We start from the raw sequence: 105,447 nt of genomic DNA on the forward strand, positions 1-105,447 counted from the left end.
CTCTGTTGCCCAGGATGGAGTGCAGTGGTGCAATCTGGGCTCACTGCAACCTCTGCCTGTCCGGGTCAAGCAATTCTCCTACCTCAGCCTTCCGAGTAGCTGGGTCTACAGGTGTGCGCCACCAATCTCCACTAATCTTTTTATTTCTAGTAGAGACAGGATTTCACCAAATTTGCCAGGCTCGTCTTGAACTCCTGACCTCAAGTGATCCATTCTTCTCGGCCTCCCAAAGTGCTGGGATGGCGTGAGCCACCATACCTTGCCTGAGCAGTAGCACGATCTCGGCTCACTGCAGTCTCAACTTTCCAGGCTCGAGTAATCCTCACCTCAGACTCCGGAGTAGCTGGGACTACAGGTGCGCGCCACCACGCCCAGTCAATTTTTGTATTTTTTTTTGTAGAGATGGGATCTCACTATTTTTACCGGGCTGGTCACTAACTCCTGGGCTCAAGTGATTCGCCGGCCTCTGGGATTTCAGGCGTGCGCCATAGCGCTCAGCCCAAAGTATTTTTTTTTTTTTTTTAAGGCAGGGTCTCGCCCTGTCGCCCAGGCGGAAGTGCAGTGGTGTGATCACAACTCACTACAGCCCGGACTTCTCGGGCTCAAGTGATCCTCCCGCCGCAGCCTCCACGCCCGGTTAGTTTTTTTCTATTTTTTTGTAGAAAAGATGAGGCCTCGCTTTGTTGCCCAAGCTGTCCTCGAACTCCTGGGCTCAAGCGATCCTCCAGCCGCAGCCTCCCAAAATGTTGGGATGGTGGGCCTGAGCCACCGCGCCCGGCCTACTATCTTTATCTTACATAAATAAATAATGGAGGAAACTGAGGCTCGGAGACAGTAAGTAATTTCCCTAAGGTTCCATCCACAGCTAATGAGAGGAGCGGCGATTTGTGGAACGAAATGAATGAAATCGATGTGGCAGCGGGCCCGAAAGCGCCGGGTCGGTGAAGCCGCGTAGAGGCGGAGCGCACAGCTCACACCCGGTGGCCGCGGTTTTCAGGAGGAAACGTGGGTGCTTTGGTCACTGCGCGTGGCGCCTCCGCGGAGACCCCGCGCTGCCATTCTCGGCCGTCGCTCAGTTCTCGGCTGACGGGAAGCAGGAAGTGGCGGCGGGCGTCGCGAGCGGTGACATCACGGGGCGACGGCAGCGAAGGGCGGGGGCGGAGGAGGAGCGAGCCGGGCCGGGGGGCGGCTGCACAGTCTCCGGGATCCCCAGGCCTGGAGGGGGGTCTGTGCGCGGCCGGCTGGCTCTGTCCTGCGTCCGGTCCCGAGCGGGCCTCCCTCGGGCCAGCCCGATGTGACCGAGCCCAGCGGAGCCTGAGCAAGGAGCGGGTCCGTCGCGGAGCCGGAGGGCGGGAGGAACATGACATCGCGGAGGTGAGGAGCCCTGAGGGGCCCGGCTCGGGCCTCGGCCCGGCCCCCGCCGCGCTCTGTCAGCCCCGTCCGGAAGGGGGCGCCCCGGCCGGGCTTCGGACTGCCGTCCCGGATCGGGTTGGGGGCAGGTTCCCTCCTCGTCCCCTCGCCCTCCCGGGGCCGGAGGCCGACCCCACCGCGCCCCGACCCCTCGGGTTCCCATTCATTTCCTGCCTCCCCGAGTTCCGGCTGCGGCAGCCCGGGGGATGCCCGTCAGGCCCCGGGCAGGTAGAGCCGCCGAGGGAACCACGGGCGCCGGCGGACCGGCTCAGCGCCGCATTCCTGACCCATTGCCTCATGAGAATTGCCTCATGGTGATTCCGAAATAACTGCTCACTTGGGGAGGCTCCTTGGGACATGAGAGGGGAGTTGCGTGGGGCCGGACCCCCAGTGGTCTAGCCGTTTTGGGTCACTGTGCCACTTGCGTGCATTTGGGGACTACGCAGGACCCCTGAGGCTTTTACATGCCCCTTTGTGTCTTCTTTTTCTCCTACCCCTCACGTGCCAGAAATGGAAAAACTGACTGTATGTGCAGCCACTAGAAGTATTTCCTTCCTCTGCGATCTTCGCTTTGGGAGATGAAAAGGAAGGGAGCCACATTCTCGTTATTTAATCCTTCACTGCAACCTTAAAGTCAGGTCACTTTACTGGTACCCGTTTTATGGATGAGGAAACCGAGGCCCAGAAGTTACGTGCTGTAAATGACAAAATTTGAAACTAAGGAGGATTAGTGAGTTAATGAGATCCTTTGAAAGGTCAGGGTAAATATACTACTAATAGCTAACATTTGCTTAGTTCTGGCGGCCCTATCAGATGGCTGTTATCCTCATTGTAAAGATGAGTAGGCCGAGATTCAAAGGTTAAGCAAATTGCCTCACAGCAAGTAGGTGGTGGAGACAGAATCCCTACCTTTAATCAGTATGTTGCTTCTATTATTTTGTAACTATTTGTAAGCCTTAATTTTGTTGTCAAACAGTGGTGTGACCTGTTGTTTTCAGATAATGATCCTGTTATTTTGTGTGGTCACTGTATATACCACCACACTTAAGACCCATTATCTATTCTTTTCCATGGTTGTTCAATTATGGTCACTGTCATAGACATTTAAAAAGCGATTCAAGCTATTGGGGCTATTTGAATGAGACTTTTCAAAATATTAGGAATGCCTCCTCCAAACACACCTGCCATGTTATTCATACATGGATCTGAAGCTTAAAAAGGGGAGAAAAAAGAAAACTGAGAACTGGTTGGAAGTGAGTGACTTGGACAGGTCTGTTGGCAAGTGTTTACAGATCTGGGTAATATATAACTGCATTTCAACAGAACAGTGTGTAGCCTCAAATGTTCTAATTCTTTAGGGAGCTTTTAAATAAAACAGTTGTCTATTCTTTAATCTGTCAAATAGTCATTGAGCCTTTTGTTCCTGGTGTCTGCTCTTCCAGACAAGTAAGGATCTGCTGCTTTAGGAGACAAAAAGAAAGGGGGCTGGGGGTTGGGAAAAGGTCTGGGGAGTAATAGACCCTACATTGTCCAGTTTGTTGGTTTAGAAGCAGAGAAGTGTGGGCATAGTCAAAGCAGCAAGTAAATGGTAAAGATGACAGTTTGAAAATGGAGCAATGACTTCTCCCCTCCAGCCCTGATATTGTGTACCACCCAAAAAGCCAGATTATGAACATAATACATATAATTTTGAATGATTTATTTTTTTTGGATTGTGAATCTGTTTTATTTGTTAAGCAGCCTTAATAAGGTATAAATGACATATGATAAATTGCATATATTTAAATGTACAATTTCATCAGTTTTGGCATACATATACACTTGGGAAACCATCACCACAGTCAAGATAATGAACACATCTACCATCTCTCGTGATTTTGCCTCGTGTTCTTTATAATCCCTCCTTTGTTCTTAGGCTTTCTGTCACTATATATTAGTTTGCATTTCCTAGAATTTTATTTTTTAAAAATTTTAAAATTGTTAGAATAGAGATGGGGTCTTGCCGTGTTGCCCACGGCAGTCTCAAACTCCTTTGTTCAGGTGATCCTCTCACCTTGGCCTCCTGAAGTATTGGGATTATAGGTATGAGCCACCCTGCGCAGCCCTAGAATTTTATTTTATTATTATTGTTATTATGATGGTTTTTTTGAGATAGTGTCTCACTCTGCTGCCCAGGCTGGAGTGCAGTGGTGTGGTCACTGCAGCCTTGATTTCCTTGGCTCCCTCCCTCCTCAGCTTCCCAATTAGTGGGGCTACAGGTGTGTACCACCACACCTGGCTAATTTTTGTATTTTTTTTGTAGAGACAGGGTTTTGCCATGTTGGCCAGGCTGGTCTCAAACTCCTGTGCTCAAGCGATCCTCCTGCTTTGGCCTCCCAAAGTGCTGGGATTATAGGCATGAGACACTGTGCCCGGACTTCAAATTATTTTAACCTAGTATTAATTCATTCAACAAGTAGTTAATGAGCCAGGTAGGATAAAGCAATAAATAGGGATATATTGCTGTTTTCGTGGCTGAGAGAGAGCAAACAAACACATGACTAAATAGGACAATTTTAGTTAGTAATAATTCTAGGATGGAAAGAAATCCCACAGAAATGTGAGGATGGGCGAGTGTGGTTTGTTTTGATAGGTGATTTAGAGGAGGTGATCGTATGAGCTGACACCTGAATGACAAGTATTAGTCTGAATTTTGTTTTGCTTAATTATCAAAATAACTCCTTTTGGGCTAGACTTTTATATGTATCCAGTAATTAAAATGTACTGGTATCTCTCAGCATCATAGGTAGGGAAACTAAGGCATTGAGCAATTAAGTGACTCCTCCCTCAATAGTGAAGCAGTGATAGTAATGGATTTAGATTTTGAGGTTGCTTCTCTGCCTTTGTAAAACCAACAAAGATGCCTGTATTTTCCCACTCTTCCTTCAGCATGTGTACCTCCTTTACACCTGCTTTTGTTCCTCTGAAATACATACTCGAGGATGAGCTGAGAGGGGCAGAAAATTGAGCTTGTTCTGAGACCGGAGGCTTTTGGTTTATCTCTTGCAGGTCAAGTACATTTTGTCCTGGGCTCTCCCTGGTGGCCATGTTTGTTTATCTCCTGCGGGAGTAAATAAACTTGCTTTGCTGAAAAATAACAGTTCTGTGTCTTTCCAGTGAAACTGGGCTGTCTTTATTAATGTCAGGTCCCAATGTAAGGCCAAGTTTTTGGTTCGAGTTGCTCAAGTGTAGAGGCCGCTGCTAAGATAACTTGCCTCTCTTATCCCTGGTCACTGTGGAGACTGTTATGAGTGGCACATGATACTGGAAAAGCAGAGCCAACTCATGTTTGTAATTGTTCCTAGCAGGCTGTGGTGTACTTTGTTAGGCAGCCACAGTACAATAGAGACACTCAGCTTATTCCCCTTTCATCTGGGAAACACACACCACACTTGCCATCTAACGCCAATGTTTTTAAGAAAGAGAGACAAGAAGTGATGTTGGCAGGGTCTCTGGGAGTTGTGCACCCCAACCAAGGGTTAGAGACCCTGAAATGGATTCAGATGCCCTAAAATGCAGCCCAGTTCATTACTATGAATTTTGGAGGATTGTGTGCCTTCAGCAAATGTGTATATATGACGGTCTTTGACAACACTGAAATAGGAAAAATATTATCCATTTTGTGAGGAGCATTGAATTTAGAAAGGGAGACTGACTTTTATGCCAGTATCAAATGAATTTGATAAAGCTAGTACCAAAATTAAATTTGAATTTTTTTTTTTTAAATAGAGCCTTAATCCATCACCCAGGCTGGAGTACAGTGACACAGTCTTGGCCCACTGCAACCTCCACCTTTTGGGTTCAAGCGATTCTTGTGCCTCAGCCTCCTGAGTAGCTGGGATTACAGGCATGTGCCACCATGTCTGGTTAATTTTTGTATTTTTAGTAGAGATGGGGTTTCACCATGTTGGTCAGGCTGGTCTTGAACTCCTGACCTCGTGATCCACCCGCCTCAGCCTCCCAAAGTGCTGGGATTACAGGTGTGAGCTGCTGTGCCTGGCTACAATGTCTATTTTAAAGATAATGGTTTAAGTTTTTATGATCCCACCGGCCACTCTAATGAAACATCTATCCATACATTGAAGAACTATTTATGGTGGGATTACTATGTGCCAGGCATTGGATATTCCAGGTTTTAGGAAATAGCACATGCAAAAGTGCTGAAGTGGGAGATCTCGGAGTGATTGAAGAATAGGAGAGAGCACGTGTGGGAGCTGTGAGGCTGGGAAGGTGGAAGGTAGGTGGGAACAGACTACACAGCGATTCTTAATCTCTTTACTGTCATGTGGACCATGGAGAGAAGTGCAGATTGTATTTTTAGAGCAATGCAAAATCATAGAAGGATGTGATCAGGGGAGTGGCATGAGCCGATCTATTTAAAAATATTTCTCTGGCTGCTGTGAAGGAAGGATTGTAGGAGGCAGGAGCAGATTCAGGGAGATGAGACAAGTGACGATAGAGGCTTTGAACTTGGTTATAAGTAGTCTGTGGAAAGTCTTTTTCGGAGGTAGTTTCCGTTTATTGCCCAGTCATCAAAGCAGAGATGCCGACCAATGAAACTCCGTGAGAAAATAGTGGTTTATAAAGACATAGCTTTGTACTACCATTAAAAAGCTGCTTAAAAAAAAAAGATAAAAAGCCGATTTAACAAGATTTTTTTTTTCCAAGATGGGGTCTTACTCTGTCACCCAGGCTGGAGTGCAGTGGCATGGCCTCAGCTCACTGCAGCCTCCACCTCTCAGGCTCAAGTGATTCTCCCACCTCAACCTCCCGAGTGGCTGGGACCACAGGCAAATGCCACCATGTCTGGCTATTTTTTTTTTTTTTTGTATTTTTTGCAGACATAGATTTTGCCATGTTGCCCAGGTTGGTCTTGAACTCCTGAGCTCAGGTGATCCACCCGACTCAGCCTCCGAAGTGCTGGAGATTACAGACATGAGGCTCTGGGCCCTGCCTTACAACTTAACTTTTTTTTTTTTTTTTACATTTACAAGGATGTTTATTGCATTGTTGGAGATGACAAAATATTGGAGACAGCTGAAATCAATAGGGGGGCTAGTTAAATGAAATACAGTGTAGCATGCATTAGAATACTTTTCAGAAATTTAACTTTTTTGTAGCCTTTTAATTATAATGCTTGTCCCTACTGATGCCTTTTTTTTCTGTATGACTTGCTAATTAAATTTTATAGGATATTAAAATTTAATTAGATTAGAAATGAGGAATATTCTTATAATCTGTAGAAAGTGCCAAACTATAACCTTATTCCCTAAGAACAAATATAATAATTTTTCTGGAGTAGCAGGTAAGAAAGATACAAATTTATATGTATATAAGAAACTGAAATTAGACTGTATATTTAAAGCTTACAAGTGCAGTTTTGTTACGTGAATGTACGGGTTTTTAATGTAACCATCACCTGAATAATGTACATTGTACCAGTTAAGTAATTTCTGATCCCTCATGCCCTTTCCACCCTGAAATTAGACTTTGGATCCCTAGTTTAAATTCCACCCCCCTTTTTTTTGAGACAAGGACTCACTCTCTCACCCAGGTTGGAGTGCAGTGTTGCAATTGCAGCTTACTATAGCCTCAACCTCCTGGGCTCAAGGGATACACCCTCCTCGGCCTCCTTAGTCGCTGGAACTGCAGGTGTGCACCATCACATTCAGCTAACTTTTGGATCTAGAGATAAGGTCTGAACTCCTGGGCCCAAGAGATTCTCCCCAAGTGCTGAGATTACAGGCATGGGCCACTGTACCCAGCCTCAACCTCTTTTCTCAGTATAGCAGCCTTGAGATGAAGTTCCTGAAATTACTGGCCAGCTTGACTGTTTCCTCACATCACTGGGGAGGGGGATGCATAGATAAAACAAAATGTTCAGCATCGTATTTTATTTTTGTTTCATCAGCATTTTTTTTTTCTTTTTTTTTGAGACGGAGTTTCACTCTTGTTACCCAGGCTGGAGTGCAATGGCGCAATCTCGGCTCACCGCAACCTCCGCCTCCTGGGTTCAGGCAATTCTCCTGCCTTAGCCTCCTGAGTAGCTGGGATTACAGGCACTCGCCACCATGCCCAGCTAATTTTTTTTGTATTTTTAGTAGAGATGGGGTTTCACCATTTTGACCAGGATGGTCTCAATCTCTTGACCTCGTGATCCACCTGCCTCAGTCTCCCAAAGTGCTGGGATTACAGGCATGAGAGCCACCGTGCCCGGCCATCATCTTTTTTTAAACTCACTTGACATAAGTCCCTACTCTCTAAGAGTGAAGCCTTTGCAGAATCTGCATTCAGATTTCAGTTGTGATTCAGGTTCGCGAACTCTTTATTTATTTTTTTATTTTTTGAGACGGAGTTTCGGTGTTGTTACCCAGACTGGAGTACAATGGCACGATCTCTGCTCACCGCAACCTCCGCCTCCTGGGTTCAAGCAATTCTCCTGCCTCAGCCTCCTGAGTAGCTGGGACTACAGATGTGCACCACCATGCCCAGCTAATTTTTGTATTTTTAGTAGAGACGGGGTTTCATCTTGTTGACCAGGATGGTCTTGATCTCTTGACCTCGTGATCCACCTGTCTCAGCCTACCAAAGTGCTGGGATTATAGGCATGAGCCACTGCACCCGGCTCTTTTTTTATTTTTTGAGACAGAGTTTTACTTTTGTAGCCTAGGCTGGAATGCAGTGGCGCCATCTTGGCTCACCGAAACCTCTGTCTCCCTAATTCAAGTGATTCTCCTGCCTCAGCCTTCCGAGTAGCTGAGATTACAGGTGGGATTACGCACCACCAGGCCTGGCTAAGTTTTGTATTTTTAGTAGAGACGGGGTTTCACCATGTTGGCCATGCTGGTCTTGACCTCCTGACCTCAAGTGATCCACCTGCCTCGGCCTCCCAAAGTGCTGGGATTACAGGCATGAGCCACCATACCCAGCCAAAACTCTGTTTTTTAAAAAAATTATTTATTTTATTTTATTTTTGTTGCTGAGCGATCTAAACTCTTATAGGCAGGAATTACATCTTCCATTTTTTAAAACCCACTCAACACAGGGCTCATGTGTAATAGGCTCTGGAGCTTATTTCAGATATTGATTTGAGGCTCTTTTTCCCAAGTGTTGGGGTGTGTGTGTGTGTGTGTGTGTGTGTATGTGTGTATGTAAGTCTTTCTATGAGATGAGTGGTACCAACCTGGGCTGTATTATGGCCTTAGGTTTTTTTTTTTAATATTTTTTTAATTTAAAGATGGTGTTTCACCATATTGGTCAGGCTAGTCTTGAACTCCTGACCTCAGGTGATCTGCCCGCCTCAGCCTCCCAAAGTGCTAGGATTACAGGCGTGAGCCACCATGCCCAGCAGGTTTTTTTTGTTTTAAGTTTCACTTATTTTTGTAGATATGAGGTTTCACTATGTTGCTCAGGCTGGTCTTGAATTCTGGTGCTCAACCAATCCTCCCTCCTTGGCCTCCCAGAGTGCTGAGATTACAGGTGTGAGCCAGTGATCCTTAATAAATATAGATAATGGCCGGGCACAGTGGCTCACACCGGTAATACCAGCACTTTGGGAGCCCAAGGCTGGCACCTGAGCTCAGGAGTTTGAGACCAGCCTGGGCAACATGGGCAAAACCGTGTCTCTACAAAAAATACAAAATTAGCCAGGCGTGGTGGTGCACGCATGTAGTCCCAGCCACTTGGGAGGCTGAGACAGGAGAATTGCTTGAACCTGGGAGGTGGAGGTTACAGTGAGCCGAGATTGTGCCATTGAACTCCAGCATGGGTGACAGAGTGAGACCTTGTCTCAAAAAAAATGTAGATATAGGCAATAGATATAGATACAGATAATGCCAGATGATGGCTGGTTAGAAGGGATTGTCAGGGGCTGGCAGGTTTTGCAGGTGTTAGAATGAGCAAGATGAGGAGAAGGAGGATGCTTACTTCCCTCTCCTTGTAACTCTTTCTCTACCCCCTCCCCTGAGTGTGTTTTTTAAAGACAAGGTCTCGCTCTGTCACCCACACTGGATTGCGGTGATGCATTCGTAGCTCATTGAAGCTCAAACTCGTGGGCTCAAGTGATCCTTTTGCCTCAGGCTCCTGAGGAACTGGGGCCACAGGTGCATACAACTATGCCTGGCAAAGTTTTTCATTTTTTATAGAAATGGAGTCTTGCTGTGTTGCCCAGGCTGGTCTTGCACTCCTGGCTTCAAGTGAGTCTCTTGCCTCAGTTTTCCAAAGTGTTGTCATAGGCATGAGCCACTGTGCCTAGCCCATCAGTGTCTTTTTATACTTTGCTCCTGTCAAAATTAATTCACTCAGCAGCCACTGAACAAGTGCCTACTATATACATAGTGAGGATTGGAAATTTATTTGTCTCTTCTCATCTTGTCTGGACCCTCTGTATTAATTGTAATAAACGTGTTGATAAACTCAAATGAGGCCATACTGATTTGCCATTTCCTCTCCTTCCAGGTTATATAGATGTGTTTACATTGTAGGTTTCATTTGTTGGTTTGGTTTAAATTAAATCCTATTGTGTCAAATTATGCTAGGTATGAGTTGGGGGGGTGTTCATGATGTGTGTTGTCTTTTTTTTTTTTCTTTGCTTCACTTGCTAATATTACAAGTGTTTATAACCCTTGAGGCTGGCCCTATACATAAAGATTTTTATTAATTCCAATGTTCTTTATCTTCCCTCCATAAGTTTTCGGGGTTGAATTAACTAACTGCATCTTACTAGTGATAAGCAAGTTGCAAATCGCAAAATTGTTACACATATTAAGCCTGTGACTGGCAAGCATTTTTCGTAATTGTGAATGCTTTTTGAAAAAAAAAAAAAAGCTATGGAATGAAAATTTAAAATTACTAAAGCTTAAGTAGATGGTAGAGTAGCCATTTCAATTTCTAACTATGAAAAAACAGTGTAACTTAAATGACATACATGTCACAGTTGCCTATGTGAAACTAACATAATTATGCATGAGAAGTATCTATCCTGTATAACATCCACCAATAATAATAATGATAATAATAGTGAAAACTAATGTTTATTAAGTCCTTACTGTCTCCAGCCTCTGTGCTAAATACTGGTTACTACGTTTCCCCAAAAATATTATTCTCATCTGTTTGTTCTTAATAACAGGTTAGCATAATTATAAGTTGTAAATGAAATGATACAGTTTATTTAATAAAAGGGTAAAGGAGAAGACCACCTACCTTATCTTCTGTTGCTGATCTAGCTGATAGAGGTAGGTCGTCTTTACCTGGTTTCACCTTTGGCAGTTGAAACTACTTTGTTTTTTTTTTAAGTGACAGGGTGGGCCAGGCTCAGTGGCTCATACCTGTAATCCCAGCACTTTGGGAGGCTGACGTGGGCAGATCACTTGAGGTCAGGAGTTTGAGACCAGCCTGGCCAACATGATGAAACCCCATCTCTACTAAAAATGCAAAAATTAGCCAGGCAAGGTGGCACACACCTGTAATCCTAGGTATTCGGGAGGCTGAGGCATGAGAATTGCTTGAACCCAGGAGGCAGAGGTTGCAGTGAGCCGGGATTCAGCCATTGTACTCCAGCCTGGGCGACAGAGTGAGACTCTGTCTCCAAAAACAAAAACAAAAACAAAAAAAGAGAGAGAGACAGGGTCTTGCTCTGTTGCCCAGGCTGAAGTACACTGGCATGATCATAGTGCACTGTAACCTCAAACTTCTGGGCTCAAGCAATCCTCCCACCTCAGCCTCTGGAGTAGATGGGACTATAGGGGCATGTTACCACACTCAGCTATTTTAAAAACTTTTTGTAGGGATGGACTGTTGCTATGTTGCCCAGGCTGGTCTTGAACTCCTAGATTTAAGTGATCTTCTCTCCTTTGCCTCTCAAAGCACAAGGCTGATAGGCATGCCACCATGCTTGGTCCTAAAAGCTTCTTTTTTTTCTTTTTTTTTTTTGAGACGGAGTTTCGCTCTTGTTACCCAGGCTGGAGTGCAATAGTGCGATCTCGGCTCACCGCAACCTCTGCCTCCTGGGTTCAAGCAATTCTCCTCCCTCAGCCTCCTGAGTAGCTGGGACAACAGTCACGCACCACCATGACCAGCTAATTTTTTTTTTCTTGTATTTTTAGTAGAGACCGGGTTTCACCATGTTGACCAGGATGGTGTAGATCTCTTGACCTCGTGATCCACCTGCCTTAGCCACCCAAAGTGCTGGGATTACAGGCGTGAGCCACCGCGCCCAGCAAAGCTTCTTTTATAATGTTTTCCACATCCTCAGCTTCAACAGGATACTCTGTTTAAGTGTTATTTCTGTCAAGTATGCAAAGGGGAGAACATGTAGTTACAACAGGAAATCATCTGTATTCAGAGTCCCACTTTAGAAATTTTTAGAAATATGATGGCTGGGTGTGGTGGCTCATACCTGTAATCCCAGTACTTTGGGAGGCCAAGGTGGGTGGATCACCGGAAGTCAGGAGTTCGAGACGAGACCAGCATGGCCAACATGATGAAAAATGTTGAGAAACATTTTTTTTTTTTAGAGATGAGGTCTCACTATGTTTCCAGGCTGGTCTTAAACTTTTGGCCTCTGCTTCAGCCTTTAGAGTAGCTATGACTATAGGCACGTGCCATCACCCAGCTAATTAAAATTTTATTTTTATTTATTTATTTATTTTTAGAGATGAGGTCTTGCTTTGTTGTCCAGACTGTAAGTTAGTTTCAGATATCAACATTTGGTGTTTCCAAATGCATGGGGAGGCACTGGGGCGAGTTTTTGGCTCATATGCATAGGTACCCTAGACATTCATTTTGCAAATTCTTATTAAAATGACTACAGTAGCATACAGATAGGGAAAAATATCGTTGTCAGCACTACCAACCGGGTGAGAAGAGACTGTATGCTAAAAACTATAACCGTCTTTTTGCCACATAAAGAGCTGGTGGGGCCAGTTTGAAGAGGGCTTTGCCGGCTGCCTTCTGCCTCTTCCTCTTGAGTATGTGGAAGTTGGAGTCATCCTTGACAGCCTCCTGTTGATACCACCCAGGTCACAGATGTGAAACTGTGTGGATAGAGGAGAGAGCAATGATGGGGCACACCCCAAGGTTCCTCTTCCTTCCCTTCTGGCTACAAATATTCAGTAAGGAACTGCTCTGTATTAACCCTTTGCTAGGGGCTGCAGGTACAGTGGCGAAGAATTAGACATGGTCCTACTCCGGAGGCTGAGGTGGGCGGATTGCTTGAGCCCAGGAGTTCACCTGCAGCGAGCCATGATTACGCCACTGCACTCCAGCCTGGGGGAACAGATTGAGACCCTGTCTCTAAAAATCAAAAAAAGAGGCCGGGCATTGTGGCTCACACCTGTAATCCCAGCACTTTGGGAGGCCAAGGTGGGCGGATCACCTCAGGTCAGGAGTTTGAGACCAGCCTGACCAATATGATGAAACCCCATCTCTACTAAAAATAGAAAAATTAGCAGGGTGTGGTGGCGCGTGCCTGTAATCCCAGCTACTGGGAAGGTTGAGATAGGAAAATCACTTGAACCTGGGAGGCAGAGGTTGTGGTGAGCTGAGATTGTGCCATTGCACTCCAGCCTGGACAACAGGAGGGCAACACTGTCTGAAAAAAAAAAAAAGCCAAAACAAACAAACAAACAAACAAAAACAAAACAGAAACAAAAAAGAAATAGACATATCCTTTGCCCTCACAGAACTGCCAGTCTAGCCTTAAACCTGACGATTGTAGAAATGTGGGATTAGATGCTATGTTGCTATGTTGAGTGACATCCCTGAGAAGCAGGGGGTGTATTGAGAAGGTAGGATGGGGGATCTGACTGTGGGATTGCTACAGGGAAAAGCACATGTAAAGGCCACATGTAACATATTGGAGGAAATCGGAGAACTGATCAGAGAACCAGAGACATCTAGGGACCACACTGTGTAGGGCCCCGTTAAGATCTGTGACTTTATTCTAAATGTTTTCTTCTGGCCAACATCTAAATTTCTAGTTCTAAAGGTGAAACTCCAAGGGCGGGTTCTGTGCTAAGCATTTTGGATGTATTAATTAATTTCCACCACACAACATGGCTGTGAATTAAGATAGTTTCTAAGCATGGCAAGAAACCCAGAAGTCATAATGGAAAAATCTGATAAATTTAACCATGCCAACATGAACCTTTGTAGGAAAAAAAAATACCACAGACTAAAAAGGAGACAAATATTTGCAACACACACATTAAAGGGTAATTTTCTGGTTATAGCAAGAGCTCTTATAAATCAGTTAAAAAAAAAAATCCAATAGGAAATGAGCAATGACAAACTGACAACTCATGGAAAAGGAAAAATAAGTGGCTTGAAAACATGAAAAAGTGCTCAGTCTTACAAAGAAATGCAAATGAACATGATACCATTTTCCATTAATCAGATAGACAAAGATGAAAGTTTGGTAATATATGTAGTATTGACACAAGTGAGGGAAAACAGGGGATTTCACATTCTATAGCTGTCCAAACCAGTACCTTATTTTGAGGGCAGTTTGACAATATTTGTCAAAATAAAAAAATTATATATGGTTGTGTGCCACATGATGGTTCAGTAGATGATGGACGGCATACGCAATGGTGGTCCCATAGGATAATGGGCCAGGCACAGTGGCTCTCACCTGTAATCCTAGCACTTTGGGAGGCAGAGGTAGGCGGATCACCTGAGGTCAGGAGTTTGAGACCAGCCTGGCCAACATGGTGAAACCCCATTTTTACTAAAAAAATACAAAAAAAATAGTTGGGCGTGGTGGCGGGTGCCTGTAATTTCAGCTCCTCAGGAGACTGAGGCAGGAGAATCGCTTGTACCTGGGAGGCGGAGGTTGCAGTCGAGCTGAAATTGGGCCACTGCACTCCAGTCTGGAGGACAGGGAGAGACTTCGTCTCAAAAAAAAAGTATAAGGGCCGGGCGCGGTGGGTCACGCCTGTAATCCCTGCACTTTGGGAGGCCAAGGTGGGTGGATCATGAGATCAAGAGATCGAGACCACCCTGGTCAACATGGTGAAATCCCATCTCTACTAAAAATACAAGAAGTTAGCTGGGCATGGTGGCGTGTGCCTGTAACCCCAGCTACTCAGGAGGCTGAGGCAGGAGAATTGCCTGAACCCAGGAGGCGGAGGTTGCGGTGAGCCAAGATCGCGCCATTGCACTCCAGCCTTGGTAACGAGCGAAATTCCGTCTCAAAAAAAAAAAGTATAATGGGCTGGTGTGGCGGCTCATGCCTGTAATCCCAACATTTTGATAGGGCAAGTCAGGAGGATCTTTTTAGCTCAGGAGTTTGAGACCAGTGAGACAATATAGCAAGACTCCATCTCAAAAAAAAACCCGAAAAGATTATAATGGATCTGTCCTGTATAGACATACCATTTTAACTTTTTTTTTTTTTTTTTTTGAGAAGAAGTCTTGCTCTGTCACCCAGGCTGGAGTGTAGTTCCATGATCTGGGCTCACTGAAACCTCCAATTCCTGAGTTCAAGTGATTCTCCTGCTTCAGCCTCCTGAGTAGCTGGGACTACAGGCATGTGCTACCGAGTCTGGCTAATTTTTGTATATTTAGTAGAGACGGGGTTTCACCATGTTGGCCAGGCTGGTCTTGAACTCCTGACTTCAAGTGATCCACCTGCCTCTGCCTCCCAAAGTGCTGGATTTATAGGTGTGAACCACCACACCTGCTCACCATTTTTAATCTTTTTGATTGTATTTAAACTGTACCTTCTCTATGTATGGATGTGTCTCGATATAGAAATACCATTTTGTTACAGTTACCTACAGTATTCCATACAGTAGCATGCTGTGCAGGTGTGTAGCCCAGGAGCAATAGGTTATACCATATAACTCAGGCGTGTAGTAGGCTCTGCCATCTAGGTTCGTGTAAGTACGCTCCATGATGTTGGCACAATGACGAAATCACCTAATCATGCATTTATCAGAACATATTCCTCATGTTAAGCAAGGCATGACTATATCTTGACAAAGCCATTTTATTTCTAAAACTGTAATTTTATAGATTTATTTGTAAAAGTATATAAAATGATTTTAAAGGATATGTTCTGCTGCATTATTTGTAATAACAAAAGCAGAGGATAGCATAAATGTCCTATAAGAAGGGTTAGATTATGACTGGCACATTCGTACAATGGGGTATTGTGTAGCTATTAAAAAAGGTTACTAGGTGCAGTAGCTCATGCCTATAATCTCGACATTTTGGGAGGCCAAGAAAGGAGGATTGCTTGAAGCCAGGAGTTTGGGGCCAGCGTGGGCAACATAGCAAGACCCTATCTCTACAGAGGAAAAAAAAATTAGCCAGGTGTGGTGGTGCATGCCTTGATGGTTCCAGCTACTGAGGAGGCTGAGAGGGGATCACTTGTCCCTGGCAGGCTGAGGCTGTAGTGAGCCATGACTGTGCCACTGTACTCCAGCCTTGGAGATACAGAATAAATCACTGTTTTTTTTTTTTTTAAAAAAAACCACCCTGTAAAATGTCAAGAAATCCTGGGTGTGGGCCACTTGTGGTGGCTCACACTTGTAATCCCAATGCTTTGGGAGGCAGAGGCAGGAGTACTGAGGCCAGGAGTTCTGAGACCAGGCTGAGCAAGATAGCAAGACTCCATTTCTATAAAAAATAAAAAAAAGGCTGGGCATTGGGCATAGTGGTGCATTCCTGTAGTCCCAGCTACTCAGGAGGCTGAGGTGGGAAGATTGCTAGAGCCTGGGAGGTTGAGGCAGCAGTGAGCCACCTCTACACTCCAACTTGCAAAACAGAGTGAGACCCTGTCTCGAAACAACAAAAAACCCAACAAAGTACTGATAAAGATCTTCAAGTTGTAGTATTTGAAAAAATCAGAGTGTAAAACAGGAGAATCCCATTTGTGTGTGTGTCAAGTGTGTTTCACACAGGCAGGCACAGAGGGAGTAGTTGTGTATATGCACATGCACATATATGTCAGTGTATATGTGTATATATACAAGGCTTGTGGGTTTGTTTGTTTTTTTGATAGAGTCTCACTCTCTTGTCCAGGCTGGAGTGCAGTGACACGATCTCGGCTCACTGCGATCTTCACCTCCCAGGTTCAAGCAATTCTTATGCCTCAGACTCCCAAGTAGCTGGGATTACATGTACACACCTCCATGCCCAGTTAATTTTTGTATCTTTAGTAGAGATGGGGTTTCTTTATGTTGCCCCCGAGGCTGGTCTGGAACTCCTGGCCTCAAGTGACCTGCCTGCCTTGGCCTCCAAAAATGCTGTTGCTCAGGCCGGAGCTCCATGGCACAATCACAGCTCATTGCAACCCGACATCCTAGGCCCAAGCCAGTCCTTCCACTTCAGCCTCCCAAGTGACTGGGACTACAGGTGTGTGGCATCAATGCCCCGCCAATTTTTAAATTTTTTGTAGAGATGGGGTCTCCCTATGTTAAACTCCTGGCCTAAAGCAGTCCTCCCACCTTAGCGTCTCAAAGTGCGGAGATTACAGGTGTGAGCCACCTCACCCCGACCTGTACAAAGATCTTCATAGAAGGAGTTAATAATAGTATGTTTGAGGTTGCCATCACAGGGGTTAGGTCAAGGATGAATGTAAGAAGTTCTTTCAGAATCTATTTTTGAAAAAGAAGAGATGACAGTGGTGACAGTCGGGGAACAGATAAACAGATAGAATATGGGGGCACAGGCTGTATAACCAGTGTTTAAAATGAAGCAGCTGAGCCTGTGGCATTTCATTTAATGCAGACTAATAGAGCAACAGCCAGAAATTCTTCACTTTCCGTCGAAGAGAGGCAAAAGTTATTTTCTCTTCAATAGCCTGGTAACTGTAGGATTAAGGTTTTTTTGTTTTTTGTTTTTGAAATACTACAGTATAGCTACCAGTATCATTTAAAAATAATTAGAATCCCGTAGAATAAGAAACAGGTATCTGCCTGAAGTAGACAGTAACTGAAGTTACTAAGTGGCAAAAGACAAAACAAAAAATTGAAAGTAGAAAACAATCAACAGATATGAAACCAAACATGAGCTGTCAGTGATAATGGATTAAGTCCTTCAATTAATGGCTGAGCCCAATGGAATAATAATAAAAAAAAAATCCAGGCCGGGCATTTCTGTAATCCCAGCACTTTAGGAGGCCAAGGTGGGAGGATCACTTGAGCCCAGGAGTTTGAGACCAGCCTGGGCAACATAGTGGGACCCCTCTATTTTATAAAAATATTTTGAAAAAAGAAAAAAAAATTGTGTTCTGTTTCAAAAAGACTAATTGGCACAGAATGACAATAAATGAAATGAACATGGGCAAAAGAGATTCAGGTGGTATCAATATCAGGTTAAGTAGCATTCAAGATAAAGAGTATTAAATATTAAGGTAATACTAGGGTAATTGCATAGTAATGAAAGGCACAATCCATGGTAGAGAAATTATAGTCAATAATAGTTTTATGTATTCATTAAGGTAACAACAAGCAAACAAGCTTTAATAGTTTTAGTATAAGCTTTATAATTCTTTTAAACGCATTAATTCATTAATTCTTACTTTCTGTGAGGTAAACACTGTTATTATCCACATTTTACAGGTGTAAAAATCTCAACAGAGAGATTAATTAGCTTGCCCAAGAGATGTGGCATTCTGGGATTTGAGACAGTGATGTGGCTCTGTAGGTTGCTTCAATAACCAAGAGATGTTTTAAATCAGATTTGTAAAATGTGTTTTTCAGAAGCGTTTTCCTGATACTTTTCCCCTTTCATGGGTTTTAGTCTTGCAGATTGAAAAACACAAGTAAGTGCTAGAAGAGCAAAATATGCATCCAGATTTTAGTATGGCTGTTTTTCTGAGACTTGGCATTTCATTGCTTTTGCATAGAAATGAAGATTTTTTTCTTCTTCTTTTTTTGGCTGAGAATAGCACTGAACTCAGTGGGAGGCACTGTAGGTTGTAAGTTGTCCGCCTCTGAAAGGAACTGAATTTAAGTTTCTTGGTTTCTAGAGAATGGTTTGTTTAAAGACCCTCAACTTGCAGGTTAGAACCGACTTGAGGTTTTACCATGTAGTGAATTTTTCTTAAAAAGCAAATGAATTGGGAGGCCGAGGCGGGCGGATCACGAGGTCGAGAGATCGAGACAATCCTGGTCAACATGGTGAAACCCTGTCTCTACTAAAAATACAAAAAAATTAGCTGGGCGTGGTGATGCGCGCCTGTGGTCCCAGCTACTCGGGAGGTTGAGGCAGGAGAATTGCTTGAACCCGGGAAGCGGAGGTTGCAGTGAGCCGAGGTTGTGCCACTGCACTCCAGCCTGGCGCCTGGTGACTTAGTGGTTTCAAAAAAAAAAAAAAAAGCAATTGAATTGTTGATGAAAGGTGATGTTAAAATTATTTCAGATTTATCCATTTTTTTTTTTTTTAATTACACCTGGATTTTGAGTCATGGAAAGCCTTTAAAGTTGACGTATGTATATCATACATGATGGAAAGAGATCCTGCATATATGTTTGTGCACACATGTGTGTAAATGTATAGGCAAGGACTGGGGGAAAGAAGAGCTGAGGGAGAGAATGAATGAATGAATGTATGCATGTGTGAAGGAACGTGGAAGACCGGCTCTACCCCATGAAATAATAAACGGTTATCTTGGCTGGGTGCAGTGGTAAGCCTGTAATTTCAGCACTTTGGGAGACCGAGGCGGGCGGATCACGAGATCACGAGTTCGAGACCAGCCTGACCAATATGGTAAAACCCTGCCTCTACTAAAAAATACAAAAATTAGCCGGGTGTGGTGGAGCGTGCCTGTAATCCCAGCCACTCAGGAGACTGAGGCAAGAGAATCGCTTGAACCTGGGAGGCGGCGGTTGCAGTGAGCCGAGATTGCGCCATTGCACTCCAGCCTGGGCGACAAAGTGAGACCCCATTTTAGGGACACCAGAAGGATAGAGTGAGACTCCATCTTAGGGACACCAGACGTACTCCAGAGCTGATTGGAGGTGCTGTGAGTGCTCGGCGCCTGCGCAGTGAAGTCCCTCCGCCCACAAGCCGCGCGCATGCGTGCAGGACCAGCGCTCAAGGCGTGCCTTTTTTTTTTTTTTTTTTTAAGTAGAGGTGGGGTTTCGCGATGTTGGCCGGTCTGATCTGGAACTCCTGACCCCAAGTGATCCACCTGCCCAAAGTGCTGGGATTACAGGCGTGAGCTGCTGAGCCCACCCACATTTAGATTTTTAATCTATTTATAATTTATGATTTTTTTTTTCCGAGATGGAGTCTCGCTCTGTCGCCCAGGCTGAAGTGCAGTGGCACGATCTCAGCTCACTGCAACCTCTGCTTCCTGGGTTCAGACGATTCTCCTGCCTCAGCCTTCGCAGTAACTGAGATTACAGGCATGTGCCACCATGCCCAGGTAATTTTCCTACTTTTATTAGAGACGGGGTTTTACCATGTTGGTCAGGCTTGTCTCAAACTCCTCAACTCAGGTGATCCACTCACCTTGGCCTCCTAAAGTGCTGGGATTACAGGCGTGAGCCACCGTCCCAGCCTAGAATTTGTTCTGATATGTGGAGTCATATATGGGTCTAACCACTTCGTTATGGTGAATTACTTTCTAAATGTGGTATTGGATTGTTTATATTTTGTTTAGATATTCTGCTTCAGCCGGGTGTGGTGGCTCTCGCCTGTAATTTCAGCACTTTGGGAGGTCGAGGTGGGCAGATCACGAGGTCAGGAGTTCGAGACCAGCCTGACCAACATGGTGAAACCCCGTCTGTACTAAAAAGTACAAAAATTAGCCGGGTGTGATGGTGCGTGCCTGTAATCCCAGCCACTCAGGAGGCTGAGGCAGGACATGCTTGAACCTGGGAGGCGGAGGTTGCAGTGAGCCGAGATCGCGCCATTACACTCCAGCCTGGGTGACAGAGTGAGACTCTTTTCTTAGGGATGCCAGAAAGACAGAGTGAGACTCCATCTTAGAGACACCAGATGTGCCCAGGAGCTGATTGAAGGCGCAGCGACTGTTCGGCGCCTGCGCAGTGAAGACACCCTCCCCACCGGCCACGCGCATGCGTGCAGGGCCGGTGCCCAGGTGCGGGTTAAGTTTTGCTCCTGTTTTTTTTTTTTTTTTTGTAGAGGTGGGATTTCGCCATGTTGGTCAGGCTCATCTAGAACTCCTGATCTCAAGTGATTCACCTGCCTTGGCCTCCCAAAGCACTGGGATTACAGGCGTGAGCAACCGCGTTAATCTATTTACAATTTATTCTTTTTTTTTTGGACACGGAGTCTCGCTCTGTTGCCCAGGCTGGAGTGCAGTGGCACGATCTCAGCTCACTGCAGCCTCTGCTTCACGGGTTCAGGCGATTCTCCTGCCTCAGCCTTCGCAGTCGCTGAGATTATAGGCATGCGCCACCATGCCCAGGTAATTTTCCTACTTTTATTAGAGACAACAGGGTTTTACCATGTTGGTCAGGCTTGTCTCAAGCTCCTGAACTCAGGTGATCCACTCACCTTGGCCTCCTAAAGTGCTGGGATTACAGGCGTGAGCCACCGTCCCAGCCTAGAATTTGTTCTGATATGTGGAGTCATATATGGGTCTAACCACTTGGTTATGGTGAATTATTTTCTAAATGTGGTATTGGAATGTTTATATTTTGTTTGGAAATTCTGCTTCAGCCGGGCGCGGTGGCCCTCGCCTGTAATTTTAGCACTTTGGGAGGTCGAGGTGGGCGGATCACGAGGTCAGGAGTTCGAGACCAGCCTGACCAACATGGTGAAACCCCGGCTGTACTAAAAAGTACAAAAATTAGCCGGGTGTGATGGTGCGTGCCTGTAATCCCAGCCACTCAGGGGGCTGAGGCAGGACATGCTTGAACCTGGGAGGCGGAGGTTGCAGTGAGCCAAGATCGCGCCATTGCACTCCAGCCTGGGCGACAGTGAGACTCTTAGGGACGCCAGAAGGACAGTGAGACTCTATCTTAGAGATGCCAGACGTGCCCCGGAGCTGATTGAAGGCGCAGCGACTGCTCGGTTCCTGCGCAGTGAAGACACCCCGCCCCCCTACCACCCTCGCCACTGGCCACGCGCATGCGTGCAGGGCGGTGCCCAGGTGCGGGTTAAGTTTTGCTACTGTGTGTTTTTTTTTTTTTTTTTTTGTAGAGGTAGGATTTCGCCATGTTGGTCAGGCTCATCTAGAACTCCTGATCTCAAGTGATCCACCTGCCTTGGCCTCCCAAAGTGCTGGGATTACAGGTTTGAGCAACCGCGTTTATTTATTTATTTATTTTTTTGAGACGGAGTCTCGCTCTGTCGCCCAGGGTGGAGTGCAGTGGCACGATCTCAGCTCACTGCAACCTCTGCTTCACGGGTTCAGGCGATTCTCCTGCCTCAGCCTTCGCAGTAGCTGAGATTATAGGCATGCGCCACCATGCCCAGGTAATTTTCCTACTTTTATTAGAGACGGGGTTTTACCATGTTGGTCAGGCTTGTCTCAAACTCCTCAACTCAAGTGATCCACTCACCTTGGCCTCCTAAAGTGCTGGGATTACAGGCGTGAGCCACCGTCCCAGCCTAGAATTTGTTCTGATATATGGAGTCATATATGGGTCTAACCACTTGGTTGTGGTGAATTATTTTCTAAATGTGGTGTTGGATTGTTTATATTTTGTTTAGAAATTCTGCTTCAGCCGGGCGCGGTGGCCCTCGCCTGTAATTTCAGCACTTTGGGAGGTCGAGGTGGAGGGATCACGAGGTCAGGAGTTCGAGACCAGCGTGACCAACATGGTGAAACCCCGTCTGTACTAAAAAGTGCAAAAATTAGCCGGGTGTGATGGTGCGTGCCTGTAATCCCAGCCACTCAGGAGGCTAAGGCAGGACATGCTTGAACCTGGGAGGCGGAGGTTGCAGTGAGCCGAGATCGCGCCATTACACTCCAGCCCGGGCGACAGTGAGACTCTTAGGGACGCCAGAAGGACAGTGAGACTCTATTTTAGAGATGCCAGATGTGCCCCGGAGCTGATTGAAGGTGCAGCGACTGCTCGGTTCCTGCGCAGTGAAGACACCCCGCCCCCCTACCACCCTCGCCACTGGCCACGCGCATGCGTGCAGGGCCGGTGCCCAGGTGCGGGTTAAGTTTTGCTACTGTTTTTTTTTTTTTTTTGTAGAGGTGGGATTTCGCCATGTTGGTCAGGCTCATCTAGAACTCCTGATCTCAAGTGATCCACCTGCCTTGGCCTCCCAAAGTGCTGGGATTACAGGTTTGAGCAACCGCGTTTATTTTTTTTTATTTTTTTTGAGACGGAGTCTCGCTCTGTCGCCCAGGGTAGAGTGCAGTGGCACGATCTCAGCTCACTGCAACCTCTGCTTCACGGGTTCAGGCGATTCTCCTGCCTCAGCCTTCGCAGTAGCTGAGATTACAGGCATGCGCCACCATGCCCAGGTAATTTTCCTACTTTTATTAGAGACGGGGTTTTACCATGTTGGTCAGGCTTGTCTCAAACTCCTCAACTCAGGTGATCCACTCACCTTGGCCTCCTAAAGTGCTGGGATTACAGGCGTGAGCCACCGTCCCAGCCTAGAATTTGTTCTGATATGTGGAGTGATATATGGTTCTAACCACTTGGTTGTGGTGAATTATTTTCTAAATGTGGTGTTGGATTGTTTATATTTTGTTTAGAAATTCTGCTTCAGCCGGGCGCGGTGGCCCTCGACTGTAATTTCAGCACTTGGGAGGTCGAGGTGGGCGGATCACGAGGTCAGGAGTTCGAGACCAGCGTGACCAACATGGTGAAACCCCGTCTGTACTAAAAAGTGCAAAAATTAGCTGGGTGTGATGGTGCGTGCCTGTAATCCCAGCCACTCAGGAGGCTGAGGCAGGACACACTTGAACCTGGGAGGCGGAGGTTGCAGTGAGCCGAGATCGCGCCATTACACTCCAGCCTGGGTGACAGAGTGAGACTCTTTTCTTAGGGACGCCAGAAGGACAGAATGAGATGCCATCTTAGAGACACCAGATGTGCCCCGGAGCTGATGGGAGGTGCAGCGACTGCTTGGCGCCTGCGCGGTAAAGACACCCCGCCCCGCTACCACCCCCCACCCTCACTGGCCACGCGCATGCGTGCAGGGCCGGTGCCCAGGTGCGGGTTAAGTTTTGCTCCTGTTTTTTTTTTTTTTGTAGAGGTGGGATTTCGCCATGTTGGTCAGGCTCATCTAGAACTCCTGATCTCAAGTGATCCACCTGCCTTGGCTTCCCAAAGTGCTGGGATTACAGGCGTGAGCAACCACATTAATCTATTTACAATTTATTTTATTTAAAAAAAATTTTTTTTTTTGAGACGGAGTCTCGCTCTGTCGCCCAGGGTGGAGTGCAGTGGCACGATCTCAGCTCACTGCAGCCTCTGCTTCACGGGTTCAGGCGATTCTCCTGCCTCAGCCTTCGCAGTAGCTGAGATTACAGGCATGCGCCACCATGCCCAGGTAATTTTCCTACTTTTATTAGAGACGGGGTTTTACCATGTTGGTCAGGCTTGTCTCAAACTCCTCAACTCAGGTGATCCACTCACCTTGGCCTCCTAAAGTGCTGGGATTACAGGCGTGAGCCACCGTCCCAGCCTAGAATTTGTTCTGATATGTGGAGTGATATATGGTTCTAACCACTTAGTTATGGTGAATTATTTTCTAAATGTGGTATTGGAATGTTTATATTTTGTTTGGAAATTCTGCTTCAGCTGGGCGCGGTGGCTCTCGCCTGTAATTTCAGCACTTTGGAAGGTCGAGGTGGGCGGATCACGAGGTCAGGAGTTCGAGACCAGCCTGACCAACATGGTGAAACCCTGTCTGTACTAAAAAGTACAAAAATTAGCCGGGTGTGATGGTGCGTGCCTGTAATCCCAGCCACTCAGGAGGCTGAGGCAGGACATGCTTGAACCTGGGAGGCGGAGGTTGCAGTGAGCCGAGATTGCGTCATTACACTCCAGCCTGGGCGACAGAGTGAGACTCTTAGGGACGCCAGAAGGACAGTGAGACTCCATCTTAGAGACGCCAGATGTGCCCCGGAGCTGATTGAAGGCGCAGCGACTGCTCGGTTCCTGCGCAGTGAAGACACCCCGCCCCCCTACCACCCTCGCCACCGGCCACGCGCATGCGTGCAGGGCCGGTGCCCAGGTGCGGGTTAAGTTTTGCTACTGTTTTTTTTTTTTTTTTTGTAGAGGTGGGATTTCGCCATGTTGGTCAGGCTCATCTGGAACTGATCTCAAGTGATCCACCTGCCTTGGCCTCCCAAAGTGCTGGGATTACAAGTGTGAGCAACCGCGTTTATTCTTTTTTTTTATTTTTAATTTTTTTTGAGACGGAGTCTCGCTCTGTTGCCCAGGCTGGAGTGCAGTGGCACGATGTCAGCTCACTGCAGCCTCTGCTTCACGGGTTCAGGCGATTCTCCTGCCTCAGCCTTCGCAGTAGCTGAGATTACAGGCATGCGTTACCACATCCAGCTAATTTTCCTAATTTTAGTAGAGACAGGGTTTCACCATCTTGGTCAGGCTTGTCTCAAACTCCTGACCTCAGGTGATACACCCACCTTGGCCTCCCGAAGTGCTGGGTTTACAGGTGTGAGCCACCGTCTCCGGCCTAGAATTTATTCTGATATATGGTTCTAACCACTTGGTTATGGTAAATTATTTCCTAAATTTGGTATCAGATTCTGTTTATATTTTATTTAGAAATTCTGCTTCAGCCGGGCACGGTGGCTCTCACCTGTAATCCCAGCACCTTGAGAGACCGAGGTGGATAGACCACAAAGTCAGGAGTTGAAGACTAGCCTGGCCAATGTGGTGAAAACCCCGTCTTTACTCAAAATACAAAAATTCGCCGGGCCTGGTGGCCGCAACTGTAGTTCCAGCTACTTGGGAGACTGAGGCAGGAGAATCACTTGAACCCGGGAAGCGGAGGTTGCAGTGAGCTGAGATCATGCCACTGTACTCTAGCCTGGGCGACAGAGTGAGACTCTTTCAAAAAAAAAAAAAAGAAAGTCATTACTTTGTAAAAGGAAGTTGGAAGTTTTCCTTTCTTTTTAGTACTCGGGAATAATTTTAAGGATTGGGACTATTTGGTCTTTGAAGGTTTGGTAGAATTCCACTGGGAAACTATCTGGGTCTGGTGATTTTCTGTGCGGTAGTTCCTTAATTGTTTTCTCTGTTTTTTCTTATTTTTAATCAGGTAGCCCCTCAACCAGAATAGGTTCAGAGAGGCTCCCTGTTTTATTTTTTTAAACAAATTGGTCTAAATTTTCTTACTCTAATGGATTAATTTTTGTAGACTGCATTTCCCTGAAAAATTACACATTTGTTCTAGGTTTTCTGATTTATTTCCAGAACTTTTTAGTCTTTCCCCCTGGAATCATGCCTCTTTCCATAAAGAGGGCTCTGATGTACCAGAAGTATTTTCACACTTTGGGTGGACTTTCTGTTTCTGGGGGTGGTTTTAGAGCAGTTTTAGGCCTGCTACTAGCTCCCCTGTTCTCTTCACCATGCTGTTTTTCTCAAAATGCTGTTGTTTTGCACAAAGGCTTGGAGTAGGAGGATGAGCAGTCACTGACTGATATTCAGCATATTTTTGTTTTTTACTTACAGGTAATCTGGAAGTTTGGGTATTCTCTTAAGTTGAGGGTATGGTTTTCATGTCGTTTTCTTTATTGTTTTCTTGCATGTGTTTTTTAGAGACAGGGTCTCACTCTTGTCCTGGCTGGAGTGCAGTGGCGTCTTGATCATAGCTCACTGCATCTTCAAGCTACTGGGATTAGGTGACATTGCTGCCTCAGTCTCCTGAATAGGTGGAACTACGAGCATGCCACCATCCCTGGCTGATTTTTTTATTTTTTATTTTTTGAGATGAAGTCTTGCTCTGTTGCTCAGACTGAAATATAGTGGTGCAATCTCTGCTCACTGAAACCTCAGCCTCCTGAGCAGCTGAGACCACAGGCACACCCCACCACACTTGGCTAATTTTAGTATTTTTTTCTAATTTTTTGAGATGAAGTCTTGCTCTTGTCACCCTGGCTGGAGTGGCATGATCTTGGCTCACTGCAATCTCTGCCTTCTGGGTTTAAGCGATTCTCCTGTCTCAGCCTCCCCAGTAGCTGGGACTGCAGGCGAGTGCCACCACGCCCAGTGTTAGCCAAGATGGTCTCAATCTCCTGACCTCTTGATCCACCCACCTCTGCCTCCCAAAGTGCTGGGATTACGCTTTCCATTTTATAGGACTTAACAGAGAGGTTACATAACTAGTCCAGGGTCACACAGCGCTGAAATTCAGACCAAGACAACCTGGCACCAGGGTATAAACCCTACCCTTAAGGGTTTGCCACCACATGTTAGTGATTCCCAGCCTGTCATTTGGGGAAGGGATTGTCCTTTTTTTTAAGAAAAAAAGAAAAAAAATATATATTTTGAGATGGAGTCTCACTCTGTCACCCTGGCTAGAGTGCAGTGGCCAATCTTGGCTCACTGCAACTTCAGCCCCTTGGGCTCCAGCAAATCTTCTGCCTCAGCCTCAGCCTCCCTAGTATTGGGTATACAGGTGCACGCCACCATGCCCAGCTAATTTTTGTTTTTTTTAGTGGAGACCATCTTGGGCAGGCTGGTCTCCTGACCTCAGATGATCCACTTGCTTTGGACTCCCAAAATGTTGGGATTACAGGTGTGAGCCACCATGCCTGGCCTTTTTTATTATATTTTTGAGATGGAGCCTTGCTCTGTTGCTGAGGCTGGAGCACAGTGGCGTGATTTCAGCTTACTGTGACCTCTGCCTCGGGTTCAAATGATTCTCATGCCTCAACCTCCCAAGTAGCTGGGTTTACAAGCACCACCCACTATGCCCAGCTAATTTTTGTATTATTACTATTTTTATTGAGGTGGAGTCTCGCTCTGTCGCTCAGGCTGGAGTGCCGTGGTGCCATCTCTGCTCACTGTAAATTTTGCCTCCCAGGTTCAGGTGATTCTCCTGTCTCAGCCTCCTGAGTAGCTGGGACTACAGGTGCATGCCACCATACCTGGTTAATTTTTTGTATTTTTAGTAGAGGTGGGGTTTCACCATGTTGGCCAGTCTGGTCTTGAACTTCTGACTTCAGGTGATCTACCTGCCTTGCCTCCCAAAGTGCTAGGATTACAAGCGTGAGCCACTGTGCATGGCCAGATTGTCCTTTTTTTTTTTTTCTTTTTTAAAAAGGACAGACCATAAACCCAATATTCTGAAAGATTTGGTCTCCAAACCTGTATTATATAATAATTAGTTTTTCCATTTTTTTTCCTCTTGGTAGAAGGCACATATGCCACTCAGTTTCTATCTGCCATACCCAATTAACATAATTGTTTTGCAGCCAAAAGCAAAAGAGAGTTGACATTTTAATTCCCTTATGTAGGTAGACAAATTGAAGCTTAATGTAAGAGTTTTACTATACCTTTTTGAAAAATTATAAATAGCTAGAAGCCTATTGTCATCACTTTTGATTTCTTAGAGCTCTGGGCATCTATGTGGGAATCACAGATCAGAGAAGCTGCAAGGAAGGTTTTTTTTTAAACTAAATAGTTTAACCATACTGAATGCAAAGTATTGGATGTTAGAATAATAGGCATCACATAAATTGAGGTTGACATTTTTCTGGGTGATATTCTGTCTCAATTTTTTTTTTTTTGAGATGGAGTCTACTCTGTCACCCAGGCTGGAATGCAGTGGCATGATCTCTGCTCACTGCCACCTCTGCCTCCCGGGTTCAAGCAATTCTCTTCCTTCCAAGTAGCTGGGATTACAGGTGCCTGCCATCACGCCCAGCTAATTTTTGTATTTTTAATAGAGATGGAGTTTCACCATCTTGGCCAGGCCGGTCTGAACTCCTGACTTTGTGATTCACCTGTCTTGGCCTCACAAAGTGCTGGGATTACAGGCATGAGCCACTGTGACTGGCTTTTTTTATTTTTATTTTTATTTATTTATTTTTTTGAGACAGAGTTTTGCTGTTGTTACCCAGACTGGCGTGCAATGGTACGATCTTGGCTTACTGCAACCTCCGCCTTCTGGGTTCAAGCAATTCTCCTGGCTCAGCCTCTCGAGTAGCTGGGACTACAGGCGTGCACCACCATGCCCAGCTAATTTTTGTATTTTTAGTAGAGACGGGGTTTCGCCTTGTTGACCAGGATGGTCTTGATGTCTTGACCTCATGATCCACCCGCCTCGGCCTCCCAAAGTGCTGGGATTATAGGCGTGAGCCACCGCACCTGGCCTATTTTTATTTTTCTTCGAGGCAGAGTCTCGCTCTGTCACCTAGGCTGAAGTGCAGTGGTGTGACCTCGTCTCATTGCAACCTTCACCTCCCGGGTTCAAGTGATTTTCCTACCTCAGCCTCCTCAGTAGCTGGTATTACCGTGTGCCACCACGCCCGGGCCATTTTTGTATTTTTAGTAGAGACCGGGTTTTGCCATGTTGGTCAGGCTGGTCTCAAACTTCTCACCTCAGGTAGTCCACCCATCTTGGTCTCCCAAAGTGCTAGGATTACAAGCATGAGCCACTGTGCCTAGACTTAATCTTCTGACAGGCTCTCAGAGAGAGTAAAAAGCAAATGAATATTTCATTATTTTGGTCTGAGCCTTAACAATTTTTCTTTAAGACAGCTAATGAGAATGATATTTAGATTTCTCCCCCAAATGCCAATAAGGTGCTATAGAAAAGAATTAAAAATAGGTTGGGCATGGTGGCTCACACCTGTAATCCCAGCACTTTTGGCTGCTGAGGTGGGCGGATCACCTGAGGTTAAGAATTCAAGACTAGCCTGGCCAACGTGGTAAAACCCTGTCTCTACTAAAAATACAAAAATTACCCAGGTATGATGGCACATGGCTATAATCCCTGCTACTCAGGAGGCTGAGGCAGGAGAATTGCTTAAACCTAGGAGGCAGAGGTTGCAATGAGCCAAGATCACGACATTGCACTCCAGCCTGAGGGACAGAATCAGGCTCTGTCTGAAAAAAAGAAAAAAATTAAAAATAAATTTTAGTTTATGTCAATAACAGGGATGTTCAAGTCAGACTGCATCTGGATTCTTATATTTTTTGATTAGTTATTGTCGAAACAGTCTTATATTGGCTGGGTGCAGTGGCTCACGCCTGTGATCCCAGCACGTTGGGAGGCCAAGGTGGGCAAATCACTTGAGACCAGGAGTTTGAGAGCAGCCTGGCCAACATGGTGAAAACCATTTCTATTAAAGATACAAAAATTAGCTGGGATTGGTGGCATATTCCTGTAATCCCAACTACTTGGGAGACTGAGGTGGGAGGTCGAGGTTGCAGTGAGCCAAGATTGCATCACTGCCCTCTAGCCTGGATGACAGAGCAAGACTCTGCCTCAAAAAAAAATCTTATATTTGTTGTGAAAATTATAATGATGTTAGTATCTAATATTTACTGCTTACTATGGAACAGAAGCTTTGGGGACTAGTGGGTACCTCAGATTTCCCATGTACCAAGTTTAACATTTGATTTTCCTCTACCCACCTTTTCTGCATCTCAAACACAGTACCTTCAATCTTCTAGTTGCCTTGGCCCAAAACCCTTGCCTTGGAGTTACAATTGTTCCATTCTTTCTTTTCCGTTTTGTATGTAATCCATTCACAAATCCTGTTGGCTACTTTTTTCTTTTTTTTTTTTGGAGATAGGGTGTTGCTCTGTCATCCAGGCTGGAATGCAGTGGTGTGATCATAGCTCACTGTAACTTTGACCTCCTGAGTTCAAGTGATCCTTCTGCCTCAGCCTCCAGAGTAGCTGGGATTACTGGCATGTGCCTCCATACCCAGCTAATTTTGTATTTTTAGTAGAGACAGGTTTCTCCGTGTTGGTCAGGCTGGTCTCAAACTGCCCACCTCAGGTGATCTTCCCGCCTCAGCCTCTCAAAGTGCTGGGAATACAGGCGTGAGCCACTGCCCCTGGCCTGTAATTTGTTTATTCTTATTCCATGTGCTCAGTCTTGCGACCGCGTGGTCTGTTTTATTGGACCTGGTTCCATTATTGCACCGTCTTAATACTCCAGCCCCAGTCCCTCTGATTGTGTCCTCAGCCCCACCTACTGTGGTAGCAGAATCCCATGTCCCTACCAAGGGAAAGACAGGAAGGAAGCATTGACCAAGGAGAAGAAGGGGAAGGGAGAGGGAAGGTCTTGATTTGTATTTTTCAAAGCTATTCTGCTCGTAATGCCTCTTAGCTCTGTTGATGTGGAAAGTAGTGCTGACAGAGTGTCTTGTTTTTTATTACTTACTCTTTCTTTTTAAGATGGTTTCATCCAAATATCACTGGTGTGGAGGCAGAAAACCTACTATTGACAAGAGGAGTTGATGGCAGTTTTTTGGCAAGGCCTAGTAAAAGTAACCCTGGAGACTTCACACTTTCCGTTAGGTAAGTTGGAATTACAAGAGAGAATCCTGAGAGTATTTTCCAGGTAGGAAGTGGTAAAACCGTGTTTGGACAGCTTGTTGCCCTGTATTTGGAGTTTGAAGGCCTTCTCTCAGCCCTGGGCTGCCTTCCGGCTTGGGGAGTGGCCTCCTAGACATTCAGCAGAAGGGGAATAAGTGGGACCTTTCTTCTCCCACTGAGACCTCATGGAAGGTGAGTTGGAGTAGGTCATAGAAGTTCTTAAGCCCTCTAGTGCTAGAGCCTTGTTCCACACATCTTGAACCTGGTTTCTGCATTTTTTTCCCCCTCCTGTTGATTTCTTTTAAAGTTTTATTTCTTTTTAATTTTTTAAATAGAGACGAGATCTTCCAATGTTGGCCAGGTTGGTCTTGAACTCCTGGCCTCAAGCAATTCTTCTGCCTTGGCCCCCCAAAACGTTAGCCTGGCCTTCTTTTTTTGAGACAAGCTCTTGCTCTGTTGTCCAGGCTGGAGTGCAGTGATGCAATCACAGCTTACTGTAGCCTTGAACTCCTGGGCTCAAGTGATCCTCCTGCCTCAGCCTCCTGGGTAGCTGGGACTCCAGGCTTGTGCCACCATGCCCAGCATTTTTAAAAAATATTTTTTTGTAGAGTAGGTCTCACTGTATTACCCAGTCTGATCTTTAACTCTTAGCCTCAAATGACCCCCCTGCCTCAGCCTCCCAAAGTGTTGGGATTACAGGTGTGAGCCACCACAATCAGACTCTGTTGATTTCTTAATTAGAAAAATATTTTTTAGGCTGGGCGCGCTGGCTCACACCTGTAATCCCAGCATTTTGGGAGGCTGAGGTAGGTGGATCACAAGGTCAAGAGATCGAGACCATCCTGGCCAACATGGTAAAACCCCGTCTCTACTAAAAATACAAAAATTAGCCAGGCGTTTGGCATGCTCCTGTAGTCACAGCTACTCAGGAGGCTGAGGCGGAAGAATCGTTTGAACCTGGGAGGTGGAGGTTGTCATGAGCCAAGGCTGTGCCACTGTGCTCCAGCCTGGCGACAGAGCAAGACTCCATCTCAAAAAAAAGAAAAATATTTTTTAAGGGTTTCTTCAGCTTGCTTTCCTTTATCAACAAGTAAAACATGACTGAGGAAGTTGTGGTCCCCTTTGTTCCCCTGCCCAGGCCCGTTTCCCTCCCTGTTTCCACAGAGGAAACCACCAAGAGGTTGGCATATATTCTTCATGAACATGTTTTTATAGTTGTGTACTGCATGTGTACTGTGTATAAACAATATAAAGTTGGTTTGTGTGTTTTAAAAACACATATACATGGATTTATTATGTATGTATCATTTTGCAACTTAAATTTTTTTGGAGCTCTTTGCTGGTTGATACAGATCTAATTTTGTTTTGTTTTGTTTTGTTTTTTTTTGAGACAGAGTTTCGCTCTTTTTGCCCAGGCCGGAGTGCAATGGTGTGATCTTGGCTCACTGAAACCTTTGTGAGGTCACTTGAACTGGGAACCTCCCGTTTTCAAGTGATTCTCCTGCCTCAGCCTCCCAAGTAGCTGGGATTACAGGTGCACGCCACCACGCCCAGCTAAATTTTGTATTTTTAGTAGAGATGGGGTTCCATCATGTTGACCAGGCTGGTCTTGAACTCCCGATGACCTCAAATGATCTGCCTGGCTTGGCCTCTCAAAGTGCTGGGATTACAGGCATGAGCCACCACCCACAGCCTTTTTTTTTTTTTTTTTTTTGAGACAAAGCCTCACTCTTTTGCCTTGGCTGGAGTGCAGTGGTGCAAACCTGACTCACTGCAACCTCTTCTTCCTGGGTTCAAGAGATTCTCCTGCCTGAGCCTTACAGCCATGTGCTGCCATGCCCGGTTAATTTTTGTATTTTTAGTAGACATGTTGGCCAGGATGGTCTTGAACTCCTGCCTTAAAGTAACCCACCCGCCCTGGCTTCCCAAAGTGCTGGGATTACAGGTGTGAGCTACTGCACCCGGCCTGAGAAATGCCATTCTTTTTTTTTTTTTTTTTTAAGACGGAGTCTTGCTGTGTTGCCCAGATTGGAGTGCAGTGGCACTATCTTGGCTCACTGTAACCTCTGCCTCCTGGGTTCATGCAATTCTATCTCAGCCTCCTGAGACGGCCCACCACTACACCTGACGAATTTTTTGTATTTTTAGTAGAGATGAGGTTTCACCATGTTGGCCAGGCTGGTCTTTAAAGCCTGACCTCAGGTGATCCACCCACCTCGGCTTCCCGAAGTGCTGGGATTACAGGCGCGAGCCATTGTGCCTGGCCCGAGAAATCTCATTCTTACTCCTACCCCCTTGCACACTATCTCCATCTTGTAGGTAACCATTTCTATTAATTTCTCATTTATCCTTCTTTTTCTTTTTTTTTTGTCACTTCACAATTCTTTTATGACTGACATATCCTTCTTTTTCTTGTTTATCATTCTTTTTCTTTTCTTTTTTGAGACAGTCTTGCTCTGTTGCCCAGGCAGGAGTGTGGTGGTGCAATGTTGGCTCACTGCAACCTCTGCCTCCTGAGTTCAAGTGATTTTTGTGACTCAGCCACCTAAGTAGCTGGGATTTTAGGAGTACACCACTATGCCCAGTTAATTTTTATATTTTTAGTAGAGATGTGGTTTCACCATGTTGTCCAGGCTGATCTCAAACTCCTGATCTCAAGGGATGCCTGCCTCAGCCTCCCAAATCATGGGATTATAGGCATGAGCCACCATGTCCAGCCCTGTTTCTTTTTATAAAAATAAGCAAATATATATTTTTCTTGCTATTTTACTTTTATTTTTACACATCAAGTAGAACATTAAATATATTTCTTTGTAATTTTTTTCACTTACCGAAATTTTTTAATGATCTCTCTCATCTTTTTAATCAGCTGCATAGCACTGACGAACATTTCATAACTTCTGTATACAGTCACCAGCAGGTAGCAATTTAGTTGTGTCCAATATTTTTAAATGATATGTAATGCTTCAATAAATATAGTAACCTTTTGCATATGTTGTTTTGTGCTTTTGGGATAACAGTACCTCATGTTGGAAACTGTGTCATTACATGTGTCTTTAAAATGATTTTTAAAAATACAGTCGTATATAGTATCTTAAATGTACAGTGAGATGAGGCTTTTGTCTTTTTGTTTACATTGTGATGGGGTTTTGCTATGTTGCCCAGGCTGGAGTGCAGTGTCTATTCCTAGATGTGATCATAGGGTATTATAGCCTTGAACTCCTAGCCTTAAGCAATCCTCTTGCCTGGTTCTTTTTTTTTTGTTTTTAAACTAATTTTTTTTTTTTTTTGAGACAATATCCTGGTATGTTACCCAGGCTGACCTCAAATTCCTGGTCTCAAGTGATCCTCCACCCTCAGTCTTCCAAGTAGCTGTGACTAGAGGTGTACGCCACCACACCCAGCTAGTGAAATTAGGTGTTTTTTTTTTTTAAGACAGAGTTTCACTTTGTCACCCAGACTGGAGTGAAGTGGCACTGTCTCAGCTCACTGCGGTCTCTGCCTCCCGGGTTCAAGTGAGTCTCATTCTGCAGCCTCCCGAGTAGCTGGGACTATAGGCATGCACCACCACACCTGGCTAAGTTTTATATTTTTAGTAGAGACGGGGTTTTGCCATGTTGCCCAGGCGGGTCTCAAACTCCTGAACTCAGGCAGTCAGCCTACCTCAGCCTCCCAAAGTGCTAGGATTACAGGTGTGAGCAACTATGTCTGGCCTAAAATGAGTTCTGATAAATGTATTTATTCATGTTACCAACACCCTAATCAAAATATATAATATTTCCATCACCATGGAGAGTTCCTCTGTGTCCCCTTCCAGTTTTCTTCAGTCTAAGAGGCACCCATTCTTCTTATTTCTATCTCCATAGATTAGTTTTGCTTATATGTTACATAAATGAATACAAATAGTGTATTCCTAAACATAATGTTTTTGAGATTCATCCATATTGTATGTGTCATTGAGTTTTTTTTTTTTTTTTTGAGATGGAGTTTTGCTATTGTTGCCCAGGCTGGAGTGCAGTAGTGTGTTCTCAGCTCACTGCAACCTCTGCCTCCTGGGTTCAAGTGATTCTCCTGCCTCAGCCTCCCGAGTAGCTGGAATTACTGGCATGTGCCACCACCCCTAGATAATTTTGTGTTTTTAGTAGAGACGGGGTTTTTCCATGTTGATCAGGCTGGTCTCGAACTCCTGACCTCTGGTGATCCTCCTGCCTTGGCTTCCCAAAGTGCTGGGATTACAGGTGTGAGTCTCTGCTCGACCTTTTTTTTTTTTTTTTATGTGTTTAAAATGGAGACCTCTATTGTGTTTATTTGTTCTGGCTCTGAGTTCAAGTCCTGGATATCGTTATCAATTTGTTGTCTCGTTGAATCTAAATCTCATTATGTGTCTTATGTATCTGGGTGTTAAGATCTCTTATTGTTGCATTAATCCTTTTACCCTTGCATACTTGTAGCTTTGAAATCTATTTTATTAAGTGTGAGAATTGCAACTCCTGCTTTTTATTTATTTATTTTTGCTCTCCATTTGGTTGGTGAGTTTTTTTCCATCCCCTTGTTTTGAGTCTTTGTATTTCTTTAGATATATGGTTAGATTTTGTGGATAATGTATATTTTGTGTGTTTAAAATGGAGAGCTCTATTGAGTTTATTTGTTCTGGGTCTTAGTTCCAGTCCCGGATATCGTTATCAATTTTCTGTCTCGTTGAATCTAAATCTCATTATGGGTCTTATGTATCTGGGTGTTAAGATCTCTTATTATTACATTAATCTTTACCCTTGTATCCTTGTAGCTTTGAAATCTATTTTGTCAAATGTGAAAATTGCAACTCCTGCTTTTTATTTATTTATTTTTGCTCTCCATTTGGTTGGTACGTTTTTTTTTTCCAGCCCTTTATTTTGAGTCTATGTATATCTTTGGATATACCGTTAGATTTTGTCTGTATCTTTTGATTGGGAGATTTGGTCGATTTAAATTTAGGGTTGCTGCCGTTTGATATTAACTGGCTATTGACCTTTTTTGTTTGTTTGTTTGAGATGGAGTCTTGCTCTCTCGCCCAGGCTGGAGTGTAGTGGCATGATCTCTGCTCATGACAACCTTCACGTCCTGAGTTCAAGCAATTCTCCTGCCTCAGCCTCCCCAGTAGTTGGGATTACAGGTGCATGCCATCACGCCTGGCTAATTTTTTTATTTTTAGTAGGGTCGGGGTTTCACCTTGTTGGCCAGGCTGATCTTGAACTCCTGACCTCAGCTGATCTGCCCACCTCAGCCTCCCAAAGTGCTGGGATTATGGGCATGAGCCACCAGCCCAACCTTCAATGTTTTTTTTTTAATTGCTGCATTAGTATTCCATCTTATGAATACTAATGCAGCAATTTTTGCAATGCATAGTATTCTATTATATGAATACTAAAGTAGCAATATACATTTATGATTAAAAAACATTTTTTTCTATTATGAATAAAGTGACAGTATTTTTATACAAGTTTTTTTTTTTTTTTTGAGACAGAGTTTTGCTCTGTCGCCCATGCTGGAGCATAGTAGCACAATCTCGGCTTACTACAACCTTCGCCTTTGGGGTTCGTGACTAATTTTTGTATATTTAATAGAGATGGGGTTTCGCCATGTTGGCCAGGCTGGTCTTGAACGCCTGACCACGTGATCCACCCACCTCTGCTTCCCAAAGTGCTAGGGTTACGGGCGTGAGTCACCGTGCTCGGCCTGTACAAGTGTTTTGGTAGCTATACAGTTTTGTTTCTTTTGGGCAAAATACTTAGGGGTGGATTTGCTGGATTACAAAGTAAGTGTATGTTTAATTTTGACTTTAATTATACATGACTTTGATTAGTTAATGATGAGAACAGTTATTGTCACATAATATCTGCAATCTGATAGGCCAGTCATTCAAAATAGAAGATATACAAGGTAAAGAAAGTAATAAAGACCTTTGTGTTGAGTTGGTTGACGGTGTGGTTATTTCACCCATTGTATTTATTACAGGGAGTGGGTAAATTTGTTCGTTGGGTTTCTTTCAACATTTAGGTGAAATCTGACATAGAACATGAGATCTGATTTTACTGGTGTAACTCTTTATTTGTTCCCTTGCCTCCCCTTCCAATGGACTATTTTAGAAGAAATGGAGCTGTCACCCACATCAAGATTCAGAACACTGGTGATTACTATGACCTGTATGGGGGGGAGAAGTTTGCCACTTTGGCTGAGTTGGTCCAGTATTACATGGAACATCATGGGCAATTAAAAGAGAAGAATGGAGATGTTATTGAGCTTAAATATCCTCTGAACTGTGCAGATCCTACCTCTGAAAGGTCAGTAACATTTTAGTGACCACAAAGTCTGCTCCTTATGACTCTCTGACTCCAAGGCTTGTGACTGGTTTTCGAGCTGTAATCTTTAAAGAATTAGTAAAGTAAGACTAGTAACATCAAATTATTCTCAGAGTACCTTTTTTTTTTTGCAAAAACTTCAATTTGTGTTACTTATGCTTATCCTATAGGGGTTGCATGCTATTCCTGCATATAATTGCTACATGTATGAGTTTTAAGACTTATTGAACTTTAGTGGATAATCTTTGAGTATTAATAGAGGAAAATAAATGATACTGGAGACACAAAAATAGCAGCAGTTCTCTGTGGTGGCTCTTGACCCGTTATTCAGCAATGCCACCAACAGATGTCAGTTTAAGCTCAGAAGTAGAAAAGCAGAGAACTGAGGATCAGCTTTTTCATCAGTTCTTTTAATGTTACATCCACAATTATGTGAGAATGACTGTGCTTAGAGAGAACTGTGTTATTTTAGAGGTCTTTACCCCTGTGTTGGAACTAGGCTGATGAAAGCATGGGCTTGACTTATCTATTGATTGTATTCATTTTGTACATTCCCAATCTTCTCTCTGACTTGGTGCAAATTCAGAATCTCTTAATTAGTTTGTTTATTTTGTATCTTCAGGTATGATTTTTCAGCTTACACCTTTATGTCCGTGCTATTATGTGCTGATAATTTGTTTCTCTAGCTACCACTGTAGCTTCAAGCGGAAGGCTGTCGGCCAATTCTGTGCAGTTTATTTCTAAATTTTGCTGTTTTTATTTGAGTGTGGAAGAAAAGTAACTCAAAGTTTATTACTTTGATGATAAACCATTAACACCACCTGCCATGATAGTGTTTGCTTTCTGACCAAGATCCTGAGGGAAAAAGCCACTTTATTAATAGGACTATGTTAAAATGTTTCCCATAGTAACATGGAGCAGGATTGTCTCAAAGTCTGTCCTTGGATGGCCTTGGATGCGTGCATCAGGACTGTCTGATGTGCTGGTTAAAATGCAGATTCCTGGGCCTCATTCAGACTTAAGTGTATTGATATTGCTGGTTGGAGCCTGGGAATTCATATTTTTAGCAAGATCCTTCATTTTTACTCCAAGTCTTAATGTGCATTTCACAGTTTGAGATGATCACTCAAAATTACAATTTTAGTCCAAAGACACTGGAGGCTGCTGTAGTATAGGTTGTGTATATGGAAAAGGTTGGAATGCTTGAATTAATTTATAATGAAGATCCTTTTTGAGTGTTCATATGCCAAAGCAAGGACAAACATTCAAAATGTCTCTATTACAATTTTTTCTTTCTTTCTTTCTTTTTTGAGATGGAGTCTCACTCTGTCACCCAGGCTGGAGTGCAGTGGTGCAATCTTGGCTCACCACAACCTCCGCCTCCTGTTTCAAGTGATTCTCTTGCCTCCGCCTCCTGAGTAGCTGGGCCGACAGGCACATGCCACCATGCCCAGTTAATTTTTGTGTTTTAGTAGAGACAGGGTTTTGTCATGTTGGCCGGGGAGATCTCGAACTCCTGACTTCAGGTGATCTGCCCACCTCAGCCTCTCAAACTGCTGAGATAATAGGTGTGAGCCATCGCGCCTGCCTCTATTATAACTTTTTATCACAACTTCTTTGACTTTTAAAAAATTATTTATTTATTTATTTTGAGTTGGAGTATCGCTCTTGTCACCCAAGCTGGAGTGCAATGGCACCATCTCGGCTCACTACAACATTGGTCTCCTGAGTTCAACTGATTCTTCTGCTTCAGCCTCCTGTGTAGCTGGGATTACCGGCACACTCAGCTAATTTTGTATTTTTAGCAGAGATGGGGTTTCACCATGTTGGTCAGGCTGGTCTCGAACTCCTGACCTCAGATGATCCACTCACTTTGGCTTTCCGAGTGCTGGGATTAACAGACGTGAGCCATCGCATCCAGCTGCCATTTTTTTTTTTTTTTTTGAGGCAGGGTCTTGCTTGTCACCCAAGCTGGAGTGCAGTGGCATGATGATAGCTCTCTGCGGCCTTGACTTCCTCGACTCAAGTGTTCCTCCTGCCTCAGCCTTCTGTGTAGCTGAGATTATAGGCACATGCCACTATGCCAGGCTAATTTTTAATTTTTTCTTAGAGACAAGGATTTCACTATGTTGCCCAGCCTGCTCTTGAATTCCTGGCCTCAAGCGATCCTCCTGCCTTGGCCTTCCAAAGTGTTGGGATTACAGGCATAAGCCACTGTGCCTGGCTTATAACTTCTTTAAATGGCTGTGATTACATAGTTTAGTCCTTTTAAGATTGGGCAGTGGACGAATGGCAAATTGCATTTTTAAAAGAGGAGGGATTTTGAAGAAAACAGGAAAGATTGGGGCATTTGTCTGTAAAGGACTGTGGACTCACTTAAGTTTAGTGGTCATTCTTTCTTTTTTTTTTTCTTTCACTCTAAAATCTGTAACTAATGTTACAGAAAAATATCTCAAAAAAATAAAGAAAGATGGTCATTCTTACCATCTTTGTGGTTTTTCCTGCCTGCATGGGATGCACATTTTCTGTCTCAGGTGGGATTGATCAGTCCCTGGGAGGAATGTGTCTTATTTTTTAATTGTGTTGAGGAGAGCTGACTATATATAGTAGTTTTGTGAAAGAACAACATGAACCCACGGCAGAACTAAAGTCTTTTTTATTTTTAAAAAAATTTAGGTGGTTTCATGGACACCTCTCTGGGAAAGAAGCAGAGAAATTATTAACTGAAAAAGGAAAGCATGGTAGCTTTCTTGTACGAGAGAGCCAGAGCCACCCTGGAGATTTTGTTCTCTCTGTGCGCACTGGTGATGACAAAGGGGAGAGCAATGATGGCAAGTCTAAAGTGACCCACGTCATGATTCGCTGTCAGGTACATCTCAGTTGAACTATGGGTCTGGCAAGATGTTGTCTTTGGGTGATTTTTCTGCTGTAAGAAGACAGACACCATTACATTCAAAGTCAAATTGTCTTTTTAAAAACACTTCTTTCTTTCTTTATTTTTTTGAGACAGGGTCTTGCTCTGTCACCTAGAGATGGGGTTTCACCCCACTGGGTATGGTGACCCAAATCTTTGGGTGATTTTTCTGCTGGAAGAGGACAGACCCCATTACACTTAAAGTCAGATTTTCTTTCTTTCTTTTCCTTCCTTCCTTCCTTCTTTCCTTTTTTCTTTTCTTTCTTTCTCTCTCTATCTCTCATTCATTCATTCATTATTTATTGACTTATTCATTTGAGACTGGGTCTTCCTCTGTCACCCGGGCTGAAGTGCAGTGATATGGTCATGGCTAACTGCAGCCTCAACCTCCCTGGGCTCAGTTGATCTTCCTTCAGCTTCTTGAGTAGCTGGGGCTACAGGTGTGTGTCACCATGCTCAGCTAGTGTTTGTATTTTTTGTAGAGATGGTGTTTTCACCATATTGCCCAGGGTGGTCTTGAACTAGGGCTCAATAGGCCTGCTCACTTCAACCTCCCGAAGTGTTAGGATTACAGGTGCGAGCTACTGTGCCTGGTCCAAAGTCAGATTTTCTTTGCTCACTTAGTCAAGGTTGTCTATGCTTTTATTATACTTTAGTATATTAGTATAGTTACTATATTAGCATATTTACTATATTATTATACTTATGGTACTAGTATATTGAGTATATTTATGCTTTTAGAATATTTATATACACACACACCACATTTTTATTATTTATCTTTTGTTTTAAGGTGGAGTCTAACTCTGTTGCCCAGGCTGAAGTGCACACTGTAACCTCTGCCTCTTGGGCCCAGGCAATCCTTGTGCCTCAGCCTCCTGAGTAGCTGGGATTACAGGTGCCCACCACTGTGCCTGGCTAATTTTTGTGTTTTTAGTGGAGATGGGGTTTCACCATGTTGGCCAGGCTGTTCTCGAACTCCTGACCTCAAGTGATCTGCCCTCCTTGGCCTCCCAAAGTGCTGGCATTACAGGCGTGAGCCACTGCACCCAGCCTATTGTCTATTTTTTGATGGACATTTAAGTTGTCTCCATATGCTTGCTATTGTGAATAATGCTGCAGTGAACATGAGAGTGCTTGAAAACACTAATGTAACATAAGGGTAACAAATAATAAACGTCATCTGTTTAACTTGAAAGGAACTGAAATACGATGTTGGTGGAGGAGAACGGTTTGATTCTTTGACAGATCTTGTGGAACATTACAAGAAGAATCCTATGGTGGAAACATTGGGTACAGTACTACAACTCAAGCAGGTGAATGGATTGGAAAGCTCAAGCTTTCTCCTTAAAAACTTAAACAAAATCCTAATAGATAATTTTGCAAACATACAGAGGTAGAGCAGTGTCATCAGCTTCCATGTACCCATCACAGCTTCAACTTATGATCAACTGTTTTTTTTTTTTTTTTTTTTGCCACGGAGTCTCACTCTGTCACCCAGTCTGGAATGTGCAGTGATACAGTCTTGGCTTACTGCAACCTCTGCTTCCTGGGTTCAAGTGATTCTCCTGCCTCAGTCTCCTGAGTAGCTGGGCCTACGGGCACCCGCCACCATGCCTGGCTAACTTTTTCATTTTTAATAGAAATTGGGTTTCACCATGTTGGCCAGACTGCTCTTGAATTCCTGACCTCGGGTGATCTACCCACCTTGGCCTCCCAAAGTGCTGGGATTACAGGTGTGAGCCACTGCACCCGGCCCTAAATCTTTCTTATTATGACTTCACTCATCGGCTGCCTCCTGTAGTACTTAGAAACATATTCCAAATTTATATCATTCCCATATTTATCTGTAAGAGACTTTACAGAGGTTTTTTTGTTTGTTTGTTTGTTTGTTTTGAGATGGAGTTTTGCTCTGTTACCCAGGCTGGAGTACAGTGGTGGGTTCTCGGCTCACTGCCTCCGTGTCCCGGATTCAAGAGATTTTTCTTGCTTCAGCTTCCTGAGTAGCTGGGATTATAGGCGATACCACCACACCCAGTCAATTTTTGTATTTTTAGAAGAGACGGGGTTTCATCATGTTAGCCAGGCTGGTCTTGAGCTCCTGACCTCAAGTGATCTGCCCGCCTTAGTCTCCCAAAGTGCTGGGATTACAAGGCATGAGCCACTGTGCCTGGCCTACGGCAATACAGAGTTTTAAAGCAAGTTTTCATTATCGATCTACTTCTGGTTACCTTAAGGTAACCTCACTTGTTCACTTTGGCATTGTTGCTATTTCATAGTTCACCTTTGTGATAGTGGCAAATGATATAATATCTCTATAAATAATGTTGTGGTCTATTCATAAAGAAAAATAGGCTTAAATTTATATCAGCAGAGTGAGTAAAGTAAGTGTACGTGGATACTGAAGAAAGATAAATTTCCTGGCAGAACAGAAAAGAAACTGAAACTTTGAAAACTTTTATTGTGAATTATATGGTCTGCGAACCCTCTGTTCTTGCCTTTATGAATATCAACATAGAAGTTTTTTTTTTGCATTAACACTATTTTCTGTAAAATTTTCTTTTTTTTACGTCAACCGCTGTACTTGATCAGCCCCTTAACACGACTCGTATAAACGCTGCTGAAATAGAAAGCAGAGTTCGAGAACTAAGCAAATTAGCTGAGACCACAGATAAAGTCAAGCAAGGCTTTTGGGAAGAATTTGAGGTAAGTTATTAAAACTGTTTTTATGTGAGTTGTTATGTCCTATTTTTAGTGGAGGAGAAGTTGGTCTTATGTTTGGAATTGGACCTGAGAGACTTGAAACTGACGTTCTTTTTTAAATTCGGCCATTGATTGACGTGGAACAAGTTGCTGAGAGGGCTTCTTCGAAATAGAAGAGCATTGTGTTCTGAGGGAAGGGAGTTGGCAATGAGTAGTCAGTGGATGCGCCAACAGCTCCATTTGGCTCTTTTGGTTTTGACTGGTGGCAAAATCTCAAAGAAACAAAAGGATCTAATTTCTCTGGAAGATTTCCAACATACACTGGGGTCTTTAGAAAGAATCTGTGGCTTTACTGCAGCAAATGAGTGTGAGTAAAAGAAACACCTTGTGGTGGCTTTTTTTTTGAGACAGGGTCTCACTCTGTTGCTGAAGCTGGAGTGTAGTGGTGTGATTTTGGCTCACTACAGCCTTGGCCTTCCTGGGCTCAAGTGATCCTCCCACATCAGCCTCCTGAGTAGCTGGGACTCTAGGCACATGCCACCATACGTGGCTAATTTTTGTATTTTTGGTAGAGATGATGTTTTACAGTGTTCCCCAGGCTGGTCTTGAACTCTTGGGCACAAATGATCCTCCTACTTCAGCTTCCTGAGTAGCTGGGAGTACAGGCACATAACACCATGCCCGTCTAATTTTTGTATTTTTTTGTAGAGATGGGGTTTTGCAAAGTTGCCCAGGCTGGTCTTGAACCCTTGGGCTCAAGTGATCCACCTGTCTTGACTTGGCAAATGTGGTTGCTTTAATTTTAGAGTTCAAATTGATAACTCTGGTAAGTTAAATGAACTGATTTTTAAAAAATTATTTTTGTTTATTATACTTTAAGTTCTGGGATACATGTATAGAAAGTGGAGGCTTGTTACATGGGTATACATGTGTCATGGTGGTTTGCTGCACATATCAACCCATCATCTAGGTTTCAAGCCCCTTATGCGTTAGATATTTGTCCTGATGCTCTCCCTTTCCTTCCCCCCGCATCCCCTGACAGTTTGTGATGTTCTCCTCCCTGTGTCCATGTGTTCTCATTGTTCAACTCCCACTTATGATTGAGAACATGTGGTGGTTGGTTTTCTGTTCCTGTGTTAGTTCACTAAGAATGATGGTTTCCAGCTTCATTTATGACCCTGCAAAGGACATGAACTCATTCTTTTTATGGCTGCATAGTATTCCATGGTGTGTATGTGCCACATTTTCTTTATTCAGTCTATCATTGATGGGCATTTGGGTTGGTTTCAAGTCTTTGCTTTTGTAAATAGTGCTGCAATAAACATATGTGTGTATGTGTCTTCATAGTAGAATGACGTATAATCCTTTGGGTGTATACCCAGTAATGGGATTGCTGGGTCAAATGGTATTTCTAGTTCTAGATCCTTGAGGAATTGCCACACCATCTTCAACAATGGTTGAACTAATTTAGACTCCCACCAACTGTGTAAAAGCATTCCTGTTTCTCCACATCCTCTCCAGGATTTGTTGTTTCCTGACTTTAAGTAAATTGATTTATTTCCTGAAACTAACTTGGGTTGGAGAATGTCCCTGATGGGAATGTGCTGTGTTCCCATTACACTTTTCTATGTCACTTACCCATTGATAATGTGATCTCTTTCATTTTCTTGTCATACATTTGACAGAAAACTTCAAAAACAATGATTCTGGAATATTTACCTTTGCAGTTGTTTCCAGCATCTAGCACAATGCCTGGTATACAACAGAAACTCCATAAATGTTTGTTGAATGAGTATTTACATTTAACTCATGTTCACATCATTTTATTTTTCTGTTCTATGTTATGGGAATGATTATTTTATGCTTTTCGTAAGACTACAATTTATAAATATTTGTGGAATGAATGAATGAGTAAAGTGAATAACTGGGTAAATAAAGTCCTTTAGCCACAGTATGTCTGAACACTTGCTGAGATAAATATGATTTTCCATTTTTCAGCTGAGGGGCCTAAGGGAGGTTAAGTAAACATACCACAGGTGTTTTGTTTTTTCCTGAGACAGGGTCTCACTCTGCTGCTTAGACTGGAGTACAGTGTGCAATCATAGCTCACTGCAGCGTCTAACTGCTGGGCTCACACCATCCTCTCACCTCAGCCTCCTGAGTAGCTGGGACTACAGGTGTGCGCCACCATACCCGGCTAATTTTATACCCGGCTAATTTTTTTATTTTTTTTAGATATGCGGTCTCACTGTGTTACCCAGGTTAGTCTTGAACTCCAAAGCTCAAGCAATTCTCCCATCTTTGCCTCTCAAAGTATTGGGATTATAGGCATGAGCCGCTGTGCCTGGCCCATATCACAGATATTGATTGAATTCCAGTACTGGGGAGGAATGCAGAATAGAACATTCTGAGTTGGCCAGGCCTGTGGCTCATGCCTGTAATCCCAGCACTTTACCAGGCTGAGGTGGGCTAATCACCTGTGGTTGGGAGTTTGAAACCAGCCTGACCAAAATGGTGAAACTCCATCTCTACTGAAAATACAAAAAATTAGCCGGGCATGGTGGCGCATGCCTGTAATCCCAGCTACTCGGGAGGCTAAGGCAGGAGAATCACGTGAACTTGAGAGATGGAGGTTGTGGTGAGCCAAGATCGTGCCATTGCACTCAGCCTGGGCAATAATAGTGAAACTGCATCTCAAAAAACAAAAAAAAAAGAACATTCTGAGTTTTTGCTCAACATTGCTGAACAGAGACTTGAATTATTCTCTTATCCCAGGTATTGGGTTAGGCTTTGGAGACACTAGTGAACAAGATAGACAGGGTTACTGCCTTTAAAGGGATCATCTAGTTGAGAGAAGGAAAACAGTGATTAAAAGCATCAATAAAAAATGGATGATAGGCTGGGCGTGGTGGCTCACTCCTCTAATCTCATCACTTTGAGAGGGTGAGGCAGGTGGATCACTTGACTCCAGGAGTTTGAGACCAGCCTGGGCAACATGGTAAAACCCTGTCTCTACAAAAAATACAAAAAGTAGTCTGGTGTAGTGGTGCACACCTGCAGTCTAAGCTACTCTGGGGTTGAGGTGGGAGGATTGCTTGAACCTGGGAGGTTGAGGCTGCAATGAGCTGAGATCATGCCACTGCATTCCAGCCTGGGCAACAGAGCCAGACCCTGTCCCCCCCCAAAAAATTTGACGATAAACATAGTGAGTCAGAATTTTGAGATCTCAAGCTCAGTGTTGCCTTCTTTGTGCCCTACCTGACTAGATAATAAGAGGCAGCATTTCAGCAGTCATTCATTTCATTATGTTCATTTCATTTCACCTTCATCAAGCCTCATGAGGCAAGATGGGGAGATACAGAAGTTTTAGAAACCTCTCATCAAAACTGAATGGAAGACTGATTTTTCCAAAACTTTTTAGTGCCGAAAATTTGAATTATATGCAAAAGCAGAGGGAACGGAATAGTTACAGCAGTATACCTGATACTCAGCATTAACAACTGTTGATATTATGACCAATCTTTTTCGACTATGTCATATTCACTCTCCCAGCCCTGACTTGTCTTGAAGCAAACTTTTTTTTTTTTTTTTTTTTTTTGAGACAGAGTCTCACTCTATCCCCTGGGCTGGAGTACAGTAGCTTGATCTTAACTCACTACATACAACTTCTGCCTGTCGGGTTTAAGTGATTCTTATTCTTTAGCCTCTTGCATAACTGGGATTATGGCATGTGCCACCACACCCAGCTAATTTTTATATTTTTAGTAGGGATGGGGTTTTCACTATGTTGGCCAGGCTGGTCTTGAACTCCTGACCTCAGGTGATCTGCCCACCTGCCTTGGTCTCCCAAAGTGCTGGGAATATAGGTTGGGATTATAGGTGTGAGCCACTGCTCCTGGCCTTGGAACAAATCTTGTTTTTTTTTTTGAGATAGAGTTTCACTTTTGTTGCCCAGGCTGGAGTGCAATGGCATAATCTTGGTTCCCTGCAACCTCCACCTCCCGGGTTCGAGTGATTCTCATCTGTCAGCCTGCCAAATAGCTGAGATTACAGGCATGCACCCATGCCTGGCTAATTTTGTATTTTTAGTAAAGATGGGAGTTTCTCCATGTTGGTCAGACTGGTCTCAAACTCCTGACCTCAGGTGATCAGCCCCCCTTGGTTTCCCAAAGTGCTGGGATTACAGGTGTGAGCCCCTGCGCCTGACTGCAAATCTTACATTCATTTAATCTGTAACTATTTTATTTCAAAAAATTATAACCTGAATATCATTATCATATCTAAAACTATTAACAGTAAATCCTTAATATTAACACATAGCAGTCACTATTCACATTTTCCTGATTGCCATTCACACACACATACACACACACAAACACACACACAACAGATACACACGCAATTTGTGTTTTTTTTTCTTTTTAGATGGAGTCTCACTCTGCTACTCAGGCTGGAGTGCAGTGGTGCAGTCTCGGCTCTCTGCATCCTCTGCCTCCTGGGCTCAAGTGATTCTCCTGCTTCAGCTCCTGAGTAGCTGGGACTACAGGTGCCCACCACCTTACCTGGCTACTTTTTGTATTTTTGGTAGAAATGGGGTTTCACCATATTGGCCACACTGATCTCGAACCTCTGACCTCAGATGATCCACCCACCTCGGCCTCCCAAAGTGCTGGGATTACAGGCATGAGTCACTGTGCCTGGCAGGAATTGGTTTGAATTGGGAGTGCTTTCTTCCACCTTGATTGTGAAAAAATTTCAAATATGTATAAAACAGATTCATATAAAGGATCCTGATATGCCATTATTAGCTTTATCAGTTATTCCTGACATCATTTTTAAAATTTATAAATATTTCAATATTTGTAGAATCTGTAAAAAATGCATCACAAAACCGATCATTGTTCAGATTATACCAATTGTCTTATAATTTAAAAAAATTTTGTTCAATAATTTTTCAGGTAAGCTCCACACACTGTGTTGGCTAAGTCTGACAGTATTTCTGATTTAAAAATCTTAAGTCCTTTGAATATTTTGATGCCCCTTACATCTATCTTTCTGTCTTCTTTCCCTCTTTCTCTTTCTTTTCTACTTTTGAAGAAAGCAGATCCTTTTTCCTGAGAGTTACTTACAGTGTAGATTTTGCTGAGTGCCTCTCTGTGGTGGACTTAACCATGTATCCATCTCTTATATTTCTTGTAAGTTGATATATGTGGAGACCTTATTGGATACAAGTTTTCTTTGACAAGGCAACATGTATGGTAGTGTACCAGGATGTGCTTATGTCCTGTTGTTTCTTTTCTGATTTTCTTAGCAGCTCCTGATCATTATTACTTAGATGCATTAATTCATAAGGGACTATATGGTAGTGATATTGTAATTTTATCATTCTTCTTACTTTGTTAGGTTGGAACATCTCTATAAAAAGTTTTTCATTACCAAGGGTTGATTTCTTTCTTCTTACTAAGCAGTTTTCTTTCCTTTTCCTTCTTCTTTTTTAAGGCAGGGTCTTGCTGTGTTGCTCAGTTGGGTGTGCAGTGGCGCAAACACGCAGCCGCAAACTTTTGGGCTCAAGTGATCCTCCCACCTCAAATTCCCATGTAGTTGGGACCACAGGTGCATGTCACCATGCCTGGCTACATTTTTGATTTTTTTGTAGAGATGAGGTCTTACTTTGTTGCCCAGGCTGGTCTTGAGTGTTGGGGTTCAAGCGATCTTTCTACCTCAGCCTCCTGAGTAGCTGAGACTACAGGTACACACCACAATGCCCAGCATTTTTTTTTTTTAATTTTTAGTAGAGATGCGGTCTTACTAAGTTGCTCAGGCTGGTCTCGAACTCCAGAGCTTAAGTGATCCTCCTGTCCTGGCCTCCCAGTATGCTGGGATTATAGGTACACAACAGGCATGAGCCAACGAGTCTGGCCAGATTTTTTTTTCCTGATTTGAAATAGATTACAGGTTCAGTTAATACTTCCAAATCAAACTGAGGGCTTCAGGATTTTTACTAACCTCATTGATCTTACCTATGTATCTCCTTTCTCTAGTGCCAAAAATCCTACTTCTTGAAGCCATAAGATTACTCACTTTTTTAATCCCACATTACACACTACAGTCTCAGAATAATGACTCCCCCATATTATAATTACTGAAAACACTTTAATATTTTTTGCAGTTTCCAAAAAATCCTTCAGATATGTGTTGTCAAGTAACCGTGTTATGCTGGGCACACTGGCTCACGCCTGTAATCCCAGCACTTTGGAAGGCCAAGAAGGGAGGATCCCTGGAGCCCATGAGTTTGAGAGCAGCCTGGGCATATAGTGAGAACCCTGTCTCTACAAAATAAAATTAAAAATTAACCAGACATGGTGGCACATACCTGTAGTTCCAGCTATTGAGAGGTGATGGTGAGAGTAGGCTTAAACCCAGGAGTTTGAAGCTGCATTGAGATGTGATTGTGACACTGTACTCCAGGGTGACAGAGTGGGGACCCTCTTTTTTAAAAAAAAATATGAAAATATTCCTATGTCTTAGACTGATTTGTAATTGTCTTTCTCTCTGTGTGGCTATATGCTAACTGTGTATATGCTTAGTTTGTTTCATTAAAAAAAATCTCCTTCTGTTAAGCTTCATTTATAATTACACAAATATTGGCTTTGATAGTCAAATTGAAAAAGTATATTCAAAGAAGTCTGCCTTCTGTCCTTGTCCTTTTCTCTCTATATTTTAGCCATAGTATAAAAAATTATGGTTTATCATTACATTTAAAAAATATAAGATATTCCCATATCCCACTTTTTCTTAAACAGTACATAACTTTACATACTTTTTTCTAACGTTGCTTTTTAAAATATCCTGGATATCACTCCATACTAGTGTCTAGAGATAGTCTTCATTCATTTTTTTACTACATAGTAATCCATTGTGTAGTTGTACCATAGTTTATGCAACCTATTGATGGGCATTTGGGTAGTTTCCAAATATATTACAAAGAGGATTACAGTGAATAGCCGTGTATATGCATCCTGTTTTACTTTTGCTGACTACTGCTAATACTAACATTTTTTATGTTTCATATTAAAAATGGTAATTACTATTTATCTTTAACTTTTATTATACATTATACACGACGTTGTTTAGCGTGCTTTAACGTTTTAGCATATATAACATTTGCAAACTACTTGTTTTAATTACAATTTTGGTTACATATAAAAAATAGTGAGCTGTTTTATAAACTAGATATAATAGAATCTTATACTTCCTTGACAAATGATAGCTGAGTTGATCATTTGTGTAAATGACTGAACTTACAAATTATAACATTTTTAAAATACATTTTTTAAACATTTAAAAATTATTTAAAAAAATAGATACACAAAGTAAAAAAAAAAAAAGATGAAGAAAAATAGAGACAGTGTCTTGCTATATTGCCCAGGCTGGTCTCCAACTCCTGGGCTCAAGGGATTCCTCTGCCTTGGCTTCCTAAAGTGTGAGCCACCACACCTGGCAAAAATTAATTTCTTTAAAACAAAAACATTACAGGTTATCTGGTACCATGGTAACTTCTTTAACACTAGGTTTACTTAGAACAAAGCTTAGGAAGAAAGTCAGACTTTCACAAAGAGCTCTTGTGGCAATGGGGTATTTTTTTTGCAAATTCCGTTGGTGGTGTCAAGATTTGAGCTTAGAAGGAACTCTTAGCCTGACTCTTCTGGCTGTGGAAAAAGATGGTTGGTTCTAAATGCTGACCTGATGATCTCACACTGTCACATCTCAAATTGTGGTCATCTTTTATACATTATTAACAACAAAAGGGAAAAATTGAGTTGACTTTAGAGGGAAATGGAAAATAACGAGATCACATCTATACTATACAGGCTCTCCATAGAGGTCAGACTGAGGTGGTAAAATTGTTGTGGACCAAATTAGAGCATTAACGTTTCTTGGAAACTGAAGCTCTATCTAAATCGCTGATGGCCTGCTTTCTAGATCTCCTGTGTACCTGCTTCCAAATTCAGTCTGTTTTAAAAAATTGCTCTTTGAGGTTGGAACCAGGGAAATAAGGCTAAGAACAGAACAAGCCATTATTGAAAAAATTAGAAACTTGGAAGCAGATACTCATTATAATCTAAATCCTCAGAAGCTGAAGTTTGAGTCACAATAGCAAGGCATTATTATTTTAGGATTGTACTTTAGTTGTTTCCTGGAAGGTGATTAATTTGGGATTACTTTCTTCTTACAGTATGCTCTGATAGTCTTTAAAACAAACCAGAGCTCTAAATTGCCATGCCATTGGTAATTTAACTCTGATTTATCTCTGTGCCCGGCTCCTGGTGTTCTGTAAAATTTTGCATGTCATTTCAGGTATCTCTACCCAGAAGACGTTACTTTTGCCTTTGATGCACTTTAAAATGTGAAGTCTCTTGTGAAGCTCTTTGGTTCTTTTCTCCTCTGCTGCTGAAATAAATGCAGGTTGATGATTTTCTTCTAGGATATGTTGTGTGATCTAGAGATTGCAAACCCAAGACTTTGATTTTTTTTTCCCTACAGATTGCCTATTTCTTTTTTTATTTGAATTTTTATTAGTTCTTAATTTTTTTTGAGATGGAGTGTTATTCTTTTCTTTTCTTTTATTTAATGTCCAACTCCCGGAGAGATGGAGTCTGATTCTGTCACCCAAGCTGGAGTACAGTGTGTGATCTCAGCTCACTGCAACCTCTGACTCCTGGGTTCAAGTGATTCTTGTGCCTCAGCCACCCAAATAGCTGGGATTACAGGCACACACCACCATGTCCAGCTAATTTTTTTGTATTTTTAGTAGGGATGGGGTTTTTCTATGTTGGCCAGGCTGGTCTCAAACTTCTGACCTCAAATGATCTGCCTTCCTTGGCCTCCCAAAGTGTTGGGATTACAGGCATGAGCCACTGCGCCTGGCCAATTATTAATTTTTTTAAGAGATGGGGTCTTGCTATCTTGCCCAGACTGGAGTGCAGTGGCTCTTTACAGGCACTGTCATAGTGTACTACAGCCTTGAACTTTTTGGCTCATATGATCCTCCTGAGAGGCTGGAATTACAGGCACACACCATTGTATCCAACAGATTGCCCATTTGTGATCTGTGTAAATATTTCTCACTTCCTCCAGTATCTGCTCAAGAATATAAAGAGATGGATAATAATTTCAGAGTTGTTGAATTAAAGTTCTGCTCAGATGAGACTGACACTAACTAAGTGAAAAGGCAGGTTATAATTCTGTAATTTTGTGCTTGCAGTGTGTACATTACTGTACACTTGAATCGGCCCTGTGCATTGTGGTGAGGTACATATTGTATGGTTGTATTGAAAAGGTTTTTGGGCCAGGCATGATAGCTTATGCTGGTAATTTCAGCCTTTTGGGAGGCCGAGGAGGTTGGATTATCTGAGGTCAGGAGTTCAAGACCAGCCTGGCCAACATGGTGAAACCCCATCTGTACTAAAAAATACAAAAAATTAGCCGGGTGTGGTGGTGGGCACCTGTAATCCCAGCTACTTGGGAGGCTGAGGCAGGGAGAATTTGCTTGAACCTGGGAGGCGGAGGTTACAGTGAGCCGATGACACGCCACTGCACTCCAGCCTGGGCGACAAAGTAAGACTCTGTCTCAGAAAAAGAGAAAAGGTTTTTGCCCTCTCTCCATGCCTGCTCCTCCCTGTTGAGTCCTATGGGCCTGAGCTGCCAGGGGGCACTGTGGGCTGAGACTGGACATTGCAACCAACTGCAAGGCACTGTAAGACCCAAGTTGTGGATGGACCCAAGTTAGGCTTTCTTCTGTCCATTCATCTTCCTCCTCTAACTCCTTTCTGTATCCAGTATCCTTGCTCTCCATATACCTGCTTCATTCTTTTTCCTTCAGTAGATTTTTCTGCTTCTTGACTTACAAACCTTACTTGTAGCCCCTTTCAGATACTGAAACTAGCAACTTTCAGTCTTTGTACCAAAGTCTCAGAGATTCTCATTGGCTCAGATGCTATCCATCTCTGGTTTAAAGAACAATGCCAAGGACATGATCATGTAGAACAAAAGTGTCTGCTGTAGACACATATGGGGAGAAATAGTTTTCAGTGATGAGGGTTGTAGTGAGTTGGGTAGATGTCCCAAAAATATCTACCAAAAACTATAGATAATGGCTGGTGGCAGTGACTTATTCCTTCATTCATTTGGCAAATATTGATTGAACACCGACTCTTATGTCTGGTTCTATTCTAGGTTTTGGAGATGCAGCAGTGAACATATCAGTCTTTATCCTTATGGAGCTTACAGTCAAGTGGGAGAGACAGGCAATAAACAAAGAAACAGTTCAATATTCAATCTGTGAGATGGTGATAAGTGCTACAGAGAAAATAAAGTAGTGTAAGATAAAAAGGGTGTTTTGATAGGCCTTTACTGTTTAGTTCTCATGGATAAGATGGTATTTGAGCAATTCTGAAGGAAATAATGGAGCCAGTCACATGTATAACCTCAGGAAGAACATTCCACGTAGAGGGAATAGCAAGTGCAAAGGCCCTGACTGGGGGTTTGTTTACCATGGTACTCAATGTGCACATAGGCCAGTATAATTGGAGTGGATGGGAAATGTACAAGAGAGAAGCTGAAAAGACCAGGTGCCGTGGCTCCTGCCTATAATCCCAGCATTTTGAGAGGCTGAGGTGGGAGGAGTTTGAGATCAGCCTGGGCAACAGAGCCAGATCTTGGGTTCTCTACAAAAAGAGGCAGGAGGATCGCTTGAGCCCAGGAGTTCGGGGCTGCAGTGAGCTATGATTATGCCACTGCACTGCACTCCACCCTGGGTGACACAGTGAGACCCTCCCTCAAGAGGGAAATGGAAATGGAGCAATGGTGAATGGGTCCCATCATGAAGGGCATTGTGGGTCACTGGAAGGCCTTTTGCTTTTACTTGGAGGAAGATGGAAAGCCTGTGAAAAGTTTTCAGCACAGAAGCGAGGGGATCACTCTGGCTGTTGCGTGGAAGACAGTCTATGAGGGGTAGGTGGAGGTAGGGAGACCAGAAAGGAGGCTGTTGTAATCATCTGAGCAGAAAAGTGATGGTGCTTGGCCCGGGGAAGCAGCAGTAGAGGTGGGTGGGTTCTAGAGCTATTTTGAAGGTAGAATTGCCAGTATTTGAAGGTGGACTTGGTAGATCGTGTAGCATGACAGAACTGAGTCAAGGATAAGATGAATGCTTTTGACTTGAACAGCTGGTAGGATGGAGTTGCATTTTCTTAGGTGTGGAAGACTGGAAGGAACGGTCTTTGGGGGAGGTGATCAGCTTTCATTTTGGATATATTGAAGTTTCAGCTGCCTCTGAGACATCCAACTGGAAGATGATTCTTCAATGAATTTTATGATATTACAGTTGGGGTTTGCTAGAATGTTCTTGCCTCATTTCTTCACCTGTCTAACATCTCTTCATTCTTTGGTCCCCAGCCTCAAGGGCATTTTTGCAAGGAAACCTTCCTTGATTCCCATCCCCATGCTTGAGCGTTCTTCCTGTTATATGTGTGTGCATAGCAGCAAATCCCTTCCTTTATAGTATCATCCTCGAAGTTCATAAATAATTTGTGTCGGTATTGGTGTAATGTGCTATGAGTCCACAGAAGCAGATAACATAGGAAGATCTGTTGGAATAAAGAGGTATTTTATGGCTGGGCGTGGTGGCTCATGCCTGTAATCCTAGCATTTGGGAGGCCGAGGCAGGCTGATCTCTTGAAGCCAGGAGTTCAAGACCAGCCTGATGGTGAAATGGTTTCACCAACATGGGGAACCCTGTCTCTACTAAAAATACAAAAATTTAGCCAGGCATGGTGGCAAGTGCCTGTAATATCAGCTACTTGGGAAGCTGAGGCAGGAGAATCGCTTGAACCCAGGAGGTGGAGGTTGTAGTGGGTCGAGATTGCACCACTGCATTTTAGTGTGGGTGACAGAGTGATACTCTGTCTGAAAAAAAAGAATAAAAAAGAGGTTTTGCTCAGATGATATTGATAGGGAACAATAAAGAGGCACAGTTTGAGCCTGCTGTTTTATGTCTGCTATTTGCAAATTCCTTTTTTAAATTTAAATTTTTTAAAAGAGATGGTGTCTTGCTCTGTTGCCCAGGCCGATCTTTATTTTATTTTACTTAAGTTTCTGGGTACATGTGCAGCCAGGCTAGTCTTGAACTCTTGGCCTCAAGTAATCTTCCTGCCTCAGCCTCCAAAAGTGCTGGGATTTCAGGCGTGTGCCACCACACCTGGCCTATGTGCATATGGGTTTTAGGAAAATAACCCAGATCAGTCCATGGACCCCAAAAGACAAGCGGTCCTATTTTGTTCTCTGTAGCCCCAGAATCCAGCTGAAAGCCTGGTGCACAGTAGGCACAAAATAAGTATCTATGGCATTTTGGATCTGAGCTATTTCCTGTATCAAGATAGAGTCCAGTTGAATTCAGACCCTCGGAGTATATTCATTGAATAGCTACCTGATGCTTAAAACGTATGAAGGAATGTTCTGGGCTTTGCTTTGAGATGTTCTGCTTTGCTACGCTACGGTTTGTGTTTATACGGATCCCGTTTGAGGCGTGGTGAAAGCACAGTTCAAGTCTCATCTCTACCAATGAAGCTAGCTGGGTGGATGTAGGATGCACATTTTCGTCTTTGAGATTCCTGTACCCACCTGCCCAAGAATTGGTAGTGCTGAATTTCAGAAATATTATAGTTTTTAAATATTTTTTAGATTTAAAGCATACCGTAATACCAAAAAACCCCTTAAAAGCCCCAAACAAAAAAAATCCCATACAATACCTTATTAACTGTTATTTTTTCCTAGGGCTGTGAAACTTGTTTCCCCTTAGTAATTTCTTCCTTTTTTCTAAAAGCCTGGCTTCTGTTATGCTAGCCTCTGTTCTCTGTAGGTCTGAAGCTATTTCAGCTTGCAATAGCATTGTGGCCATTTCACTGACAGCTTCATAGATGTGTGAGATTCCACTAGCAGCTCTGCTAACTGCTGTATCTCCGGGAGAAGCTAGTGTGTCTTCACATCCACAGTCCAGTTTGATTTCTTTAAAGTGATTACATCCTGCTTAGGGGAACTATAAATTCTACTTCGAGATGATTAGGTTTTATGGAAACAAGACTTTAACTGCACCCCAGAGCTGTGTCTAGAATAATAATTCTTATTGGTGATCTCTAGTGGAAATCGTCCCCTTGGTGACTAAGCAATACCACAGTGAATAGAACCCTCAAGTAGGGCTCCAACTTCATGCTCAAAAATGCTCCAGGGTAGGAGGCTTGCCGTGTAACCAGGATTTTTTTTTATCTACTACTGAGTTGCCAGGCTGAATAGAGGAGCTGCCACCTTCCTGTGGTTAGAACATTTCAGTGGTGAGAGGTTTTATTCCATAAGCTAAATATTACATTCTGGAGAAATTCCTTTCTTTCTTTTGGAATAGTTCTTTGTCTTTTGTTCCTTATTCCTCTGCACATCCATGTTTTGTTTTTGTTTTTTTTTGTATTGTTTTTGTGGTAGAGTCTCACTCTGTTGCCCAGGCTGGAGTGCAGTGGCACAATTTTGGCTCACTATAGCCTTGACTTCCTGGCTCAGGTGATCCTCCCACCTCAGCCTCCTGAGTAGCTAGTACTACTGGTGAGTGCCACCATGCCTAGCTAAGTTTTTCAATTTTATTAGAGACGGGGTTTCGCCATGTTGCCTAGGCTGGTCTTGAACCCCTGGGCTCAAACAGTCCACCTGCTTCAGCCTCCCAAAGTGCTGAGATTACAGAGGTGAGCCACTGCACCTGGTCAGCGATTTCATTTTGGAAGATGAAGAAAGTGACTCCCAGAGGTGAGAAAGTTGCCCCCAGGGACGTGACTAGCAAGTGGTTGGCTGAGGTTTGAACTTGGGAACTTTTGACTCCATGTCTACCACGCCATGCTTTCTTTCACTCAGCCATTGAGATTCTCCTGCCCAGTTCTTAAGGCCCCCACTGTTTTTCTTACTCTCCCCATTTCTTCTCCTTTCCCCCACTTCCTAGCTCACAGCTTCCGGACTCACTGCCTGGTCTCCTTCACTCTCCTGCATGCTCACTGGCTTCATGGCCATCTTTGCACTCACTCCCCCAACACCCTTTCCCAACTTGCTAGGTTGCCTCCTTTTCTTGCCTGTGCCCATCTAAATTTTTTACCTGTATGCAGCTTCAGCTTCTCCCAGAAATCTACTTTGGTTAATTTCGTGGATCTCCTTAAATTCCACAGTGCATAATTAAAAATTACCCACTTAATTATAGATTTGCCTTGTAGTATTTGCTGCTGTTTCGTGTGTCAGAACCTGTTTTCCTCCAAGGACCATGCCTTTTTATTTATTTATTCATTCATTCATTTTTGAGAAATGGTCTTGCTCTTTTGCCCAGGTGGCACGATCAGCTCACTGTAGCCTTGAACTCTTGGGTTCAAGGGATCCTCCTTCGTCAGCCTCCAGAGTAGCTGGGACTACAGGCATTTGTCACCATGCCCGGGAAATATTTCAATTTTTGCAGAGATTGTTGGGGGAGGTGTCTCACTACATTGCCTAGGCTGGTTTTGAACTCCTGGCCTCAAAGGATTATCTTGCCTTAGCCTCCCAAAGTGCTGGGATTACAGGCATGAACTACCATGCCTGGCTAAACCATGCCTTTTTAATTTGTTTTTCTAACTATATCTCCACCTTGTTGGAGATGAGTGGCTTACAGTTGGCACCTGGAAAGGAACCACATTTTGGGTTGGTTTTATTCCCTGTGGTGATTTGAAAGTCATGTTGGTTAGTTAGGACCATCTAGGACCTTCTCCAGGGATGAGAGCTTCCAGCTGCTCTTCATTCCTGGATGGTTCTGGGGACTCGTGCAGGAAGAGCTGCCCAGGAGCTGCCCAAGTGACAGGCTTTGCAATGTGGTAAACAAATCCCTCTTTTGGGTTTTGATAACAAAATCCTCCTTTCACCCACCTTTGGTGCCGGGTAACGTTGCAAAGCTTTCAGTACAGAGGATGGAATGAGAAATTGCAGTGTTTCTCTGCAGAGAGGACAGATGCCAAAGGAAAACAGAAGTTCCTTCAATCTGGGTAGAAGGCCTGGTTTTGGAGCCTGCCCAGGTGGTTACTACTGTCTTAATAATTACTCACGGCATCAAAACCAGAGAGACCGTCTGACAGCCTTTCTCAGCTCCTTTTCTCTCCTTCAGGAGGCCACAGCCATGGGTGGATTAGGGGGAAAGTTAGTAGGAGCTTTTATATTTTTATTTATTATTAATTTATTTACAAAAGTCTTTTTGGCTGGATATGGTATGTCATGCCTGTAATTCAAGCACTTTGGAAGGTAGGAGGATCACTTGAAGCCAGGAGTTCGAGACCAGCCTCGGCAACACAATGAAACCCTGTCTCTACAAAAAGTAAAACAAATTAGCGGGGTATGGTGGTACGTACTTGCAATCCTAGGTACTTGAGGGGCTGAGGCAGGAGGATTGCCTGAGGCCAGTTTAAGGTTATAGTGAGCTATGTACGATCAGGCCACTGTACTCCAGGCGGGTGGCAAAGCTCGACCATGTCTTTAAAACAAATAAAAGAAAAACCTTTTATTATTGAAATTTTCAAACATACCTCCAAATACAGAAAATAGCCCAGTGGATCCCACTTTTCCCCAACACCCAGCTTGAACAGAGACTAACATGTTGTTAATCTTTTTCCCTCCTGCTCTATCCCCACCCCTGCCCTGTCCAATATATACACTCTTGTAGCTTTGTTTTTATTTATTATTTATTTATTTATTTGAGTGTTTCTCTGTCACCCAAGCTAGAGTGCAGTGGCGTGATCTTGGCTTACTGCAACCTCTGCCTCCTGGGTTCAAGTGATTCTCCTGCTTCAGCCTTCTGAGTAACTGGAATTCCAAGTGTGTGCCACCACACCTGGCTTCTTTTTGTATTTTTAGTAGAGACGGGGTTTCACCATGTTGGCCAGGCTGGTCTGGAACTTCTGACCTCAGGTGGTCTGCCCTCCTCAGCCTCTCAAAGTGCTGGGATTACAGGCATGAGCCACTGCGCTCGGCCACTAGACTCTTTTAAACAACCAGACTGCGTGTGAATTTAGAGCGAGAACTCACTACTGTAAGGATGACACCAAAACATTCACTAGGGATCCAACCCCATGATCCACTCCCTTTAGGCCCCACCTCCAATATTGGTGGTCATATTTCAGTATGAGATTTGGAGGGGACAGACATCCAAACCATATCCTTAGATTTAGTAGTTTTATGTAGTTTCTTTGGTTCTAGATCTGTTTCGACTGTTTTGACTCCTGCAGTCAGGTGACTGTAACTAGCCTCTGTTCTTTTTGAGGGTTCACAGTTTGGTGCAAACCCTTTGGATGTATTATTTGGGAAAATGGGGTGTCTTGCAGCCTGTGTCCCTGCTTTACATTGCCCTTTTTGCTGCCTGCCCCAAGCCTCCTCATTAGCATCCCTGCCAGTGCCAGCGGAGATGTGGTGACATTCAGCTTGACAGGTCATTAGCAGCTTTTGTGCCCCAGGGACTGCTGGTGGGAGGGAGGTTGTGGAAGATAAACCCTGACAGGAATGTATTCTCCTCGAGGGCAGGGTTTATTTGATATTCTTCTGGAGCTTGAGCCAAAAGCATGGGGCTGGGGAGGAAGCGCCCTTAGCAGATGGCATTTGGGAGCCTCTGCGGGCAGAGCATGGAAAGTCACAACTTCTGAGTTGTTTGTATTTTCAGTCTCACTCTAGATGGATGGCAGTCTTCTGCTGTGGGAATGAAATATGTTTAGGCAACTTGATCCCCAGGTGCAGATGAGGCTGGGCTAATGGGCGCACTAGGGAAGGAGCCGGGGGAGAGATGTGCCCTTAGCTATTATCAATCCATGACAGCTGACAGCTGCTGGCAATTAGCACCCACCTGTGCCTGGGATGCAGGGGCGCCTGTTCTGTCCTCTGGAAGTCTCTGGACCCAACCACTAGTCTTGACTGTGCACTGTTCAAGCCCCAAGTCCACCTGGAAGAGGCGATTGGAAATTTACTGCAGAATAAGGAGAGCGCAGGACAGGCACAGTGGCTCATGCCTATAATCTCAGTGCTGAAGCCAGAGGATGGCTTGAGTCTTTGAGTGTGAAACCACCCTGGGCAACATAGTAAGTCCCCATCTTTACGAAAAGTAAAATAATTAGTTGGGCATGGTGGTGTGTGCCTGTAATCCCAGTTACTTGAGAGGCTGAGATGGGATGTTCACTTGAGCCTAGGAGTTTGAGGTTACAGTGAGCTATGATTGCACCACTGCACTCCAGCCTGGGCAACAGAGCATGACACTGTCCCCACTGGAAAAAAAGGAATAAGGGAAGCTTCTGGCAGACCTGATGATAGGTGGCCCAGCCAAAATGGGTATTGATGAGGATTTCCTCATCAATTCTAGAACTCTGAATTTAGTCTGGCAGAGTGTTCTCTTTGTGTTGTGAGATGATTCTTGGTGTTACCCCATCACAGTAGGTAAGATGAATTAGCAAACGAGAAAGGCTTTCTCTTTTTCATCCTTATCTAATCCTTAGATGAAACCTAGGAGAAGGTCTCCACATGGTACTAGTAAGTCTTTAACATCTGCCTCAAACACTTGCCTATGCCCCTTTTTTTTAAAACAAAGCCTCAAGAAAGGTAGAATTTGATAATATTATATTTTTGTTATACTCCCTTTTTTGCTTACCTTCTATATACAGCAAGTGAAACATTTTTGAAATATGTGCAAATAAGGCCAGTTTCTTTTTTCTATTTTTTTTTGAGAGAAGGTCTCGCTCTGTTGCCCAGGCTGGAGTGCAGTGGCATGGTCTTGGCTCACTGCAACCTCTGCCTCCTGAATTTAAGTGATTCTCCTGCCTTAGTCTCCCAAGTAGCTGGGATTACAGGTGCCCGCCACCACTCCTGGCTAGTTTTCATATTTTTATTTTTTTTTTTTTTTGAGATGGAGTTTTGCTCTTGTTACCCAGGCTGGAGTGCAATGGTGCGATCTCGGCTCACTGCAACCTCCACCTCCTGGGTTCAGGCAATTCTCCTGCCTCAGCCTCCTGAGTAGCTGGGATTACAGGCACGTGCCACCATGCCCAGCTAATTTTTTTGTATTTTTAGTAGAGACGGGGTTTCACTATGTTGACCAGGATGGTCTCGATCTCTTGACCTCATGACCCACCCGCTTCGGCCTCCCAAAGTGCTGAGATTACAGGCTTGAGCCACCGCACCCTGCCTAACTTTCATATTTTTAGTAGAGACCAGGTTTTGCTATGTTGGCCAGGCTGGTCTCGAACTCCTGACTTCAGGTGATCCATCCCCCTTGGCCTCCCAAAGTGCTGGGATTACAGGCGTGAGCCACTGGGCCTGGCTGAGGCAAGTTCTTTTTGAAATATATTTTGTGAAGGAGAAAAAGAAGAGGTCATTTTAAGGAAACAAATGACATAAGAGATGGTATGCAGAGATGCCAGAGCATATTGAAATTGCTTTTTGTTTTTTTTTTTTTTTGGAAACAGTCTTGCTTTGTTGCTCAGGCTGGAATGCAGGGGTGCAGTCACGGCTCTCAGCAGCCTTGACCTTCTGGGCTCAAGTAATCATCCCATCTCAGCCTCCTGAGTAGCTGGGACTACAGGTATATGCCACTATGCCTGGCTAATCTTTGACTTTTTTGTACAGGCCAGCTCTCACTATCTTGCCCAGGTGGTATAGACCTCCTGGCCTTGAGCAAAAATTACAGATTTTGATTAAGTCTGGGGTAGGACATGGGCCTGAGTTTCTAACCAGTTCCCAGGTGGTGCTATTGCTGCTGGTCTACAGACCACACGTGGAGTTGCCAGTGTAGAGTTCATGTAGCAATAGTGATTTCATAGCAATAGCCAGTGTCTGCATACTTGCTTTGTTGTATTTCACGCACTGTTTAGCAATGTACATGCATCTTATTTGACCCTCACCCCAGCCCTTTGGGGTGGGTAAGGATTACGCTCATTTCATACTCAAGGAAACTGAGGCACAGACAGGCAAAGTAGCTTGGGGAAACAGAAAGGAATTTAGAGACAGGCTCTGATTAGCTCAGAGACGAGACAGCCTCGTGCGTCATCCCAAACACCTTGGACTTGATCTTGAAGGTGGAGGGAGAAGTTGAAGGGTAATTAAACAGGAACTGGAGAAAATTCACCTCACATAGCGATTGCTTTGGCCACATGCACCCTGTCACCCCCACCTCAGAGAAGTGTCATGCAAAGTTGGGTTCATAAATGAAGGCCTGAATGCTTTCCTGCCAAGTTTGTTTTAAATCAAGCTGCTAATTAATACCAATCCCCCTTCTCCTGTATTGTAGTTTTTGTTGATGTCGTTTCACTTCGTTTAGTTGACATGATTGATTCAGTTCAGTGTTTGAACTTCTTTTTGAACCTCACCTTAATGACCTGTCTAAAAATCAAGGTTAAACCTTCTTCCTAACACAGCAGTATTGCTTGGTAAGACTGGCTCACAGTCCAAGGAAACGCTTGCCCAGAGAGGGCAGACTGCTTTAACTCTTTAACCTGAGCTCATTAAAAAAATTCAAATGACTGATTCCTTGTCACAATTCTACCTACATTGTGTTTATTTTTGTCCAGGTTACAGCCAGTTAAATGCTTTTGTAATGAGCTTGTGTCCAGGCTGAAGATTGCATTTTGAAACTGAGAGTCAAATACCAATTTAAAGTCCATACTTTTATACTTATTTGTGAAATTCAGATAAATGAAATGGAAATAAAACAGGGCTGCTGCGTTGTGAAATATGACTCTGTTTCTTCTTGTAGGACCCTTTAAGGGTAGCCATTTTGTCATTTTATATGTAAAGTTTCTTTGCCTACCTTTTTCTTTCTTGATTTGCCTATTTGTGATTTACCATTAAACACTAGGCTTTTTGTAAACTAATTATACCTTGAAATGGACTTTTTATTTCTTTGAGTCAGGATCTTGTTCTGCCATACAGGCTGGAGTGCAGTGGCTCCATCATAGCCCATTGCAACCTCAAACTCCTGGGCTCCAGTGATCCTCCTGCCTCAGCCTCCCGAGTAGCTGGAGATGCTCACCATTGTACCAGGCTAATTTTTAATTTATTGTAGAGACAGGGTCTTGAACTCCTGGGCTCAAGCAATCTTCCCACATCAACCTCCCAAAGTGCTGGGATTACAGGTGGGAGCCACAGTGCCTAGTGAAATGGGACTTTTTGTAATTTTTTTTTGAGACAGAGTTTCGCTCTTATTGCCCAGGCTGGAGTGCAATGGTGTGGTCTCGGCTCACTGCAAACTCTGCCTCCCGGGTTTAAGTGATTCAGCCTCCCGAGTAGCTGGGATTACAGGCATGCACCATTATGCCTGGCTAATTTTGTATCTTTAGTAGAGACGGGGTTTCTCCATGTTGGCCAGGCTGGTCTTGAACTCCTAACCTCAGGTGATTTGCCCACCTTGGCCTCCTGGGTGGGGTTATAGGTGTGAGCCACTGTGCCTGGCAAAATGGGACTTTTGTAATTTTGAAAGTAAAACCTGCCCCTTAAGTATGCCTCAACTTGGCTTGGCTACCTTCCTATCTGATTCTGCGGCTGGTCCTTTTTTTTCTAACATGGGGTTTTCATTCTGTTACTCAGCCTGGAGTGCAGTGTGGTGCCATCTTGGCTCATTATAGCCTCAACCTCCTGGACTCAGGTGATCCTTTTGCCTCAGCCCGCTCCCCACCTCCCCACTGGTAGCTGGGATTGCAGGCACACACCACCATGCCTGGCCAATTTTGTTGTTTTTTATTTTTTGTAGAGATGGGGGTCTCACTGTGTTTCCCAGGCTGTCCTCAAACTCCTGGCCTGAAGTGATCCTTCAGCTTGGCCTCCCAAAGTGCTGAGATTACAGGTGTGAGCTGCTGCTCCCAGCCTGATCCTTCTCTCTCCTTGGCCAACCCCTCTTCCATTGGGGCCAGCCATGTTGTGGCTGCCTGGTTTAGTTTGTTCTCTTTCCCTCTTTGGTCCCTCACTTCCTTTACCTTTGCGGGTGTCCTTCCTGACCCCTTGCTTGAGAAGTCTGAGGGTTGTCATCCTTATTCTCTGGCTCTGTCCTCCTTGGATCTGTTGAATCTTGCCAGGGTTTTCTGGGGAGAGCTTAGGGGAGTTAGTGTCTCTGTGGGCATAGGCTGGCTGCCTGTGGCACTGACTTGGTGTTTTGGCATAGGAGGACTTCAGAGCATTGCTAACAAAGCTTGCATGCCCACTACCCAGTGGCACCAAAGCCACTGCTGTTGTCCTCTGAGATCTCCCAAATCCAAAAATTGATATACGGCTTACTTGGACTTGATCAGTGATGAAAGCCTGGCCAACATAGCAAAACCCCATCTCTTCAAAAACTACAAAAATTAGCCAGGCTTGGTGGGGTGTGCCTGTAGTCCAAGCCACTCAAGAGGGTGAAGTGGAAGACTGCTTGAGCCCAGGAGGTGGAGGTTGCAGTGAGCTGAGACTGGACCACTGTACTCCAGCCTGGATGAAACAGAGTGATACCCTGTCTCAAAAAAAAAAAAAAAAAGTGATAAAAAGTAGGTAGATCATAAACAACAACATAGATAGGCTGAGCATGGTGGCTCACTGCTATAATCCACCCCTTTAGGAGGTCAAGGCAGGAGGATTGCTTGAAGCTAGGAGGAGTTCAAGACCAACATGGGCAACACAGTGAGATCCCCAGAAAAGCCAATTAGCCATGTATGGTGACATATGCCTACAATCCCAGCACTTTGGGAGGCTGAGGCAGGAGATCAGTTGAGCCCAGAAATTGGAGGTTCCGATTAGCCACTATACTCCAGCTTGGGAGAGAGAAAGAGAGATAGTCTTATTTAAAACAGAAAAAGAAGAAGAAGAAAAAGAATATAGATCACATCTGTTTGAATATACTATGCCAATCCTTGTTGGGTTTCACTCCTTATAATTGTTATTTTTAAAGATGTTTCTTCTTATAAATATTCTATGTTTTCATTGTAAAAAATTTAAGGGAAAACACGGTGGAAAAAACAAACAAGAAAAGGATTTCATAATCCTCTACCCTGGGGGAAAAAATCACCATTACCTATTTAGTTCTTCTCCCACTTTTTTTTTTCGAGACAGAGTCTTCCTCTGTCACCCAGGCTGGAGTGCAGTGATGTCTCTTGGGCTCAAGTAATTCTCCTGCCTCAGCCTCCTGAGTAGCTGGGATTATAGGCGTGCGCCACCACACCTGGCTAATTTTTGTATTTTTAGTAGAGATGGGGTTTTGCCACATTGGCCAGGCTGATCTTGAACTCCTGACCTTGGGTGATCCCCTTGGCCTCCCAAAGTGCTGGAATTACAGGTGTGAGCCACTGTGCCCGGCCTTCTGCCATTTATTTTTAAAAGAAAAACATTAAAAAATTTTTTTTCTTTTTGACATAGCATCTCATTTTTGTTGCCCAGGCTGGTCTTGAACTCCTGGGCTTAAGCGATCCTTCTGCCTTAGCCTCCTGAGTAGCTGGGACTACAGCTCGCACATCATGGTGTCCTTATGCCATTTCTTTTGTACATAGGTAAATGCAAACGTATGGTTACATCATATACTATTTTGGAGGTTTGATTTTCTTTTTATTTTGATCATCTTTCCAAGGTGTTATTTTTCTAGTACATCTTTTTAAATGGACATAGAGCATTCTTTTGTATGAATGAACAGTACTTTTATTTAGGTGGTCCTTTCCTGTTAGACTTCTTTTTTTTTTTTTGGAGACAGAGTCAGTTTCGTTCTTCTATTGCCCAAACTGGAGTGCAGTGGTGTGATCTCTGCTCAAGTGATTTTTCTGCCTCAGCCTCCCGGGTAGCTGGGATTACAGGTTCCCACATCTGGCTAATTTTTGTCTTTTGGTAGAGGTAGGGTTTCACCATGCTAGCCAGGCTAGTTTTGAACTCCTGGCCTCAAGTGATGCACCCACCTCGCCCTCCCAAAGTGTGGGGATTACAGGCGTAAGCCACTGGGCCTGACCCAGATGAACATTCTTGTAACTATCGCACACAACTTTGAACACTTCCTAAGAGGAATTCCTTAAAGCAGAATTGCTGAGCCAGGCTTTTTTTTTTTTTTTCTGTGTGACTCTTTGACACATGATAATATTGACTTTTCTTTCTTTCCAGACACTACAACAACAGGAGTGCAAACTTCTCTATAGCCGAAAAGAGGGTCAAAGGCAAGAAAACAAAAACAAAAATAGATATAAAAACATCCTGCCCTGTAAGTATCAATATTCCGCTCAGTAATAGTCACTCTTGGAGATTTTGATTCCCAGCACTTTTGTACCTTTCCTCAGGGTTGTGTGCTCTTGTTAGCACATCTGAGGACTTAACTTCTTTAATTGCAAGCAGTCTCCAAAATAATCAACCATGGTGGGAGTTGATGGCCTCATTCACTGAGCTCCTGTGATGCTGATTACTGAATAAAGTTGCCACTAGGTGACTTTGTCTGTGGTTGGTTCCTTCATTTAATTAATTTTCTGTCTGCCCAAGATAGATCATCTCAAGGCTTGGGATCTCTCAGTGTCAGGGCCCTCAGGGTCCCAGATTTGTGTCTTGACTCCTCCTCACTGGGCCTATGAGTCCTGGGTAATGCCTGCCGCCTTTCTGGGACTCAGTTTCCTCATGTGGGAAACAGACAAACACCTCCCGAGGGCTCATAGAACTGTTCTGGTCGCTGATCCCCTGAGCTCAAGTTACTCGAGAAAGGGTATATACTTACCTTTGCTCAGAAGAAGACTTTATGGGCCAGGTGTGGTGGCTCACGCTTGTAATCCCAGCACTTTGGGAGGCTGAGGCAGGCAGATCACCTCTGGTCAGGAGTTTGAGACCATCCTGGCCAATATGGTGAAACCCTGTCTCTACTAAAAATTACAAAAGTTTGTAATTTTTACAAACTTTACGTGGTGGTGGACACCTGTAATCCAAGCTACTCAGGAGGCTGATGCAGGAGAATCGCTTGAACCCTGGAGGTGGGAGGTTGCAGTGAGCCGAGATTGCACCACTGCACTCCAGCCTGGGTGATAGAGCAAGACTCTGTCTCAAAAAAAAAAAATTAAAATTTTTTGTAGAACAGGGTCTCCCTATGTTGTAATTACTGTTTTGTAGAGATAGGGTTTCATCATATTGCCCAGGCTGGTCTTGAATTCCTGGGCTCAAATGGGCTCTTGAATTCCCGAGGCCTGCCTTGGCCTCCCAAAGTGTTAGAATTACAGGCATGAGCTGCTGTGCCCATCTGTACCTTCTGTAACACCCAAATGCCACCAGCCAAAGCCCAAGTTGAACCAAGAGGAATAAAGGCCTGGAAGGATGTAGGCCTTGCATGAGGATCTCAAAAATGGCACTAAACCAGTCACAGCTCCTCTCTCCCACGATCTAACGCTATGCTGAAGTCTGTGCATCTTTATCTCACTTAATCCATGTAACTTTGCAAAGGAAGCAGCCATTCTTAGTATCCTGATTCCCTAGACCATTGAAGGAAAGTTACAAGTGAGGGGTAGTGGGTGGGAGAACTGGCACTAGAGCCCCCAAAGTCACTGCTCTTAGCACCACGCTCTAGTGCAGGGGGGTCTCCATGATATGCAGTGCCCTGAGGAGAAAGGAAGGAACATTTACAACTTACCTTTATTTAATCCTTTCCCTAAAAAAAAAGAAAGAAAATTTGTCTGAGGCATAGATTGATTGCAGTGAGTGCATAATGTTTTATTGATTGATTGTGTATAGAGATGGGTATCTCACTACATTGCCCAGGCTGATTTTGAACTCTTAGGCTCAAGCAGTCCTCCTGCTTTGGCTTCCCAAAGTGCTGGGATTACAGGCATGGGCCACTGCACTTGGCTATGCATACTATATTTATCCAACTAACAAATAAGGCTTGTTTGTATATAGTGCATATGTGTATATATTTAAGCATTAAAAAACAGTGTCGTTGGGGGCCGTGATCACATTTGGAGAGCATTGCTCTCATGTCTCATCAGGTCAGAGCCATTTTGTCAGATCTTGTAAACCATCCTTTGTGTGTGTCTACGCATGAAGCATAGTCTTTCTCTTTCTGCATGCATATGCACATATACATGGTATATATGTATGGCATATCTACATGGATATTGTAATGTGTATAGATGAGGATGAGGGAAAGTAGAGGCATTTGTAATACTGAGTAAAGGCAGTGAGGAATTTGCAAAGAAGCAGTTTGAACTGCAGCATGAGTACCAGTGACCTTGAGGAAGCCTTATCCTGTTGTTTTTTTTTGAATTAATTTTTTCAATTTTTAGAAATAGAGTTTCACCATGTTGCTCAGGCTGGTCTTGGCCTCCTGGGCTCAAACGATCCTCCTGCCTTGGCCTCCCAAAGTGCCAGGATTACAGGTGTGGACCACCATGCCTGGCCACCTTGTCCTTTTTATATCTAAATTTTGACATCCGCTCAGTAGTCTAATGGTATTTATAAGGTATAAAATGTACGAGAAAGTGAACGGACCAATGATACGCAGTATCTAAATAGAATATTGCATTTTCCTCCCTTAAAGGTCCCATTCAGATGTTCCTCTGATGAACATCTCTTTTCCTTAAAGATGAGGAGTCTGAAACAAAAAGGACATTATTCTTTTAAGACACAGGACTGTCTTACTAATTCTTACCATTGCAAAATATGTTGTTTAGGTAGAGCAATCAGATTTTTGTACCGATAATGGACTTTTATACAGAATTTGGACGGTCGATACTATCAGAGCCTTGTGATATTTCACTGTATACTGCTTCACTAAAAAACACCTGGCCAGGCGTGGTAACTCACACCTGTAATCCCAGCACTTTGGGAGGCTGAGGCCAGCAGATCACCTGAGGTCAGGAGTTCAAGACCAGCCTGGCCAACATGGCAACACCACATCTCTACTAAAAATACAAAGATTTGCCAGTTGTGGCAGCACTTGTCTGTAATCCCAGTTACTCAGGAGGCTGAGGCATGAGAATTGCTTGAGCCCAGGAGGCGGAGGTTGCAGAGAGCCGAGATGGTGCTATTGCACCCCAGCCTGGGTGACAGAGGAAAACCCTATGTCAAAAAATAATTAAACAAACAAACTCTTTATTTTGGAAATTTTTAAATATATTCAAGAGCAGACAGAACCTACACGTACACACTATCCAGCTTCAACAATTATCAACCCAGGCCCAGTCTCGTTTCATCTATACTCTGATCCACATCTCCTTTCTCCTTGAATTATTTTGAAGCACTCGACATCATGTCATATATCTATACTTCAATCTTCTTCTTTTTAAATTCCCCCTCCCATTTTCTTTTCTTTCTTTCTTTCTTTTTTTTTTTTTGAGACAGAGTCTTACTCTGTTGCCCAGGCTGGAGTGCAATGATGTGATCTTGGCTCACTAACATCCACCTCCCAGGTTCAAGCAATTCTTATGCCTCCACCTCCTGAGTAGTTAGGATTACAGATGTGTACCAATGTGCCTGGCTAAGTTTTGTATTTTTAATAGAGACAGGGTTTTGCCATGTTGGCCAGTCTAGTTTGGAACACCTGGCCTCATATTATCCACCTGCCTTGGCCTCCCAAAGTGCTATAATTACAGGCATGAGCCACCACGCCCAGTCCAAAATTTCTTGGTTTGAAATAATTTTGGACTCATAAGTTACAAAAATAGTAGAGAGTTTTCTTGGATCTTCTCTCAGCTTCCTATATCCAATGATAACATCCTATATACCCATAGTATATGATCAAAACCAGGAAATTGTGCAGATAGCATTATGAGGCATCAGGCAGTGTTCACATTGCTGTTGTGCTTATGTGGGCTTTAATGTGTGTGTGTGTGTTTTAAATCATTAAATGAATGAAACTTGGACTAGGTTGAGGATGAACTGATTTGAACTGCTTTTTCCTGAAGCAGTCCAAGGACCTATGTGACTGTGGTGTATTTTTCTTCTAGTTGATCATACCAGGGTTGTCCTACATGACGGGGATCCCAATGAGCCTGTTTCAGATTACATCAATGCAAATATCATCATGGTAAGCTTTGCTTTTCACAGTGTTTTCTGACCACACACTGCTAGCCTATTTTTGTATTTTAAATCCTTCCTTGTGTCCTGAAAGCAACTTTCAGATGTTTGAAGGATTTTCTTCCTAAATTTCTAGCCTGAATTTGAAACCAAGTGCAACAATTCAAAGCCCAAAAAGAGTTACATTGCCACACAAGGCTGTCTGCAAAACACGGTGAACGACTTTTGGCGGATGGTCTTCCAAGAAAACTCCCGAGTGATTGTTATGACAACAAAAGAAGTGGAGAGAGGAAAGGTAAATCACAGAAACTTCTCTTCTGCTAAACTGTTTTTCAACTATCAGACATGTCAGATTGGCCATGTTTAGGAATTGAATCAATGGATTAAGCTTAATCTAACTGATTCTCTGGAAAAAAGGGACTAGAAAAAATTTGATTGTGATATTACTTGGTGTAGTTTTCTTTATGATTCTTCTGCTTGGGGTTTGTTGAGCTTCTTGACTCTGTGTTTTCCTTAAATTTGGACAGTGTTCAGTCTTTGTTTCTTCAGATACATACCCTGGACTGGGCATGGTGACTCATGCCTGTAGTCCCAGCACTGTTGGGGGTTGAGGCGAGTGGATCACTTGAAGTCAGGAGTTTGAGACCAGCCTGGGCAATATAGTAATACCCCATCTCTACCCAAAAAAAAAAAATGTACCCTGCCCAACCTTGTCCTAGGACACCAATCACATGTGTATTAGGGGTCTTGAAGTTGTCTCACAGCCTATTGACACTTGGTTTATTTTATTCAGTTTTCTTCCCCCTCTGTGTTTCATTTTGGATAGCTTCTTTTGCCATGTCTTTAAATTAATCTTCTACAGTAAGTCATCTGTTCTTAATCCTATCCAGAGTATTTTTCACTGCATTGTATTTTTCATCTCTAGAAGTGTTAATATCATCTTTATTGTTCCTTTTAACATGTGTAGCATTTTCCTTACCCTTTGAAGGTATGAAGTATTTCTGTTGTTGTTTTTTGTTTTTTAGAGATAGGGTCTTACTCTGTTGCCCAGGCTGTAGTGCAGTGATGTAACCATAGCTCACTGTAACTTCAAACTCCTGGGTTCAAGTGATCCTTCCACCTCAGTCTCCTGAGTACCTGGGACTACAGGCATGCACCACCACATTTGGCTAATTTTTATTTTTAGTAGAGATGAGGTCTTGCTATGTCGTGCAGGCTGGTCTTGAACTCCCAGGCTCGAGCAATCCTCCCACTTTGGCCTCCCAAAATGCTGGAATTATAGGCATGAACTGCCATACCTGACCTGGAGTATTCTTATAACTATTGTTCTTGTCTGTGAATTCTGTTATATGTGTCATTTCATTTTTTTCAGTTTTTTTAGTTTTTTAAGGTGAGAGGGTAAATCTGGTCTCTGTTACTCCACTGTATCTAGAAACAGAAGTCAAAAAGGGAGTATAAAAAAAAAACCTATGTAGGCCAGGCATGGTGGCTCACGTCTGTAATCCCAGCACTTTGGGAGATCGAGGTGGATGAATTGCTTGGGCTTAGGAGTTTGAGACCAACCTGGGTAACAAGTGAAACCCTGTCTCTACAAAGAAATATGAAAATTAGGTGGGCATGGTGGCATATGCCTGTGGTCCCAGCTACTCAGGAAGCTGAGGTGGGAGGATCCTTTGAGCCCAGGAGTTCGAGGCTGCAGCAAGCTATGATTACACCAGTGTACTCCAGCCTGGGCAGCAGAGTGAGACCCTGTCTCTACGAAAGAAAAAAAAAAAAAGGAAAAGAAGATCTATCTGGTGATTAGAGTACTAATTAATAAACACTGATTTCACTGGTTATATAAACTATACTTATGACTTTTAAGCATTTAAAAATTAATTTGAATTATCCAAACAATATGTTCATGTAGATATTCAAACACATTAGTGTTAAGGTTAAAGTTGCTTTTGTCTCTATTCCCCATCCATGTGTTTTAACCCCCTCTCTTCCAACATAAAAGCCCTGTTCTCAGTTGGACATGTATTCTCCTGCACTGTTTTTGTGGCATTTATATTCACATACGAACCTAGATATACTACTACTTTCTGACTGAAAAGTGCCTTTTCATGCAGTAACTTTTTTCTGTCTCTTGATTATTTTTTTCCCAGTAAATATATGTTCTGACCTTCTCTGTGAGTGCATTTTAGCCTATCTCATTCTTTTTAGCAAATGCATGATATTCTTTGGTGTGACTATACTGTAATTTATTTAACCATGATTTCTTAGATGGGCATTTAAGTGTCCCGGTTTTTGCTCTTAGAACCAGTGCTGAAGTGATCAATGTTGTTCTTGCCTTCCTTTGAACATGGCAAATGTTTCTCTAGGTTAGACATCAAGAAGGATTGTGAGGTCATAGGATATGCATATTGTCCTTTTTGTTTTTTGTTTTTGAGACAGTCTTGCTCTGTCTCCCAGGCTGGAGTGCAGTGGCACAATCTCAGCACACTGCAGCCTCCGCCTTCTGGGTTCAAATTATTCTTGTGCCTCAGCCTCCCGAGTAGCTGGGATTACAGGCATGTGCCACCATACCTGGCTAATTGTTGTATTTTTAGTAGAGACGGGGTTTCAACATGTTGGCCAGGCTGGTCTCGAACTCCTGACCTTAGGTGATCCACCCACCTTGGCCCAAAGTGCTAGCATTACAGGCAAGAGCCACTGTGCCTGGCCATGTTGTCTGTTTTAATTAACTCTGCCCAACTGTCCTCCCAAATGGTTGCCCTAGTGTTTACTCCCACATACAGTACCTGCCTAGGACCCATGGCTCCATACTCTTCAAGACACTTTAGATTAAAAAATAAGTTGTAACATCCCACATCTACAGAAAAGCAGACAGATCTTATTGAGTGACAGCCCTCTGTGTTATCTCAAAGTGAGTTCACCCTTGTGGGTTTTTTTTTTAATATAGAAAAGTTCTGTGTTTTTATTTGTGTTCTAGTGAAAGTTCTTTTTTAGATATCCTTTAATTGGTTTATATAAGATTTTGTGTGGAATGTAGCCGTGATACCTATAAATTAAACCTAAGACAGATGGAGAACTTTGGAGTTTAGCCCTCCTAATGTAATTTTCATGTTGGATGTGAAGGGCAGTGTGATTTTCATAAGACTTTCATTGTACGCTTCTGAATACCTTTGGGACCAGATCTGGTCATCGTGAAACCAAGCTTTCCTCTAGCAGCTGCCTGCAGTAACACTAGGTATTCTTGAATTAATGGACCAATGGAAACATCTTTGTAGTTTCTGCTTCAGGCAAATGTTTTTTGCCCTAAATGTGGTTAGGAAAAATGAAGCCCTTCATCCCGCTTTTTGCCTGATTGTAGCTGTAGGAGGTCACCTGTTCTCAGAGGATGTGAGGACTGTGAAGAGAGGGGTCTTGTGTTGCTTCAGAGGAATCAGTATCAGTCCCTTTCAGAAGCTCTCCTAGGATAGACAGGTATTAGGGTGAAATCACCCTGCCCCACTCCTTACCACCGTGTCTAAGTCTCTGCTCCCTCTCTCCTTCTTCCTTTTTACTTTGGTGGTACTGAGAGGATGACATGATGGGTGCTGATTACTCTCTACAGGCCTTTCTGACAACCTGCTCTCAGTATCCCCCCAGTGCACAGAAGACAAACCAGACTGTGGACTGTGTTTGATTCCTGGGCCCTATTTTAAAGGCCTTATTTTAATGTGTTAGTTCTCATATTTTAGAATTTGTTTGCCAAGGTTTCCAAAGGAGTTTAGAAGCTGGAGACAGGGCTGCAGCAGTTTGCTGATGTTTAAAGTTAGCTAAAACATTCTTTTCAGAGTCATGATTTAATTTTATATCCTGTGACGAGTTCCCTGTAGTGACTGGGAGCAGTCCTCAGCCTTGATTGGTCAGTGACAGCATAGAGTACAATTAATATTAGGAATGTTTATTTGGGGAAACTAAAATTTACATCAAATCTGTCAGAGGCGTTTGGATCCATAAAATACTGGAGAGAAAGCCAAAAGACCACATTCTTCTTCTTCTTCTTTTTCTTCTTTTGAGACCATATCTTGCTCTGTTACCCAGCCTGCAGTGCAGTGGCACAGTCTTGGCTCACTGCAGCATCTGCCTCCCAGATTCAAGCGATTCTCCTGCCTCAGCCTCCTGAGTAGCTGGGATTACAGGTGTGTGTCACCACACCTGGCTAATTTTTGTAATTTTAAAAGAGACAGAGTTTTACCATGTTGGTCAGGCTGGTCTCATACTCTTGACCTCAAGTGATCCACCCAGCCTCCCAAAGTGCTGGGATTGCAGCCAGCCACCAAGTGGCTCCCATGTGCTACTGTGCCCGGCTAAGACCACATCCTTCTATTAAATGTTCCTCCTACCATGTTTTCTTTTTTCTTTCAACTAATCATCTACTGTGACTGTTCATGTCTGTAGCTGCTTTCTTATTTCCAGTTTTATAGCTGTAAATTTCTCTGTCTTCCTAAGATACAAGGTAAATTTCTCTTGCTGATATTTGTGTCATGGTGGTTTTGGAAAGTAAGTGGTGTGGATGACTGCCCAGAATTCAACAGAACATAAAAGCATTCTCTGCCTAGGACACATCACCAAATAGATACAAACTCATCTCCTATTGAGTGAAATAGCTTCCTTTTTGGCAGCAAGAATAATTTTCTTGGTGCCATATATTTCAATCACCTGCTCTTAAAGCCAGCAGCTATTGCAGACTTGGCATTCCCAGGACCCAGTTAAGGGAAAGTGACGTGTAGAGGAGGTATCAGATGGGTCTGGATATAGAAAAAGCAGCTGGTTCAAAACCCTATGGGCTGCCTTTCTGTGATATAGTTATTCACACTTGGGTTAGATAAGGCACAGAGTCCTCCTACACTGGTGCGGAAATGAAGCAGACAGTCTGGCTCGTTGGGCAGCTTAGACTCCTCCAGACTCTATGCTTGCCTTCCCTAGGGAGTGACTGGCAGATCTTAGAATTCAGACCTCAGTGGTTGCTAGCCAGTACTCTCACATTGGTTGGTCTTTCTCTCTGCATCTTTGATTCCTTAGAGATAAATAAACAAGCATTGACTCTCCTTTGACATGTGCTTGGATCAGACAACTGCACAAGCTGCTTTTCTCCTCCCACTTCTGCTTAGTCCTCCGAGCACCTGCATCTGCTTTTGTTAGAACTTTTTTTTTTTTTTTTGAGAGGGAATCTCTCTCTGTTGCCCGGGCTGGAGTGCAGTGGCATGATCTCAGCTCATTGCAACCTCTGCCTCCCAGGTTCAAATGATTCTCCTGCCTTAGCCTCCCAAGTATCTGTGATTACAGGCACCGGCTACTATGCCTGACTAATTTTTGTATATATATATATTTTTGAGATGAAGTTTCGCTCTTGTTGCCCAGGCTGGAGTGCAATGGCATGGGCTCAGCTCACTGCAACCTCTGCCTCCCTGATTCAAGCGATTCTCCTGCCTCAGCCTCCCAAGTAGCTGAAATTATAGGCATGCACCACAATGCCCAGCTAATTTTTGTATTATTAGTAAAGACGGTGTTTCACCATGTTGACCAGGCTGTTCTCGAACTCCTGACCTCAGGTGATCTACCTGCCTCAGCCTCCCAAAGTGCTGGGATTATAGGCATGAGCTACCATGCCTGGCCTAATTTTTGTATTTTTAGTAGAGACGGGGTTTCACCATGTTGGCTAGGCTGGCCTCGAACTACTGATCTCAAATGATCTGCCCATTTTGGCCTTCCAAAGTGCTGGGATTACAGGTGAGCCACCATGCCCAGCCTGATTCTTTACAGATCAACAAGCATTGACTCTCCTCTGACACGTGCTTGGATCAGGTAACTGCACCAGCCTCCTTTCTCCTCCCACTTCTGCCCGGTCCTCCAAGCACCTGCTTTTCTTATTTGAACTCTCCTTTTCTTCGAAAACCTAACAGATGCTAGACAGGCCGTTTTCCACATTGGTGGTCATTAAGCAAGACCTGCACATTTGTTTGTTGCTGGTTTAGGTTTTGATTTCAGAGTTCACAGAATTAACTTTCTTTTTCTCTGATCCCTTCCAGAGTAAGTGTGTCAAATACTGGCCTGATGAGTATGCTCTCAAAGAATATGGGGTCATGCGTGTTAGGAACGTCAAAGAAAGTGCTGCTCATGACTATACGCTACGAGAACTAAAACTTTCAAAGGTTGGACAAGTAAGTATATTGTCGTATTCTAGAGACTTTGGGAAGTGCTGATGGTATGTAGTAATTCAGGGTCTTGCAGTTACTCATGTTTGCATACATTCGTGCTTTCGCTCACTCATTGATTCAGTAGCCATTTATTGGGTTCCTTCTATGTGCCAGGTACAGTTTAGGCAGTACTGTTACACTGTGAACAAGGCAGGTGGTGTTCCTGCCCTTATCGAGCCTAGAGAGATGGAAGATTTAAAAACAAGTAACTGGCCAGGCGCTGAGGCTTATGCTTGTAATCCCAGCACTTTGGGAGGCTTGAGCCTTCCAGGTGGATCGCTTGAGCCCAGGAGTTCAAGACCAGCCCTGGGTGGGAGATTGGAATGGGGTGACCTGAGTGGTTGCAAGGCCTGTTAGGAGGCCTCTGCAGGAGCCAAGGTTGATGGCCTCCTCTCCAAGTATCCACAGACTTCAGCAGTTGTTCTTTTTTGTTCCTTCCTTTGGAAAGGAATATTATGTAAAATGGCAGAATAAACTGGAAGAGAAGCAGTGGATGTGAGAAGTGCTGGGGGTGAAGTCTGCAGGGCGTGAGGATTGTTTGGCCTTTGGAGGAGGAAGAGGGATTCAAGACACAATGTAGAGGTTTGAGTCTGAGTGGACAGTGGTGCTGTGGCAGACACCACAAAAGCTGGAGGGAGAACTGATGTGGGCAGTGATTTGTTTTCTTCTGGACGTGTTCAGCTGGGCATCTGAACAGTCATGTGGACATTCATCTATTCATTCAGAGATGTTTGTTTAATGACCTCTTGGTTCCTGACACCATGCTGCTTGCTGGAGATAGAGCTGGGGAACAAAACAGATGGAGTCCCTGCACTCCCAAGTGTACCCTGTACTGGCCAGTAATCTACCAGCCCAGTAATCGCACATATAAATATATCATTACAAACCGTAATCAAGGCTAGAAAGAAAAAATGCAGGAGTTTAGGGTTCATTTAGAGGGGGAAAGGACTTTTTTTAAACAGAACCTTGCTCTGTCACTCAGACTAGAATGTGCTGGTGCAGTCACGGCTCACTGCAGCCTCAACTTCCTAAGCTGAAGTGATCCTCTCGCCCCAGCCTCCCATGTAGCTGGCGACTACAGCTTGTGCCACCATGCCCACCCAAGTTTCAAATTTTTTGTAGAGATGGGTGTCTCATTATATTGTCCAGGCAGGTCTTGAACTCCTGGGGGTAAGTGATTCTCCTACCACAAGTAGCCTCCCAAAGTGCTGGGATTATAGGCATGAGTCAGTGCACCTGGCCAAAGGAAAGGAGGTTTTTTTTTTTTTTTTTTTTTGAGATGGAATTTCGCTCTGTCACTCAGGCTGGAGTACAGTGGCATGATCTTGTCTTTCTGCAACCTCTGCCTCCCGAGTTCCAGTGATTATCCTGCCTCAGCATCCTGAGTAGCTGGGATTACAGGCGTGTGTCACCATGCCTAGCTTATTTTTGTATATTTAGTAAGGATGGGGTTTCACCATGTTGGTCATGCTGGTCTCGAACTCCTGACCTTGTGATCTGCCTGCCTCGGCCTCCCAAAGTGCTGGGATTACAGGCATGAACCACTGCGCCCAGTGCGCCCAGCTGGAAGGGAGGTTCTTAAGGCATAGGAAACAATGTATTTGAGTTGGCAAAGGAGGTTGGGGGAGGTTATCCTAAGTATAGTAAGCAGCCATAGTTGGATTTAAGCTTTTAAGAGATTCCCCTCCACCCTGTAGAGACTGGAGCGAGGAAAAGTGGGTCTAGGGATAGGACTGATTAGGAGGTACTGCAGTTGTCAGAGTGAAAGATGATAGGGCTTGAACTAGGCCAGTGGCAGGGGTGCCAGAAAGAAGAGGACCCAGTAGAGCTAACTGGAGGCAGTTAGCCTGGCAGGGATTTAATGATGGAGTGTACCAAGGGCGAGGCTGGCATGCAGGATGACTGGTGGTTTTCTAGCCTGAGAAGGCAGGGTGAAGGGCAGTGGACTTGAGGAAGCTGGAAGGATCAGCAGGGACCTCTTTGTGGACACACTAAGTTTGAGATGCCTTGGACACATTGAAATGGAGCTGTCAGGGAGGCAAGGGTGGAGGTGGGATGAGGAGGAGAGGTGGGACGCGTTGTGGATGGAGTTTTTGCTTGATGGAGGCACATTTTTTCCTGTGGCAATGAAGGGCAAGAGGAGAAGGTGGCCACAGATGCCAGTAGGTGAGCTAAGAGCGATTATTTTCCCTATCCTCTCCGAAGCTTGAGGCAAGGCCATCAACAGACAGTCAAAGGGAATAAGAAGAGATATTTGAATATTTGAAGAAAGGGAGAAAAGAATGAAATCATAATTGTGTAGCAGAGCAAGAAGTCCAGAAATTTTTGTGCTGTGCCAAGTGCCCAGCTGAGGTGGTGAACATGAAAATATACTGATATCCACCACCTGGTTTTTCTCCAAGGACACTTGGCTCCTAGGGCACAAAACAGAGAGTATGTGGTTCGCCCAGGCCTGGGATTTGCATAGGTGCAGTGGATGGAGAGGTCAGGAAGTGGAGGCACACGGTAGAAAGTGACTGTCCCCACAGCATGGGGACTCCTGGCTGGATGAGGGGGACAGGGGCAGGAGGAGACAGGTGGAAAGTGGAGGGAGGGCTCAGTGATCTGGAGGCTACCGGAAGTGACAGAGAGACTAGAAGGAGCTGGGAGCCAGTGTAGTTGTGGCCCAGGGTGGGATGTTTGGATTTCTGATGTCAGAGAGGGTGCAGTCCTACTGATGATGGGGAGGGGCAGAGGCTGAAGCTATGGTAGAGATTGTGAGAGGAACTGGAACAATGTAGCTGTCAAGTAGAAATGGGGGACTGAACGCCGTGGGTTATGCCTGTGATCCCAGCACTTTGGGAGGCTGAGCCAAGAGGATCACGTTAGCTCAGGAGTTCAGGGTTGCAGTGAGCTGCGATTGTGCCACTGCACCCCAGCCTTGGCAACAGAGTGAGATTCTGTCTCTTATAAAAAAGAAGAGGGCTGGGCGTGGTGGCTCAAGCCTGTAATCCCAGCACTTTGGGAGGCCGAGGCAGTGGATCACGAGGTCAACAGATCGAGACCATCCTGGTCAACATGGTGAAACCTCGTCTCTACTAAAAATACAAAAAAAAAAATTAGCTGGGCATGGTGGCGCATGCCTGTAATCCCAGCTACTCAGGAGGCTGAGCCAGGAGAATTGCCTGAACCCAGGAGGCGGAGGTTGCAGTGAGCCGAGATTGCGCCATTGCACTCCAGCTTGGGTAACAAGAGTGAAACTCCATCTCAAAAAAAAAAAAAAAAAAAAAGAAGAAGAAGAAGAGGAAGAAAGAAAAAAGTAAAAAGTGTCCTATTAAATCCCTTTTAAAAATGACACTTAAGGCTGGGCAAAGTGGCTCATGCCTGTAATCCCTGCACTTTGAGAGGCCAAGGCTGGCAGATCACTTGAGGTCAGGAGTACAAGACCAGCCTGGCCAACATGGCAAAACCCTGTCTCTACTGAAAATAGAAAAATTAGCTGGATGTAGTAGCACACGCCTGTAATCCCAGCTACTTTGGAGTCTGAGGCACAAGAATCTCTTGAACCCAGGAAGTGGAGGTTACAGTGAGCTAAGGCCACTGCACACCAGCCTGGATGACAGAGTGAGACTTTGTCTCAAAAAAAAAAGTTACTTAGCTTAGATTGTCTCCACACATACAGGAAGAAGATATAGCAATGAATTGTGCTGCTACAGTTATGTAATCTGGTTAAACCCAGAAACATGATACTTTTCGGTCTTCTGTAGCCTTGGTGCTATTGTTTATCTTTATTAATTATTTTTATCCTCAAAATAGCTGCAATGTGCTGAGTCTCCTAGTGTTTGCTGGGCAGAGGCTGACTGTTGCAGCAAGCTCATTGAGTCCTTACAATTGCATTTTGAGAGAGAGAGAGATTATTATTCCTACTTCACAAGGGAAGAAATTGAGGTTTAGACATATCCAAGGGCCACATGACTGTGAGTGCCTGGAATTGGAGCCTAAATCTAGTCATCTGATGGCAAAGCCTGTTTTCTTATCTTCTTTGCATTAAATACAAGTTTAATATAGAACAATACTGGCTAGGCTTGGTGGCTCAGCACTTTGGGAGGCTGAGGCAGGCAGATCACCTGAGGTCAGGAGTTCGAGATCAGCCTTGCCAACATGGCAAAACCCCATCTCTACTAAAAATACAAAAATTAGCTGGGTGTGGTGGCACATGCCTGTAATTCCAGTTACTTGGGAGGCTGAGGCAGGAGAATCGCTTGAACCCAGGAGGTGGAGGTTGCAGTGAGCCAAGATGGCACCACTGCACTCCAGCCTGAGCGATAGAGCAAGACTGTCTTGGAAAAAAAAAAAAAGTGTGTGTTTATATGGTGGGGAAGGTTGGGTATGAAAAGATGACCAAGAGGAATGAATGTCTTAAGCGAATGGCTGTTTCCTCATCTGCTTTCTCCCCTGCTGGGAGGAGAGACCTGGGTCCCTAGAGGTCTCAGTTACCTCCAGAGCTGAACACCACAGGGATACAGAGGAACAGGGATGTTACCTGTCACTGATGATTCAGAGAGATGATTCAGGGTGTAGTTACCTGAAAGAATGAATTGCCATGCCAGACACCTTGGTTCTTACGACAGAGGCAAAGGTTGCCTCCAGGATTGCCCAAATTGAGACAAGTTCTGGGAACCTCATGAAGAGGACCTTTCAGTGGAACATGGGGAGATTCTCTTCTTCATTGGCTCACAGTGGATTTAGGAAAGCTAAGAACTGGATGATTCCTCGACCTCTTGATTTATTTAATTCTTTTCTGGTTTTTCTTGGCTCTACTCCAGGGGAATACGGAGAGAACGGTCTGGCAATACCACTTTCGGACCTGGCCGGACCACGGAGTGCCCAGCGACCCTGGGGGTGTGCTGGACTTCCTGGAGGAGGTGCACCATAAGCAGGAGAGCATCATGGATGCAGGGCCAGTCGTGGTGCACTGCAGGTGACAGCCCCTGCCGCCCCTCTATGCCACAGCCTGTCCCTGTCTCCTAGCACCAAGGGCTTGCTTTTACCTACCCACCACCCCCCAGCTCTTTAACTGTAGGAAGAATTTAATACCTGTTTGAGGCATAGAGCACCTGCACTGAGGGACATTTAGATCCCAAGGTGTATTTCTTCTAGATCCCACAGCACTGCCATTGGCTGTGGGCATTGCAACATGCTCAGTTAAAACTGCAAGGACTAAGTCAGCATTCTCTCTGAGACCACTAGAAGTTGTGCATTAAACAACTTCATCCTGGCTCTGCAGATTCTCCTCATTCTTTGTGTTGTTTGCTCTGTAGGTGTTGACTGCTGTGTAGATATTGAGGTGGTGGGGGATGTGGTGGACATAGACCTGATTCTTGAGGATCCCTTAAGTCATTTTTTCTTTTTTTTCTAATATGGTAATTTAGGATTCATCTCTTTGTGATTCTGTTCTCTGTGTGTGTGTGTGTGTGTTTTGTTGTTTGTTTTATGTTTTTTTTGGTGTGTGTCTGTGAGATAGAGTCTTGCTCTGTCGCCCAGGTTAGAGAACAGTGGTGCCATCTTGGCTCACTGCAGCCTCCGCCTCCTGGGTTCAGGCTGTTCTCCTGCCTCAGCCTCCCAGGAAGCTGGGATTACAGGTGCCCGCCACCTTGCCTGGCTAATTTTTGTATTTTAGTAGAGACAGGGTTTGCCGTGTTGGCCAGGCTGGTCTCGAATGCTTGACCTCAGGTGATCCGCCCACCTCTGGCTCCCAAAGTGCTGGGATTACAGGCATGAGCCACCGCGCCCAGTGATTCTGTTCTCTTCTACCATAAATATTTTTTTCCCCTAGCACTATACTTGTTTGCTTTACAAGATTCCAGCCGCTTTCCACCAAGGCCTTTGATGGAAGCTGTGCTCCTCTGTAATGAGACTGTAGGCTGCTGATTTTCCAGATTGGGCTTCATGATTACACGGGGGAACATTGGGTTTCCTAAATCTCATTCATTTATTGGGCAAGTAGATATATGTGAAACTTTTTATTTGTCCAGTTGTTAAAAAGGCTACCATTTATTGAGCCAGTCTCTGAGCCAGTGTTTTTTTGTTTTTAATTTTTTAAATTATTTCTTCTGTTTTAATAACTTAATTTTTTTTAGAAGAGTCTTGCTCTGTGACCCAGTCTGGAGTGCAGTGGCACGATCTCAGCTCACTGCAACCTCTGCCTCTTGGGTTCAAGCAATTCTCATGTCTCAGCCTCCCAAGTAGCTGAGATTACAGGTGCACAACAACATGCCTGGCTAATTTTTGTATTTTTAGTAGAGATGAAATTTTACCATGTTGGCCAGGCTGGTCTCGAACTCCCGGCCTCAAGTGATCCTCCTGCCTTGGCCTCACAGAGTGTTGGGATTTCAGGCGTGATCCACTGCACTGGGCCCTCTTTCAATAACTTTTATGTATATTTTTGTATATGATTGATGTTTGATTCTGTACACCCACCACTCTGTATGGTATGTGCTGTTGTCCCCATTTCACAGATGAGGAAACCGAGTCAGAGAGGTTAAGGGACTTGCCTCAGTCACGTTGTACTGGAGAAGCTGAACTCCAAGAGTAGGTTTGGGCTGACTCCAAGGCCTTATGCTTTTTGTCAACATATTTTCAGACATAAATAGACAATTTTATAAATAACTCCCAAGAATAGACATTGTTTCTGTTAATATTAATGGCTTGGTTTTGAGTCTGAAACCCCCATGAATGATTCCGTTGTCCCTGTTTTTTGTCTTTCTGCCTGCAGTGCTGGAATTGGCCGGACAGGGACGTTCATTGTGATTGATATTCTTATTGACATCATCAGAGAGAAAGGTGGGTCATCTGGAGGGCAAGAAGCAACAGTTTCAGTTTTTAGTTTATGGAAGGAAAGAGCTCATGAAAACAGCCTAGGGAAGGGATGTTGAATGGGAAAAATTTTTCACAAAAATCTGGGCTGAAGACTTCAGCATGTCTGCCTAAGAAGAGAAGTGACACTCTTTGAGCTTTTGGCATAAAATGAAGTCTAGGAGCTGCGGAACCCACTGCCATGGCCTTTTACATACACAGTGGTGGTCTCTATCCAGACACCTGACTTGTTTACAGTATGGGGTGATGTGTTGGAAAGTTAGGAAATCCTGACCTCTGCCATTTTATTATTTATGTAGTCTTCTGGGATCATTGATATCAGTCAGAAGTTCAATGCTGTCGCCGTTGCAACACGTTCAGTTAAAACAGCAAAGACTAAATCAGCGTTCCTTCTGAGACTACTAAAAGTTATGCGTTAAACAAATTCATCCTGGCTCTGCAGTTTCTCTTTATTCTTCATGTTGTTTCCTTCGTAGGTGTTGACTGCGACATTGATGTTCCCAAAACCATCCAGATGGTGCGATCTCAGAGGTCAGGGATGGTCCAGACAGAAGCACAGTACCGATTTATCTATATGGCGGTCCAGCATTATATTGAAACACTACAGCGCAGGATTGAAGAAGAGCAGGTACCAGCCTAAGAGCTGGAATGTGGATTCTCATTCTCTTTCTAGGCCTCTTGGATATGCTTTCCTTTTGAGCAGGAGGACAGGCTGTGATAGTCAACTGTTTTTTTTGGGAATGGGAAACAAACTCCCAACTAAGAGGGCCTCTAGAAACTTATTTATTCCCTACTTCTCATCTCTGATTTTTCATTCCAGAGGAGCTTAGGGAAGGGCACCATTCTATCAGCCTGGCCTGCCAGATCGAAGAGCTGCATGCAGAAAAGTTTTGATGTTCCCAGGCTCATGTGGCAAACATAGAACTCAAAGGCTTGAAGTTTCTAGCTTGTTCCAGCTTTGATCCACGCCGTGTTTATCCTGATTCCATCCCTTAAAACGAATGCCTCACTCTTAATAGCGCATGGCAGTTTGAACCACTAATTTGGTCGAGTTTGAACCACTAATTTGGTCGAGTTGGAAACAGTGAAATTTCAATTTTAATAAGCTGTGCATAATGAAGAGGAATGTGGAATTGGAGCTTTTCCATCTGAAGCTATTCATAACAGGCACAAAGCTGAGTTAATTAGGAATATGCTGATGAAGGAAATGAGGAGAACTGCTCTTTTGGGGGCTGTGCTTATCTCTCCCACCCCTCAAGCCCATTGCCGCTGCAGATGGGGAAGTGTCTAAACATCAGTAACGATTGCCTGCATTACTCTGCTCGTTGCCTTCCAGAGAACTCAGCTTCTCTAAATGGGAACCGAGCTCTTTTCAGAATGGGACCTGCCACCAATATTTGAAAGATTTCTAGTCTAGCAGAATAGCAGCCACATTATCAAAGTGTGGTTGGCCAAAGTAAGGGGTACCTGCTAATTAGTTTAGTAGGTTTTCAGTCCAGGAAGACATATGGGATTGTTTTAGTGTACAGTAGACATTTTCAGAAACAGTGTATGTATAGAAATGTAAAATAATTAAATGACAAATAACAAGCTACCAATTTTGAACTTTCAGTGCTTTAAATCTGAATTTGTATTAAGGGGTATGAAATATGTAGATGGTTACTATAAGTTCTTTTATATGTGTCTTCCATTATACTTAATTTGGCCCAGGAATAGTTAGGCAAAAAGTTGCCCAAAGAGAAGGATTTCCTAATAAATGCAAAGAGAATGTAGCATAATTGCTCCAAGTTGGAGCATGTTCAGGAGTGCCTTTTTTTTTTTTTTTTTTTTTTTTTTTTGGTGAGAGAGGTCTCTCTTTGTTGCCCAGGCTGGAGTGCAGTGGCACAATCATGGCTCACTGCAGCCCCAATCTCCTGGGCTTAAGCGATCCTCCCACCTCAGCCTCCCAAGTAGCTGGGACTGCAGGCATGCGCCACCACACCCAGCTAATTTTCATATTTTTTGTAGTATCAGGGTTTCGCCATGTTGTCCAGGCTGGTCTTAATTGCCTAGGCTCAAGCAACGCTCCTGCCTCAGCCTCTCTGAATAGTTAGTTAGGACTACAAGTTTGTGGCACCATATCCGGCTAGTTTTTTTATCTTTATTTTGTAGAGATGAGGGGTCATTATGTTGCCCAGGCTAGTCTTGAACTCCTGGGCTCAAACAACTCTCACACCTTGGGTTCCCAAAGTGCTGGGATTATAGGTGTGAGCCACTGAGCCCAGTGACCTCTGGGTTTTTAAAAATGTGTAGGCTTTGATTATTTATTTTTTAAAATGAAATCCTGTAGTATATAGTTTTCTGCATTGTGTGGTTCGAATCAATCTGGGAACTGGCTGCCTGGCTGATTGTGGTAAAGTAAGAAGTACTTAATTTAGTAGGAGGTTTAAATGGCAGACATACATTAAACCCACCTGATTTATAAATGAAGCCAAAGAACAAAACTCATTCAGGATATCGGTTCTAAAATACAGTCATTTCTAAAATTATGAAGTGTTCAGGACCTTTGGGAGTGAAAAAATTTGCTAAAGAGGGATCAGCAAAAAAAAGGAATGATGGGTAAAGAGCCATGGGGAAGGAAGAGAAGCAACAGCACAAGGAGGGAAGAATATCAAATCAGATGTGAGAATCCAGGGGAAAGTACAAGCGAAGCAGAGAAGGTTCTCACGTGTTATAAACAGTTCTCTTGCTCTGCTGGTTCCCTGGAGGTAGACTTTTTTCCTAACTTCCAATTACAGTAGTGAAAAAAATCCCTCAAATTTGCAAAAGCAGTCTGTGGAATTTTCTTTACCCAGCTTTCCTGACTGTTAACATTTTAGCACACTTAACTTTATCATTCATTTATTCTCTCTGTTTAAAATTTTTAAAAAACGTAAATTTTACAAAGTGAAATGTTTGTTGGTTACAAACATTTATACCTCTTTGTCTCTAAATAACATTTCATTTTAAAAAGTAAATAATCTAAGCCTACACATTCTAAACTGTGTATATTTTCTAAAAATAAGGATATCCTTTTACATAACAGTGTTACAATTATTTGATACAATGATCAAAATCAGGAAACTAACATTGATATAATATTATTATCTATCTAACCTACAGACCATATTCAAATTTTGCCAGTTTGTCCTCCTAGTATCTTTCATGGGTCCAGGGTCACACAGTGGATTTAGTTTTTTTTTTGAGACAGGGTCTCAGTCTGTTTTTTGAGACAGGGTCTCAGTCTGTTGTCCAGGCTGGAGTGCAGTGCTGTAATTTTGGCTCCCAGCAGTCTTGACCTCTTTGGGCTCAGAGGATCCTCCCACCTCAGCCTCCTGAGTAGCTGGGACCACAGGCGTGCACCGCCATGCCTGGTTAATTTTTATGTTTTCCGTAGAGATGGAGTTTCACTGTGTTGCCCCAGTTGGCCTTGACCTCCTGGGCTCAAGTGACCCTCCCACCTTGGCCTCCCAAAGTGCTGGGATTATAGGTGTGAGCCACCACACTTGGCCAGTTATGAGTATGTTTAGTCTCTTTAATCTGGAACGGTTTTTCAGTCATTCTTTATTTTTCATGACCTGGATGTTTTTGAAGAGTTTAGGCCAGCTGTTTAGTAGAATGCTTCTCAATTGGGATTTGTCCAATGTTTTCTCTTGACTATATTCCAGTCTTGCATTTTTGGCCAGACTTTCAAAGAACTGTCGTTGTAGTCTTCTTAATACAGCACATCAGGTGCACACTGTTGATCCGATTCATTACTACTGGTGTTGACTTTGATCACTCGAATAATGTGGCGTCTGTCAAATTTGTCTACCATGAAGTTACTGTTTTTCCCTTTTAAGTTAATATCTTGCCCATAAAGTTTATTCTCTCAGCTTAAAATTTTAAAAAGTGAAATGTTTGTTGGTTACAAACATTTATACCCCTTTGTCTCTAAATCAAAATTAAAAAAAATATTTTTCCCTTTTAAGTTAATATCTTGTAGATAGATCCTGGAGACTGTGTAAATTACCTACTTCTCATAATACTTTTTGCCTACTAATTTTATATTCATTGATTAAATTCTTGACTAAAAAAAATTATTACTGTAGTATTTGCCAAATGGCAATGTTTTATTTCCATCATTACCTTTCCCCCAGCTTTTAAAAGTGTAAGTGACAAAGAAAAATTATGTATAAAGTGTACCACATGCTATTTTGATATATGTATACTTTGTGAAATGGTTATCACAATTGAGTTAAATAATGCATCCAACATCTCAGTTACTTTTTTTTTTTCTTCGAGATGGAGTCTTGCTCTGTCACCCAGGTGACATGAGCATGCAGTGGCATGATCTCAGCTCACTACAACCTTCACCTCCCAGGTTCTCCTGCCTCAGCCTCCCCAGTAGCTGGGATTATAAGTGCGCACCACCATGCCTGGCTAATATTTGTATTTTTATTAGAGATGAGGTTTCACCACATTTGCCTTGAACTCCTGACCTCAAATGATCCACCCTCCTTGGCTTTCCAAAGTGCTGGGATTACATGTGTAAGCCATCGCACCTGGCAACTCTTAGTAAATTTTAAATGTATATTACATTTTTTTTTTTTTGAGGTAGAGTCTCACTTTGTCACCCAGGCTGGAATGCAGTGGCACGATCTTGGCTCACTGCAACCTCTTCCTCCTGGGTTCAGGTGATTCTTCCAGCTCAGCCTCCCCAGTAGCTAATTGCTGTATTTTCAGTAGAGCTGGGGTTTCACCATGTTAGCCAGGCTGATCTCAAACTCCTGACCTCAGGTGATCCGCCTGCCTTGGCCTCCCAAAGTGCTGGGATTACGGTCATGAACCACCATGCCCAGCCACATTACATTATTATTATTATTCATTTATTTTTTTTTCTGAGACAGTTTCGCTCTTACACCCAGGCCGGAGTGCAATGGTGTGATCTTGGCTCACTGCAACCTCCACTTGCCAGGCTCAAGGGGTTCTCCTGCCTCAACCTCCTGAGTAGCTGGGATTACAGGTGCCCGCCACCATGCCCAGATACTTGTTGTATTTATTTTTTATTATTTTTAATTTTTAAAATATATATATATATTTTTTTCTAAGATGGGGTTTCACCATGTTGGTCAGGCTGGTCTTGAACTCCCGACCTCAGGTGATCCGCCCGCCTTGGCCTCCAAAGTGCTTGTATTACAGGTGTGAGCCACCACGCCCGGCCACTTGTATTTTTAGTAGAGGCAGGGTTTTACCATTTTGACCAGGCTGGTCTCAAACTCTTGACCTCAGGCAGTCCACCCACCTTGGCCTTCCAAAGTGCTAGGATTACAGCATTACATTATTATTAACTATAATCACCATGCTATATATTAGATCTCCAAAATATATTCATCTTATATAACTTCAAGTTTGTACCTTTTCACTAACATCTCCCTGTTTCCCCACCCCCAACCTCTGGTAATCACTGCTTTAATTTCAGTGTTTATGAGTTTGACTGGTTTAGATTCTACATATAAATGAGATCAGGCAGTGATGCTAAGATCACTTAGCATAATGTCACCTATGTTGTTGCAAATGATAGGATTTTCTTCTTTTAAAAAATAATATTCATTCTGGGCACAGTTGCTCATGCCTGTAATCCCAGCACTTTGGGAGGCCGAGGAGGGTGGATCACTTGAGGTCAGGAGTTTGAGACTGGCCTGGCCAACATGGTGAAACCCCATCTCTACTAAATATATACAAAATTAGCCAGGTATGGTGGCACATGCCTGTGATCCCAACTACTTGGGAGGCTGAGGCAGGAGGATCACTTGAACCCAGGAGACAGGGGTTGCAGTGAGCTGAGATCGTGCCACTGCACTCCAGTCTGGATGTTGATGTTGTCCCACTTGTTTATTTTTACTTTTGTTTCCTGTGCTTTTGGTATCAAATCCAAAAAACCATTGCCATGGCCGTTGTCATGATGCTTTCCTCATATGCTTTCTTCTAGAACTTTTTAGGTTCATCATTCCCTTTTCAATTTTTAGTTGGAAGCCTGTTATAAGGAAGGGCTTCCTTTCTCCCTCATTTATTTTTCCATGTATATCAGAATGGGTACCTTACTATTATTTTTGTGTTGTTGCTTAAATGGACTTGAATTTGGCTGGTGGGAACCTTTTCAGATTGGGTACTCTGTCCTTTTGATCTGTTTCCATTTTCAAGCACTTTCTTAGACTTTAGAAGATGGTCTAGGGTCATCTTCTCCTTTCCCAGCCATTTTTCAAAGGAACCTGATTCTTTTTAGGGAAGAGTAGTATTTTGAAACCGAGAGCTGGGCACTGGGTGTGCTTGTTTCTTCTGGCACAGTATTCTTTGAATTGCTAATTAGCTAATCAGTTACGGCTCTATTTGAGTTCTGTCTCTCTAAAACCTCACATATATGTACAGATGATCCCTGACTTAGGATGATTTGGCTTATGGATTTTTGACTTTACGATGGTTTGAGAGCAATACAGCCATTCTGTTTTTCACTTTTCATTCAATACTTTATTTTAAAATAGGTATTGTGAGATGATATTGCCCACCTATAGGCTAATGTAAATGTTCTGAGCACGTTTAAAGTAGACTAGGCTAAGCTGTGGAGTTTGGTAGGTTAGATACATTAAATGCATTTCGACTACTAATATTTTCAACTTATGATGAGTTTATTGGGATCTATCTCCATAAAGTGGAGGAACATTATATATATCTCTGTATAGTAGAGTGAGTTCCTTATACCCTTCATCTAGTCTCCACTAAAGTTAACATTTTACCTAACCATGATATATTTATCAAAACTAAAATATTAACATCAAAACATTGAGATTAACTAAACTCTAGAGTTTAATTGGATTTTGCCAGTTTTCCAACGAATGTCCTTTTTCTGTTCTAGGATCCAATTCATGATCACACATGGAGTTTGGTCACTTGTCTCCGTTGTCTTCTTCAATATGTGACAGTTTCTTAGGCTTTCCTTGTTTTTCATGACCTTGGCAATTTTTAAGAGTACTGGTCAGATATCCTGTAGAATATCCCTCAATTTGTGTTTAGTCTTATGTTTTCTCATGATTAGAGTTGAGTAATGGATTTTTGGGAAGAATATCACAGAGATGTATTTTTAAGTGTTCTCATCACTTGGAGGTAAATGTTATCAACATGGCCTGGTGATGTTAAACTTGTCACTTGGTTTACTTAGTATCTGCTGGATTTCTCTCACTGTATAATCACAGATTCTCCTTAACTTATGATGGGGTTACAGCCTGATAAGCCCATCATAAATTGAAAATATCATAATTCAAAAATGCATTTAATGCCCCTAACCTACTAAACATCACAGCTTATCCTAACGTGCCCTAAATGTACTCAGGACACTTATATTAGCCTACAGCTGGGCAAAATCATCTAATGCAAAGCTGTTTTATAATACAGTGTTGCATATCTCACATAATGTGTTGAGTACTATACTCAGAATGAAAAACAGAATGGTTGTATTGCTTTTGCACCATCGTAAAGTCAGAAAACTATAAAGCAAACCATCATGAAGTTGGGGACTGCCCATACTTTTTCCCCCTTTCCCTGTTCTATTCTTTGGAAGTGAGTCATTTAAGTTCAGACCATACCCAAGAGGAGGGAAATAAAGCTCCATCAATTGGAGCTTAATTGAAACTGGAAAGGCTAGTTTCTACATAAATTATTTAGAGTCCTTTTGTAAGAAAGGTTTGTTCATAGTTCTATACTATGTTCTCTCCATTTATTTATTCCATTTATATTGATACAGACACATGTATATTTACTTTATACTTTGGGCTGTAATCTATTTTTCTTGCTCAAATTGTTAGAGCTTTGGCCCATTGTTACAGCCAATTCTTCAGATTGGCTCCTGTGTCCTTTGACATGTCCCCATTCTTTTGTTTCTGAGTACTTCTCTACTTTGGCATTACAAAAGATGTTCCAGGCTCATCTTATAGTTTTCCCTGCTACAGCCCTAGAATTATCCATTTTTCTATGGAGCCCTGGTTCCTTTTACTGGATACTGGGATTTGGAAACCAGTCTGGGTGCTGGATATGCTCATTGCTACTGGGAATCACTGCTTCTAGGCCCTGTCAGCAGATAGAGCTAGAAAATATATGGCCGTATATGAATACATGGATTGACATACATCTATAATTGTTTTTTGCATCTGGCCATCTGTATATAAGTTAAGCTAAACATGAGTTCATACTGACGTCTCAGACTCTAATCCATTGCTGCAGGGCTCATTCTTGCCTTCCTCTTGGTTATTTCTGACTTCTTTCTCTAACAGGGAGAAACCCCAGTCTCATTATTTCCAACCTATCTACTCCTTTGTTCAATTCTAGTATAGGTATAAAGTGGTTTCAGAATTGCTAACCTATACCCCTGTGAGAATCGTATTTGCCAACTAGGCGTTTCTTTGAAGGAAATACATACCCCACAGGGAGTGTCTCTACACTTCAGCATACACAGATCTGAACAGTGTTCTCTCTGAGTGAATCACATTGCAGGACAGAAATTACTTTTAAAAATTCCATAATGGGCCCATTGCGGTGGCTCAGGCCTATAATCCCAGCACGTTGGGAGGCTGCAGTGAGTGGATTACCTGAGGTCAGGAGTTTGAGACCAGCCTGGCCAACATGGTGAAACCCTGTCTCTACTGAAAATACAAAATTAGCTGGGTGTGGTGGTACATGCCTGTAATCCCAGCTGCTTGGGAGGCTGAGGCAGGAGAATTGCTTGAACCCAGGAGGCGAAGGTTGTGGTGAGCTGAGATCGCATCACTGCACTCAAGCCTGGGTGACAGAGGGAGATCTGTCTCAAAAAAAAAAAAAAAAAAGAAAGAAAAAAAAATTCCATAATGACAGCAGAGCTGGAATAGAAATGGGATCTCACAGGCTAAATTTAAGTTGTTGCAACTTTAAACGAAGCAAGCTTTAAACTGGCTTTGTGTGGCACTTACCATTCAGCTGCTCATATTTTATTGAATACTTTCTTTTTGTTTAGTGTCAATACTTTGAGAAATATTTGAGTGCCTTTTCTGTTCTAGACATTGATTGGATGCTGAGGTTGTAACAATGAAGAAGATAGCCATGGCTTTTGCCTCATGGAACCGAAGTTTTACCAGATGTAAAATTTGAGTTGACATGAGACCATGCCCCCATGTGCCCTATCTGTTTCCCTAGACTTGTGTTTCTTCACAGAGCTCCCTTCATCTCCTTGGTCCAGTGAAAAGGTTTTTTCATACTTGTTTATTCATTCCTGCATTAATTAAAGTAGGCTATACTATGTGCCAGGCACTGGGAATATATGTAGTCCTGTTCCTGAAATGGAAATAAATCCAGTATGGCTGGAGGAGAAGGAGTTGGGGGAAAACGTGGAGTGTGATAGGGGGATTGGAAAAGTAAGCTGAGACCAGATTTTTTTAGTTTGGAGGGAGAGGTGGGGCTTGTAGGCCATATTATGGATTTCAGACTTTATTTGGAGGGAAATGGAAGTAATTGAGGATTCTAAAGCAGGGAAGTGACATCAAAAGATCCTTATATTAGGCTGGGTGTGGTGGATCATGCTTGTAATTCCAGCACTTTGGGAGGCTGAAGTGGGTGGATTACCTGAGGCCAAGAGTTAGAGACTAGCCTGGGCAACATGGTGAAACCCTGTTGCCAAAAATACAAAAATTACCTGGGCTTTGTGGCTTGTGCCTGTAGTCCCAACTACTTGGGAGGCTGAGGCTGAGAATCACTTGAACCTGGGAGGCAGAGATTGCAGTGAGTCGAGATCACACTACTGCCTGGACGACAGAGTCAGACTTTGGCTCCAAAAAAAAAAAAAGATCCTCTTTTTTGAAAGAGGACTCTGGCTTGAGGGTGAAGAATGGGTGGGCACCAGGCTTGAGCAGCTGCAGGGGCCAGTGTGGAGCTGCTGCAGTGGTGTACGTGAGAACCCATCATAGTTTGGTCAGGGTGGTAGGTGGGGCTGACAGTGAGCATGGAGCAAAGTAGAGCCAGCAAGATTTCATGATTGGATGGTGGAAGGAATCATGGTGTTTGTAGTGTTCAAATGTGAACCCAGAGCGCAGTGGACAAGTAAGTAGTCCAGGCTGCTCTATAACCAAGGCAGGGGTTTTCATTTTACCCTCTCTTCCTGCTCTTGGCCTTTGGATTTTTTTGTAATTTAAGGTTTATCAATGTAATTAGAGGTACTTCACATGGAAAGATACTTAATACCAGATGATTTTGGAGTCTTGTTGATCGATCCCTTCTCTCAATCTTGGCTGTGTGTCAGTTGGCAACGCCATAAAATTTATTATAAACATTGCAGAAGGCTTGGTTACTGTGCTGTGATATTGACTTTGGGTCGGGATAGATCAATTTCAGATTATTTTCTAGGCCTCGGAAACACATTACCTTCTACTCCACAAAAACAAATCAAAATAAAACAATCCCTATTCCCTGAGAATTTCTCTTCATCTATAGCAGCCTGAGCTGTCACAGTACTGAGACAAGCCCATCTGATTTGTGAGTCAGTTTTACTTCTTGGTCTTCCTACATAAGCTAAAAAGTTCCAACATTTTAATAGTTTTCCTTGGATTCCTTTGATTCATTGAAGTAATTCCTGTTCCATTTGTACTCATTATTCCACACTAGAAAATTCTATGTTGATCACTTTATGTATTAATAGAAATATTGATTTTTATTTTCAAGGAAGTATTGAGTAGGGAAGGGGACATGGGGATTTGCTGTGCAGTAGGTATAGAGTTTCAGTAATGCAAGACAAAACACTTCAGAGATCTATACAGCAGTGGGTATATAGTTAACAATACTGCACATCTAACAGTTTGTTAAGAGGGTAGATCTCATGTCATATGTTTTTTAAAATTACTTTTAAAAAAAACTATCGAGTAAAAAAGCAATTTTACTCTTTAGTTTGTATTTATTAGATATTTAATTTTTTTTAAACCTCAGAATAAGTTTTATTTTATAATTACTTTTTGAGGTGGAGTTTCACCATGTCACCCAGGCTGGAGTGTAGTGGTGCGATCATGGCTTACTGCAACCTCAACCTCCCAGGTTCAAGTGATACTCCTGCTTCAGCATCCTGGGTAGCTGGGACTACAAGTGTGTGCCACCACGCTTGGCTATTATTTGTATTTTTAGTAGAGACAGGATATCACCACATTGCCCTGTCTGGTCTTGAACTCCTGACCTCAAGTGATCACCTGCCATGGTGTCCCAAGGTGCTGGGATTACAAGTATGAGGCACAGTGCCTGGCAGGATAAGTTTTAAAATAATGTTTCCTGCTGGCTGGGCATGGTGGCTCATGCCTGTAAACCCATTACTTTGGGAGGCTGAGGCAGAAGGATCACTCGAGGCCAAGAGTTTGAGACCAGCCTAGGCAATATAGTGAGACCTCCTCTCTGTAAAAAATAAAAAAAAAATTTGCTGAGTGTGGCGTGTTCCTGTAGTAACAGCTAATCAGGAGGCTGAGGCGGGAGGATTGCTTTAGCCCAGGAATTTGAGGCTGCAGTGAGCTGTGATTGCACCACTGTGATCTAGCCTGGGTGACAGAGTGAGACCCTATCTCTTTAAAAAAAAGAAAAAACAAAAAAGACTGGGTGTGGTGACTCATGCCTGTAATCCCAGCACTTTGGGAGGCCAAGGTGGAGTGGATCACAAGGTCAAGAGATCGAGACCATCCTGGCCAATACGGTAAAACCCCGTCTCTACTAAAAATAAAAAATTAGCTGGACATGTTGGTACTTGCCTGTAGTCCCAGCTACGGGGGAGGCTGAGGTAGGAAAATAACTTGAACCTAGGAGGTGGAGGTTGCAGTGAGCTGAGATCACACCACTGCACTCCAGCCTGCCCGACAGAGCGAGACTCCAGCTCAGAAAAAAAACAAAAGAACAATAGGGCTGGGCATGGTGGCTCATGCCTGTAATCCCAGCACTTTGGGAGGCCAAGGTGGGCGGATCAGTTCAGGCCAGGAGTTTGAGACCAGCCTGGCCAACATGATGAAACCCCGCCTCTACTAAAAATACAAAAATTAGCTGGGTGTCATGGTGCACACCTGTAATCTCAGCTACTTAGGAGGTTGAGGCAGAGAATCGCTTGAACCTGGGAGGTGGAGGCTGCAGTGAGCTGAGATCACACCATTGCACTCCAGTGTGAGCAACAGAGCGAGACTCCATCTCAAAAACAAAAACAAAAACAAACAAAAGTTCTTGCCAGTTCTTTCATTTAATATTTAATTTTGAATTGTATCTTTCTAAGGATTGATTTTTATATAAGCAAAAAGTTATTATTATATTTTATTCTCTTGAGTTTCAAGCAAAAATTTTTTAGTGCTAAAAATTTAGGACTGTTATTCAGAAGTGGTTATTTATAAGACCTTTTGTTTTAAGAAAATGGCTGTTCAAAAAATTAAAATAGTATATAAACTAAACAAAGCATTTTTGATTTGGATTTCTCTTTTGCAGCTTCTTCCCTATACTACAAGTTCTTACTGACTGCTTTATCAGTTAATAGATTGGTTTGGCTGCTTTCACAGAGGCAAATAGTTAAAAATTTATTTTTTATTTTTATTTTTTGAGACAGTCTCACTCTGTCACCCAGGCTGGAGTGCAGTGGTCCAATCTTGGCTCACTGCAGCCTCTGCCTCCCAAGTTCAAGTGATTCTCATGCCTCAGCCTCCTGAGTAGCTGGAATTATAGGCCTGTGCCACCACACCCAGCTAATTTTTTCTTTAATTTTTCTTTGGTTTATTCACTTGGCATTCAGCCCAGCTAATTTTTGTATTTTTAGTAGAGACAGGGTTTTGCCATGTTGGTTTTGCCATGTTGGAGTTCGAGACCAGGCTGGTCTCAAACTCCTGACCTCAAGTGATCCAGCTGCTTTGGCCTCTCAAAATGCTGGGATTACAGGCATGAGCCACCGTGCTCGGCCCTGTTTTTTATTTTTTAGAGATGGGTCTCTTTTTTTGCCCAGGCTGGAGTGCAGTGGTGTATAGCTCACTGCAGCCGTGAAGTCCTGGGCTCAAGCAATCCTCCTGCATCAGCCTCTCCAGTAGCTGGGATTACAGGCCTGCACCACCAGGCCTGGGTTGTACGTTGGTATTTGATATGGCTACCCTAAGGGTAATCTTACAGTGAAGTCAGCATTAAATAATGATGCTCATCTGATGGATTAGATTTTCAGAGCTGGCTGTTTCCAGGTGCCTATAGGAGCAGAAAAGGGCCACAAACTATCTAACTAGATGTCCTACTAAGTATATTTCACTCTATATCTGAGATGAGACTGCATTCCTGCTGGTTTTCTTTGCCTTTTTCCCCTGAGAGTATCGTCAGAACAAAATATAAAGTTTTAAATGTGGATCGGGTGTGGTTGGCTCATGCCTGTAATTCTAGCACTTTGTGAGGCTGAGGCGGGTGGATCATCTGAGCTCAGGAGTTCGAGACCAGCTCGGCTAACATGGTAAAACCCTATCCCTAGTAAAATACAAAAAGTTAGCTGGGCGTGGTGGTGGGCACCTGTAATCCCAGCTACTTGGGAGATTGAGGCATGAGAATTGCTTGAACCCGGGAGGCAGATGTTACAGTGAGCCAAGATTATTCCACTGCACACTAGCCTGAAAAACAGAGCAAGACTCTGTCTCCAAAAAATAAAACAGTGCCAGGGTCTTTTCCAGGGGTGAGGGGAGATACAATGAAGTGTGTTATTATTTCTGATAAGAGTGCCACCATTTTTCATTCTTTTCATTTATTTTTATTTTTGAGACGGAATCTCAGTCTGTCGCCCAGGCTGGAGTGCAGTGGCACTATCTCGGCTCACTGCAACCTCTGCCTCCTGAGTAGCTGGGACTATAGGTGCATGCCACCATACCCAGCTAATTTTTGTATTTTTGGTGCAGATGGGCTTTCACCATGTTGGCCAGGATGGTCTCGATTTCTTGACCTTGTGATCCACCTGCCTCGGCCTCCCAAAGTGCTGGGGTTACAGGCGTGAGCCACTGTGCCCGGCTGAACCATGTTTCATTCTTGTGTGCCATTTCTAGTTGGGGAGAATTTATTTTCAGAGTTCCTTTCCCAGCTGTTTACCTGAAAAATCATGAAATGTGTTGTACATGAACTATGAAATGATTAGATGCTAATGTGGCAAAGAAAGTGTGAATTCTTTCTTAGCTCAGAAACAGGGACATTTGGTTCAGTACAGTAAGTTGTTAATGCGTGCCTCTGTGCTTTTGAATTCTGTGGTTCAAAAGTCCTTTTCTCTCCTACTGTGTATTTACCTTGAGAAGGTGAATTCCCTAACAATTTAGTCAATGTATCAGTATTCTCAACCTATCTGTCAATTTTTCTTTCTTTCTCTCTCTCTCTTTTTTTTTTTGCGCAAAATACCTTTTTGCTTTTTTATCCCCTTAAAATAGTCATTGTCCCTCACATGTGCGCTTTTCCAATTTTCAGAAAAGCAAGAGGAAAGGGCACGAATATACAAATATTAAGTATTCTCTAGCGGACCAGACGAGTGGAGATCAGAGCCCGCTCCCGCCTTGTACTCCAACGCCACCCTGTGCAGAGTAAGTATGCTGAAGGAAATTCTTTTTACCTGGTGTTTTTAAAAAGGTTTAAAAAACAAAAAACAACAAAAAAACTCACACGTTTGTAGCACATGCCTTTCACTGGTACACTTTCCTATGGCCCCACTATTCGTGTGTCTGTGACTGGTGACATCTGTGGATTGTGTTAACGCTATCTCAACCACATTTTAATTTTCCTAAACCGGTCAGGCACGTTGTCTCATGCCTGTAATCCCAGTGCTTTGGGAGGCCAAGGTGGGCGAATCATCTGAGGTCAGGAGTTTGAGACCAGCCTTGCCAACATGGTAAAACCCGGTCTCTACTAAAAATATAAAAATTAGCTGGGCATGGTGGTGCACTCCTGTAATACCAGCTACTCGAGAGGCTACAGCAGGAGGATCACTTGAACCCAGGAAACAGATGTTGCAGTGAACAAGGATTGCATCACTGCACTCCAGCCTGGGCAATAGAGTGAGACTATCTAAAAAAAAAATTTCTAAACTGAAGGTTGATTGCTATGCTAGCTAGGATTATATGGGATTATAAGTATATCAAGTGGTGGTTCTCTGAGAAGAATCTAATTTTTCTTTTGATGGGCTGGGGATTGTTACAAAGGAAGGTCATATGTCTTAATGATATGTTAAAGCTCTTTGCAAAATAAAAGTAAATAAATTGATCACTAATGTGTCAGCCCAGCCAAGATCTGCTAATTTGCTACCAGTCAACAGAAATCTACTTTGGGTGTTTAGACCAGGAGTCAGCAAACTACAGCTCACAAGGCCGGATCTGGGCCATGGCCTGTTCCTGTAGAGCCCGTGAGTGGTTTTAAAGGGTTGTAAAACAAAACAACACAAAACAAAGACCCAATAACAAAACCTAGAAGAATAATAAATGACAGAGCTCGTGTATGGCACATAGAGCCTAAAATACTGACTCCCAGGTCCTTCCCAGAAAGACCTTCCTGACTCCTTAAGACACAATAGGAAAACATTTGTTAAATTGATGATATGAATAGCAATTATAAGTTATTATTTTTCTATATATTTGAAAGTCACTTGCTAGTATAACATTTACCTTTTATTTTCCCCTAAGAATCTTCTATTTGCTTCTGATGTGGATTTTTAAACCCCTGCAGACTTTTATATTCTGTATAAATGTTTTAGGTGGCATATATGAGGGTTGTATTACCATTTGCTTTCTATTTAACATTGAAATGAAATTATACAGCAGAGGTATTTTCTCCTCCAAGTTGCCAGTTCTTTTCTGCCTACTTTTTTCTTTTCTTTCCTAGTGGACTGCCTGGGAAACTTGGTATTTTAAATTGCTCTCTGCAATACCTTGCAGTGAAACTGGAACGCCAGGGTTCTGAATCCTTGCCAGAAAGCTTTTCCTCGTGTTGGCATGACCAAGTCAGCTGTCATGATTCCCTCAGTACCAGTGGCATGCCTGTGACAGACAACCTGTCTGCCCTTCATTCTCATCATCCCCCTAGTAGAGTTCAGATCCGGAGCCCCTTGCAGGCTGGCACGCACAGGTGCTGGGTTTCTCACTCTCCTGGACTGCTCCCATGTCCCCTCTCTGCTCAGCAGAAAGGAGTCGGGGATTTTGATACTTTGACCCTCTGTCCTAGGCCCTAAACCACCCATTGCCCTTCATATAACCTGAGCTGGTGCTGAATAGATCTCTCATCACTGCCTGCCTGCTCCTGTGTTTCCCCTTTTTGGAGCTTTTGCCTGTTCAGATCTCTCTACTGGAAATTAATGGGATTTCTTTCTATGTGTGCATTTTCAGCCTTTCTCCACAGTGTGATCCAAATGCCTTATCCTACAGGACTCCTTAAAGCAACCTGCTTTCTGCCGAACCCCAGGGAGCACCAGGACTCGAGGCTTTTATTTCACTTCCTTTTTTTTTTTTTTTTTTTTGAGATGGAGCCTCGCTCTGTCACACAGGCTGGAGTGCAGTGGCACAATCTTGGCTCACTGCAACCTCTGCCTCCCTGGTTCAAGTGATTCTTCTGCCTCAGCCTCCCAAGCCACTGGGACTGTAGGCATGTGCCTGGCTAATTTTTGTATTTTTAGTAGAGATGGGGTTTCACCATATTGGCCAGGCTAGTCTCGAATTCTTGACCTCATGATCCACCCACCTCAGCCTCCCAAAGTGCTGAGATTACAGGCGTGAGCTGCGCCTGGCCTTATTTCACTTCTACCTCTATAATTATATTGCTGTATGGCTATGTCTTCTGACCCTGGGGATGTCAGATTCTAGGCACAGCAACTATGTCTGTACCATATCTGGTGTCCAAAGAATGCAGTATGTGTTTTATAAATATCATGTAAGCTTAAACAGCATGGTCTACATTTTTGTAAATGTCTCTTTTTCTTTTCTCTCCAGAATGAGAGAAGACAATGCTAGAGTCTATGAAAATGTGGGCCTGATGCAACAGCAGAAAAGTTTCAGATGAGCAAATGTTCCAAAACTTCAGCACAGAAATAGGTATTTAAATGCAAGCGCTCTATTGGTTAATTGTTTATATAATTGGCCGTATTTTTAAGCAGGCAGGCAACTTGGGAGTGTTTCAGCAAAGTGTATCGTAATTGAGTTTTACAAACCAGACTCCTTTTTCCTCTCCCTGTACTTCTTTTTCCAAGATTGTTTTAGTTTAGAGTTTATTAAACATTCAAATCAAATACAGAATTAATTTTGCACGAGGCAAGGCTAGCATTTATTCCACAAAAATGGCTGATACTAGTGATGGATTGCAGGTATCTGTTCCTGCAATTTTTATTAGAGTTGGTTAACCCAGGCTGTGCTGGGGGATGATGTGTAGGGATCGGGAAACATTGGGACTCAGCCCTGGATGGCTGGGAGTCAGGAAGCTGAGTTCTCATTTCAGTCAGCCTCTGACTGGCTGTGTGGCATGGCTGCTAGACCACGTGGCCTCTGACTGGGTCACCTGCACATCCTTTCCAGCTCTGCTGCTGGAAATTCATCTCTCTCATGTCACCTCCATGTCAGTTACCTTTTCTAAGTGTGACCCAAGTGTGTGATGTTTTAAGGATAAATTACAAACTTATCTGGGTATAGTGGCTCACACCTATTATCCCAGCACTTTGGGAGGCTGAGGTGGGTGGCTCACCTGAGGTCAGGAGTTTGAGACCAGCCTGACCAACTAAAATAGTAGAGACCAGCCTTTCTCTACTAAAAATACAAAATTAGCTGGCATGGTGGTGCATACCTGTAAGCCTGTGATCCCAACTACTCAGGAGGCTGAGGCAGGAGAAGTGGAAGTTGCAGTAAGCCGAGCTTGTGCCATTGTACTCCAGCCTGGGCCATAAGAGCAAAACTTTGTCTCGAAAGAAACTCATAGTGTCAGTATTTCATGTCGAAATTCCCACTTCAATGGGTAGTGGTAGTTTAAAGCTTTAAGTCTACCTTAAAATCACCTAATGCTTTGTTAAGCTTTTAGATGCATGCTCCTTAAAAATTCTAATTATTTCTTCTCCAGATGTGGACTTCACCCTCTCCCTAAAAAGATCAAGAACAAATGCAAGAAAGTTGATGTGAAGACAGTATTTGGATTTGAAAGGCTTGTATTGTGGTTGACTACCTTTTGATAAGCAAAATTTGAAAACATTTTAAAGACCACTGTGTTTTAACTCAACAATACCTGCTTCCTAATTACTCATTTCCTCAGATAAGAAGAAACATCTCTACAATGTAGACAACATTATATTTTATAGAATTTTGTTTTAAATTGAGGAAGCAGTTAAATTGTGCGCTATATTTTGCAGATTGTGGGGATTCAAATTCTAGTTAGAGGCTTTTTTTTTTCTTTTTATAACCTTAACCAGTTTAATTTTTTTTCTCATTGTGGGTGATAAGAAGAAATAATTTGGGAAAATTAAGTAACAACATCCTAGAAAAGTGAGAACGATCTCATTTACCATCATGTATCCAGTAGTGGATAATTCATTTTGATGACTTACATTTTTGGCTAAATGAGAATTACGCCAGTGCCTGAGACTCTCTACCTTTGCACTGGCATTAAAGAGTCATAGAAAAAGAATCAAGGATATTTATGAATTAAGATAAGAGATGTGGCTTTTTTTCCCAGCCTATGACCAATTACAGCTTTCAGCTGCTGACTGCAAAGGTTGTGGTGGGAAAACGTTTGCCATATTTTCTTTGCATTTGAGTAATTGTCTTGTACTTAGAAAAAAGGCATCTATGAATGACCAGTGTTTTTGGTTGTCAAATGTTGCTGACAGACTTACTCCAAAACTTTCATGGCTTAAAACAACTCCACCCCCAACTATTTTTCAGTCTGAGCTGGGCTCAGCTGGGCTGTTCTTCTGCCAGCCTAAAGGTGGCCACTTACATGGTCACCAGGTCAGCGGAGAGGCTGAGATGGCTGGGCTTCTCTCTCTTCCTGCAGTCCTGGGTCTCTTCTTTTCCATGTAGTCTCTTTCACTGGCTTAGCTGGCAGGGTAGCTAGACCTCTCACATGTAGCTCAGAGCTCCCAAGAGCTCAAAGGCAGAAGTAGCCAGGCCTTCTGAAGACTTAAGTCCAGAATTATCACAGTGTCCCTTCTACTGTGCTCTATTGATGATAATGATGATGATAATAATGATGATGATTGTTTTTTAATCAGAAGAGAGCTGGAGTATGCCCTCTACTTACTAAACAAGTCACAAGCCCAGCCCAGATTTAAGAAAAGGGTGAGACGTGGAGGGGTAGTTAATTGGGGGGGGGCACTATTCTAACAGACAGTCACAACCAGTGCCATGGAAAACCAAGGATATTAGCGAAAGTAGAAGTTGCTAGTGACCTTGGGAAGCCAAAGGTGCTTACAGTAGCTGGGACAAGCTGAAAGTCAGACTGAGAATTAATTCTCAGAGAGGGCCTTCAAGAAGCTTCCTGAATGATTTCTGCCAGCCCTGAGCTTATTTTTGGAGCCAGCACTTAGGGAAATTGATCCTGTGAGGATGGTTGTGTTTAGGGACACAGGGCTTTTGAGAGCAGCACCACCCCATTTGGGCATCCCCAGACTTGGGAAATGTGATGCTTTCTTAATGCCACTGTTTTTTAGTGAGGCCACAGTGAGAAGGAATAGCCCTAACAGGCCTCCAGCGGGTTGAACGAGCTCATTTTGTTTTAGCCATCCGGTGAGATTTGCTACTGTTCCACCTTAACTTAAGTGCCTTCTCCAAAGACATCCCTCTTTGCCTCTTACGTTGAATCATCATTCGGTGCAGATATTTCAATGAAAATATCATTGGCTGACTTTCGTAATGGTAATAAAATGCTATGGCATCTTTGCCGTGAAGTTATGGTCTTCTTGGATTCTTTTGACTTGGGCTCCTGAAAGGAAGGCCTAGATCCAGCCCTGGTAGTTGTTCCTTTCTGAGGTCTCTTAGTCCCTTGAGACCCTGAGGTAGTTTGGCTTCCATTCTCACAGATAAAATGGACATTAGCCCCCTCACCCCTGCCCCCCAATATTCATTGAATTTTGAATTGCTTCAGAACATAGGTGTGGCCTGAAGGTATTCCCTTATTAGGGAAATGTCATGACTACTGTCTTCTTGTCAAAATTGTAAAGAAAACAATTCCACTTCAGTATTTGCAGCAAGAAGCTTGAATCCTGTTCTTTTAATTGCATTGTTACATTGACTCATTCTCCATTTTGCTTTGGTTTTGTCTTGACTGAGAGTGAAGTCTTTCGCCAGCACACAAGACTGTACAAATACATCTCCTGCATTAACATCTCTGCCTGTTGCTTCAGATCAGTTGTTTTCTTCGCAGAATGGAAATATCTGATCTTGGCTAGCTTTGTTTGTTACAAGATACTGATTTCATTTAGATTTCCTTCCGTGAGGTCAGCAGACTATCATGTTCTTATGTAAACTTAGGACAAGGTCAGAGTTATCATTGTCCCTAGGTTGCTAAGGCTTGTCATGTGTTGGTAAAAGGTGATTGCAGGTTTTCAGATGAGGGTACTTTACGTGGGATGGGATCAGGCAGGGAGGCTGGGATGATGGAGAAAGCTCGAGGTACAGGTTTAAAAAAATGTAGTGGAAATGAAAGTTCCAAAGAGGTGGTTTCTGAGGAAGTCAGAGAGCCCAGGGCCAGAGCAGGCAGTAATGGGTGAATCAGGTTATTGGGAAGGTCAGTGTGACAGTTGCATGGATGCCGTCTACTTCTAGGTTGTTGGTAGGTATTAAATATGCACAGTATTCCATAGCTCACTGAGGATTTTAAAATTATAAGTATAGCATTTTATATTTTGGGGTAAAAGAATTATCTGGCACATGATATTGGGATTAAAACAAAGCCAAATCTCACAGTCTTAATAACTTTTTTTTTTAAAAGAAAAAGGCGCTTCATGTCTAGTGTCGTGGCGCTTCTGAAACTTTTGGTCACCTCTCCCACTGAAATCAAGGTCTTTTCAAATGTGTCTAAATGGGATGAGAAAATATGGGTAGGATTTTCTCGGTGTGTGCGTGCATTCTTTAAAGAGCCCAGTTGTTTCGGGGAAACAGCCAAGAAAATGGTCAAGATTATTTTTAGAGGTGATTTTACTGGGGATTTTAAGAACTAATAACATCTTGAGTTATTTTTAGTTCAGGGGGATATGGAAAGGTTTGCAGTTGTGAAGTGTTTTGTTGTAGCTTAGAATCTGTGAGAGAAACGTAGACTGAGACATAACTATAAACCCAGTGCAGTTTTTGTTATCTGTGTGTTGTTGGGGGAATCAAGTTTTGCATATAGCAAGCACATGGCCTCCCTGATGTCAGGATGCCTTTGTTAGAATCTGTAGTTGCCCTTAATTTTGTTGAAATCGTTTTTCCTTCTTCCTATTGAAAAGTAAGTTCCAAAATACAGTTTATTGTATCTTTCATCACTAAAAAATTTGTTCCTTTTTCACTACGGCAGTTCACACAAGGCAAAAACTATTAAACAGTTGGTTTTAGTGTGTTGTATAACTTTGCTCTATATCAAACTAATTTTGACAAGTTTTCATCCTAAGCCTCAAATCATGTAATTAATAATTTGCCTGTTTATTTATGACCTAATTGTGATTCTTTTATTAATACAAGCTAATGGGAAAAGGATCCCTGATTAAGCTGATGACTAGACCTACAATTAATTTTCCTGCAGTATATGAAGTATTGTACCAGAGTATTAAAAGATATGTAATATTTTATTGATAAATCTATCCTTTAAAAGGAATACGTTTTAGGATGTCATCATTTTGATGTGAATCATGTAAATGTTGATAATATGCTGTTTATTATACATTTAGTGTTTTAAGAGATTCACTTAATTGCCTTTTTGCCCACGTATATTATGTAGTCTATTTGCAACTGTTTTAAAAAAAACGACATTAAAAGAATAGTTTATGTAGAGAAACATTAGTGGATGTTAATTGTCTCCCCACCTATATTTATGGGTGTTAGCTCAACTGCTTTGCTAGTTGCAAAGCTGTATTATCAGAGTAAAAGTGTATTTGTAAACTGTATGGGGACTAAAAATTAGGAATAAAACCATTTTCTTATATGATGGCGTTTGTTGTTTGCTTCATTAGAAATGTCCAGGAAGACAATGGGATTATCGGTCATTCCACCTCTCACACTGGCAAAATACTGACATTCGGCAGCTCTCATCTAGAGGTGACTTCGAATATAGAATAAAGGCATCAGTTCCTCAAGAATTCATTGAGTTGTTTCCTGTAGGAATAGCTTTAGGAGATAGGGAGTTTCTATTTGGGAGAACTTATGAGTAAGTAAAGAGTAAAAAGTATAGTCTCTGTAAAGTCTAGAAGAGATGCTGGGTGTGGTGGGGCGCCTCTGTAATCTCAGCTACTTAGAGGCTGAGGT

General features: G+C 43.3%; 1 protein-coding gene across 4 annotated transcripts; it reads left to right on the top strand.

Annotated features, from left to right (window-relative positions):
• The first annotated feature begins 1,153 nt into the window (after window positions 1-1,153).
• Window positions 1,154-105,127, top strand: PTPN11 (protein tyrosine phosphatase non-receptor type 11). Of its 4 annotated transcripts, none has more exons than XM_009004697.5 (16): window positions 1,154-1,374; window positions 30,723-30,845; window positions 36,989-37,183; window positions 39,878-40,070; window positions 41,315-41,431; window positions 42,708-42,821; window positions 66,000-66,096; window positions 69,812-69,891; window positions 70,018-70,176; window positions 75,941-76,072; window positions 80,902-81,068; window positions 82,863-82,930; window positions 83,440-83,591; window positions 97,457-97,569; window positions 99,961-100,062; window positions 101,075-105,127. In XM_009004697.5, exons 1-15 carry the CDS (start codon window positions 1,361-1,363, stop codon window positions 100,028-100,030), a joined length of 1,794 nt encoding a protein of 597 aa, XP_009002945.1. In that variant the 5' UTR covers window positions 1,154-1,360; the 3' UTR covers window positions 100,031-100,062; window positions 101,075-105,127. The 4 variants fall into 4 exon arrangements, with proteins under 4 accessions (XP_009002945.1, XP_002753071.1, XP_017831879.1 ...); XM_002753025.5 differs by having other exon boundaries at window positions 80,914-81,068; XM_017976390.4 differs by having other exon boundaries at window positions 36,992-37,183.
• The last annotated feature ends 320 nt before the right edge of the window (window positions 105,128-105,447 follow it).

This window comes from Callithrix jacchus, chromosome 9 (assembly GCF_049354715.1).
Source record: "Callithrix jacchus isolate 240 chromosome 9, calJac240_pri, whole genome shotgun sequence".
Taxonomy (NCBI): domain Eukaryota; kingdom Metazoa; phylum Chordata; class Mammalia; order Primates; family Cebidae; genus Callithrix; species Callithrix jacchus.

Coding starts and splice junctions, on each gene's coding strand:
- PTPN11 (XM_009004697.5), top strand. Junction 81,069..82,862: donor CCAGTCGTGGTGCACTGCAG/GTGACAGCCCCT, acceptor TTCTGCCTGCAG/TGCTGGAATTGGCCGGACAG. Junction 97,570..99,960: donor CCAACGCCACCCTGTGCAGA/GTAAGTATGCTG, acceptor TTTTCTCTCCAG/AATGAGAGAAGACAATGCTA.